The sequence below is a fragment of the Amia ocellicauda genome, chromosome 6 (genome assembly GCF_036373705.1).
Source record: "Amia ocellicauda isolate fAmiCal2 chromosome 6, fAmiCal2.hap1, whole genome shotgun sequence".
Lineage (NCBI taxonomy): Eukaryota > Metazoa > Chordata > Actinopteri > Amiiformes > Amiidae > Amia > Amia ocellicauda.
Genome location: NC_089855.1, coordinates 5,151,292 through 5,272,145, shown reverse-complemented (window position 1 = coordinate 5,272,145; position 120,854 = coordinate 5,151,292). Strand labels below are relative to the sequence as shown.

Below are 120,854 nucleotides of genomic sequence, written 5' to 3'. Positions count from 1 at the left end.
TTGTATCTTCTCATCTTCTATATGGTCGTCTTCTAGGTATTTTTTCATCCCTTGGGATCCATTCAGTCGCTTCCAGTGTCCATCTTTGAAGTGTCCAGCCCATATATAGTTTGTGTTAACAACTTACGCCATCTTTGCAAGAACACCTGCAGACCTACAGCTTCAAATGAAAGCCCTCTCAGATGGAAGTAAGGAAACAGGACTAAATCCAAAGTTGTGTTCAACAGCTTTATGAAAGCTAAGAACATGTAAGTTCATCAAAAGATACTTGAAGAAGACAACAGTTATGTCTACCTTTGGAGAACAAATCAGCACAGATGGAGATCAAAAGAATAGTAAAAAGAGGGATGCAGTGCATGTGGAAGAAATGGCACACAATTTAAAGGAATCAATGATCAATGCATATGACCAGTGCTCAGTTTTGGCTTTAAAATCTGGTCACTAAATCCAACAATGATAGAGAAACTGCACACAACACAAAGAAGCATGGAAAGATGTATACCTGTAGTAACAAAATAACAAGAGAGAAAAACAAATGAATGAATCAAACAAAATAATATGACAATTGAAAAAGTTAAAATGGCAATGGGTTGGACACACTGCAAGAAGAATAAACCATATGCAGACACAATAAGCTATAGAATTGATACCGAGAGATTAAAAAGTACATAATGTTTTATTGAATGTGTAATATTGTTGTGGTAGTACTCAGGGTAGTATCGGTGAGAGTGTGATAGTGTACAAGTGGTATAATAGCAGGTATGTTAGTGTCTGTAAGTTTTGTTCATGTTCATGTTAGTATATAAGTTACTATAAGTATATTTAAGTATTATGATAATGATTATTATTATTATTGATCATACAATGGAAATAGCCCCAAGAGTAATGAACCTGTTTATACATCATAACCCCATTATACTATGGAAATACCAGCCCAATACTCAAAAGACAAACTGAAGGCAGCTTAAACAAATAATATGGGACCATAGGACAAATATGAGATGGTGACACGTTTGTAGTAAGGTGTAGCATGGTAGACACACGGTTAAGAATAGATTACCATGGTAAAAATATGGTTCAAATGGCAAAGTGTGTAATTATCTTCAATGAAACTAAATGACATTGAATGTGCTGCTTGCGGACAATCTTGCATTATTATGATGTTAGCTTTGTAATATATGTATTTAATACACATTGTTCTGAGAATGAATGCCGTTATTTTCACTTTAGTTGACAAATTCCATACTAGTAAATTAAAGCATTTAAATTATTTACCAAGTCTAAGAAATAATATGCAATAAGGCGTATTAGTGTCAATGCACCTTGATAAAAAATAAAAATAAAAAAACATGTATTGAGATGATTCAAGGAATAGAGATAATTAAATCAATTAAGCAGACTACAGGGCCACCTTGCGTGGGGAGGAATGAAGCGCAGCCACAGTAGAAATTAATACGGGACGACAGAAGGGACAAAACTCTCCGCTGCTCCGTCCACACCAGTGGCTGCGCGGACGAAACGCGGAAGTGAGCGTCAGGCGGTCGCGCAGTTGCTGGTGACGTTGTGCGCCGAAGCTGGATGGAGTAAACAAGCGGCGGACTGTTTCTTTCGCGTTAAACAAGCCACTCTTCGCCAAAGCGACATGTTCAGGGGCTGGGGGACGTGGCTCGGCATGGACGGCCCGGCGGCGGGGGGCGCAGGGGAGAAGCAGGCAGATGTCGGGGAGGAGAGGGCGCACGAATCGGCGCAGAGAGAGGAGCACAGGCCCCCGGACAGCCCCCAGGAGGGCGATGCGGCGCAGGAGCTCGTCCAGCAGGCCAGGGGGCTGAGCGGTGAGCCTGCACACTTACCAAACCACACCGACATAAGCGGCCTAAACACGGCCTTCTCCTGAAGCTGCACTGTTTACACCTGCTCTGCGGCGCCACTAATACATCATGAGCATGAAAATATTAGACTTTTTGGTCAGAAACTGCTGAGTGTCCTAAGTAAGACTAATACAATATCATGTGACGCAGCAGGAGCCGATATGCATTTGAAATTGCGATATTAAACATTGAACTGTTGTAACAGAATTGCACCCAAATATCTGTAGAAAGAAGTCGATTCGCACTTTCTCATTTTGGAGCAGGTGTCAGGAGAGTAGCACTAATACAATGTGTGTCAAAATTGTGGCTGTGGATTTAATGTAGCTGTGTTTTATGATTGTGTAATAGTGTCCATTAAGCCATGCAAGATAAGCTGCCTTGCTGCTAAACGGCATAATTATAATTGACATATTTTGTGGGTTTACAATGTATCTATATGTTATAAAATAAGAATCTGTGTGTTAGTTACAAATAATTGCTTTCAACATCATCATCATCATCATCATCATCATATCACAGTCCTGTACAAAGCGCACTGAGACAGTAGTCTGTTTTCTCTCACGTAGGCTATCTATACAACTTTGCCAGCACCGCCACCAAGAAGATCTCGGAGTCTGTAGTGGAGACGGCACAGACCATAAAGAAAAGTGTGGAAGAAGGAAAGATCGATGGCATTATCGATAAGGTATCTTCTCGGTTATATACGCTCTCACCTGGAGGAAACGTTGGCTGCTGATTAATTTACACAAGACTGGGTCAAATGTGACGTTCATCTTGGAATAGGCCACATATCTAAGTGTATAGTTTTCTCCTTGTATCTTTTATCTGTTCTAGACCATATTGGGAGATTTTCAGAAAGAGCAGGAAAAGTTCGTCCAGGAAAAGAATGCAAAAAAGACAGGTAAGGAGGAATTCATCCTGCTCTCCAGGCTTTGGAGTAACTTAACGACCCACTAAGCGCTGTATGTATAAGTGCATTATTTACAATTTAATTATAATTAAAATGAAAAATGTATCTGTCCAATAAAAAATTGATATATTGTGTGTTTGTGTCTGTAACTGTCTCAGTGAAGAACAGCGACACACTTCACCATTTAATCATTTTTAAAATTCACCCCTATATTGATCCTCTTCCCAGACACAGCGGTTCCTCCGTGGGTCGGCTACAGCGAGGAGGAGACCATCCAGCAGCAGATCCTGGCTTTATCGGCTGTGAGTGCCACAGTGGAAATCGATGGGTCTCCCTGTTCTTTTTGGCTGAATAGGGTGGGGAGGGACTGTTTGATGCACGTGCATTGAGGAGTTCTCCAGCCGCCTTTTGTCTGCGTTTAAAACGTTTGAAAGACGAGGCATTCCGGGATCTTGCACCTACACATTTGAAGTAAAACAACAACCTGAAAAACCAACACTGCCTCTGTATCAGCAGTTCAGTTTTTAAAGTCATTTATGCACCCGAACCTCCCCGTCGTCTCTGGGTGACTTAAAAGGGACAAATCGGATGTTTCCTAATCCAGCTGTTTTCTGATTGGAGGAACACGGGCCTGACGGTCGCTATTGTGTTTCAGGACCGGAGGAACTTCCTGCGAGACCCCCCCGCAGGGGTCCAGTTCCACTTCGACTTCGACCAGATGTACCCCATTGCCCTGGTGATGCTGCAGGAGGACGAGCTGCTCAACAGGATGCGCTTCGACCTGGTCCCCAAGCAGTGAGCGTCACGGTTCCCGAGTCCGTGTGTGTGCAGCCGGAGAGACTGCGCCCGAAACAGTTCACACACTAATCATATTGTGTCTGTCTAATAGTTGAAAGGGGGTGGAGGAGGTTTAAATGTTCAGGAGTTGTAAGTATATTCATTGTTTACTGTCCGTATGCTTTCCCCACAGTGTGAAGGAAGACATGTTCTGGAGGAATTATTTCTACCGCGTCTCTCTGATCAAGCAGTCTGCGCAGCTCACAGCCCTAGCGGCACAGCAGCAGGCGGCTGAGAAGAAAGAGGAAGGGAAGAACAGCGTCGGCCCAGATGACGTCCGCCTGACAGGTACCGGTTCCCCGTCTGGCTCTCGCCCGTCCTCGCGGTGAAAGGGATCGGTGGGCGTAGGGGAAATTACACTAGGAAGGAGCCCAGCTGGCACTCGAGGGCCTGCATTTAATTACACATGCACAAAAGAATGAAGCATGACTCGCATCGGCGAGTTGCTATATCTAAATATCTATTATATATGTACGGTGCCTATAGGAAGTCTACAACCTCTTTAAATGTTTCACATGTTTTTGTGTCAGCGCCTTAGTGTTTCTTGCATTTAAATTAGGATTATTGACATGCCATACTCTACACTGTTAAGGGGGAAAATGTTTTTATTGTGAAAGATGCATTCAAAAATACAAAACTGAAACATCATATCTGGATAAGTCTCCACCCCTCTGAGTTAATAAGGAGTGGAAGCACCTTTAGCAGCAGTTACAGCTGCGAGTCTGTTGGGATCGGCCTCTAGAAACTCTGCACACCTAGATTTGCCGATATTTGACCGTTCTCCTTTACAAAACCGCTCCAGCTCTGTCCGGTTCCTCGGGCTCAGTTGATAGACAGCAGTATTCAAGTCATGGCAGTGTAGCTTTGACTGTGTACTTCAAGTTTTATCTTGCCTCTAGCATATTAGTTTCCTGACATTTGTCAAATGTATGTGCCATATTGAATTGTTCTTCAGACTAAGTAACAAGTTGCCAACTAAAATGATTAGGTTGTAGTCTCCTTTTGAAGACGACTCTCTGAAAACGTATAACTGTATGAAACCTGCTCATGTGAAGCACTTCTTGTCCTAACCAGCATCTGCCATTTAACATGACCCCCTAGAGCAGGGGTTCCCAATGTCTGGTGATGGAGGGACAATTTCCAGAGGTTGCAGGGGATGGGGGGGTGGCAGTAGAAAATGAACCGCCGATGAAAACTAAATAAATAACCTTTTGTCTCTGTTAGGGGACATTTATGAACTTTAATTGTTTTATTATTTTCCCCCAAATTACATGTGCAATTTGTAACATAATTTTTCAGAAAGTGTAAAAATATAGTAAAGGTTCAGAAAAGGGGTAGTTAAACTTTGGCTTTGGGGGGCCGCACCAAACATCCTCGAGGGCTGCACTTGGGGAACCCCTGCCCTAGAGACTCTTTCACCCAGCGAAACAATGAGGCTCTGCGCCAAACTATACGATCCTTGTTTTTCTTTCAGAAACCATAAGACCCAAAACGCCACCCACTGCTATCAACGCCAAAGCCAAACCCAACGAGGTAAGACTTATTTAACTTTCTGAGGTTTGTGCTCTGTCATCTTTGCGTCTCTCTCTAGAAGTCGAGAGAGAGGGAGAGACTCTTTCCTGTACAGCAGTGTCTTGAATAGTCGAGTGAGGTGTGCAGAAGTCACTGTTGTTCTTCTGCTGTCCCGCGGCAGGACGAGGAGGAGATCTCGACCAGTCCAGGCGTCTCGGAGTTTGTCAGCGATGCCTTCGACTCATGTGATATAAACCAGGAGGACCTGAGGAAGGAGATGGAGCAGCTAGTCCTGGATAAGAAGGAAGAGACCCCTGCACAAGAGGGTGTGTAGAGTACTGAGCAGGGCAGGCTAGGCACTGTGGGTCTCCCAGGCGCAAAGCCGGGACTGACCCCTTAAACCTCACTGTTCTTCTCCTCCACCCTCATTAAACATTGAAGCGTCTTATACAGCCGCGTGACGCCCTCAATTGATACGTCATGGCTTTTTACTGTCCTGTCCTCAGAGGAGACGGCGGACTGGGAGAAGGAGCTGCAGCAGGAGCTCCAGGAGTACGAAGTCGTGGCGGAGGCCGAGAACAGGGACGACAACTGGGACAAGGAGATCGAGGAGCTGCTGCAGGCGGACGGTTAGAGGAGAGGGAGAGACCCGGGCGCCCGGACTCTCCGCCACCGCCTGCCTCTCGTCTCCGAACGGACTCTGTGAAGGAGCAGCCCGTCTTCACCCCGCGGGCAGTGAGGAACACCACTTTCTCAGACAGCCCTGTGAGTGAGTCTCTTTCTCCTCTCTCTCTCTCTCTCTCAGCACTTAACTGACTCTCCTGAAGACCAGTCCGCATCTGCCCATACAATCGCAGGTCGGACCCTTTGGTAGCGTATTTTGCAGTGACATAGAGGGGTAAGAGTTACACAATCCTGCATATTAACTTTTTAACCATCACGAAATGAAAGTTTTTGTGTTGTTCCATTTCTTTTTTCTGTCTACAGATTGTTCCACTGCTAGTTGGTCAGGGTATTGATTGTGTCGGAGACCTTTTAGAGTTTGTAGGTTCAGTGCCAAACTGCAAACTGACATTAGAGAGATTGCTTGAGTACTTTATAATCATGAGCTGATGTGCACCTGATGGGAATATTGCTGTCTGTCTGTTGTTCTTTAAGTGAAATCCTCAGTTCTCTGTAACACAACTTCAGATGATGTCTTACAAATGAATACAGTTCTCCATCAAATGAATAATTTGCATTGTAGAGCCACAGTTGATGGTGGTGGGTGTTTCTTATTGGCTACCCGAGTGAAACCCTTCCTGTTTGCCGGGGGAGTCCCAGTGAAATGATAAAAGCACACTGAGAGAGAGAGACTGAGTTGTCAGGGACCAGACGCACAACTCGCAACGCTACGTTATTTTAATAACTTCTCTCCAGCCGCAGACGGACGTTGATACATATAAAAGCATGTGTATCACAGTTACAGATATTTATTTGACCCTTTGTGCTGAAAACTACTACATTCAGGCAATAATATAGACAGTTTGTCTCCCCGAATGATATCGGAGGAGAACCCACCAGCTGTGTCTGAGCTTCGGAAAGCGCCGTTTTCAGCTGCCACTCCAATTCCCCGCACGCCTTTCCACACGACAGAGCAATTATAGACGGATTAATAGTTTTGAAAACAGGGTTAAACAATTCAGTGATATCTTTTTTATAAGAGCTGACGTGAGGGGAATTCGAGTGTCTGCTGTTTCTGATGAGGGCGAAACTGCCCCAAGGCTATATAATCGCATTCCCAGTTTAGAAGAGAACAGGTTTTTGTTTATTTGTTTTTAGTTTTTAGTTTTATTACATCATTGCCGTTTTTCATTATAGTAGGAATGCTGGTGTATTTGGGGGGGTTCTTTGAAGATTCTGGAACTGCAGTATATGTGATTGACAAGGGGATTTATTTTATTTTATCGGAGTGGGCGGTTGGGGGTGGGGGGTTGTCCTGAACTGAAAAAAGTGTTTTGTAAATATCCCTCCTTTTAAATATTTCCTGGTAAACATCAGGATAAGACTGTAATGAACTGTTCCATTCTGTGCTGCAAAGGAAACGTATGTTATTCTGTTAACCTAAATACTTATTAATAAATACTTTATTTGACACCAGATACCTAATTTTGTCCTTGAAATGTTTTTTTTTTTTTTTCTTTGGGGAACATTAAAAAAACATTAGAGGTAAGCAAAAAGTGGTTTTATAGTATAGTGTAGTGTAGTAGGCAGCCTTTTCACAATGCACAAGTAACAGCTGGGTTTTCTTTCCAGTTGCTTTTAGTTTTCATGTTTTAATTCTCTCTGCATCTGTCCTTTGTGGAGAATGGGTTTATTCGCATTGTGCTGCACCCGTACTTCAATTTGGCCTTAAGGTATCTTTAAGATCCTTTTATCTCCATTAATACCACTAGGATTTCTATTAAACTTTGGAGCAAAAGCATTTGACAGTAAGAAAAACAAAATCCAGGAAGTGCTTTTTGGCTTCACAAAAGTATTCCTCCCATTCATTTAAAAATAAGCTATGCTCCGATTCACCGTCATAGATATTGTTCATTAAACAATAGGCCTACTTAATGGTTTATACACACCCCTGTCTTAGCGCTGTTCTGTCCGCTGGCATCGTCACGCTGAACAATGATTGTTCGACTAACTGAATCGTGGGGCGGTACTGTGTAAACTGAAGGATGTGAATTCTTCCAGAGTTAACTGTATATAACAGATCTTTGTTTGATGTATGATAGTATTTTGAAAGTGGTTTTCATGCTGGGGAGATGTCCCTTTATTGATCTTTTCCCTTCTCTGTCTGTTTTTATGTATTTATATATTGGGTCTCTGGTTTACCTTTTAATAAAATAAAAACTGCAGTCTTGCGTCGTGTGCTCTGTCCGTTTGACTTTCAGATCTGATTTGTTGTTAAAAGTATGTGTCTCCCTCTTGTGTTTCCTTGCTTATTTGCATGTTTGGTCACTGTGAAGCACTCCCATTGTGTGTGGGTGTGTGGGGAGTGGGGATTTACAGCCAAAACAACATACCACCATAGCAAAACACTTAACATTCATTTAACTTAAGGTACGTAACCTGTTACTGCTTGTAAAATGCAGAGGCCTACATTTCTACTTAATAGCAGAGCAAAGTAAAATAATAATAACCAATCGGCAAAATCACAGTCTTAGTTTTCAGAAACACAGGATCCCCAGACGGTTTCTTCATAGCTGGGGTTGTGTAAGGTTCGTGTGTGTTCACCGAGATCAGGGGCAGTGCAGGAACAGAACTATGCCTCGCCACAGTGCCTAATGTCTAGTGTTACTTTAGTCTAAACCAACCAGCTGATGTGTAATCCAGTCTCTAGTAATGCAGTATTGAGGATCAGAGTTTCTGGGAAAGGGTCCAAATAAGTTTTCATATAACCGCAGTCCTGGGAACAGTGGATGCATGAGCCGGTTCCTGCCAGGACACCTCGGCACTCACACCAGAAGGGGATTTTCCTATTCTGTCGATATACAACTATAATGTACCAGATAAAAAGCACATACAGTACCATAGATAAAATAACCACTCTAAATATTCTACAATACCTCCATATGCCACTTATCTGGCTTTGAGCATCAGTTAATTTTCATGAAAAACTTGTATATTTATTCATAACCACTGGTACAGTAACTTAAGAAAATGTGTTCATTAAGTTTGGCCCCTGTTGGCACCAGTCTGGCTTTTTTTTATTTGGTCATTGTGTCTACACTGATCAGCCATAACATTATGACCACCTGCCTAATATTGTGTAGGTGTAGGTGTAATATTTGCCGCCAAAACAGCCCTGACCCGTCGAGGCATGGACTCCACTAGACCTCTGAAGGTGTGCTGTGGTATCTGGCACCAAGACGTTAGCAGCAGATCCTTTAAGTCCGAGGTGCAGCCTCCATGGATCGGACTTGTTTGTCCAGCACATCCCACAGATGCTCGATTGGATTGAGATCTGGGGAATTTGGAGGCCAAGTCAACACCTTGAACTCGTGATTCATCAGACCAGGCCACCTTCTTCCATTGCCCCGTGGTCCAGTTCTGATACATGCCCATTGTAGGCGCTTTCGGCAGTGGACAGGGGTCAGCATGGGCACCCTGACTGGTCTGTGGCTACGCAGCCCCATACGCAACAAACTGCGATGCACTGTGTGTTCTGACACCTTTCTATCAGAACCAGCATTCACTTTTTCAGCAATTTGAGCTACAGTAGCTCGTCTGTTGGATCCTTCCTTCCTTGGACCACTTTTGATAGGTACTGACCACTGCAGACCCATTTTTCCTGCTTCTAATACATCAAGTTTGAGGACAAAATGTTCACCTGCTGCCTAATATATCCCACCCACTGACAGGTGCCATGATAACGAGATTATCAGTGTCATTCACTTCACCTGTCAGTGGTCATGATGTTATGGCTGATCGGTGTACATACCTTCTCTAAATCTATAGTGTAAATTGATTCCACATCTCTTGTGTTCTTATTAGGCTTCTTAAACAACTTATAAACCTAGGACACTACAGGGAAAATAAAAGCTCATGATCTATCAAAAATACGTCCCGTGTATTTTTTTGGTTAGAATATTATTACGGTATGCATCCAAGGTCACTCGCATGACACAATGGAGACTTCGGGAAAGCGTACAAAGTCACAATGGAAAGGAAATGTGCACTGTGTGCAAACAACACAACCGGCAAAGCACAAATACCGCACAGCAGACACCAGCTGCAGCAAGTGAAGTGACGCATCACAGAGCCTTGCAGCTGGATTGTGGGCATGAACAGAACCAAGACCTGGACCACTTAACACGGCAAAGCAAAGGCTAACAGTCCTGCACAGTAGGACCTACAGGTGCTGTCGGGGAAAGCAGGGCAGGAAGCAATATTTGGATTTTGTTCCAGCCATTGGGTAAGTTTTTGTCCTTTTTGGGGAAGGTTGATCAGCATGTTTTGAGGTGCCCTTTAAAACACTAAATAATAAGGTGATGCATCAATCATTACAACAACTAGTCAGCCGAGGAAGTGGGGAAGATAGTAGCACGCACCCTGCTCCTGGTAGGATTGTCTAACTCACAACATAGACGTCCAGTGTCATCAAAAACGCAAGCCACGTTTTAAATCAATCCCAACTCATAAACTCCAGATATCATCCAGTCCAATGCAGTCCCTTTTCGTGCTCGGGGAGAGCGTGTGGAATAATAAGTGTTACTGCAACCAGGACAGAGTTACACATTTCACCTAACCGCCATGCCCCAGCGCAGGATCACCTGTGCGTCCTGGTCGCGGATGCCCACAGGCCCGAGTGGAGCAGCAGCAGCAACATTGTGTCTCAGCGCCGGCCGAAGCCCCGCCCCTCTCATCTCGATTTGTTTCCCCTTCTTGATTTCGTCACATCATGGCGACGCACTCAGAAGCCAGGGTCGATTTAAACACGGAAAACGGCCAGGTACGCTGCCCGCTGCCCGCTGCCCCCGGTTGTCCAGGGCTCAGTGTAACGCCATAGCTCGACACGGGTGGGGGGCACAGCGGGAGGAGAGTTAAACGGGGCCCGGGACACACCGGCGCTGGGAAGCAGGAAATGCGTGTGTTTCCCGCAGCAGGTTGACGCTGCGGTCCGGGACCCGTGCGGGATGGACGTGCTGTGGTTGTGCGAGGGAAAGTGGCGCTGAGTGTGAGATTGAAACAGCGGCTTCAGTAGTGTTTCCACAGAGAGACACTTTGCAACAGTGTGTGTGTGTGTGTGTGTGTGTGTGTGTGTGTGTGTGTGTGCGTGTGCGTGTGTGCGCAGGCGGACGGGCAGTGTAAAGGTCGGTGCGGGTTGGATGTTCGCAGCTGTTCTTGTTTTGTTTTTCCGCTGCGCCGCTACTGTGTTGCGTAATAATGAGCAGCATGAAACGAGCCGCGGCTACATTGTGCTCAGCGCGCTCGTTCCATTTATAATTTCCAGACGACGGCACTAATTAAACGTTACTACACGCACTGGGGGAGGGGGTGCCTTTATCAACGTTGCAGTGTTGCATGGTTTTAAAATGTATTTGTTCTGCTTGGCGTGTCTAGTTTTATTTGGGTTACTGGCATTGACAATTACACATTTTGAACGCTGCCGTGTCCATAGCCCCCTTGCCATCATCCACCCGGAAGCCCCCTGTCCGGGGTCCCCATGTTGACGTAGCAGTGAAACACGTGGTGCAGTTCGGTTCGGTTCCCCTGGACCCTAGTGCGCTCTGCCTCCCCTCAAAGCCTACCACAAAAAAGTCTGAAGTTTTTCTTTTGCAAAAGGACCCGGATTGCGGGCACAAGATCTCCACACATCGCATTGCTTTCTCTGCCTTGAAATGACACCGCACTTCTGTTGAGTAGGGAGTTCATGGGCTAAACGTGAGCTTCAACCGCTACGAATAATGTGTGTGTGTGTGTATATATGTATATATAACATGAATTTCCCCAATGTGTAAGTCTGTAACCTTGAAAGTATGTGAAATACGTTTAAAATAGACGCTTTTCCGCCAACCATGCATGGCTTTCTTTCGCGCAGTCAGTCGGTGTTGTTGGATAAGTTTGTTTGGTGTAAATAAAGACCCGTGACTTGAATCTGCTGAAGGAGGTTAAAGATACCTGTTGGGCACAACCGTAAAACTGATTTTCCCTTTGTGGGTCTGTGTGAAGTGAAAACTAAGGTCACATCCTGAATGAAGTCTCTTGCCCGTGTGTGTGAAAGTTAAGCTCAACTTTTCCCAGTGTAGTTGTGTGTAATTGGAGGCCAGCTCAAAATATGCAGCAACACATAGCAGGTCTTGTTTTACTCGTAACCTTATGCCTGCTGGTGCAGGTCTCCACAGGCAAACCAGTGGTCTTAAACATCTGAAGCGGCGTAGTGTTTTCTTATTTTGATTAATGCTTCAAGTAACCAAGAGAAAGTTATGTCAGTCTATTTCTAAATGGAAAGTAAATGGACAGAAAGTTAGAGATGAGCTGAAAAGTTATAACAAAGTCCTCATACATCATACAATAAATCAGTGTGTTTCTATTTGGCCCTTTTTTATGCAAATCCGATGATTGGGATATATGAATTAAAGAATGGAGGCTCATGGATGCTTAACCATAGTAAGAGTAACTCCACACATGGTAAGCTCTGGCTTGTTTTGATTGTATCACGGTCATCATTTATTCCCTTTATTTCACTGAGAACCACACGAGATGGAGGATAAAATGTACCCTGTTCTTTTCACCCCTTGTCTTCACATTCAGATGTAAATTTATGAATGTGAAGTCATGGATAACTATACGTCACACCCGCCCCCTCCCTCAAGCTGTGGTGCAAAATTAGCAGTTCCTCCTGTGATCATATGTTGTGTTTGCGATTCTTTAGAATTTTGTTTTTGGAGCTCTGAGTAATCTCTCTCTCTCTCTCTCTCTCCCTCTCTCTCTCTCTCTCACCTTCTCCTTCCCCCCCCTTGGCCAGTTTGGGAGCCAGACCATGGAGACGGTGGCGGTGTGCGGACTGGATGTGGCGACGCGGGGGCTGCACTTGAGCGCCTCTCTGCCTGAGCTGGACGGGCCCTGTAAGGACGCCCTGGTTGTCCTCGGGGAGCCCGACCCGGCCTGCAGAGGGGAGACCCCCGGGCGCGAGGACTGCCGCATAGAGCCCCCCGATGGCGAGCAGGACCCCGACACTGACAAGAGCAAAGAGAAGAAGGGCCTAGGTAGAGTCCGGGAGAACGGGGTGGGGTGTATTTTAAATGCAGGTAGATGAATGAGTGCGTGGAAAGTTAGACGGTTTGTTTTCTCGGGCGGACGTCTTGCTTTTGCGCATGTGGCTCGTAGCGCTGTGTTGGAAGCGAGGCGTGGCAGGGGGGTGACGTCTCAATCGATTGACAGATGGTGTTGTTCCTCTGCAGGGAAAGAGGTGCTGCTGCTGATGCAGGCCTTGAACACGCTAGCCACCCCCGAGGAGAAGCTCGCCGCGCTGTGCAAGAAATACGCCGATCTCGTAAGTGTTGGTGTGGGGGTTCACGAGCCACGCTGCGAAGTCACGTCACGCCGCTCCAGAGCCAGTTATGAAAATACCTGGATGACTGACTGTTTTTCTTTCTTTTAATCCTTCGTATCGTGTGTGTGGTTGTGTGTGCGGGGTTCTGGCAGCTGGAGGAGAGCCGCAGCATGCAGAAGCAGATGAAGGTGATGCAGAAGAAGCAGTCCCAGATCGTCAAGGAGAAGGTCCACCTGCAGAGCGAGCACAGCAAGGCCATCCTGGCGCGCAGCAAGCTGGAGAGCCTGTGCCGGGAGCTGCAGCGCCACAACAAGACCCTCAAGGTAGGAGTCGGGGGGCCGAGGCGGGAGCCTGTCCGTGAACTAAAGCACAATCGTAATCATCTGTAAAATAAAAAGACAAGCGGTTAGAAGAGTTCCTCCCCGCCACAGGAGGAGAACATGCAGCGCTCCCGCGAGTACGAGGAGCGGCGCAAGGAGGCCACGGCCCACTTCCAGATGACGCTGAACGAGATCGAGGCCCAGATGGAGCAGCACAATGTCCACAACACCAAGCTGCGGCAGGAGAACATGGAGCTGGCCGAGAAGGTGAAGAAACTGATCGCGCAGTACGAGCTGAGGGAGGAGGTGAGAGCGGGGCCGAGATCTGGGGGCTTCCAGGGTGGGGATTGGGGGCCGAGGGGCGGGACCGTGCGGAGTCTAACCTGCCCGATTTTCCCTCAGCACATCGACAAGGTGTTCAAGCACAAGGAGCTGCAGCAGCAGCTGGTGGACGCTAAGCTGCAGAGGACCACCGAGCTCATGAGGGAGGTGGAGGAGAAGCACCAGCGCGAGAGAGACTTCGTGAGTCCGGCCACATCATGCCACAGTTCAATTGACGATCCCTTATTGAGTGAACCTTGCCTACACACACAAGCTGTCTTTGTATCTGATTGTGCCTGCATCGCACCTTGCGGGGTTAGGGTTTCATTCGTTTAAAACCCTTCCAGTCCTCGAGGGGCCGGCGGTCTGATTCATACGCTGCTCAGTCGGAGCCTTAAAAGCTCGGGTCCTTTGCGAATAACGCATGAATTCAAATTGTAGTTGGGTTACTAGAGAGAAGGGTTTCTCGGCTTTTGTAGTTGAGTTTCTGTAGCAGGTACTGAAACGCGATTCTCGTAAGACTTGCGGGAGAAATGAGCTGGACAAAAACAAAGCGCAGCCGCGCCGGGGTTGACTGAGTGGGTGTCTCTAACTGAAGCTCGTCCCGTCTTTAGCTGCTGAAGGAGGCGACCGAGTCGAGGCACAAGTGTGAGCTGATGAAGGAGCAGGAGTCCCAGCTGAAGCAGCAGGTACGCCCCCGCACCCCCGCTCTGTGCGCTGACGGGACAACACTACATGAGTCGTTCTGTAATAATGCAACATGATTTGACTGCTCAGTACAGGCCATGGAAACTGGATTGACACATTCTAACAGAGTTTTTTATTGTATCGTTTGTGGTTCTGGGGTTTTACACGGAATGACCCAGTGACTCGGTATGTGCTGCCGTGTGTTTCAGCTGTCTCTCTATATGGACAAGTTTGAAGAATTCCAGACCACCCTGGCAAAGAGCAATGAGGTGTTTACAACGTTCAGACAGGAGATGGAGAAGGTGAGTGGGGATTATGGGATGTTGGATTTGTACACATCATAACATTTATTTTATAAGGAAAAATGTGTGATGTATGGTTTTTTTTTTGTATGAAAGATCTTAATTTTCAGTGAATGATCAATCACTACAGTCCGAAATTCCCAGTTTTTCATTTCGTCCCGTGTAATCATGAGGGGACGCGTCTGTTGTGCCTGCTCTGAATCCCTGTCCATGTTGTGGTTTTGCATCCCAGATGACAAAAAAAATCAAGAAGCTGGAAAAGGAGACGACGGTGTGGCGCACCAAGTGGGAGAACAACAACCAGGCCCTGCTGCAGATGGCCGAGGAGGTGAGGTGCAGGGGCGGGGCGGGGCTAAGTGGGAAATGGGGGCGTGGCCAATGGGGGTTAATAATACAAAAGAAAAAAGGTTCAATCATAGTAGTCTTAAGAACATAAAGTTTACAGTCGAGAGGAGGCCATTCGATCCATCGTGCTCGTTTGGTGTCCATTAATATCTAAGTGGATAGGATCTTTGGATCAGTCTATTTTTAAATGTTCCCAAACTTTCAGCTTCTACCACATCGCTGGGTAGTTTATTCCAGATTGTGACGCCTCTCTGTGTGAAGAAGTGTCTCCTGTTTTCTGTCTTGAATGCCTTGAAGCCCAATTTCCATTTGTGTCCCCGGGTGCGTGTGTCCCTGCTGATCTGGAAAAGCTCCTCTGGTTTGATGTGGTCGATGCCTTTCATGATTTTGAAGACTTGTATCAAGTCCCTACGTAGTCTCCTCTGTTCCAGGGTGAAAAGGTTCAGGTCCTCAGTCTCTCAGTAGGACATTCCCTTCAGACCTGGAATAAGTCTGGTTGCTCTCCTCTGAACTGCCTCTAGAGCAGCGATATCTTTCTTGAAGTGTGGAGCCCAGAACTGTCCACAGTATCCAGATGAGCTCTAACTAGTGCATTGTACAGTCTGAACATCACTGCCCTTGTTCTCAATTCTACACTTTTGACAATATACCCTAGCATTGTGTTTGTCTTTTTTATTGCTTCCCCACATTGTTTGGATTGAGAAAGACTAGGAGTCTATGTGGACTCTTCACTTTCTCATGCGTTACTTCATCTAGTTCTGTTCCTCCCATAGTGTAATTATAGTGGACATTTATATTACCTGCATGTAATACCGTCCACATTGAATTTCATCTGCCGGGTGTCGGCCCACAACTGAATATTATCTAAGTCCCTTTGAATAGCCTGTGCTGCCGAGATTGTATCTGCTGAGCCACCTATTTTGGTATCATCTGCAAATTTGACAAGTTTGCTAAGTATCCCAGAGTCCAGATCATTAATATAGATTAGAAAAAGCACAGGCCCTAGTACTGATCCCTGTGGAACTCCGCTAACAACCTCACTCCAGTTAGAAGCGACTCCTCTAATCGACCCTCTGTTTCCTATACAGCAATCAGTTCATAATCCATCTACTTACATTACCCTGAATGCCTACAGCTTCCAGAGAGACGCACCGTTCTTCCAAACAAACCGAACTTCTTATCTGTAATGAAATCGGGTATCACAAACTTAATCAGGTCAACCAAATGTCTTAATTGGACGTCTGCAGTGCATAACCCTCTGAAGTCCAGAGTTGTTCCACAGATTGGCATAGCTTTAATTATACATCACCCATCCCCGAAACGGTGAGAAAACTGTGTCCGGTGTCGCGATTCACGCTACGCACTGCGCTCTGAGCCCTGTGCGGTGTGCTGATGCAGTGCGTTTGTGTGTGTGCCTGCAGAAAACGGTGCGGGACGAGGACTACAAGGCTCTCCAGGGGAAGCTGGAGCGGCTGGAGAAGCTGTGCCGGGCTCTGCAGAGGGAGCGCAACGACCTGAACAAGAAGATGGATCTGCTGCAGGGCAAAGTGTCCGAGGGGACGGGGCCCCCCGGGGAGCAGCCTGGGGAGCAGCCCGGGGGCGAGGAGGCCGTGGGGTCCGACACAGAGCTGGTGGGCCTGCAACCGCCCCCCGGCCCCGCAGAGACCACCGTCAACTGAGCCAGGGTGTGTGTGTGTCTCTCTCTCTCTCGAGGTATATATTTTTGTGTAATAATAAAATTAATAATAGTAGTAGTAATTATAATTTGCTCTTATTGGTAATTATTGGCTTTGTGGTGAGGATTTCTTACTTCATTTTCTACCACACCTGTATTTTCTTAGGAAATTTAATGTGGTTCAAACTGTGACTCGGCAGCTCTGGAGTCGACTACTTTATATATAGTTTGTTTCTCACAATGTTTTGCGCACGTCTGCCTCATTCTTTATTAACTTTCCCTTCCGATATGGCCATCCTGGCTGAAACAAGTGTACAGATGTAACATTTCAGAGAAATCTAAACTATTTTTTAAGAAACGGACTGATGCATAGGGCTATATTTCTTAAGATTCGTTCCTCTTTCGCACAAGTGGATGAGTTTTATGAGATTAGCAGCTTGGTTTGCAAAGCTTCGTACGGAAACCTCTCCCAGGCAAAAGCTGCGAAGACGTCGACTTTCAGGATCTTTACTGGACTGTTACGAGCTTCGTTGACTTGTCGCACCACTGTCTTGTCAACGGAAACATTTCCTTCCTCGGCACAGGAAATGGAGAGGTTGTATTTCGCCCCACACTTTCTTGATCCAGTTCGTCGTTGTTCAAGCAGCACAATTGATTAAATTGGATCCCTGCAAGACAGCTGGGATGACTATGGTCTCATTCCGATATTGACTAAAACCCTCTGAAGCCTCCGACAGCGCCATGAAACATTTTCTCAACGACATTCCCTTTAAAATTTAACAGAATATAGTTCAGAGTCACTTTAAAACATTCCCCATTAATGTTCTTTCCAAAATGTGGCTTCTTGACCCGATCGGTTGTGCTAACAGTGTGGAGAAGCTGCTGTCCTCTGAAAAGACAGTCACACAGACTTTAAACTGTTCATGGGCCTCAGGCAGGTGCTTTTATTTTTAGGAACTTCCTGACATTCAAGTACATTTGAGCCGGATTTAGTGGCTGCTTATGTACAGCACCTACATTGTATGACTGATCGATAAAAGTTCAGTTTCTGGAAGTACAGAATCTGATTTACCTTTTTACCTTTATCAATAATGCACATTATTCTATATATATATTTGCATTACCGCACCATTATTGTGCTTAAAAAACACTTTACAATAGAGATTCCAATGACAGGGAACACTGGACTGATGAATGTATCTTTCCTTGCTTTTCAAAAGACAATAGTCATATTCTGGACAATATCCGTACAGAAGAGGCACAAAATGACTTGGTCGGTAGTCATACATCCTCATAACCAGTCAAAAAACCGAACTGGTAATACAGGGTTTATAACCACACCAATCTCCTCAGGGCTGGGATCACAGCTGCGTTCTGCTGACTCCTCCGATGTGGGGTTCAACAGGAATTCTTCCAAGATCCTTGCACCCCACTTTCTCAATTTAGATACATTTTTGAACAGGGTAATCTTCATGCAAAAGCTGCCACAGCCTTTTCATTCTGAATCTTCATTGTTTTTGAAATGGGACTAACGTGGCATTATATTTTTGGGCGGTTAAATTGCCAGCATTTAGACGCCACTGTGTTTGTCGTGAAAAGGATGCATTTGAGAACAGAGAGAACGGTAGAGTAACACAAATAAATCTATTTTCATGCAGATTCTAAAGATCTTTATTCCAAGTCATGCTTTTAGACTACAGCATCCACTCTGGTGTCTGTACAGAAAGATGACTTTAGATTCCTTTATTATTTATGCACGGCATGAAACGGGAATCAATCTTCAGTGAGCTTTTACCAGTAATGTAGCAAACAAGTGTAGGCAACACAAGTCATTTTAGAAGTGTTTAACGGCCAAAGTAAGCAGTGTTAAGTGAGAAGAAGAAAGAAAGAAGCCCTTGAAACTCTCACCTACTACTGCAGAATAGATTTAAAGTGTGTTGTGTGCAATAGAAGGTATGTAAGAACCAAGCTGAATTCATGCAAGACATACTGTCAAATAATTCCTCTTGCTCCGAGCACCAGCATTTCTTATATATATATATGATATTTTTTCCAGAGCATTACACAGGGACTTCTTCCTACAGCTTGATCCTCAGCCTGGCATTCAGCTACTGAAATGTGTGTATTATAACATCCAGACAGTCAAGTGTGTTATGAAAACACTTCTGATTTCACTCTTAAAAACAAACAAAAAAAAGTGTTTTTGCCAGTTTAACAAACTTTACTGCCTATATTTATCTAGAAAGATTAAATTATTTTCAGAGTTCCATCAGAGTCTAAAGAATGTGATGTTTTATTTTGAACAGGACCTTTAAACCTGAATTTCCCATGCTTGTAGAAAATGAAAGAAACACGTGGAATTGGAGTAAATTATACATGTTTATTGAGTAACATGTATTAAATATGTAAGGATGAGTGAGACATAAAAAAAAAAAGTTTATCAATGCATAAAAATAACAAAGGATGGTCTGAGTGACATGAAACCAATTTCAGAGGTGGCTTTATAACACACAGACAGCCAACAATATTATCACCGTGGTTCTGGAAGCAATATTTTGATTTTAATGAATAATGTGAATGTAAAGGACTCCTTAAACGGCTGCAGAAGAGCCGAGTGCTCACTGAGCTTCACTGTGGCCTCTATACTTCTGTTGTAACTCATAAATACAAGTTATTATCCAACCTGTACAAGAAAAAAGTCTTGCCATCATGTTGTTGCAATTTATTTTTGTATTTCTATGTAGAACCTGTCCTGCTTTACGTGTGAAATTGTTTTTAAATGTTATGCTGTGATGTACTTAATCAGAAAGCTCTTTTGTGTGTACAGAGGCGGCTGTGCGTTTATCCACGGTACTGACATCCGCGCTGTAATGCTTCGACTGTTTTCAGTGTCTTTACTTTCCTCCGTTTTGGCAACGCCACAGTTTGACTCTCAGGTTATGCAAGAAATCTACCTCTACAGGTTGTATATGAGACTAACTGTGAAAGAAAATGAGGCAGAAACCAACTTTATGCTTTTCACAAGAAGAAAAAAAGCTTTATTTTCTAAAGTTAAAGCCCAAGTCCCATCAAGAGAGATTGTAAGATGTTCTGATAGTCCTGTCTTGCTTTTCAATAAAACATTTTGTAGTTTTTTTTCCAAGATTGTGAACGTGTCAACTTCTATTCTGTACAGAGCCAATTAAACTGGTGTTTACTGATTATTTTCTTTTACTTTCATGAATGCACTTTTAGGATTTCAAATGATACAAGTTACAGCTATGAACTCATTTCTATGACCAGTGTTTTATAGAAACAATCTAAAAATGCTGACAGTAAAAGGTACCCTAAGAGTATTAAAACTTACTTTCTATAAAACTATAATCTCTGAACACTTACCACTCCATATTACTGAACTCCTTCGGCGTATTTCCCAGTGGAAGAAAATCAAAGCTTTGACGTTTTAAAAGTTAATACAAAAAGTTTATTGCATTTTATACCATATTTTGCACAAAATGGAACAAAAAAAAAAGTACAAAGTAAAGAGGGAATTTAAGGTTACCATGCCAGAAGAGTTCACTGCCACCTCTCTCCCTGTGGACAGGGCTGGAGTCGTGGCAGCCGGGCCCGGCGTCAAACGCGCTCTTAAATAAGGGTAATATGGCAAAATGCGCTGGTGTGGTAATACATCTTTGGAAAATGAAAAAGCATTACTGCCATGATGTGTGATTCAATGCTTTCCATCGCTATTTGAAATTCACAAAAGTATTTTTTTATTTATTTTTTCCTCACAACAACAAAAAAACCACGTCCGTACCGACTCCGCTGCCTGGAGGCACGGGCCACGCCAGTGTCAAACTGCCGCTTCCGATAGAAAAATATAATGGGGACCGCTTTGATGAGCTACACCCTAACGCTGGAGCATGGAGAGGAGGCCGGTGTATCTACACGGAGGGCCGGGTGGAGAGGCCAGAGCTGCGGCTCTCCCTGGCGCTGGCTGCCACCCGGCCAGGGGCGCGGCAGCCGTTATGATCCCTGACCTTCCAGCTCGGAGGCCGGGGTGTCGGGCTCTTCGTCGTTGTAGATGTTCTCGGCCTGGGAGAAGCACAACAAAACACTTTCACCGACCGGCCCAACGCAGGAGCTGTTCCATTTCCATTCCTTAAGCCCTCAGACAGAAGTGCTTTCAGTTTGAATGGTTTTAAAAGCAGCAGCAGCAGCTTTTTCTCAGACCTTGATTAGCACTAGTCTTGCACCATTCTGCCTACAACACCATCAGGGAGTCCGAGACTAGTGCTAATCTACGACACTGAGATCCGTTATGGTACTGAGGCGGCCTGTGAAGGTTCGGCTTGTCCTCACACTCACCATCTGCCACACTTGCATGATGTTGTCCTCAGAGACGGAGCAAATCACCCACGGCTCGTTGGGGTTCCAGGAGAAGTCGGAGATCTTCGCCGTGTGTCCTCCGTGAATGAACTGCGAAGAGAGAAATGTATTCACCAGGCGGAAAAAGCACAACCGTGGGCCTCCTCTCGCCGGATCCGTACTTACCAGGAGCTCAGGAGGCCCATCCTCTGCGTCCTCAGCCGACTGCTCCTCTCCAATTTTACTGCAGCGACAAGATGGTGGAGGTTAATGTTTCTTCCTCAGACAACGCTCCCTCACCTACCCTTTCAGACTGACGGGCGGGACAGCAGTCACGCGGTCACATATATGTCCCTCGTCCGTTTTAAATGGAGGACTTTCAGTTTCGGGGAATGCAGCTGCAAACCAGTGGCCAGAGATAATTTCTCTTCACAGCAATGACACTAGTGACATTTTTAAAATAAACACGAGTCACTTCAAACAACGACACAACACGCTGTAGATTCAAATGTACATATAATCTGAAAGATGTGTTCGAGGAGTTTAAGAGGCTTTATTTTTTGTTGTTCTTTACCTCAAATCCCAGACATTCAGTCTTCTGTCTGTGCCACTTGAAGCCAGGATGGTTTCGTTATGAGGGGACCATTGCACCTGCCAATGAAGTCAGTAATTCACTGTCAGTGCAATAAAGCAGAGCCCAGCCAAAACTTGTGATGGTCAATAAAGCTTAGTCGCCATACATATATCTAGAACTAAAACAATTGTCACATCACTACACTACACTGACATACACCTCACTTTATGTCCAAGTTAAACATCACTATTACAGGTTAAAGCATTTTGAAGAAACGGTAAGACATTTTAGATAATAAAATAATCTCTCTTCTGGTGTTACAGGGATCTTCTTGCTGCGTTTATACAGAAGCGCTTTGTGGGCGACAGGAAGCCGGTGCGTGTGTCGCACTCTCTCTGTGCCACCCTTTCTATTGAGTATTACCTGGAAGATCTCGTCCTTGTGCGACTCGAAGGAGTGGAGTTTCAGTTTCAGGTTCCTCAGATCCCACAGGGCCACAGTCTGCGAAAGGAGAGACCGTCAGCACCAGCAGAGCGCACACTCACTTCTCAATCTCGTGGCCTGCAGCTCAATACTTCACCGATTTCATTGGAAAGGGAAGTGAACCAAAACAAGCCACTATTTCTCTCCTTTACTGCCTGGTTTTAGTTTAACTGTTTTGGAAATATACAAGATTGAAAGGAAAAAAACCTCTTAAAAAAAAAAAATCAAGGTTATTCTACATGAAACAAAACCGCTTGTTCGAGACCATGACTACATGAAAAAGACCGATCGAAGGGATGGGTGCCGTTCACTTTCCCTGCATTTGTCTGTGCTGGCTTGACCCTGAGGCGGGGACGCCCATCTTAGTTTTACTCTGTGCTGCCCCTAATCCTGAGTGAACGAGGCTCTGACCGCTCGCCCTGCTGGGCTAGGAGTGACGAGTGAAGGCTTGTCAGGGAGCGTGAACCTTATCAGCAGATCCGGTGGCCAGGATGAACTCGCTGTAGGGGTTGAAGGACAGGCAGTTGACCTCCGCAGTGTGGGCGTCCACCGAGTGACTGGGCTTGGACGTGTTGTTTGACCGCGTGTCCCAGCTTGGGAAAGACACACACACACATACAGTTACACTTGGCAATTGAGCAAGAAGCAAAAACAGGTTGACACCAGGACGAAAGCCCGCCGGCGCTCACATCATCAGCTTCTGGTCATCAGCCACGGAGCCGAACAGAGACTCGTGGAGCAGGTGCCACGACACGTCCTCCACCACCGCGGTGTGGCCGGTGAAGATGGTCTTGGCGTCTACGATCTTTCCCTCCTTCGGCCCGGCGCTGATGTCCCACAGACAGATCGTCTAGGGGAAGAAGCACCAACAAGGAGAAAAAAAAACAACAAAAAAACAACTTTAGAGGTCAACGAAAAGCACAGCGTTGGGAAGCTGCCCTAAGAGTTAAAACTGCCCCCGTGGAGGGCAGAAGTGGCCCGTCTTTCAAAGCTCCCGACGGGCACTCACGTGGTCGTCGGAGGCACTCAGCAGGTTTCCGCTCAGGTTGGGGTTCCAGGACAGACCATAACCCTCTTTCTGGTGTCCTCTCAGACGCAGGTCGGGGCTGCACTCTCCGCTGGGGTCTGCAGCAGCAACAGGAAGGAAGCGCACACATTTAACCAGGCTTTCTGTAGCCTATCCCCAGAGTTGCCCACTTTTCCTTCTTGTACCTCACCCCTCACTAAAGTAAGACTCTGTAAACCTTCCACATTTTCTCCAGCCCTTAACAAGGGAAACCTCCAGTACTCTCTTATTCTAGCGTCCATCGGGGCCAAACAAATGCTTATAGCCAAGGCCGAGAGCTTGACACTCCAGTCAAAGAGCAATGCATAATCATACCAATAAAAAGAAGTAAAGCACAGAAAGGAAAACATAGCAGGGGAAAAGTCCAAACTCATTCACCAAAGCCCACAAAGAACAGATTTCCATAAGATGTTGAACATGTGCAGCAGCAGCAGCCTGGGAAATCACGTCCCAGCGCCTCCGGGTCTTTATTCTGCTCTCTCTCTCAATACAGTCTACAGGCTGCGACACGCTGCAGATACAACACAGCTCCAATCCCCGCTTTCTGCCTGTCTGATGACATTTACCACTCAAGTACACACAGCGCAAGCCCGGGCAGCCGCTGTGTAACCGTGAGTCAAACCAGGCAATGGGGTGCATTAAAGGCGGTGACCGGATAAGATGTAATCTGACACTCGCCTGGTTTGGAGGGGTGTTTGGTGTAGTCGAACACCAGCACGTCCGAAGTGGGCGTCTTAGTGGCGATGACACAGGGGTTCTGCGGCATGTACCTGGCCCGGTTCACCTCCCCCTCGTGGTTGATCTTGATTTCGATCTCGATCTTCCCGCTCACCGACCCAAACCCTCCAAATTCTGAGAGAGAGAGATAGGAAAAAAAAAAGTTAAGGCAATTTCTTTCCTTATTTTCTGCCCCCTCCATTAGTCGGCACTTTAGAACCGAGTGACTGCTCTGCTCAATTAATCCGTCCTCCTTCAATTAATATGAAACGGTCCGACTGCTAAAGAGTAGGAAAATCAATCATCAATTTTAAATAAAAAAATAAAAATAAAAAAATGAAAACTGCTCAAACTTATCAGGAGACGGACGGCAAAGTACAAAAAAAAAAATCTTTCTCCCGAGTGATGTTCTATCCAATGACAAAAAGGACTTTAACGATATATAACGCGTGCAAAATGACAATCCGCTGCATGTAGAACATATTTCTCATCACAGAGATACCAGCTGAATTATTTAATGCAACACCTGCTGGTAAAAGAACAGCCACTTCGAGGCCGCACACGAAAACCCACGTCACTCGATGCTCAATCAAGGGTCGAGGGCACCGGCCACTTCCCCTGCAATGCGGATCTCTAGAAAGTGGGCCGTCCCCTCCAGAATGACCAGTACTACCTCAGCGAGACGCACACTCCCACGCCTGTGGTCGGACGGTCTGCTATGGGACCCCGGAGCGCCCGGTCCCACGCCAGGGAACTCGACGCATTTCTTACCTGCTGATATTGGAGGAAAACACAATAATTGCATTTCAGAATTAATAAAACCCAGAAAAAAACAGTTTAACTAAAAAATGACTTATTATAACACATAAATAAATGGTATCATAAGAGGTTAAATCACCATTATTTTAATCTAATTCAACACAAGCACAAGATCTATTAACAATACATAAAATCCCACAATATGAATCCAGCTGCATTACACAAGAAGTAACTATGGAATTCTACGATACAACTCGCTTATCTGCTACGGAACAAAGTACAGAATAAGTCCATCCCACCAATAACTAGTTTAAATACATCAATAGTGCGAGTATGTATGTGTGCACTGAAAATACACAGGACATCATTCCTCTGCGGTGTCCCAGACCCTCACCTCCTTTCTCGCTGTCGTAGTGGGACGTGTCGAACTGCGCGTCGTCGTTGGGGATCTGGACGCTGGCGATGACCAGGTGGTTCTGCTCGTCCGAAGTGTGCGTTCCCAGCACCAGCCTGTGGATGGCGTAGTCCTTCCCTTCTGGCCTGCACACACAATAGCAAAACTCACCTCAAAACAGCAGGACTACCAACTCTCAGGACGACAACCCAATATTGAATTCTGGTTACATTGTCTCTCTCTATCTGTGTGTAATATATCAGATTATTCTGAGATGCCATTCGGCTACAGACGTCCTGTAGAAGACAGGAGGCCCGGTATCAGAGATTGGTCTCATTAGACTTATTTTAAGAGGCTGTGAAGATTCCCGTTTGGAAATCCACTGTCCTCTCAAGCACAGCAATATGCGAGTCATTTAAAGGAAAGGAAACATGTTTTCCCCCGTGCATCCGAGCACCGCACTGTAGCCACACCACGGACAGGCGAGACAGAGGTGCGAGCTCTGGCCCCGGCCGTGCCGTACCTGTTCACATCCGGGAGCCACTGCACGGTGAGACTCGGCCACTCCAGGGCGTGCGTCATCACCAGGTCGTACAGGAAGGGCGTGTTCTTCTTCCAGATCTTGTACTCCTCGTTGATGACGCGCTCCTCCACAGCATCGTCATACACTGCAGGAACAAAGTAACTGTCACAAAGTTGCTTTTAAACCCCGCCCCCCCCAAAAAGTGACTGTCACACTAAGAGCTCTTCTCAGCTGATGAAATGGAGGGAAGTCCAGTTGCTGGTTCTGGTCTTTAGTGTCAGAATGGGCGTTGGACACACTCGAGCACATGCAGGGATGGTCAAAGCCATGATCAATCCCAGTTCCAAGCCATGATTTTAATATGCACAAAAACACACTAGAGTTCACATTGATATCTAACCCAGATAACGCAATAATCTCGATATTTCACCCATCTGGCTCTACTGCCCATTAGATTTAGTGTAAAGTTAGAGCTGCAGGAGGCAGCTGGTCAAATCTAATGCCTTTTATGTGCAAGTAAATAAAATAATCTATAAAAGTGCGGCACCTGGTCTGAAGTGGCATCGCACAGCCCAGCCATTATTTGCATCGCGTACAGAGAGGGCTCCTGTATTATGCATGGTAGGATTTGGGTATTTGTCTCGGATGAGCAATGCGAGAGCTCCCGGCCCTGCGCTGCGGCCCGGCCTGTGCCCGCCGGCTCTGAGCGCCGCTGCCCGGCCCACGCTGCCGTTGTTTTCGCTCAGAGACGGGAAAGCAGCCCCGGCGGCCGCACTGTACCTTCTTTGTCCGCCATTGCTCGGTCCTCGGTGGAGACGAGTACGCTTCGGTTTCGACAGTCAAAACACGGCGCCGACGGAAAACAACTCCGCCCGCTCTCTTTATGTGCGAAGTCACAGATTCAATCCGACCATCTGTTTCTGCTTCCCGTGTTTCTCTTGCAATCCGCGCCGAGAGCCGCCGGAGAGAGACAGTGCGCCTGCGCGCTGCCTGACACAAGACCCCGGCTGTGCGCATGCGCTCTGGTGCTCCGCCATGGCCGAAGCGCTGACAGCTGTCACTGAGGCCCATGTACAGTGCAGGCGATTTGAACTGTATTGTAAACAGAAAGGATGCTATATTAAGGGTGAACTTGATGGGCTGATCTTTACAGTCCTTAAATGTAACTGCATCGTCTGTGTTATTTGCATATACTTTAAATGCATATAATTGAATATAGTGGACATGCAGTAGTGTATATTCATTCATGTCTTGGCCAAGTTCTTCCTGCTCAGAGATGGGTTGGTGTTGGTCTTGAATGTGTACTTATATATAAGCTATATGTAAGAATTTGCAACATCAATAGGCATTTATCCTGGTCCCTTCCTCTACAATATTGTATTAATAATAAAGTTAGTGAATTTAGTTTTAATATTATGCATAAGATTGTCCCCACTAATTAATCAGTCAATATTACCCTGATATTTCATTTTTGTGTAGTTTTTGTAACAACGAAACAGAAGGTATTATACATCTATTGTTCGGTTGATTCATTATCAGAAAATTTTGGTCAGAAATGTGTTTTATTATTCATACTCACTTGAATGCTACAAGCTGCAGATATAATGTTTTATTTTATACATGAAAACAAAGATGTCACATTCATGATGTATAGAACAATGTTACATTCATAAATCAAACTTCTTAAAGAAACACATTAATTGTTTAATTGTAACTGAAAGGAGATGAAGGTTATTGTGTAAGTGTTGGATCATCAGGGTCCTTATCTGTGTGGGGAAGCGTGACTGAAGGTTAAATAAAAGTTATTGCATGTAAGATATTTTGACTTTTTATCTTATAGGAACCGAAAGAACGAGAAGCGCCGCACGGAGGACATTTCACTGGAACACCTTCATACAGGAACTGTCGTCACCTGTAGCCGGATGTGACGACACGGAACTTAAAATGGCGGCGCCCGTGGTAGCGCAGGGAAATTCGGGATTGAGGTATGTTTGAACTGTAAATAAAGCGCTTTATAGCACATATTCACAAGTGTCCTATAAATAATGGGGTGCGTTATCAGTCACAGATACAATAATCACGTAGAGCCATCTGGGTCGTCACGTATTGCTTTAGTGAAGTGGTTCAGTTGCCACATTATTTACTGCTGCTACATACATATTTGAATGCAGATACAATATACACACACATACAAATAACGGCAACGACTTTCCCTCCCCGTGTAGCCACAAGCAACGTCGAGCCGCCTTAAAGAAAGAGAGGAGAAAAAAGAAGCGACAAGAATTGGCGAAGCTGAGAGATTCAGGTATCGGTTATCTTTTTGTTTTTAATGGATAGGAAACAGAAGAGAGGGTTTCATTTTTGGGCACTGTGTGTCTACAGAAGTGTCACGCTTCCCACCAATACTATGTCATGCCTGCGGTTTCCCAAAGCAGCACATAGGAAATCCTGCCCTTTCTGTCCCTGCAGAGTTAGCAGAAGAGGATGGAGAGGATGAGACTTTGCAAGATGCTGCTGATGATGATGAGGAGAGGAAAGCCGAGGAAGAAAGGTATGTATCCTATGTCTTTTTCCACAGAGATGCATCTCAAAGGTGGTGTTTGTTTTCTGCATTTACTGTGCAGTGATACAGATCTATATCATCTAATTTCTCCTACTGCTGATTTCACAGACCTTGATAGATCTGTGATTAGTTATGAGGGGTTAAATGGGATCTGTGCTGTATGCAGGCAGCGACTGCACCTGGAATGGCTGGAGAGGGAGAGGATCGCTCAGGAGCAGTTCCAGCAGAACCGGGAGAGAGAAGAGGCAGCGATGAGGAAAAAGGAGGAAGAGGAGGTACAATTCAGAAACTCCTCACTGTGGCGTAGAGGTTTAAGAGAGACACTGAAAGCTGCTCAGTAACTGAACATTACTACTAAATGTTCTGGGAATATAGAGAAAGTATTAGATGACTAATATATTTACTTTTTTGTAGTTGTGAGAGGCATCCTTAAATCAAAGAATGAATTGCATTTGCAGGGGAAAGCGGGATGTTGTTTTAATGTGAGAACTCTGTAAATGAATGTTAACCTGTCCTGTATCTTTCTTTCTCTTTCTGCAGAGGAGAATAAAGGAAGAGTGGGATGGACAACAGAAGAAGGAGCAGGAAGCCTTAGAGCAGAAACAGCAGGAGAAGAGAGACAGAGAGGTGATTCCTGCTCTAGGAGGATAGAGAAAGAGCAACATATCCTCTTTCATTTAGTTCCCTGGCTGAAATGGAGCACCTTTTCTAGTCAGTCATTAATTTAATTTAGGCATGAAATACCAGATCTTTATTTTTTTCTTATTTAAAGTGTGATGTTTATGAAAATAACAGTGGATTATATAAATGTTTTCATACTTAAGAGTGGCCGTCAAAGGTACATTACAAGAATATCAGAATGCTTTCCTGTGTATTTCCTGAAATTCTTTATTTCATGAGTTGTTCGTTAATTTATTCCTCATCTTCCTTAACTGAGAAACACGCAAAAAGGTACAGTACTGCAGATCACCTGCTTCCACAGGAGGAGGATGTATCTTTTTTTTGTCTTCATAGAAAAATAATTGATTTCGGGAACAAAACTGTTTGTTATAATGTTAGGTAAAGCGGCTTAAGAAGCAACCTTCATAATGATGCTGTCTTTTCCGTGAATACGTGTTTGAGTGTGAATTTGAAATGCCCAAACCTGATTATGCGGTTTTCTCTTTATTGCATTCTGATTGGGGATGTGATTTGAAAGTCAAAGGGAAAACCACATACGATAAAGATTTAGATGATTGAGACTGTGCAACTGTACTGAAATTCTTTTGAAAGATAATGTTTTTTACATTCAAATCAGTGGGTGCTTATGATGCTAAAACCTTATTAAATATTCTGAAAATGGATGCTGGCATTGTGAGATTTTGCATGTTATTCAATCATTTTTTTAAATTTGCTTAAATAAAGCGAGGGATGTTGCCAAGATATTAGTTTCTAAAACACGGGATTCTATTTTATGGGTCTCGTCTGTAATGTGTGTCGTATGGCATTGATACAATTGTCTGTCACAGACCAATGAATATATACGATAATGAGATTTTATATTCCACCGCATAACAGAAATGTATGTATTGTAACTTATCCCCCGACTGTCTGCTACAAATGTGTTCTTAACAAAGGTTGACAGATACCTCCTAGCTCACTGCAGGCTTTTTACCAGTCCTGTGTTTGCACCATTTATAGGAGGCAGTACAGAAAATGCTGGACGAAGCTGAAAGTCAGGTATGTATAAAGCTGCTCTGTGTTATAATGTAACAGACTTTTCATTAGTGCTGGAAAAGTAAACATCCTGTTTTTAGGTGGCTTAAAGTTTTAGTTCACCTCATTCTACTTCAGATTTACCTCACTTTCACACAAACCGCTTTTATGCTGCCGGTGTTTTAAACAGAGTGATAACTGTGATGACACTGACTCAAGATTTTATGACAGAATTGACTTTGGGGTTTCATTTTCTTTGTGTGTTGCGGGACAGCTGGAGAACGGTGGTAGGTGGCACAATCCTGAAGCCCCGCAGGATTATGGCACAGAGAAAGACAGGGCCAACTGTCCTTTCTTCATCAAGACAGGAGCCTGCAGGTTTGGAGACAGGTATGGCATTGCTTGGTTTATTATCAGTGTGACTTTGGTGAATTGTTAACCTGTTTGTTTATTTATGGATGGATGTATTGAGGCCAGGTGGTTTAGTGTGTAAAGTAATGGTCTGATTACCTCTGTGACTGACCATGTTTGACCCTAAACAAGTTACTTAACTTCCTTGTTTCTACAGGTGATATAAATGAAAGTACTGTGATGATTGACTGCACAGCAATTAGTCCCTGTACGTCAGTTTGAACGCAATGTATCGGCCAAATGTTGCTGTGAAACTCACATGCTTTGAGAAGGCTCAGTGTGGATGTTCATGTTCCCTCCAGATGCTCTCGGAAGCACGTCCACCCGGCCGCCAGCACCACGCTGATGATCAGGGGCATGTTTGTGAACTTCGGCATGGATCAGAGTCGCCGTGATGACTACGACACGGACGCCAGCCTGGAGTACAGCGAGGAGGAGGTGCAGCAGCAGTTTCTGGAATTCTATGAAGACGTGCTCCCAGAGTTCAGCAACGTGGGGAAGGTGCTGCAGTTCAAGGTAACCTCACTGCTGGAGCCGATCCATAAAAAAAAAAAAAAAAAAAAAAAAAAAAACTGGAAGTGACCCCAACCCTGCCCTGCAAAAACCGAGAGAGGATTTATTTTTTGCCTTATAGTAGTAAATATGATTTCTATCGGACTTCTTTTTAATAAAACAAATTACAAATCTATCTTTTGGGAATCTTATCGGAAAGGAAGATGTTACTGTTGTTAGGCAAATATGTTAATAAGACAGTGTCCAATCGAGAGGAGCCCATTCGCCCCATCGTGCTCGTTTGGTGTCCATTAATAACTAAGTGATCAAGGATCCTATCCAGTCTGTTTTCGAATGTTCCCACATTGTCTCTTCAGCCACATCGCTGGGGAGTTTGTTCAGATTGTGACGCCTCTCTGTGTGAAGAAGTGTCTCCTGTTTTCTGTCTTGAATGCCTTGAAGCCCAATTTCCATTTGTGTCCCCGGGTGCGAGTGTCCCTGCTGATCTGGAAAAGCTCCTCTGGTTTGATGTGGTCGATGTCTTTCATGATTTTGAAGACTTGTATCAAGTCCCTACGTAGTCTCCTCTGTTCCAGGGTGAAAAGGTTCAGGTCCTCAGTCTCTCAGTAGGACTTTCCCTTCAGACCTGGAATAAGTCTGGTTGCTCTCCTCTGAACTGCCTCTAGAGCAGCGATATCTTTCTTGAAGTGTGGAGCCCAGAACTGTCCACAGTATCCAGATGAGCTCTAACTAGTGCATTGTACAGTCTGAACATCACTGCCCTTGTTCTCAATTCTACACTTTTGACAATATACCCTAGCATTGTGTTTGCCTTTTTTATTGCTTCCCCACATTGTTTGGATGGAGAAAGTGAGGAGTCCACATAGACTCCTAGGTCTTTCTCATGTGATACTTCATCTAGTTCTATTCCTCCCATAGTGTAGTTATAGTGGACATTTTTGTTACCTGCATGTAATACCTTGCACTTGTCCACATTGAATTTCATCTGCCAGGTGTCGCCCACAACTGAATGTTATCTAACTCACTTTGAATAGCCTGTGCTGCCGAGATTGTATCTGCTGAGCCACCTATTTTAGTATCATCTGCAAATTTGACAAGTTTGCTAACTATCCCAGAGTCCAGATCATTAATATAGATTAGAAAAAGCAAAGGTACTAGTACTGATCCCTGTGGAACTCCACTAACAACCTCACTCCAGTTAGAAGTGACTCCTCTAATCGACCCTCTGTTTCCTATACATCAACCAGTTCATAATCCATCTACTTACATTACCCTGAATACCTACAGCTACAGTCCTGGGTGTGCCGGGGATATCACTGCACATTCATGGTGGCTTTCGTTTCAGGTGAGCTGCAACTTTGAGCCCCACTTGAGAGGAAACGTGTACGTACAGTATGAAACGTAAGTGTCTCTCTGAAGGGGGTCTATTCAGTGTGTGAAGCCAGGGGAAGAGAGTGCATGTGCCAGTGAAATGTGCTGTGTTTTGGTGTGTAAGAACCAGTCTTCTCATCATAAAACTTGGCATCTGCTTGTGAATGATTATAGGAAAAGACTTCTGTTTTTAAGAAAAGAACATCAATGCACACACTTTCATTAATGAATTAGAAATATGATCTAATGATGTATGTCCTGCTCTTTCATGAGGCATGTTTTGATTAAATTGGGGCTTTACTGTGAATTTCTGGAGCTTTTAAATCCTCCCTGTGTGTTGCTGGTGTCGCCCCAGTGTGGCAGGTGTGTGACCAGGGTGTGTGCTGTGGTTTGTGTGCAGGGAGGATGAGTGCAGGGAGGCCTTCATGCAGTTTAATGGCCGCTGGTATGCAGGGAAACAGCTGCAGTGCGAGTTCTCCCCGGTGACTCGGTGGAAGATGGCCATATGTGGTAAGCAGACCAATACAGCCATAACCTCGGCCTGTAGCGTGTCTATAATGCACCAGGCTGCAGAACAACAGCAACTCCAAAAAATGCTTCTGTCCTTTTCTCAGGCCTCTTCGACAGGCACAAGTGTCCGAGGGGCAAGCACTGCAACTTCCTGCACGTGTACAGGAACCCCGGGAACCAGTTCTGGGAGGCGGACCGGGACCTGCACATGTCCCCTGACCGGGGCAGCCAGTTCACCGGGCGCTTTTCGGAGCGTAGGGACCGGTCCCGGAGACGGTACAGCCGCAGCCCCGACGGCTCCCACCGGCGCAACGGGGAGTCGGACCGGCGCCGCAGCGGGTACCGGAGCAGGAGCCGGGAGAGGAGACGGCGCCAGTGCTCCAGCAGCCCCGAGAGGAGCAGGAGGCGGAGATCCCGGAGCAGGGAGCGCAGGAGGTCGCACAGCAGGGAGCGGCACCGGTCCAAGGGCAGGAGCCCATCCCGCTCCCGGAGCAGAGAGAGAGCCAGGCGGAGGGGCTTGCACGCGGAGTCCAAGTCACGGCCCTCCGTGCGGAAGTCGGGATCCAGGAGCCCCAGCGGGGAGGGGGCGTCCCGTGCCGGAGAGCCGTCTCTGAGGCGAGCGAAGAGGAGCGGGAGTGGCGGAAGCCCAGAGCGAGCGAGGGACAAGCACTCCAAGAGCAAGAGCCCTGGCCACAAACACGTAAAGAAGAGCAAGAAAAAGAAGGGGAAGAAGAAGAAGAAAAAGAAGAATAGGAAGAAGAGCAGGAGCAGGTCACCAAGTGGGAGCTCGTCGGCAGATTCAGGGAAAAACTCAGAAGGAGAGGGTGAGACAGCCCCCCAGGACAGCGAGACGCCTGCGGCCCAGGAGGCCCTCCAGGAAGACAGTGTGCCGGATGAGCAGGGAGAGGAAGGAACGGGAAGCGGCCCTGCAACTTCATAAAGGTAATCAGAGTGGGGGTGGGGTGTGTGTGGCAGATGCAACAGGGACTGAACAGTGGCTGCAGAGTTGTATCTCAGTGCTTCACATCCTAAATGTGTCACGACTGTCAGATCAAGCAACTGTGTTGTAAAAACAAAATCTGTATAGAAATGAATTATTTCCTGTGATATTTGTAAATAAAGTTTTTTTCTTTTTCTTGTGTTTACATTTTAAACGCCAGGTTCCCTCAGTTTATTCAGTCACACACCCAACTTCATCTCCAGTAAAGCAGTCTGGATAATAATAATGACACCTCACTGGTTATTTAAGAACAAACTGCTCAAGTCACATGACACGCCGGGGGAGGGGTGTACTTCACTCAACCAGTGAAGGTGTTTCCTGTACAATCAGTTCCAGGAGTGAAAGGTGTTCAGGTTTCAACTCTTTCATAGAAATGACAGGAAAGGTTTATGCCCTTGGATTCAGGCTCGAAACTGTCTCTGATCTGGGCGGTGTTTTACACAGGAGCGGGTTAAAGCTGCCACTGCAGCAATTGAACAGACAGGCTGTTTCCCAAAACCTTAGTCTCTTTCTGAACAGTTGACTAATATGACCTGATCATGATTAAGTGCAAATTATAGCAATATACCATTAATTACAGAAGATAGATGGCATCCAAGCAAAGGATACTTTAAAAACTTTTTTGTTTTTACAGTATCCTTTGCTTGGATGCCATCTATCTCCGCACTCAATATCCATTATTTTATTTAACTTATTTTCACGCTGCTTTTTAGTAACTGAGAAACATCGGCAGCATTTATCAGTGTGTGTGAATTTAGATTTAGTGTGGGAGCAACTTTATAACGCTGTTCTGTTTGAGTTTCCCGAGGATTATGAAGCGGTCTTGAGTCTTCCGATCAATTCTAACGCAACAGTTTCTAACACTCCAGCACTTACCCACACAAGATGCCATGAAAGCCTGTCGTTGCTCTGGTGGTATCCGCTGTGTCGGTATGTATTCTTGTGCACACGTGGAGTCCGGGGAAAATGACATGAAGCCCAGCTGGTGTATACAAATTTATTTCCTTTGAACACCAAACACCGCAACACCGGTTCACAGAGACAATGGTACAAAACACAACACCTTTCACTGTGGGACAGACATGGTAGTGATGCCAAGTGCACGTACAAATGGATGAAATCACGTGGGGGCGGGGGGGTGACCTACAGAAATGAAGGAAATACCTCTCGGACATGCACACAAGGTTTTATTGTTGTTGTCTGTTTAAAGTTATTCAGGCCTATAATAAAAATCTCCGCAGTCATGTCGATGGCGATATTCAGGTTCTCTCCCCCATTATACACAGTGATACTTTTCCAATCGGGTATCGGGCAATGAAATCAAAAGATCTCCGTCATGCTTTAACTTCACAGTAGCCTGTTGTCATAAGCAGTTCATACCCAAATTTGGGGCTAGACTTGGCCAAAGGAATAGAAAACAAAACAGAAAAAAAACTGAAAAGTCTTTGGTTTAATAACATATCCCTTTCTTGCGTCCCTTTTTAACAACACACAACATGCACAGTTCATCCTAAAATATAATTTGCTTTACAAAATATCAATTCTGACACAGTGTTTCTTTGGTCTTAAAACACTCAAACGGCCCTGATATGAATCCACATCCCCCGTGCCTGTTGCAGGTTTCATTTTTTCTCTGGCTTTTTCATTTTGTTGTGTGTGTAAACTAGAAGTGCTGGTCTCATTTGTCTCTCTGGCTCAAGAACACCTAAAACCTTGGATCTGTCGCCCTCGAGATATCCCCCACATTTTGTGGAAAACGACAAAACACAAAATTGACCTACGGTGACTACGTGTAACGACCACAGTTGGGGGGTGAGGCCGGACTCTAAGACGAACGGTATTCGATGGAAACACAATTATCAATGCAAAAACAATACCACCTTGTTGTGTGTTTGATATCGTGTTCTGGAGATCTAGATTTCATGATGAATTCATAAATATATCTTCACATGCTACACAACCTTCCCCCCTCCCATGCAACGCCTCTCTCAGGGCTGTGTGATGGGACATCGCAGGGAAAGACGCTCACGTCATTGCAACAGCAGTAAGGACAATGTTTTTATGTTGATAATTGTACGTTTTCATGAAATACTTCACAGTTGTCCTTTGCACTATTGTTTTTTTTTTTTCTCATGAGGACATGACAACAAGGTCGCACAGTTTGATCGGGCTGCAGAAACACTGTTTAAATATCTTAAGGCAGTTTTAAAGTCTCTGTAAATGAATACTGAACATATGATCTGGTGATCCCTTCGTTATTAATTCAAATTCTGCAGAGTGCAATACTGTGTGTGTGTGTTTGTATAGTACCAAGCAGTAGGTTTTAAAAAGTAAACAACGATGAGTGAAATGGGTAAGACATCAGTACTGACACGAACATGAATACAGTTAGCATTACATTAGTTGCAGGACACAGAAATCATAGGCAGAAAACAAACTAGTGTTGGAGATGGGTTGGCGAGGCGCGGTCAGGCCTATGTCAGTCCAATCTCTTCGAGGACGCTGCGCGGGGTCTCAGCTTCCTGCGGGGGGGTGGGGAGAGCATCAGAGAGAGTGAGATATGAGAGAGAGAGAGCGAGCACAGCAGTCCTGTCGCTTTCAGCTCTGAGCACTGGATAATGGAAACAGCAATTATGCACCACAAGACAAGGAGGATTCATAAGATGGCGAAATACAGATGAGCGAGGCCAGTGGAGGGGAAAAAATGGAGGGGCGTCTCTGGGCCTGTGTGCTGGCACAAGGACGATGCTGGGAGATGTGGTGCGTGAATGACATTAAAGAGACAGTGCGCTTTAAGGATCATGATTTTTAGGTTATTGCCTTCTGAGGACTTTCCATTCACATGTTTGAATGGCACAGGTGGTCTAATATATACTTCATTCCTCCCCCCTTCTGCTTTTAATTTGTCTTAATGGATGCAGAACAACTTCCAGATTACAGGTATGTGGAATGTGTAATGCTGTGGTCTCATCATTCTACAAAATACCACTTCTCTGAAAGCCAGAGGAGGTGTTATCAGGGAATACCTCATCGTTAATTAGCTTTCCAGCCAATCAGACCGCTCAAACCTAGGTGCGGAGCTTGCCCAGTGCCTGTGTATCTAGGTCAACAGGAGTCAATGAGTTTCTGCTGCTGATCAATACTGCACTGATCGCCCTGGCCAGATACAAACATACAAATATATACACAGACCAATCAGGCACAGCTTCTTAACAAGATTTATAGATACTAGGACACTAGGCAAACATCTGGATGAGAGTTGAATTCCCACAATCCATTAATATATTCAACATTGCTATTAAAAATAATAATAATACTAATATAAATCAAATGCCATTTAAATCACAGGGCTAAAAAGCTTTACTGTCTCTTTAATTGCTAGATGACGTATGTAACCAGTGACACTTACTTTAGCATCCTAACATGAGGTTTGCCACAAAGTAAAGAGAAGAGTTGCATAAGGACAAAAATGTTGCAAACACTGATTTACACTGTACAGGGAGAAGGAAAAATAAATGTGTTTTGATTGGTTTGTGACCACATTGTGACCCAATCTTTAAATATAAAAGCTGTAAAACAGTTGAGATTTACAACACATCTCATACATTAGCTCAAAACCCAAGATAAGAGAGGTACTAAGAGCACTCAATACAGGAGGCCACTACTGGCTTCCTACCTCCCTGTGACGAGATGTGGAGGCACTGCAGGTAAAAGCACTTGTACTTGTACAAAAAAAGATTACTATATTAAAATTTGACAACAGGAACAACAGAATATGCAGGAAGACTCACTACAATTAAAAAATAAACACTCCTTTCTCGGTGCTTCAATCCCGTGTCCGCTGCTGAATACAATAATAAAGCTGTGCCTGGCCGGGAAGCAAACATTATTACTGGTATCATTCGTTTTTGAGAATCTAATTACCACTCAAAAATTAATTTAAATCAAGCCATACAAATATATTTAAAAGCAAATATGAAGTTAAATTTTATGGAGACCGGAAAAGGGGAGGAGATTCACTTTAGGAGGTCGTCCCCGTGTATTTAAATGTAAATTCTGGGGGTGAGGGGGTGAGTTACATAATGATTAAGATTTAATTTGGCCATCAACCCGGCCAAAAACCCAATCTGCTCAAGAATGTCAGCTCCAGAGAAGGGGGCTCATGGGTGCCAGTAAAACACACGAGAATAACAATCTTTATTGAGAAGAAAGCTAATAATCCTCGACCTTTGTTGGAGTCGGATTATGGGAACAAAGCATTCCTCCTCCTAATTAAAACTGATTTAATACGATCTTCACAGACAGTGTGTGAAAGCCAAACAACGGTTCTGTTCAAGCATGGTCTATAGTTACATACACATCTATTTATAAAGCAATCGGGATACAGCCACAGACACAGCGAGAAGAGTTTTGCTAAGGTGCGACGATGAAGCTCAAGCAGTTTTTTCCTCTTTTATAAAGACTAGGAGAGGCGAGACGCATCTCTTTGATTTTATAGTCCATAAAACACAAATGTACAGCTGAACCCGTATTGAAGATTACTCAACTACCCCTGGCGACTGGTCTCCGGGAATGATACTGTTCTGAAAAGCGGTCTTGTGTAAAGCAGAAAAGCACAGAGGGCATCAGGCATCGGTAAACAGCAGCAAAACTCGGCAATAAAAACCCATTACTCCAAAAAAGCCACAGAGAGAAGACGTGTGGCATATGATGATATTTTATTTATATGGAGGCCTTGACTGAACAGGTTTCACACAGAAAACACAGCAGGACAAACACGCTTCAAAAGCAGCCCAGGAAATGCAGAGAACAGTCAGTTTTCAGGTGTCGCCAGGTATCTATGTCTCCCATCTGCCATAGACGTCAAATCCTTTTGCCCAATTCAAATTATATAGCCTATGCTCTCACTCTCGGAGGCTAGATTAGTCTTAGTTTACAGGGGGGGGTGTTCAAGCTTACGAACTTAAAAACTTGTGCATAAATGTTAACTACAATGGGGTTCAATTCAATTTTCTCACAAATACGTATTCTGGACTGCCCACTGCAAATAATTTTGCAAATAACTAACTGACAGCCACCATGTACACCGATGCACTGTTTGTATCCAGTTGTTGTTCAAGCCCAGCTTATTCAGCTGATGCTGTAAGGAGACCTCCCATTGACGGTGCTCCAGACGATGCAGTATATTAAATTACTCCCACAGCAGAAATAATAAGCAGCCGCCCACTTTAATTCGTATTGCAACAGCACGCTCTACTCACACACTGTCATCCCGAGATTGTCAAATACACGAGATTCCATTTAAATAATTGAGCTGGTCTGGTTTGTGTACTCTTGTTCTTTGGGGTACACCAAGACAAACCAACTAAATGTTCATCATCTGTATTGAGTCGAGTGATCCCCCCCACCTGTAACTCAAACGTGTTTTTCAGAGCCTCGGCAACAAGTGTTGTTACATTGTCTTGAGCTTCATGAAAACAAACACCAAGATCTTTAAAAATGCCTCCCTATTAAAACCTGTTCAGTGCATACATTAGCTTATTATTTGTAATGTATTCATACCTTAATGTTTCACAATTACACAAGTGCTCTAACATTATAAGTAATGACAAGGTAATTTTGAGAACGAAGGAACACCTGCTGTGAAAGAAATAAGCGCTTGAGAGGTTTCATTTCCTTTCAGAAGACTGATCTTACCTTGGATAATGGGATTCCTCCTTCAGTAGTGTTCTTGCCATATAAAACAGGCAGTTAAAGGGGAGAAATGTACCTTATATAGAGCTGTGGTTGAAAACAGTCACACCAGGAGTTAGAACAGGGGGTGTAAACCTCAGACTGACGCTATATGATTTCAGTGGGAGCGGCAGTCAAAGGTTTACAGCTCCCCCATCTTAAATCAGATCAACCGAAATAGTTTTCACTTGCTCTCGGGTGAATGAGCACCGTCCAACATACTAAAAATATCAAATCACTGAACATTAATGATTATTGTTCCTTAAATTAATTAAACTAAATGAATCACAGATTAAAATGCTTTCAAATACAGGATAAGAATATAACTTGACACACAAATTGTGCAGTTGTATAGGTAGAGATTATAAACATACTATATAGTTAGATAAGTCCTGAACTAATGGATAGTTATACATAGTTACAACTGATAAAGTGGTATTGATTGGACCTTACTCCCCCATCAAATGCTGTCTCAAGACAAACGTCTTTATTTGAACAGTGTTAGAAACATGACTGTTCATGGTTTGGGTGTAAAGTATTAACCATGTGGGCTTTTCTTTGTTTTGATGGGCACAAGAACAGTTAGCATACTTTCAAGCTGACAGAGAGAGGAAAATAATAAAAACATTAACAAAACACTAACACAAATAAAAGGAGACATCTGGTCTTGAGGAATAGGATATAAAATCCCCCTTCAGAGACTGTTCTTGCCTCTGAAATGCCTCTTCAGTTTAATCTGCATTTCAGCCGGGTCAAAAGGACTCTACTGTGAGACACTGTCCCTCGAAGGGGCCAGCACAGATTTCATGAAAACAGTGAATGAAAACACTGCCTCCCTATTACGGACGAGGACCCCAGTGATTTGAGTCAGATGCTTTTCACATTCCTCCACCACTAAAGGCAGCATCCAATGCTGTTAACATCTCATAACTGATCACCAGGGGCTACGTTTCGGGTTTATTACAACACAGTATCACTTCCTTACGGTTTATTGACAGGAGCAAAAATGGTTTGGGGGGAAAACAAAACAAAACGAAAAGACAAAAACAAAAACAAAACAAGAGCTTGTTTACAGTACACAACGCATGCATTGGAGAGACTGACAACAGCACTACAGCCAAAAAAAAGAAGATGCCGCACAGAGAAGAGGTCACATGGTCAAGCAGCGATGGGAGATTGCGCACGCGAGCCAGGCATGGATGCAGCGGCAGACCCCCAGCCCCAGGAGCGCAGAGACGACGGGAGCCCCTCGCAGGCAGGTCAGCATGCAGGAGCAGCAGCGCGGCCTTTTAGTACACAGGCACATTAAAATACTCATGGCGTGGCTATAGGGAAGAAACGCACAACAGCTTATTGAGAGACACGAACACAGACGCGCAAAACCCCCAGCTCCCCCCAACACAGTGGCACCGGTTCAACAACAGCAAGCAGCAGGTCAGGCTGAAGGATGCAAAACACAGGGCAACGCATATCACAAACACACAACGCTGCAGCGCTGGGGGATACACAGAGCTGATGCCCTGGCCTGTGAAGTTATAGATTTTATAAATATGCATTTGCCAAGAATATCGGTAATTGCACTGCATGGCAAATGAGAAATGAGCTCAGTAAGAATGTCATCCTCACTTCTGCCTGCCTGTACAAAGCAATACAACAGTGCGTTTAGTGGTTAGTAGAAAGCAGCTCTAACTAAAAGCAGTTAAGAATCTCATCAAAATGTAAGGCAGTGATTGAAAATATTCAAATCTCTAAGCGAGTGAGGTATGGGTTATAGAGCTTTACTACATCCTGACCATTGCTATGAAAGGCATTTAAGTTTAGCATCTGCAGTGATCTACCTTTTCTCTCAACTCTTTGCAGACTGAAGGTTTATACTGACACTAACTCACTGGCGAAGCCTCTTATTTCCAGCCTGAAAGACAGATGAGCACAATCCCCCCCTGTGCTCAGAGGGCCCAGGTAAGCCTACACTGCTCCTCTTTATTCGCTTGCTACTCACAGACATTAAACTAAACATTTCACACCACCTCTTAGAGTCAGCCAATCCCAACCCAACTCGCCCACAAAGGCCAGAAATTGGATTTCACACCTGCCCGATTAAGTTCCTACAAGGCAATTCATTTAGCAAGACTATATACCATAAGCACATTGCTTCTGCAATATTTTCTATTTAAGAGCCATTAAATAAGTTTTAATTTCCCCTCAGAAAAACCCACATCCTGGAATTTAATTTTGCTCTATCGATCTGAGCCATCAAAGCCTTCAACCTGGCTTTTAATTGCGTCTGGATGCCCACAGCGGTCATTAGTAGCCTCTTTGCAGCACAATTATGTTTTTCAGGTAAGCAAGAGTGTAACAGAAGAAGCTAAGAAATTAAGCATAAGTTTCTATTACAAATTCCTTACTTACAAGTTACTTGCATTTATCTATCTAATCCTAGCATTACTAGAAGGGGAACATTTTTGTCCTCTCTCTGCGTCTTCAGCTGACCTACAACGCACAGCTCTCTCTTTAGTTGACCTTGAAGAGTTGCCATGAAAACATGGTTGCAAAAAAAGGCGATGCAATGGTGCGATTCTCAGCACTGTTTAGATAATAACACACTTCATAGTAACTCAGTGCGAGACAGGACTCGCTTACAGTGGAACCATTCAACCAAACATGCATTTTCCTAAATACTATATAATACTAAATACTATATAAATTATATTATAAACTATTATAAATTCCCACACATACTAAGAAATGCAGTATGTGCGGGTGAAAAGCAAAGGAGCCCCCCCCACCCCAAGTATTTACTTGGAATTTTAAAAATGTGCTAGTGGTTTATTTTTCTTCTAAAAATATACAAAATAGGGCAGAAGGGTGTAAATGCTGTGAATATGTAGATAAAGATGCAAAAGTATTATGGGCTCAAGAAGAGTGTTTGGTAAAACAAGCACCTGAAAAGGACAACACCAATGTCTTCAAAATCCAAATCAGACCAGCAGCAGATCTAGAATTAATGGCCTCCTGCTCTATTCAGAAAGCTTTTCACAACAGACCTCACGATAGCACTAGTACTGGTGATGCGATCAATATCACAAGTGAATCGACTTCCATTCACTGCCGCTTTCTTCAGGCCTTTGGTTCATAGGTTTTTGCCACTGAATGCCAGAGAACATCTGGTGTTGGTTTACCATCCTGTGTTGCAGAACATTTTTCACACTTTACCAACCTGCTTCTTAAACTAGTGCAGCCTACCCAATAAAAAGAGTTATGATTATTAAAATGGCCTTCTATACTGAATAATCAATCAGACGTCCACCAGGGTACAACAGGAGATAAATCCTTTTCTTCTGAGTATTCATATACAGTGAAAAACAACTTAAAAAAAAAAAACATTATATATATATATATATATATATACATACATACACACACACACTCACCTAAAGGATTATTAGGAACACCTGTTCAATTTCTCATTAATGCAATTATCTAACCAACCAATCACATGGCAGTTGCTTCAATGCATTTAGGGGTGTGGTCCTGGTCAAGACAATCTCCTGAACTCCAAACTGAATGTCTGAATGGGAAAGAAAGGTGATTTAAGCAATTTTGAGCGTGGCATGGTTGTTTGTGAAATACTCAGACCGGCCCGTCTGGCACCATCTGCTCAGTTACTGGGATTTTCACGCACAACCATTTCTAGGGTTTACAAAGAATGGTGTGAAAAGGGAAAAACATCCAGTATGCGGCAGTCCTGTGGGCGAAAATGCCTTGTTGATGCTAGAGGTCAGAGAATGGGCCGACTGATTCAAGCTGATAGAAGAGCAACTTTGACTGAAATAACCACTCGTTACAACCGAGGTATGCAGCAAAGCATTTGTGAAGCCACAACACGTACAACCTTGAGGCGGATGGGCTACAACAGCAGAAGACCCCACCGGGTACCACTCATCTCCACTACAAATAGGAAAAAGAGGCTACAATTTGCACAAGCTCACCAAAATTGGACAGTTGAAGACTGGAAAAATGTTGCCTGGTCTGATGAGTCTCGATTTCTGTTGAGACATTCAGATGGTAGAGTCAGAATTTGGCGTAAACAGAATGAGAACATGGATCCATCATGCCTTGTTACCACTGTGCAGGCTGGTGGTGGTGGTGTAATGGTGTGGGGGATGTTTTCTTGGCACACTTTAGGCCCCTTAGTGCCAATTGGGCATCGTTTAAATGCCACGGCCTACCTGAGCATTGTTTCTGACCATGTCCATCCCATTATGACCACCATGTACCCATCCTCTGATGGCTACTTCCAGCAGGATAATGCACCATGTCACAAAGGTCAAATCATTTCAAATTGGTTTCTTGAACATGACAATGAGTTCACTGTACTAAACTGGCCCCCACAGTCACCAGATCTCAACCCAATAGAGCATCTTTGGGATGTGGTGGAACGGGAGCTTCGTGCCCTGGATGTGCATCCCACAAATCTCCATCAACTGCAAGATGCTATCCTATCAATATGGGCCAACATTTCTAAAGAATGCTTTCAGCACCTTGTTGAATCAATGCCACGTAGAATTAAAGCAGTTCTGAAGGCGAAAGGGGGTCAAACACAGTATTAGTATGGTGTTCCTAATAATCCTTTAGGTGAGTGTATATATTTTTATATATATATATATATATATATATATATATAAAATCAAGTTATAGCACAGAGATATAGATATAAAAAAAACAAAAAACAAAATAAACATGCTGGACACATGGATTTCTACACACTTTTGCACCTTAGCAATTTTCTCAAAAATAATTCGCTTTTACTTAATTCAGTAAACAGGAATTATTAGATTCAGAGAGCAACCTCACCAGGCAGAAAACAAAACAAATCCACCGCAAACCACAATGCTGTTAGTGTCAAAGGGGAGAGGGGGGATAAATAAATGAAAAGATGAAGAAAGGGCACCCCAGGCACACTCCAACTCTCATCATGCAGATTGGGTGAAACCCCAACACTAACGCAGCGCTGCACCTCGCCCCAACGGCACCCAAGCAACGTTTCAATCCATCCATCGATGCCACGTGCACAGTGCAGGGCGCCCTGCCGAAACCCATGCTGCCCCAGTGGGTCAGGACAGTATTTACCAACAGTCTGGAAGGGGCTGCCACTGGAGGGCAAGGCCTCAGATTTCTCCCACTTATAAGATATCCTCAGTTGACAAACCTCCCCAGTCTTCACTCTGGCTCTACGAACACAAAATCAAGCACGTCAAGGTTTTCGGTGTCATCTTGCACAACACTGAGACACAAGTCGTGTGTGTGCGTGTGTGGAAAAGGTTCCTCGTGATGAAGGGAAGGAGCTTCAGAGTCACAAGGCTCCTAGTGAAGAAAAACAAGCCCTAAGGATGGCTAAGGATATGCCTTATAACTGTTTTACTGGGTAATCCTTACTCTACTGGTGTTCTCAGTTCCAGTTATGGACTATCCACTTTTCTGTGCACTTCCCTTCTAACCAAGCTCATCCATTAAATAAATCCTTTGTTCAATAAGAATGATGTTGAAGGGTTTCAGTTTCACAAAAGATATTTCATCATACTAAAAGGGGGAACTTCTCATTTACAAGTCATACAGACTGGCTCTTTGTCTAGCATGACTAAACAAGCTGCACAAATGCCTCCGAGACACGGGGGCGGCACGCACTGCACAACCGAACCCTTACACTGAATCCCTCCGCTTCCTTCGTCGGTGACCGATCACTTCGTACGGCTTGTATTTTCACTTCCACTGAGCCAACAACCACTTCGTTTGATTGCACAATTTCCAGCCTTCGAAGTAGTGATCATGTCGGTCAGTGCTCTTCCAGTTTCATTTGGCTGAGGGGCTTTCTTACGGTCACGTCTTCACAAGCATGCCTGAATGTGCGTTTGTTTCTGGTGAGAAGTGCGTTGGCAGAATTTAAGTAATAAAACAGGTATTGTGTCAGACATCTTCAGCACTGAATTGCAGGAAAGCCACACAAGACAACTTTTTACCAAGGCAGGTAGGTTTAAGTGAAACTCTATAAAAGGTCTCTCCGACAGAGCTCACAGACGCACACGTTCCTGCCAACGAGGACGGGCTTCAGATGGTGTCAAGCCTGGCTCTTGCACAGTATTTGAAGGCTTTAGCTTGTCAGTGATTCAAGCTTTACAGTGCAAATGATAAGGTACGAACCACTTCACAAAGCAGATTGCTAGCCTGAACAGTAGCTCTTTATTACTATTTCTGTGGATAGGACAAGTTAATTGCGTCCTTTCAAATGCTTCATCTCTCCATGATGAAATTGCAAAGCTTTAAAGTTCTTTAAAGTCATATTTGTGGTGTTTCCCCGATATAACCCAGTAATTGTCCTCATCATAGCATATACATTTTCCTTAGCTTCATTATACATGTTTACTACAAAAACTCTTTTGATAAACGTTTCTCATCCATTTCACAAATCTCACACAAAGGATCGGAACCTGAAAGAAAGGGCTGCCAAAACATTCACTACCTTTGCACATCATTTTCAGTTCTGCTTCCTGACGTGAATCTAATCACGCAATCCACAAGTGTGTGTTATAAATAACAAATAAAGTGAAATGCCATTCAGCTTGCCTAGAAGTCTACATCTAACCCTAGCCCTAATCCTAATGAGACGAAGGAATAAGCCGTCATTTGCAGCAGAGTTTGTTGTATAATTAATGTACACAGTAGCTATTAATTGCATGTTTAGTGGTCTACATACCAGAAAGTGCTGCATCAGTGAATAGATGCAGACACATCAACAACATAATTAGTCACGTCTCAGAAATTCAGTGTAATTCTGAAACATTAATGTCTCTGCTGGTATATTCAAGTCTTGTAAACATTTGTTCTGGCATGTGGAGACTGATCAGGTTGTTGCACTAAAACTATACTGCCGTGTACCATTTGAAAACATGAAGGCATTTCATTGGCTTAGTTGTTACAAGGGTTAATTAACAATTCCCAAAAAGCATTTAGATTGTGGAATTGAGCATTGAGACAGTGTAAAGAAAAAAGGAAATTGAAGTCCGAAAAGAACAGGGGAAAAACCTCCAAATCTTGTTTTGTTTTATCCGTTTTCCACTTTAATAGCTTCAAAACACAAAAGCAGAGAGTGGCCCTCTGGGGTAAAGCAGGAGTAAAGGACGAGAATAAGCGCTAAAACATCTAAAGTAAAACACAGGCAGGATTTGAAAAGGGACAGAAGGCAGAAACCGCACAATACTCTAATCCTCAGCAACTTCTATAGCTTAGGACAAAACGCAAGCAAAAAAGAACTATACATTTACATTCCTTATGAATATTGAAATGGAAGGAAAAAACTGGTTTGGTTTGAGAATGAAGTTAGATCTGAATTGCATAAAGCAGTTCTCGCACTGTGCCAGTTTTCCATGTCAAAAGAATACATAAACAAGTAGAAGCATCTCTGCAGTTACGCAACTATAAAGAATATTATAATGTAGGTATCGTTCTGTCTGATACTGCTTTTAATCAATTCAGGAATACAAATCGCTTTTCAAAAAGATTTTCTTCCGCAGATTTAAGAATCATAGTCAGTCCTCAAACACAACTTTATTTTCTCTTCTTTCTTCTAACGGTTTTTGGATTGACCCACCCATTAACCGACAGGTAGACGGGTCAATCTTTAGAAGTCAAAACTCACAGCTTTAGGGACGCTACAAGCAGTCTGTGACAGAACACACACTAATTTGTGTTTAGGACCATCACGACTAAAAACTAGATTTATCATTGTGATATTCAGCTTGTAAGAGTTTTGTTACCTGGATGAAACCATTTTGCAAATAGTATGTACATTAAATAAGCTGTGATTGCGAAGCTCATTTCAAAACTCATCTAAAATGGACAGGGGAGGCTGTTGGGGGCAGAAAGCCAAAATAAAAAGGATAAAATACGTCACATAAAAACGGCCACCAAAAGTACGCAAGGAGATGCTAGCGGGAGACACAGCGGCAGGAGGAAAAGAGAGGGAATGGGAGATTGGACACTCCCACTCAATAGGAAAGGCAGACTGAAATAAAAATGTAAAATCAAATCATCTACAGCTGGGTTAGCGCTCTGCGGGCAGCCCCAGTCCAGGGCCCTTACCTCTTGGAGAAGGTCTGCCTGTTCGATGGCCTTCAGCACGTTCTTCTTGGAGGTCTCCTGGGCCTCCCCTCCCAGCAGGAACTCGTCCAGGATGAAATAAGCCTTCTCGAAGTTGAAGATGATGTCCAGCTCACACACCTGGAAGGGACAACGTAACCTTTCATCGAACACAGAGACTGAGCGAACAAGCCAAACAAGCCCTCGGGCGATTTCAAAAGGGCACATATACAAACAAAACAAAATAACATGCCATGACACAAAGAAGGATTCTGGACAGTTGTTTTAGTCCAGGTGTTTTGGTGAAGGTGGGAGGAAGCCATCAATGCATTAGAATAGCTTAAAGCATCTGGTGTCAGTAATTGCCCAATGTTGCTATACTCAAACGAACAAAAAGCTCTACAGGAAAACCACATGATGCAACCACTCACACTGCCAAAGTACTTATCCAGCAGCTCTACGTATCGGTGGATGATCTCCAGTGTGATGAGCTCATTGTCCTGGTCTTCAATGGCACAGCAGAAATACAGGCTAGCATACCTGGAACACACAACCAACAGGACACGGATAAATACACACGTGTTGGGATGTTTTAGTGCTGAAGTCTGACGAACACGTGTTGCTCGCCCTCAAGATATTTTTCAATTTTCAATAAACAGTCACTTTACGCTCTTAAAGAAGCCGACGAAAACAACCAATCTTATGTCCCACAAATCTGATTTAACTTTGCTTTGCTTTTCCAGAAGCCCACCAGAGCATGTGACTCCCGCTTTACTGTGATCGTCAGCTGCCTCTGCTTAGCGCACAGAACAGCAGCTCACTGGACAGGACTAGACTAAGGCTGGGATTAAATCACACCACTGACACACCCGCTAGCAGAAAACAGAAGAGTACTCAGGTGTGGCTTCATTGAGTAAGATGCTACTTTCTGCTAATCAAATCTAACCGTGGATGGGTCAAAGTTTCGATTTAATCCATCTTTAAGGTGCTGTGGGATTTTAATTGATCATCTTTTCCAGCACACCCAATGATTGCAAGTCAATGGACAACACTAAGTTTATTTGACAGATAAAAAGCTCTGCACAGCACGGGACCACAGGTACAATTCATTATCACAGAGTGAACTTTCCATTCTCAACCAGTGCGATTCTCCCCCGTGTTACACCTTCCCGACAGGGGGGAAATATCAACACATGATGCAATATTGTGTAAATACGAACAATCCGACAACAGAATGTGCTCAGCGAAGGAACGCGGACAACAGCAAATACCAGAGAAGACAGGAAACCAGTGGCACCTGAAAACATCTGTGTAACAATCGGCTACAGCTGAATAGACAAGTGTAATGTAATGATATCGGCCAAGAGCAGCTTTTGTTAGCTGTATCAAAGGACTACTGAACACCCTTTTATAGAATATTGGGATATTCACATTCCGGAACTCTAACTTGCCAACACTGGTCGAGAATTGCAAAGTGTCGGAGGTCTGAAGTGGTCTACAGAAGTCGTGCCTAGTGCGCTCATGCAAGGATTGTGCGTGTCGTCACTCTCGGAAAGCGTTGCCTACACAGAGAGTGAGGCAGACTACTAGAAACAACTGCTTGACACCGCTGCAGGCTTTTGACTTTTCCCCACAGACGTTCCTCTCAACATCGAAAATAATATAAGCCCTCTTCAAACCTACAGTAAAGCCTCTAATTATTTATGATGTTTCTAGCCGAAAATGTTACACAGCTACTAATGCTATTCTTTGATGCGCGTTGTATCTGATATTCCCGGTTAACTCGTCTTTATTTCAGATCTACACAAAGGAGTCTTTCTTGTCTTGTGCAGAAATTCATTCAGAGAAAATCTGGTACGGGGATGACTGGGGAAAACAAACGCCTGTCAGATTGTTGTATTTTTTCTTCTATTATTATTTCTGTCTTCATTTTCTGGCGGGTTCGTGTGCTGGCTAATCTTGTCTCGTATGTGAGCAGAATTTAATCTCTCCTTTGATGTCGTGTAATAGAGACTGAAGGCAAGGCTTTGAGTGCTTATGTTCCTCCAGAAGACAAATTAACCACAGGAGCCCACTGTGAGGCATCCTGGAATGAAATGCATGAAAGAAAAGACAAAAGACAAAACTAAAGAAACTTCACTAGGCAGTTCCAAATCCTCACGATCATCAAATCTAAAGGGATATGAGGTTATTATTATTAATCGATGGTAAGTAACTAGTAAGTTAGGATTGAAAATAACTGATGAATGGATAAGGCCTTATAAACAAGACAAAAGCATCTCTTTGAACAAGTCTCTATCCTGAAAAATTGTGTTTTACAATAACAATAATGACATATAATGAACACATTTAAATCCTCTGACCTAGGTTGGCTGATGTCAAATATTAGAACATTTTACCAACTCAGCGGAACTATAAATTGCTCCCCTCACTAGAATTGAGCAAACATTGCTGTAAAAAGCCATTAGTGTCCATCATGTCTGCCTTAAACCACGATGATATTCAATCAAAGTCTGCTACCGTATCGGGAGCATTCAAACCCCTATAACACATGGATAAAATAACCACTTTATCTGAAAATCATAACACTGGATCAGGCTGACGCAACGACGTTTAGTGTGTAGTAAGGAAAACTCATTTATGAGTCTTGGAGCTGATGTTATATTTGGAATTGACTCAGGGTTCACGGTTAGACCAGCGATGTCAACATCTCTCTCTCTCCCCCTTTGGTGAATCAAGCCATTAAGAATTTCAACTGTACGGCAAGTTAACCTGTCATGTTTAAGGACTCGCATTTTTCCGACCTCCCCCCGTGTTACACACTGCACCTGCCATGGTTTAAGATTGGGGTCGGCTCGCTCTGGAGACTCGCAGCTGAACCGAGACGTAATGCATCGGAAGGATAACAAGGCTGGCCTGTTAAACGGCATTACTGTACTGCCCTGCTTCTCCACGGGTCAGGTGCGCGTACCAGATGACAATCCACTTGTTCCTCAATTACCACTCACAAAGGACTGTCAGTAAGTTGTGGCTGGCTAATCACAGGTCATATGCTAGTGCCTTTCTAAAGCGCAACACAAAATACTTATTCAGTAAAAGCAGTTGTTTCCGATTGCTTTTTAAACACTGTAAATATGAACTTTTTATCCTGTTTCCTCAAAGCACTAGTATATGTTCAGACTGTACAATGCACTAGTTAAAGCTCATCTGGATACTGTGGACAGTTCTGGGCTCCACACTTCAAGAAAGATATCGCTGCTCTAGAGGCAGTTCAGAGGAGAGCAACCAGACTTATTCCAGGTCTGAAGGGAAAGTCCTACTGAGAGACTGAGGAACTGAACCTTTTCACCCTGGAACAGAGGAGACTACGTGGGGACTTGATCCAAGTCTTCAAAATCATGAAAGACATCGACCACATCAAACCAGAGGAGCTTTTCCAGATCAGCAGGGACACACGCACCCGGGGACATAAATGGAAATTGGGCTTCAAGGCATTCGAGACAGAAAACAGGGGACACTTCTTCACACAGAGAGGCGTCACAATCTGAACAAACTCCCCAGCGATGTGGCTGAAGAGACAATTTGGGATCATTCAAAAACAGACTGGATAGGATCCTTGATCACTTAGTTAATGGACACCAAACGAGCACGATGGGGCGAATGGGCTCCTCTCGATTGTACACTCTCTTACATGATATAGGATAATGAGAATACAAAGAAAAAGACAAGTCATTTTACACTCCCAGTTCCTGTGTGGCACAAGTTACCGGAGGAAATATGCAGCTGCGTTCAAAAACAAGCACAAGCCATTTTTCCTGGTAATTGTCTTCGCTGGCTGGCCGCTTTCAGAGCCCGTCTGGCAGCGGGAGGCTACAGACCGGTCAGTGTCCCAGCAGGCCGTGTTTAGCTGCTGGTTGTGGGTCAGCCTGCTCTCACAACAGCAGGAGCCCATCTCATTTGTTGGCAAGGCAACAGTAGGTAATGAAGCACAAGTAATATTCTCTCTTTTTTCCCAGCCGCCCGTACGCGCTCCAGCTTGCTGCTCTTTGTTTGGCACCAACATCAAGTATGTTAAATGAGCAGCCGAGCATAAACAGCTGATCTCATCCACACGGTTTAATGTCCACTTGTCAAGAATGCAAGGACTGCTGGGTACGCAAGGCAGAATGAAACAAACACAAAATGAAAAAGCCGGAACAGAACTTTGGTCTTCTGCACGATTTCTGAGTGCAATGGGAATGATTATGGACGGAAAACAAAGGGTTATCTTTACATTTTATGCAGAAATGAAGCTAATCATTGCGTAACAGACAGGATTTCCTGAGCTACAAATTACGACATTTTTCCTCATGTCACATCTAGGAGTAGTGTAAAAAATCAGGCCCATTCTCACTACCTGTAGTGATGGCTCTGACAAGTTCTAACACAAATAAACATACCGCTGGTGTGAGGCAAAGGCAAGTGAAGAACAACGCTCACCTTTTGTAAACAATCTTGAGGTCTCTCCACTCCAGGAAGCTGCACATCTTGGGCTTACGGGCCAGCACGGTCTGCACCAGCTCCCGCGTGATCTTCTTCTTCTCCTTGTCGGACAAGGGTACATACCATTTCTGCAGTCTGAGTTTCCCCTGCCGGCTAAAAAGCAGCATGAACTGCATCTGTGGGGGGTCGGGGGACAGAGAAAAGGTTGAATAAGAACGAGGGAAAAACGCAGTTACAACTCTTAGGCATTCAGGAGAGAGAGCGAGAGAGAGAGAGAGGAGGGTATAAGAGGATATTTCACCATGGTAAAGCTGTGGCTCTTATTTTAAAGATGGGGAACGGGGGGGGGGGGGATGAGACCACAAGGGTTGTTGATTGGTGGGCAAAATAACGAGATCTCTGCACAAGTTCTCCTCTCTGCGCCTCATCAGATGCAGTGAGGTTCACTAAGACAAAGTGGACATCCCGGGCGGAGTTGCTGCTGATCATTTCAGATTAGTGGCGCGTGGTGTATCTGATGTTTCTCTGGACTATGTTTGACATGGACACAATATCTTAATTCTAGCATCCTTATTTTATCCTTCTGCCAGCATAATGTAGAAAATGCAAACCGCAGAAAGAGCAAAGGATAATGGAGCTGGTGCCTTTGGAAAACAGCTTGAAATCTGACCCTTTTGTGTAAGGAAATCAACAGCCATCATAAGACAATGGACACTTGTCTTCCAGATCATAAGGAGACCAGAGAAGACCCTGTCCCTGGATGTATAAACCTCTCCAATTAGGACAAGGAGTTGACACAGAAACCACATACTATGGATAATTAAACCAACATTCAATTATGCATTTAAAATGACTAAATTTCTCAAATGTAGTGGACCAGAAAAAACAATGATTTGTAAAGCCCTGGTCGATTTTCCGCATAATTAGGCTTAACAAACGACTCCAACACAATGTCTATGTCTGGAGCAGAGACAGACAAATAAAAAGCAATTGCAAATACATATGCATAGTTTTTCTACACCTCTGGCGAAAACCCGGCATTAGTAAGACTCAATTTCCACGCACTTACTATTTGGAAATCCAGAGACAAAACATGCACAACCAAACTAGTGTCTGCCTCTGCCCCCGCCTGTCCCCACCCTGTGCCAAAGCAGACGGGCTAATGCCAGCCATGAAGCGGTGCTGTGGCATTACACTATTGCACTAGACAGACCCGTTTATTGAGCAACACAAGTTTTAAAGTCTAACCCAAACCCATAACTGGTCCATGTCTATCTCAGTGTTTAAACCCGTCTGAGCACATGCAACACACACAGCACGGCTCTCACCCAGTCGTGATGAAGCGACCGGCGTCTTCCTCATTACATCAGTGCTTTCTGTGCGATTTAAACCGCTGGGCTGAAACTCAACGCATGCATCCGTGCACTGATGCGTGTAATCATGCTTGTAATCGCACTGTATTTGCAGCCTCCCCGTTCTGGTCGCGCAGACTCTCGCAGCTCTGCGCAGATCTGCACACTCCGGGCGCTCCCATTGGCGGAGCCCCGCAGACCTCCGGACGCCTGCGCTCCGTGAAAGCGAGCTGCTCGAGTGATGTGTCGCGCATATTAGCGGCGGAGGCAGCAGCACAGGCCATCCCGAGTTAGTTTCCCATCAAACCCTGACAAAACACCGCCGTGCAGAAGTAAACGCACGGTATCTGCCGCCGATATAAAAAAAGTAACCGTACAAAATTATGGCGCTGCTTTGATCTGGTTCTCCTTCCACTACAGCGAAGTAGTTTCACTGTATCGACACGCATCATATGACCATCATGGACTTACTGATCCATACAGTCCTGATCAGCAGCTTCCCGGTAATCGGCCGGGTGAGTCCGCAGCCCCGCACAACTCACCATAATCTGTAGTCAGGCTCCCCGGACAGAAACCATGCGCAGCAGCGGACACACAGCGCGGCCAGTTCAATATGCTCGGCCCCCTCCGTCTCCTCTCCGGGATGAATCATGTACGACCCAGCCCGGCGCTGATTGGCTCCCAGACTCGGATGTAGGCTTGTCATTGGTTGTTTAATACCGTTATCTCCGCCCCTTTCCGACACGCAGAGAGGAACTGAGCACTCTGTGAGGGCAGGGCGCCTGTCAATCAAGACATCGGCGAGAAGACCCGCCTCCTCTCTGTACTGTTGTCTGGAGAGGAATAATAAGAGGGAGGTCTGTGGTTTCAAGTTTAGTGCATTTGTCTTTTGAACCCTATAGTTGGCTCACTAAATTGAATGTATTAATCTCAGACGGGAATAGCATGTTTTTTTTTTCTGGTGAGGGTATATTTTGTTGTAGTGGTAAATATGTAAGTGAATCTGATGCATACATTATATAATAGTTTTAATAAACCTACACTATGACTATTCTTGAGTCATTTCACAGATACCTGCTTTATCCAAGGTGACATCGTGTAGGTGTGCTGGGTGAGGACAGGATACAAACAACACAAAAAGAGCATGCACATTGTTAATCTTATTGTTTGCATAGTGTCATGTATACACGTCCATACAAGCTAAATGAAATGTTTTGTAGCATTTACCTTTTTGCACCTTTTTTTCAATGCTATGATGTGTTATGTAGGCTATATAAATAGGAGGCAAAGTTCAGTACTTTTAAATTAAGAATAACCATCTTTGTCCATGGTCATCTGGTTCTTAAACACCATTTGTTACTGTGCTTAAATTGACCAAATGTAACACTTCCCCAGATCCCAGGCAGATGCAATAATAATAATAATAATAAAAACACACAATTAAATCTCAACTTAATTACTTAATTGAAACCTCTAAAATGACTAAATAGTGTGTTTGGTTAGAACATTAATTTTTAATGGATTGAAGTTCCAATGTAGTCTAAGAAACATGACATCACCAAAGTTTTAGTTCAACAATAACTTTAAAAATGGGCTATTAAAATGTATGTCCTGTACAAAACCTGCTTTCCCATTACAATTTAACTTACATTCCCCCCACTCTTTCTTCTACAGTGTATCTTCAATATATGTTAGTTCTTCAAATATTCCTGTACTATAAGTTTAAATGTACCCTTTCCTAACACAGTCCATAGCACACAGATACAGTATGTATATACGTACACGGTCCACTCTTACAGTACTGAACTGGACAGGTGGCTGGGATCAGGGGCAGGCAGAGCAGCTATGGCTGGTGTCACCTTTGGACAACGCTATGTCAGCAGCCCTTACAAATAATGACCACAGGAGTGCTGTTTGTGTGTAGCATTAAATATATATACGCAGCATGTGACTTGAGACTGAATGGTATTGTTTTGACAAAAGAGCATAAAACTCCTCAAAATGAACACAACTGTAACATTTCCCTTTTGCATTGCATTGGAAACAGAACTTTAATAGTATTCCCCCAATATGTTTTATTCCGTTTTAATATGTATATCAAGGGAATTGGACATTGCAGCCTCTCTTTATTATGAATAAATAAACCAGTCACGCAACGTATGTCTTAAAGCGGGGGGTATATATATATGTGTGTGTGTGTGTGTGTGTGTGACATTAAGTAGCCTGCACAATCAGACGTGCAGTGTCCCTTGCAGCCCCGCATCCTGCTGAATGGCCACAGCGCCCCCTGTTTAAAGCGCACACTGGGAACAGCGCCGAGGTCTCGGAAGGACATAACGGACAGAGACACATCCAGGTACGACACCCGAAGGACAACAACCACATACATACAGATGATTACATAAAAACGTGTGCTACCTTTTTCCCAAGGCGGGCACTTGCGCACGTACGTCATTGTAATGTACATGTATGTAAGCTCTCCATTGAAAGCCAGGACCTGCGTGTGCGCTGCGTGTGCGCTGCGTGTGCGGGGCTGCGCTCTGCCTGCTGTCATTGAAGGTTACCCTGCGGCGGTGCACGGATACATCAGCTAGACATGCACAGCGGGACAGCGACCACACTCTAGTGTATCTCTGCTAGCACTTTGCAAAAGAGGTAAAGGCCGGCTGTGTGCGTGGTGATCCTCTGGGCACAGATCCGCGCAGGTTTAGACATACATGCACAGACGACATGCCAGCGCCTAGCAAGTTCAGACCGGCCGGGTAGGTTATGGGCTGGATCGTGCAGAAATGCATGCGTGCCATGTCTCTATGTTATGATATTTAGTCTCAGTTGCACTGGGATAGGCGTGGTTTCCTCTTCAAACTGCGTTGCGTTGTTGCTTTGTATTGCTTTTGCACAGAAACCGCAGATCGTCAGTCTGCTGAAAGCGACAGCTGGAGGAGGAAATCGCCCGTCTGCCATTGCTGGAGCTGTTTGAATGTGCATCCACGACACTGCTGTCAAATAAACATGCTCCCATCATCACATGCATGCGGACTTTGCAGCGTGTCTCTAATAATGCATCTCTGACGACGACCTCTCCGCTTTATTTAGGGACCTCTCCTGAGCGAGCATGCGCAGTCGCAGTAACTCGGGCGTGCGGCTGGACGGCTATGCCAGGATGGTGCAGCAGACGATTCTGTGCCATCAGGTGAGTGCTTCTCTGCCCCTGTGGCACAGCATAGTGCCCACCAGGTGCTGCATGGCTGCTGGGGCGACCTACAGCACGTTTTTAATTTCACTGAATAATTATTTATGCAATTAAATCACTCATAATTCGGAAATGATACCTCCAAAGAAAATGGAAATACATGATGATGATTATTTTGTATCAGTCATCAACAGCTCTTGCAAAAAAATAATTATGGCAACTGTTGTCAAAGCTGTATTTATATATAGACTATACTATTCCACTGGCTGGCTCACTGCCATGCTAAATATCCCAGGGTGACTTCTAATATTGGAAACAACTTCTGCTTTTCCAAGAGTATATATTCATACAGTATTAAACAGCCCAAGTTAGGAAAACCTGTGATCAATGCATGCAACAGACATGAAATACAATCCATTTGCTAACCTCGAAATCCTATTTTCATTTGCACTTTCCCATATAAACAGTGATTATCTGAGATGAAACACATACGTACTGTGTATTTCAGCTCATGTGAGATGAAAGCACTGCGCTATTTGATTTAGCGGCCCGAGTCTCTATCGATTGTTCATGACTATATCCTTCAGTGTCATCTTAGCATTGGATCTTTAGGGTGACAGTGTTGCACGCTATTCTGAGCTATTACTGTGCAGTACTGTACGTGTCAACAGGGATTGTGTCTGTCTGTAAATCTGCTCCCACCCAGAGTGTTTTGATAACTCTTGCCTGTGAGTAGTTTTGACAAGAGCAGCTCCTTGGAAATACATCATCTATCTCTCCACAGTAAAGTCTAAAAATAAACAAAAGCCCCGAGCAAAGTTCGACTGAAAGATGTGTTGACAAAAATTAGACATACACGTGTGGGATTCTTGTCCTTTAGACTCACTCTGTTCACAGAATTGAAAAACTCCTGTGACCGCTGGTAATTAGTTTTTAGGAGGTAATTGAGAATGATCAGTCTGCTCTCCCATTTGGCCGCACTGTAGACACCTGTGATTAGCAGGGGAAAGCCAGTCTTGGGTCCACAGTGTACGCAGTTACGTTTATTTATTGAAAGTTCAACACATTTCCAAGTGAAATGAAGTAGGACCAGTCTTACATCTGCCCTGTCTGTCTGTCTCAGAACGCCGTTACTGGGCTGCTCCCCGCCAGTGACGTGCAGAGAGACGCCTGGGTCCGGGACAATGTGTACAGCATACTGTCCGTGTGGGGACTGGGCATGGCCTACCGCAAGAACGCAGACCGCGATGAGGACAAAGCCAAGGCCTACGAGCTGGAGCAGGTGACCGTCTTTACTACTACACCAACAACCGCAGAGCTGGAGCAGTTCATCTGAAAATGAGGCAACATAAAGAGGAGTGTGAATAAGTGTTAATCAGCCATCTTTTCGCCCTTTTCCTGTGGTTTGCTTGGGTGCCTTGGTATTTTGAATGATAGACCATGGAGTATAGACTCATACCAACGCCTTGGGTGGCATACTGTAAAAAGCATGTCCATTTCGATGGATTGTGAGACAGCGTTCGACCATTAAAGATGCTGATTTATGTCCTAATCGATGCTGGTAGTACTGTCCTGCCACTACTGCTGAGCTAAGCCAGAAGCAGCATGATAGAAGAGACCTGGGCACCAAAAAGAGCTCTAACAAAAATATGAAGTCAAATATTATGTTTTGAAAGTCATTCCCTTTTGTTTACCTGTTTCTGGAGGTTATTGAGTTAATCTGTGCTTTCTTTTATTGCTGCAGAGTGTTGTCAAACTGATGCAAGGCCTGCTGCAGTGCATGATGAGACAGGTGCAGAAAGTGGAGAAGTTCAAACACACCCAGAGCACCAAAGACTGCCTCCACGCCAAGTACCACACGGCCACGTGCAGCACTGTGGTGGGGGACGACCAGTGGGGGCACCTGCAGGTGGACGCCACGTCTCTGTACCTGCTCTTCCTGGCACAGATGACCGCGTCAGGTGAGGGCCCTTGTCGAGTGGCATCCTATAACATCCTGCTAACACTGTGACTGTGTCGGTATTGCCCTAGAGCTGAGATACTTACCCTGTAGGCGTTACAAGCCAATTCAAGGCCGCCATGACTACGGACCTGCGCACAAGTGGGCATGTGGACCAACTCATTCCATTGTAGTTTCTTTGCCGACAACGTTGGCTTCATAAAACTGTAATTTGTAAATAACAACAACAAAAAGACATACAGCAAATATTAAATACATGTTCAGACGTTTGTAAATACACAGCATAATGGTTATTCCTTTTGTAGGTCTACGCATCGTGTCTAACTTGGACGAAGTGGCGTTCATACAGAACCTCGTGTTTTATATCGAGGCGGCCTACAAAGTTGCTGTAAGTCTGAATGTTCACAGATTAGATAATAGATTGCACTCCAACATAAGAGCCCACTTGAAATGAGTACTTTTAAAGAGGCCTTCTGTGCTCAGTTGCATCAATAATTCAATAAAAGGTCAATAAGTAAACGCATGCAAAGACAATCACAAAATCCGGGGGCTTCCCGTTTCAGGGTCAGAGTTCAGAAGGGTTTTGTGCCCTCTGTCTTATTTATACACACTGGGGAGAGAGAACATGAACGATATTTGGTCATCTGACATGAGTACTGCTGTCGGACACATTACAGCACCACCCTGCTGTGTGTGTGGGCTGTGAGGGCCGTCACAGACACTTCAGCCTTGTGTACGGCTTTTCTTTTATTGAGGGCCCTTTGTTTTATGTAACACAGAACAAATAAAATATTCCTGAGCTTTTTTTGGACAACTAACTAATACAATGTGTACAGTACATATACACATACGAGGATTAACTTATTTACACTCTTACCAAAAGTCATTGGACAAACCTCTGTCTGTCAGTAACTGTCTTTTGGTTTGGACAGGATTACGGGATGTGGGAGCGCGGTGACAAGACCAACCAGGGGATCCCAGAACTGAACGGCAGCTCCGTGGGGATGGCCAAGGTACCCACTGTCAGAGCTTCAAAACTCGCCGGGCCTTTTTGGCACAGAGATCTGCTCGTCTTCTCACCGTTTTGTGCACCAAGAGTCAAATAAGTAAATGGTTGTGGTCACTGTGACAGTGGAGAAGCTGATCGACTGTGTGTGTTCGGTGTGTCTACCCAGGCCGCACTGGAAGCCATTGACGAGCTGGACCTGTTCGGGGCACATGGGGGGCCGAAGTCAGTCATCCACGTTCTCCCAGACGAGGTGGAGCACTGCCAGGTGAGGGACACCTCTGATGGAAGGGAGTGGTGCTTAGGGCTGTGGACATGAACTGAGAAGACCGTCTGTTCTCACTATCTCACTATCTGTTAAATACGCCATAATTACCTCCTGACGTGGTGAATATTAGACGAGAAGAACATAAAAAAGGTTACAGTTTGGAGGAAGCCAGACCCATTGATCACTTAATGATGCAAAAATCACTTCATGACTCTGTCTTGAATGCATTGGGTGACTCAGCATTCACAAACTATCGAGGCAGTTTGTTCTCTATGCACACCTCTCCTAAGTTAATTTAATGCCTAATTAATTTTAAATAAGCTGTTGGAAGCTTGAGCAAAAATGACAGGAAAGCAAAAGAACTGCCATAGATTTTTTTAAAAGGGGGAAGGAGAGCCGGTTCCCTTGAAACTGACTCATCTCTGCATTCAGCTACGGCCCCCAGCGTCTGTTAAAATACTGATCCTGACAAGAGATGAATTTAGAGGGGAAGTGCAGCTCCTTTTTACTCCTGATGGTATATATTTTGGTTGTACTGGTGAAGATATTTTATGAACGTGTTGGACAGACAGATTTGTTATAATACAGAAGAGGTATGACAAGGTCGATCCCTTCCTGAAAAGCTGCAGACATTTCCAGAACGCTGCTGGAGGGCAGTTACGCTCAGATGCCCACGTAAGATATCGAATGTGTCGTCGTCGTTGTTGTTTTGCAGTCCATCTTGTGCTCCATGCTGCCCAGGGCCTCCACCTCAAAGGAGATCGATGCCGGCCTGCTGTCCGTCATCTCGTTCCCGGCCTTCGCAGTGGAGGACTCGGACCTGGTGAACATCACAAAGAACGAGATCATCAGTAAACTGCAGGTAGGCGGAGGTGGCGGTCCTGAGAGCCGTTCGGGACAGAGAGGAGGTGGGTGGGGGGTTGCAACCAGAGTGTAAGACCCTGTTGCTCTTGTTTGACCGTAGTGTTCGTAGTGTTGTTAAGGAGTATTTTTTGCTCTCTCCACTTTAAGTAAACAAATGAATTCATGTTTTGTTATGTTGTGTTGCCGCATCATGCCAGCCTTATTTCAGTGCCCAAGCGCCCACGTGTCTCGCAGCATCGGTCACTGGAGTCTTTTTGCTGCTAACATTTACATTCTCTCTTCAGGGCCGTTATGGCTGCTGCCGGTTCATCAGAGATGGCTACAAAACACCTAAAGAGGTACAGCACGTTGCTCTGCCTGCCTGTCTGTGTGTCTGTCTGTGTCAGGCTGTGTGTCGCTGTCTCTCTCTCTGTGCAGGATCAGACCCAGACTCCTAGATTACTCCAGTAAAACCCAGCTGTATAAATGGGCTATTGTAAAAAATAATTGCGTTTGCTAGGAAATGTAATATTACAAATATCTCTCTCTTTTTCAGGACCCTAATCGTCTCCATTATGACCCCGCTGAGCTGAAACTCTTTGAAAACATTGAATGCGAATGGCCAGTCTTTTGGACGTACCTCATACTAGATGGCATTTTCAATGGAGACCATGTGCAGGTGAGGCTGGAGAACTGTCGATCGCTGGCGGATGAATGATTAATTGCATTCGATTTTAGTTCCTTGTGTACATGGTTGAATGGACCAGAGGAACGCCTGGCTGGACTGGCACCTGTAAAGGTTACTTTCTCGGACCCAGATGATAATTATACCACATATGTCCCTCTCATGTTAATATTTAAGCAATAAGACCGTTTGATTTGCAGTTGCAGCTGGTAGGTGCTTTTCACATGTGTCTCCAGTAGGTGGGGCCGTATTAGCAGTGTTTGTATGGCTGTGTTTGTGGATATTCGCAGGTAGAAGAGTACAGAGAGGCCCTGGACGGGATTCTCATTCGGAAAAAGAACGGCATCCGCTTGGTGCCGGAGCTGTACGCGGTCCCGGCTGACAAGGTAGGCCCGTCTCCGTGCCCGTCTGGGTCTGTTAGCTGTCTGGAGAAACATGAAAACATTTTACGTGATAGATACATAACGTTTATTTAATGTTTGCCTGACTTTTCTAGTTTTCCCTCCCTCCGTTCAATAATTGCATCGCTACAGGTGGAGGAGGAGTACAGCAGCCCCCACACCGTGGACCGCGTGGCGACAGGGAAGTTGCCTCACATGTGGGGCCAGTCTCTCTACATCCTGGGCTGTCTGCTGGCTGAGGTAGGCTCCCCCCCCGACCACCACCTTGCGCTGGGGTCACGGAGGGTCTCTGTACCACATGGCTGCTCTGAGACACAGTTTCTCTCCGCTTGTAAAAACATCTGCCTGGAGCAAATGGAGAATCATGATTTTATGTCAAAATATAATGTGCGTTTGTTTACTTATTCGCCTGGCCGTCGTTATTCTGTGGGTAATGAATCTCACCATCTCTGCGTGTGGTCCCAGTCAATGCCCCCATCCTCCAAGACACGGAAACCTGCTTCTCACGTCAACTGGTGTCCCATTTCCAGGGCCATATTTCAGCTGCGCATGACAATAAAAGCAACATACATTTAATTAATCAACAGTTACATTCCTGCATGTTTTTACCGTCATACAGTCCAGACCAGAAAGCACCAGACCAATGCAAATGACAGTAATAAGCCTCCCCCACATGTGAAAACACTGCCTGTGCTCCGAGCCTCACGGCCACTTAACAACAAGAGCATTTCACTGTAAATCTCCCTTCCCTCGGCTTCAAACTCACTGGGTTCCACCTGTTAAAATAAACCAGCCTAATAAGCTGAATTATTAGTGAACTTGTACCGGCGTGCCCCTCTTTAATGTGCTCAGAGTCCCCGGGGGAGCCTGGCAGTGGGGAAGTTAATAAAACTTTTCTCCATCTGCCGGACATGTGAGGGGGACCCAAGGTGCTTTTTGAAGAACTGTCTCCCTAATTGGTGCTCGATAGTGAGGAGAAAGCAGGAGCTCCACACGCACAGGAAGAGTTCCCCGAGATGGGGCCGGGAGCCAAGCCGGGGTCTCTGGCAGAGAGAGTCTGGAGGAAGGCGTCCCGCTGCAGCCTCGCGTTACTGCCGATCAGCTGTTGGTGGCGTTAAGCAAAATAACACACAGTCACTAGGATACATAGAGAATCTTTGCTGGATTATATCGTTGGCCTTCATGTACATTTTCCCTGCAAAAATACCACATTAATAGGCTTTTACTCTTTATGGGGGGAGATCTTTGTTTTTCTTGGATGAAATGTAATCTCTGAGTCTGTTTTAACTCTTGAATGTCTCGTTTCTCCACCCGTCGAACGTATTTTGCTTTTGTTTTGCAACTTTTACAAGAATTCCGAGTCAGTGAAGATCAATCACTAGTGTTCTACCAGGAATGGGGATAAAGCACTTTAATTGGGGATGGTGCAGAGAAAGGGATGTTGTATATTGTAGAACTAAAGCCCTGGAACGCGACAGGTAGCAGGTGCCCTGGTCTTATAAGTGTTTATGGGCCACACAAATACTGTTAAAGCATTCAGTGGGACAAATTATGATTATTATATTTTTAATGTGGTTTGAATTTTCATTTTCCTGATGTTTGACAGGGTTTTCTGGCCCCAGGAGAGATAGATCCCCTCAACAGGAGGTTCTCGACATCTTTCAAGCCTGATGTCGTTGTGCAAGGTCTGTTGGCATGAACACTGATGTTTGAGTTGCTTATGGCACACTGTTTTATCCTGTCATTGTTTCTATAAGTGTTCAATCTTTCAATCTTGGTTTAACGACATTTGCGAGTCTGAGTGCTGTGCTGTGTTCAGTGTGTGTCGTGGCAGAGACCGAGCAGATCCAGGCCCTTCTGAGAGAGCAGGGTGTCGAGGTCCAGACCGTTGACCAGGTCCTGCCTATCCGCATCCTGCCGGCCCGCATCCTCAGCCACATCTATGTCAAACTGGGTACGAGCGCCTTCACAGAAATGTCACGCTGTAGACTTCATACTAGTGAGAGGTGTCTGAATGGAGAACATCCATCTTGACTCCTAACTGAGGGACGCTGAAGTGTGGAAAGCAGAGTTTACCTGTGCTGCTTTCCATCAGTGGCTTAGTGTTGTATTTTAGTCAGAGCTCCTGGACTATCATAGGTCAGTTAGGGATACAAACTTTGAAATGTGTTTCCATAGCGTGTGTATCTCTGTATTCGGACTAGGTAACAATAAGAAGTTGAAGCTGAGTGGGCGGCCATACAGACACATCGGGGTCCTGGGAACCTCGAAGCTGTACAGTCTCAGAAATCGCAGCTATACATTCACTCCACAGGTAAGAGCATGCCGCCTGATTGCATTTAATTGAGAAACAGATTGCCAGTGAAGAAGTAGCCATCTTTCTCCTTAGTTCTGCCCCTTTTCCAGCATAATCCAAGGTGTATGACTGCAGTAAAGAGTTTGCCATCCTCTCCTCTCCCATTCCCTCCAGTTCATTGACCAGCACCACTTCTACCTGGCTCTGGACAACCAGATGATCGTGGAGATGCTGCGCACCGAGCTGGCCTACCTCTCGACCTGCTGGAGGATGACGGGGAGGCCCACCCTCACCTTCCCCATCACTCACAGCATGCTCAGTACGTACCACAAACGAGACCTCGGCCTCCTCCGAGCCGACTCCTTCCCCCGGTCCTCTCCACCCCTCCAGGAAACGAGGCTCCGCTGAAGTGTCGTCTGTCTCCTCTCTTGCAGGTGAAGTCGACGGGACCATTGACCCGGCCATACTAGCCACCCTCCGAAAGTTGCAAGATGGATACTTTGGAGGAGCAAGGTCAGTAAGCGCAGGGAATTCCTGTAGAGTCCTCTGTGGGGGTCCCAGTGGCATTTGTAAATATCACTTTACCCTTCCTGGAGACTTCCCCTGAACAGGCCAGGCTGGAGAAACCCATCCTTCTTTGGGATTTCACCATGCTGATGATTGAGAGAGTTTCCTTAATTACTTGGACATGCCTGTTTCAGAGAAGATTAGTGCTCCACATGGCAGCTCTTTAGCTCATTAGGAACACAGGCTACAGTGATTTAAAGCGCAGGCAGTGAGTTAAACATGAGTAGCTGAGGTCGAGTGCGAGTTCACAGCCGCCGGTGGTCTGGTTCTGAAATGGAGAAGTCGGTTACATAAGTGTGGGTAGTTTCTCAATGATGATCCAATCAGGGAGAATGGTTGAGCACAGAATTATCACGTATGTTTATGCCTTTTCTCGCTTTTTGCGCAACTTCCTTGTTACAATGAGGGAAACTGATGTTCTTAAGTTGAATGAAAAACAAAATGCCTTCCCTAGTCAATAAATGGATGGTATTATTACCACTGGCAATGGCGATACAGGCACTTACAGGTTTATCAGACTAGGTATACACTGTTTGCCATGTCGGTTTGCAGGGTGCAGATGGGCCAGCTGGCCAGCTTCCTCACCACTTCCTTCCACACCCACCTGAGCTTCCTGGACGCAGACTGTAATGTGCTGGAGGAGGAGGACGAGTGCGACAGCGTCAGTGAGGAGCAGTACGAGGACGGGGAGTCTCCCCAGGACTACTCCCACACAGGTGCCACACTGCATGGTTCAAAGGGTTAATAACGACTGGGCTGTAGTATAGGAGTTTTTTTTGCCCTCCATAATAATCTGTGGGTCAGGGTCAAGTTTAGAGATTTTTCTGGTACTAAGGGGGTGTCGTGCCTATTAATGACTAACACGACTATATCCACTTAAAATGCATGTTTTTTTTAAATAGCAAGAGCTACTAATTTGTAATATGAAATGTCTGCATGTCACATGAATTACAAAACACTGCACTTTAGGGTGACTCATGTAACTGGTTTGGGGTGCTAATTAACACACTAATTAACTCTGTACTCAACAGAAGTGCAGAAAAGACAAGGAGGCAATGTGACGGACCAGGGTAAGTGGCTGACCGTAAAACTGAGCAGTGTTATGACTTTGATTTGAAATTGTGCTCTTGTTCTCGACGGGTGTAACAATCCATCGTGAGAAATGGCTCCGAGTCTGTATTCCGTCTCCTGACTTCCGCGTTTGTGTTGGAAAAAGATACAGCCTCATCCCTTGAGTCGAAGTAAATATTTCCACGACCTGCGGTGCTGCATATACGTGTCGGGGGAGAGCATTCATAATAAGCAGAAAAAGACGATACGAAATGAAAAAATAAAAGATCTCTTGTGAAGTGCAGCCAGCTCCACGTCCATGTGTGTTTTCAATTGGCTGTTCTGCCAGCGCTGATTAACTGTGTAACCTGTCGATGTAAAGACCCTGCTGGAGCCCCATGCTGCGGTGCCGGGCCGGAGCCTGGCTAGTGGTTACAAGTCTGCCGCCGCCGAAGGTCACAGGCATGACTTTGAGGCTCTCACAAAAAAGTGTGACCATCTGTTTGAAACTATTTCCATCCTTCTGACCTTTCCTGATGAACTGGTATGTAGTGCAGTGTGGGTGTGGTGTCCTGGTGTCTTTTGGAAGCATTTGGCACATTTTACACCGTTCCCCTAAAACCCACTCCCACGCACATTTTAAACTTTAGTGTTTTGTTCCCGTCAGGCACCTCGAAGGATGAGTTCGACCAGTACATCAACCACCTGCTGCAGAGCACGGTTTCCATGACCCACCTGCCCTGCGTCGTTCGGAGGGCCGGCCAGCAGCATATGTTCAGTGCAGAGCACACGACCAGAGACATCCTGTCCATGGTGGCCAAGGCCCAGGGATTCCAGGTGCCAAGTAAGTTCATTTAAACCCGAAATGGGACGCAAAATCAGCTCAGGTCTTGTGTTCTGCAGGGAAAAGCTCCTCTTGGCTCCAAGCGTGAGGAGCTTTGCAAAAATGACCCATTCCTCTCTTCCAATATTCTTGTGTGGTTCTGCAGTTTACCTGTCTGGTCAATCTGAGGTCTTCTTTAGTACATCGTGCCTATTCTCAGGGTACATATTTAGATGTCAAGTTAGCTGTATATATAGGGCCCACACAGATCAGCAACTAATAAGTGATGCTTTTATTGAGGCTTTGGGGGAGAGTACCTGGGGTAAGTCTGGCCCTGGGGTCTGTTTAAGTCTCTGGGATTTGATTGAGACCCCCTGAGGTTGACATTATAAACATATCCATTCCTGAGATGGTAAAGCATTTATTGATTTATTATTTTCACTCACTGCTTGCATTTCGCTAGCCATGATGCCTTAAACACTGGCCCAGATGTCAAATGTATTTTGCCACAGTTCGTACACTTTTCACATGCGTTCTGGGCGGCAGGTGTATTTTTCTGTGTTGGTGTGTGTTAACCCATGCTGTGCCAGTAACCCCACGTGCGCTCGCTTGCAGAGGTTTCCATGTGTCTGCCGGCCGTGCCTGTCCTAAACAGACACCGCAAGTCCCTGAACCTGCTGGACGTCCCCCAGTCACATCACACCACGAAGGTTGGTTGCTATATGTGGGTTCATAATAAAGAGAGAAAACAGGACCTTATTACTGCAGGGGAACATGCTGTCATCAGATAAGTGATTGTGACGTGTGTGTGTGTGTGTGTGTGTGTGTGTGTGTGTGTGTGTCTTCCCAGGACCTCAACTTCGATCTTCATCTCCCCCGGGACGCTCACGGCAAGGTGGACTGTGATTCGCTGGTGGAACAGCTGAAGGACTGCCCAACCCTGCAGGACCAGGCCGACATCCTGTACATCCTGTTCGCCCTGAAGTAAGTCACTGATTTAATCTCCTTCCGTGTCCTTGATTGGCAGACACCGCTTCGGATGGTTAGATTTGATTGGACAGTAACTGTCACGTGACGTGCAGCGGGACTGATCTGACCTAACGTAGTGCAGTGCAATCCTCGCTGAATGGCACGCTGTGCTCCGCAGGGGCCCTGACTGGTGCGTGAAGCTGTCGGGGCAGTGCGGGGTGACCGTGCACTCCCTGCTCAACGAGCTGTACGGCAAGGCGGGCAGCGCCAAGGAGTGGGGCCTGATCCGCTACATCTCCGGCATACAGCGCAAGAGGGTGGAGGTGCTGGCCGAGGTGAGAGGCCCCTTTTCTTGCTCTGTTTGTGTTCTGGTGTCTGTTGACTGGCTGATACTGACAGGAGTGTGTGCGTTTCGTTTCCAGGCCTGCACCGACCTCATCTCGCACCACAAGCAGCTGACAGTGGGCCTGCCTCCGGAGCCGAGGGAGAAAGTCATTACAGCGTAAGACTCCCGGGCCCTGTCTCCCCCTCGTGTTGACTCGACTCACAGACTTTAAAGCCACATCTGCAGCTTGTTTTAGCACCAGCAAGCTGCCTGTGTCGCACCCATTCCTGCAGATGTCCTGTTAAGGATTAGAGAGTGCAAGCACACGCACAGGGGGGTGGTAATGTAGCACAGGTGTTGGCAGTGGCATGGGCCATTGTGATTTTTCGCTTGTGTTATCTGTTGCACGGCTCCTCCTTTAAGGTAGCTGCCCTTAATTTAGTATAAATGTACAGTTGGTTGCTAGTGGGGTTAGGGATGTATTAGTCACAGTGAGGCTCGATCGAGTCTAGACGCAGGTTTTCTAACCAGCACCTGTGACCGGTTTACAGGCCCCTGCCTCCCGAGGAGCTGAACAAATTGATCTACGAAGCCAGTGGACAGGACATCAGCATCGCCGTTCTCACACAGGTGCGGGCCTCTTCTTCAAGCCCTGGGGCCGAGAGAGTTTCTTAAATTTGACAGAGAATAATAAATATTTGTTTTACGTTGGCATGAACCGAATCTGAGCCCTTACATTGGCTATCATGTCATCGTGATGCGTGTTGACCCCTGGCTGTATCTTCTTCCCCAACAGGAGATCATCGTGTACCTGGCCATGTACGTCCGGTCGCAGCCCTCGCTCTTCGGGGACATGCTGCGCCTCCGGATCGGCCTCATCATCCAGGTGATGGCCACCGAGCTCGCCCGCAGCCTGCACTGCTCAGGTACCCGGACTTAACAAGGTCGTACGCAGTGTCCGATGGCCGTGGGGTACTGGTGCGGTTTTAGAGAAGATTAAATGTTTTGTGTGTCCAGTTTGTGATGAACACAGTTGAAACACTTCTCCCATGTTCCAGGTGAAGAGGCGTCTGAAAGTCTGATGAACCTGAGTCCTTCCGACATGAAGAACCTGCTTCATCATATCCTGAGTGGGAAGGAGTTTGGGGTGGAGAGGAGCAGTGAGTACCGTCTTTGTTATGAGCAGCGCAGTGTGTGTGAGACGGCCATGACAGGTGCTTTCTCTGAAGGATCTGAGAGAGGTCTCCCACCTGTGTTTGAGATTGAGAAGGATGGTCGTGTTTATTATAGCGTCTTCACATTTACCATCTCTAGCACTCTGGCTATAATATCCCCAGTACAACTACAAATGGTAATTTTTCTCTTCTTTTTAGATTTTTTCTCCTTTCAGTTAGTGTATTGGATTATTTATGTAGCTGATGCATTTAGTCCTTCATGGGATTCCAAGCCAGCATATGAAGGGACACCAGACATAGTTGGCTCCTGTGTCACATTCCCCGTTTCTGTGTCCACAGTGCGACCTATTGAGTCCACTGCCACCAGCCCGGCCATATCGATCCACGAACTGGGCCATACTGGAGCCACCAAGACCGAGCGCACGGGCATCACCAAACTGAAGTCTGAGATGAAGCAGGTACGCCACGGGGACGCCTTCGCCGCACTCCTACACGTCAGCTTCTGTAAATACAGACCACAGAAGATGACCACAGATACCCTCATTTAAATGTTTGTGTGTTTGTTTAGAAGTTTTCGAATCCACTATCACGCAAAACTACATGTATTTATATTCACAAACAGCTGGAATGGGACCCGACTTTCTGTGCGTTTTATTAGAGGAGAGAAGCGATTCTATCGTCTGCTGCTGTGTCTTCCTCTTAAATCAAATGATGCACTGGAAAATGAGTTCCATAAGGCGGCGGAGAACAGTTTTGCAGATCTCCCTGCCATTGCTGTGCGTTAATGACTCTGTCTCACTTCGTTTTGATTCTAGCTGGAAGACTCCAAGGATCAGAGCGTGGGTTGAGTTTGAGAAAGTTTGTGTTGAGCATGCGTTCTGCCTTCTTACTCCACAGCGACAGCTCCCGGATCAGAGTAGTCCATTTTGAAACGCATGAAGACACCTAGTTCTATTAACCTGGTCACTAATACAGCATCAGTAATGTCAGAGAGGGTACACATGGGCCTAGATACTCCAGTTTCTCATGCTGCGCAGAACACATGGTTTAAAGTGGGACACTGTGGCAAAAGGGGCCGTCATTTCAGTCATCCAACGAAGGGCCAACTCACTGAACACTGAAACATTTCTAGCAATTTCTCCATTTCAGAAAGATTTTGATTCCATTCCTTTGTGTTTCTGTTTGCATCTCAACTTGTTTTATGTTACTCTATCTGCCACTCGGACTTGACAAAAGGGGCCACTAGCAGTAGACATGAACTTCCCCTTTCTCTTCTCTCGGAGGACTAACTCAATCTCCAAATTTCCATGCAGAGGAACCGAGAGCCGGTATCCCAATTCCGTCTCGTGACTGTGACTGGGGCGTATCTCGAGCCCTGACCAGGCCAGGCCGGGTGGCAGATGGAAACAGTATCCTCCTCGCCTCGCAGGCCTCCATCTGTCTCTATCCATGAGTTCCTTTCATGTTTTATGTTGTTTTTGTTATTTTTTCTTTTCTGTCTTCCTGTTTTTAGATCTTTTTCAGTGGTCATTCCATCGGCAGCAGCATCACCTCGCCCCGATCCACGGTAAACCGCTGTACCGTATATAGCACTGTGCTTTTAGCGGTTGTGGCAAATGCAAAAGGACAGGGATATTTTTATTTTATTTATCGAACCTCACAGTTGCTTATACTGTTTTTATCCCCTGCACACTCAGGACCCCATCATACGCACCATTACTGAACATCCTGCACTTCCTGGACTAGATTCAAGACACATGCAGTCCTGTTCAGTTTACCTTAATGTTTTGCTAAATTATTCCGTTCCTTGTCTCACAGGCTGCATCTTTGAATTTGCTGAAAATAAGCAAGAGGTATATTCAGTCTCCAGAGAATTTGCAAACTATACTGTCGAAATGCGTTATTTGACTCCTACATATAATTTCACAAGGAGGTAAATGTATTTAATGGGTTTGGCATTGAGGACTGTATTTCCCATATCTGCTAGTCTTCTAGTGAATAAATAATGAGGTACGCACTGATTGTTTTCATTTTATGAGTAACTGAAACCTCTCACACTAGCAATATTAATAATTAAACTCAAAACTAGCCAGCAGTTACTTTGCTATCAATTTTTTATACCCAGATAGTACAGCTACAGACTGAACACTAAGATGGTAATCAGTCTTGCTAAAAGAAGAGAGCTGTCTGTATAGAGAGAGAGAGAGAGAGAGAGAGTTCATATTGTAATTGAATTATCTGTGCTTGCACGAGGCAATAGACTAATTTAGATATGTTAATTCAAGCTTTAAATACTGGCGGATTACTTTGAAATAACAGAAAATCCAACAGTGAACACCATCATCACAAGAGACACTCTTCCGTTGGCCTGGTTTCCTCCCTGCCACAGACTCAGAAAGCATATTTTGCATTTTTTTTGCAAGGCTAATTAATTAGCTTTTATAATCTTTCCTCGATTCTGATTTGGCAAATCTGAAGAGTGCTTTGCTGGAGACCGTGGCCACACAAGATATGACATTCAACTCAGGTTCATAGCACAGGTTTCTATTTACAATCGGGTCCCTCATGTCCGAAATGTAAAATGAGTGTAGCTCTTCAGCCCTCGGTGTGTGGAGTGAGTGCCATGTTTGAGGCCTTATACTCGGATGTTGTTAATTCAAGTTCAGCAAGGTAACCGGGCGGCATTACATTAGATGACATCGATGGATGGATCGAACCATTGTTTGATTTAGTGGTTCAATCTGTATTTTCAGATGAATGACTCATATCTGTCAAAACAAATGGAAATGGGCTCTTCCGAGAGCTGCTGTTTGCATTATAGGTTACTGTGGGACACGGCGCACCTTGAGTCACTGCGTCTCCTTGGCTTCGTTCGAGAGTCTCCTCGGCTTCCTGGAAGATTATTGTTTTTTTCCACGCCAGATTAGGGCGCCATGTTTGAGTGGTGAATCGGAGAGGGAGAGGTCAGGATTGAGTGAGATCAGTGGAGATCTTATTCACGGCTATCTGTCCCCTCCCCGCTTTAATTTCCTGTTCCTGCAGCGACCAGGGGACCGGTCTCACCGGCCGGGAGCCCACAGAGCTCAGTGTCACGTTGCATACATTGTAGCCTAACTGCATTGAGTTACAGTAACCTGCTCCTTGGCTAATCTGTGAGAATGCAGCTCGTCTGAGCATGGGCTCCAAGGCCACGTGTCAGTCTGTAGGACTGTTTTGGACTGGGTATGCTTTGCGTTAGAGGGGGATAACAGTGTGAGCGCTGCTAACTGGCCGGGCGAGAGTGCAGGGGAGAGACGCAGCGCAGGTTGACGTCTGGCCTGTCTTTCAGAGGTGCAGCAGCCCCTCCTCCCCCAGCGGCACATTGTCCCCCACCGGCCCGGGGACGCCCCACCTGCACTGGGAGGAACGGCAGGGCCAGTGGCTGCGCAGGAGGCGTCTGGATGGGGCCATCAACCGGGTGCCCATGGGTTTCTACCAGAAAGTGTGGAAGATCCTACAGAAGGTGGGTGACTGCTCTTCTTCACACCTGCTCTCCTGTGGCCACAATGATTACGTTGTTTTATTAATCCTCCAACCTGTGATGCTCAGCTGAGGGGGTCTGTGCAGCTCTGCTGTTCGCTGCTCTGATGTAGTGATTTAGTTTCGTTGGCAGAATGTTTCAAAGACCTTGACTTTACGACGCCAGTGAGATTTCCCCTTAATGCACTGTACTTGAAACAAAACCTTGACAACAGCGCTGTGTTCTGTGGTTTCCTCACAGTGTCACGGTCTGTCGATTGATGGCTACGTGCTTCCTTCTTCAACCACTCGCGAGGTATGTTGCCTTCCGTTTCTCGCTGTCCACTCATCCAGTTACCTAGAAGAGCCTGTGTGTGATTGTGAGGTCTTCATGTTGATGTTTGCAATTTGCTGGTGTTGAAGTCTCTGACACACATCCTTGTTCGGCCAAGCACCTCTATCTTGCAGGTCAGTCAGACCTCGGCAGACCTCTACCGCAGTGTTTCCGAGCAGCTCTCACCGACTCACGTGGTGGTGTTTTCTCTCCCCCCCGCGCAGATGACGGCGTGCGAGATCAAGTTCGCGGTGCACGTGGAGACGGTGCTGAACCACGTGCCACAGCCCGAGTACCGGCAGCTGCTGGTGGAGGCCATCCTGGTGCTCACGCTGGTGGCCGACATGGAGGTGCACAGCATCGGGGGCATCATCCACGTCGACCGCATTGTCCACATGGCCAACGACCTCTTCCGCCAAGACCAGGTACGAGCCAGAGAGCCCCCTGCCGGCTGCGCCCAAGCGGCACCTTCCCACGCAAGGACCAGGGGAACGTATCCATGATGCATTTATACTAGAAGGCACTGATACCCCTTTTCCATGGGCATATATTATCCGACTTGGAGCCAAGCTGGCGCGGCTCTGCACGTGACCCACTAGCAATTTTGTTGAGTCGACCCTGAATCAGGCCGTGAATTTTCGACCCTGCTCCTGACCTAGTGCTGCCTCGGTGCCGATTGGCCGAGCAAGGCCAGGGGGAGGAGCTAACTGAACTGAGCATCAGTCTATGACTAGGTTTAAATACATTACAAATACTTAACACACTACTACAGCTATTTATATACTGTTAAGGATCGAGCTACACAAAGAGATAGGTGCGTTTATTTATTGATAACAGTAAAAACATATTAATTATAAATTAAACCAGGGTAAGAAAGTTTTGAAGTAGGTAAGCTTGTGACCTCGGCTCGGGTCCGGTCCGGGTCGGGTCGGATGTGCCAGTGGAAAAGGGGTTCCTGTGTTCTCGGTGTAGTCCAGGAACAACTAAAGGTTGCAGTTTCCTCACCAGTGTCGCATTAAGCCCAGTCACCAGCCGGGCAGTGATCGCTGCTGCAGAAGTACAGAACACAGACAAGTGAAAAGTGAAAGGCTAAAACATGCAACTCTCTCCCTCTCGCCATGTCAGGGAGGTGACAGCGCTGTCCCGTCTCTGAGACACCGGCCCAGGCGGCTGTAAGCTCATGCCTTCTCCCCTCTCGTTGCAGAAAGTGCACGGAGCCGGCGAGTATTTCCTGGAGCAGGACCCGGCCACGGGGATCTGCACCTTTTTCTACGACAGCGCCCCCAGCGGCAGCTACGGCACCATGACTTACCTCTCCAAAGCAGTGGCGACCTACGTCCAGGACTTCCTTCCAAACACCAGCTGTCTGATGCAGTAGAGGGTGTATTTGTGTGTGTGTGTGTGTCTGGAGTTTTAGTTTAATGAGACATTTTTACAGTATTCGGCCACTCGTTGCACAGAGGGTAATTATTATTTAGTGTTGTTTTAATCTATTGAATCAGGGCACAACTGTAACTGCCTTGAAAACTATGTGAAGCATGTAGAATGGTTTTTATTGTCATATTGGAAGGTCCATTTACTTGATGATTGAATTGTTTTGTTCTGTTCACAGTCTGTTCATGAGGCAGGACGTCTCTGGGGTGATACGGTCACACTATGTTCAATAAGTGCCTGTTTGGTTGCATCATTTATATATGTGTTGTTAGTCTGACAAGAAATTATTTTGGAATAACGGTTGAGTGAATACTGTGGTTTAAACATGAAAGCCCAGGGTGTGTTTCATTATCTGCTCTCTGCTTTATTGCAGTTCCATCACTCAATGATTACCTCATTGTCATTTTGTTTTATTAGGTACGGATGCCAGTAACATTATTTATCCATTTCTGTTTAGAACAAAAATAAATAGACAAGTTAAAGCATGTAGATTGTATTTTGGATGAGGGTTCTTCTGGTTTCTGGGTGGCATTGATAGCTGGACTTGGGTTCCCAGATGTCCTTCAAACTGACATCAACTACAATAACAGGGTAGGAATTCATTTTAAAAAGGAGGAAACTAAAAACTGCCAATATTCAGCTGCATGGTGGATAAGATCCTTCAAATACATTCTCTGAGCCAGCCTGGTTCACAGTGTTACCTGTCACTTACCTCCTCATATTTATTTCAGTGTAGTGGTTCATATATTCTGTGGTATCCCGTTTTCTTTCTTTTAGAGTGTAATATTGAGCCTCGTGCAGTGCGGACATCTCCAAAGGGACCTACGCCAGGACACACAAATAAAAACAGCTTCTCAATGCAGTGTCTGTGCTGTCCGATCTGTAATAGCAGCGCTTCTGTGTCCGTTGTGTGTGTGTCTGTACCTCAGCTCCACTGTAGTTAGGGCATAAGTGTTCCCCTGGCTGTCCTGGCGTCTGCGTGTCTCGTCTCTTGCAGTCGCCATGTGTATCTCTGCATTCTCCATCCCGTGTTACTGCTGTATCCTTGACAGTTCGGCTCATTAAAGGACGAAACCTGTTTTAAAAACGACTTGTCTGCTTTCTAATTATCACAACTGATGGAAAAAAAGGGAAAAAATAAGCAGCAGCCAGCAGTGATAAAGAAACCACCCGCAACAAGCAAAGCATCAAAGGATGGAGAAGACGTAAGGAAATATTCCCAGCACAGTGTGGAGTAGTGTTTGGGGATGGAGGGCAGTAGAAGTGAGTAAATATTACTATTATTCACTTAATTTGGATGATGATGGCTTTAGTCCCTTTAATTTCAAAGCGAGCGGGGAGTGCATTGAGAAGAGTAGTTGATCAGACAGACTGAAGGGTGAAAATGTGCTGCTTTGTGCTGCTTGAAACCTCATTTCAGCTGGTTTTGAAAGGAGAGATCACTCGAGCCCAGGGGAAAGGAAAGTCTCCATCATGCCTGCGATGTGAGTGCGAGTGACTTGCCTCATCTGGTCTCATTTCCCGATCTGGGCTTCGAAAAACCACACATTTGCATTAAAACAAACGGGAAGCAGATCAGGGTTGTGAGACGGGGAGCCAGATAAGTCAGAAGGAGACAGCTGACAAAACATAACATCAAGGAAGAGCTTGGAGTTCACATTTCTCCTGACTGACCCGGCCCTCCTCACTCCTCTGTGTGCCAAGCTATAGTTGTCACCAAGTCCTGTTGGTGAATCTTAATCATCCAGATAAACTATCATGGTGGCTGCCAAGTACTTCGCTGCAGAACCTCTTTTGAAGAAACCAGATTAAACCACTCTTGGCAGGGCCCGTTTCATTCAGAGAGGACCATGGCTGTGATTTGGGACGTGGCCAAGTTGAAAGGTCTTGACGTGGAGGTACTTTCCTTAAATACCCGTCCGCTTTTCAGAGACAGAACGAGCTATGTCTATCTTCGCAGTATCGTTTTAAGGTGATCGAGGCTGTGCAACAAACTCTGAATCAACAACACCGTCCACTGAGGTGTGGGGAAGAGGTTATATTGATTGATTGATTGGAGGGGGATTCTCTCTAGATACGGGAGATCCCACCAGGAAGTGTTGAAGAAGTCGAGTCCATGTTGGGTGTAGGCTGCTGTTGCGTTGTGTGTTCATGGTGTTGTACAGCATGGCTGCTATTCGTCTATTCTATCCACGGTTTAAAGCTGAAGACCACCCTGGACGTGAATCTGCTCCTGTCAAGAATAGACGACATCTACATCTTAAAAACCCACTTCTTTTATTTATTCAAACTCATTGGACATCCTCCACAGCACTGTGACAGAAACTCTCAAAAAGGATTTATATTTATTATTGACAATTATATTCCACTATCTTGCAATTCAATTATATTTACAGCAGCAGGAAGTCTAAATGCAACAGGCTTTCCTCACTCCATTCCCCCTAAGAGCCTATCTTGTCAGCAAGTGTTTACAGGAGATCAAGTTAAAAATTAAGAGCTAGTGCATTCAGAAAACATTTTATGAAATGGGCACTATTGTTTTTTACACGACAATTAAATAATTAGAATGCACATCTGGCCAGGAAAAAGTGTAGTTAACTCACTCAAATGGACTGAAAAGATAAAGTATTGAAAAATACATAAAATGAAAAGGGAGATCCAAAGTACTCTAGTGCTTCCCCACAATCAATCCTGTCTTGAGGTTCTGTGTTGTTTTTTTACATTTCATAACATTTCTGAAACACCTGTGTCCCTGTGATTACAGGCTACAACACACATTTTAAGAAAGTTAACCACATTCTTCTTAACAGGCCCCTCTGGTCTGAAACAGCCGATGGAGACCCAGATGACAGGATTGTGTGGAGTTGCCTCCCCATATCGTGACCCGGGTCGCGGGCAGATTTCTCATGAAGAAAGGAACGGGTTTCCATGCGGAGAAGCGCAGACTCAGCTGTGCTCTATGTTTTGACTGGCTGGCACTTTTTCCTGCTGTAGGGAGAGAAGCGGTGGAGTTCTGGACAGGCACATCTGTAGCCTCCTTTGTGGTTGATGCAGATGTGAGAACAGCCTCCATTTTTAGACTCGCATTCATTTATATCTAAAAAAGAAAAGGAGGAAAAAAGAAAACTGAACTACAATGTTCCATACGAAGAGAAGACAATTGAGTGTGTGTGTGTGTGTGTGTGTGTGTGTGTGTGTGGCACTCACCCTGGCAGTGGTATGCGTCTGAGCCCAGCCTGAACCCCCTCGGGCAGATGCAGCGGTGGGAGCCCGGCAGGTTGACACACTTCCACTCACACCTGCGTTGGTGCCACGTGGGCTCCTCGCACTCGTCAATATCTGCAGCGAGGGGAGCAGTAAAACACGTTTGACATGCACTTGGCTTCGCATGGTCCAAATATGTACAAGGTGTCCATCGTTATGTCTGATAACTATTCTCTAATGTAACTTCATATTATTTACTACTTTGATGCTCTAGTGACACTTGGTGAGGAAGTCATGCGACTAAATACTGAGGGATCGTAAGAAACATGGTCACACTCTTCTCTCGTAAGTAGTGGGAAAGCTAAATTGACCAAGGTGATAATGGAGACTAAATTCAAGACAGTGCCACTATGTACCAATGCAGTGCTCTCTGCTCCTCCCGGTTGCGTTGCCGTGCTTGCGGTATCCAGAGGGGCACTCGGCCACACAGGAGCGCCCGTCCCCAGCCAGCTTGTACCCGTAGGCGCAGGAGCAGCGGAATGAGCCGGGGGCGTTGTGGCACTCCATGGCGCAGGGGCCGCGGCCGCTGTTCTCCGCACACTCGTCAATGTCTGTCCAACACCAGGGAGAGGAGACGCAGTGTCACACTGGGGCATCTCCGGCGCTACAGTCCACTACAGGGCGCTATGAACCATCTGTAACGGCGCGTCTTGTTAAAGATTGGCATGCACTGCGCTTCTAGAGGTCAGAGGTGGGGTTAATAGAGACCTGAGACTTTAGCAAAAGTTTTTATTAATTTCTAGGGTGGGGGCTATAGCTAGGAATCGTTCTCTGACCTATGCAATGTCCGTGCGCAGTACCCAGTCTGTACCCCTCTGGGCAGTGGCACCGGAAACTGCCCGGGGTGTTGATGCAGCCAAACAAGCAACCGGCCGTGCCGATGGGCAGCTGGCACTCGTCCACGTCTATGGAAGGAATGACACAGAGAAAATGTCCGAGGCCGAGACTATTTCCCATTTAACGATTCCATCTCTATTTCCTTCATGAGAAAACCTACACCGATTTCATGTAAAAAGTTCACCCATCCACTTAGGCAGAGAGGAAGGAAACAGAGCCAGTGTGACTCCTACCGTGGCAGGTCCTCTGGTCGTTTGCCAGCTGAAAGCCTGGCTCACAGAGGCAGCGGAAGCTCCCGGCGGAGTTGGCGCAGTGGTGCAGACAGCCGCCGTTATTGATGGCACACTCGTCTCGGTCTGTAATAAATCAGCATGGCAACACTTGAGCCCGATGCCGAGCTGACTTGGAAAGACCCTGAGTGAGTTGGAACATTTACCATGGGATCATCGCACTTTTATCCTGGGGCCAGCGAGGATAAACAACACGTGCCTTGGCAAAGGGGTGTTATAAAACAAACACTGAGATGAAGGCATTCATTATCGGTTCTCCTGGTGTGTATGTGGGCAGCAGCAGGGGTTGAAATACTCACCCTGGCATAACATTATAGCTTGGGGGGGGAAAGGGAAGAGAGTTTCACAGCATGTACTGAATTGAGAAATTTTGGAGTAAAAACCCATGTCTAGGGGGTGAGTGAGGTGTGTGGTCTGTGCAGGGAGGCACTCACCTGAGCATGACCTCTCGTCCTCTGACAGCAGGTAGCTGGGGCCACAGCCGCACTCGTACGAGCCGAAGGTGTTCACACAGGCCTGCTGGCAGCGGTGGAGCTCGTCCGCACACTCGTCAACATCTACACACAGACTTCACAATAACCACACACATCTATACAGTACACATCACAACAACACACAGACATCAGCCTAACCAGGATCTATACACAGACACACACAGGAGTAATCAGCCTCTTCTACACACATTACAGTAGCATGTCTCTTCTACACACACACACTCTCTCTCCATGCATACACACACACACAATCACAGTAACCCCCTCACACAACATTGCACTAGCCAGCCTCTTCTACACACTCTCTCTTACAAGACACACATCACAGTAACTCAACACATCTAATCACAACAACACACAGAGTCACAAACATAACCGAGATCTACACAGAGCCACATACACAGATGGCAATAGCCAGCCACACACATTGAATTCAAACCACAGAAAATGACGATGGCGGTGCAGCTGGACCAGGGTTCTGACCCTGCGCTATAAACACGCAACGCGAGCCTGAGTCGATGTGGTAGTTTGACTCAAGTGTTGTCGTTTTCTTTCATAGCTCAGGCAAACAGAAGGAAGGTTAGTGCAGGCAGATTTAAGTGGAGCAGCAGATGTGTGTGCTCGGGATTTTACTCCTAGTCCTCAGGAAGGAGCCAGCACAGACTCATTCACGCAGGTTGCTTGGGTCGTTTATAAGTCTGCAGTAGGACTGAGGGAAGGCTGCTGAAGTATTTAACTCCCTGGAACGGTCTCTCGGTTCTGGAATAGAAATTGTGTGTGGCTAAAATCTAAATTTAGCACTAACAATGCGTGGAATACCTATACCAGCAGCTGCCCACTGTGGGGGAAAAACAAATGGCAGCGAGGGAACAGAGATGAATCATGTCCGCGGACCAGGCCTTGAGCGAGGATGACAGATGTCGCTTTACAAGAGTTACTTGCGGGGGAAATGTATCTCCCCGGTACGCTCTTGCGGATATTTTGCTGTTATTATCATTATATCATTTCTTGGCGACTGCGGCCCATTTGACCATGACAAACATTTCCATCATCCTTTCATAATGTGACTAATGCTTCCTCTCATCCCGGACTCCGTGCCCAGCGTTATACACGGTTTCAAGACACTGAAACTGAGAAATACATAAAACCAGACTGGCTTATTGCCGCCTGTGAAAGGGGGGGCAAGACTGGCCACTCGGTTGGTGAGGTCTTTCACAGCACGACACCTCTGAGGGGACAATGGACATCGGTACTTCCCTGTCGAGTCTTCGTCTTACCTCTGCACGTGCTGTTGTCCTCCAGCAGCTCAAAGCCCTCCCTGCAGCTGCACTCGGCCCGGCCCAGCAGGCCCAGCTTGCAGATCTGAGAGCAGCCCCCATTGTTGATGGAGCAGGGCGTCACTTCTTCACGGGGGACGTGGGAGATAAGGGACATAGTGTCACGCAAATGTAAAACACCATCCTGAGTAACAGTACAGATGGGGTCAGTAAATGGGTTGCACAGGACTAACATGCACCTGTTCCCTTTACCTGTTATTTAATGTACGTTAAGGATTAATTTTGCGCTCTGCTCTTTTGAGTCTTGCTAGAACTGAAGTTGTATAGATAGTGTCACAGGGCTGTTATCTTTGTTGCTCATCAAATCAGTCTAGTGACTTATTTATTTCCTGAAACAGTAAATATTTGTGTCAGTTAATTCTCTGTCCATATTTCCTGTCAGGAGACTAATGGGAAGACTAGACTGTGTGTCTGAAGCCAAAAGGGCTGTTAAAGTCAGGTGTTTCCTCCAGGAACTGTCCACTGAAATATATGACATACTCCTTCATGCCACAAAACTAAGACACACTGCCTTTTAATGGAAACGAATACTCCTGTGTCCTCTCCGGTTTTGCAGTCCAGATTTAACACTGTGCGAGAGAAGCAGACTTACTGAAAGCCGATGCACAGTTCTGCTCATCATTTCTTTATATTACAACAGCTGCAGACTATGTGTAACTCTTCTGCCGTCACTGTACAGATACAGATAAACTGTACAGATAATGCTTCCATAGGACTCCATGTTAGACCAACATCAAGGGGACTTCCCTCAAACTATGAGGTCTGATGAGTTTAACAGAGGCCACTTGGGGAATATGTTTTTTCTAATGTACAAAATAAACACTTAAGCCTTCCCTCATGTGAGACCCCCCGATTGTCTAAACACACAGGGCTTTGTATCAAAGGAGCATGATTTGATTATAGGACTTCTCACCAGGATGAAGTAATGTACAACAGATGATGATAGGGGGTCCTTTTGGACTTCATTCTGCCTGCACTCATTACATTGCGCCTGGGAGTTTGAGTTTGCAGTCAATAGTTCCTGGTTTCATAACTGACTGACTCAGTTAACACATTATATACAGTGAACAGGGATCAAGAGCGAAGATGTCAGATTAGGTCCTAGTTAATGTACTCGACTCGGTTACCAACTGGTTATGCACATATGAGAGACCGGCAACCATAATGCTCAACTGACCTCAAGATATTAAAACACCACTTGTATAAAAGATGCCAGGGCTGATGCCAGAGATTCTAGCTATTATTTTCCAGAAAGATTAAGACCAATATAAGCTATTTTCCATGAAACAAGGGAGCATCTGTAAAGCATATTGAGTGTGGCTCATTTTCTCCTTGATGGAAGAAATCAGGAGTTACTGAAACACGGCTCGAGCGCAGGCTCAACCTGAACTGAGAGCTGTGATTCAGGACGCTCTCCTGCTCGTACCACCGTGGCACAGGGAAGACCGCCTGAGTGTGACAGTGAAGCAACGCACTCTCCCGGGTGGAGGTGTGCCAAGAGACAAGGAAACATCAGATCATCAGGCATCTACACAGATACACAGATATGGAATTGTTTTCTTCCATTGTTTGCGCAGAGGCTGAAAACCTGCCCCACGGCTATATGTTCCTTCACTCACCCTGGAGTGTTAAAAAGTCCCTTCGCTCAACATAACACTGCACTTAATTTCTCTTCATTGCATTTCACACTAACAACTAATAAAGCCTCTTCAAAACACCCTGTGCTGACTACTCCCTCGGCTCAGATGGTAAAAACAGCATGGCGACAAACCTAAGCAGGCCGGTGTGACTCCACTCCACTTGCCGCTGTGTAAACAGTAGCTGTAGACGTCCCCGTGGGCGAGAGTGTATCCGGCATAACAGGAGTACTGTACGTAGTGCTTGTACTGCAGCGGGGCTGGGTTGGGCACCGTGCGGAAGAAGAAGGTCCCGTGGGCGGGCAGAGGTGGGTATGGACACACGGGCCTCCTCTTCAGAGAACCCAGCGGTGGCGGGTCATCGGGTCTGATCTCCACCAAGTTATGATGGGGGGCGCTGGGCACGGGGCCGGGGACTGCGAGGGGCAGGGAGTTGTTGATTGCGGTGGCGAGGGGACTTTGGAGGTGTGCAGGTGTTGGCACGGGGCTCCGGCCTGCCGTGATAGAGATCAGGGATTCCAGAACAGTGCTGACGGTTCCGTCTGTGTGTTCTGTTGCCTTAACCGGCTGGTCAGTATCATTTCCTGTGGTCCGACTGGCGGCATCTGATGGTGCCGTGCTGCTCTGCTCTGCCAATGGGTGTTTATTGCGATATCCCGAGGCCACATCTGTTTCCGCAGTTTCCCACCAGCCAGCTCTGGGACGGACGTCTCCCAAATCAGTGAGAATGGTAGTTCCCAAAGCTTCCCTCTCTGGCTGTAAATCCTTTTGTGCCGCTGTGGGTGTCTTCCTCTGTCGGTCCTTTCTTCCATCTTGAGAGTTGGTGATGACAGGGGCAGCAGACTGTGCCGGGCTGTTCATCACAGGCTGCAAGTCAGCGCCCGAGACCAGAGAATCACGATGAAACGCACTTGGGCCGAATGTGGTGGTAGACATTTGGTTCATCCTTTTCCCCACTCTATATACACTTGTTTCATTGACGGTAGTTGAAATAATTCCTTCTGAATGGTCGGCCCCTGTTTCACCTGAAGGCTGCTGTGCCATTTTTAAATGCCCATCGGGCCCAGTCTCATAACTGCCTTGAAGAGGTGTGCTTTGTGTCAAACCTGTGCCCGATTCCCCTACAAGGACAGGATGAACTGGGGAACTTTGTAAATGTGCTGAAAATCCCTCGCTAGATAGGGATGTGTAGCTGCTGAGCATGGTAGGGGAAGCCATGTCATCTTCCAAACCTTCTGAAGTCTCGGCCACTTGGCGCAGGGCTTCTGCAGTCACGGGGGTATCCAGTGATGTGGCAGGAACCGTGGGAAGTGAAGATGGTGTCAGAGATTGTGCATTTAGAGTCTGAGGAGCAGCCTGTATTACAATGGGCACTTTCTCTGGAATGTGGAGCTGTGGTTCCCTTGTTGATGCTGAAGATAACGATTCTGAACTGGGCTCAGGGATGACAAGGGTCTGGTCAGTGGTGCCATATCTACGCAGTGGGGCCAATAGTGCAGTGAAGGACGGTGAACGTGAGGTTGGGGCCACATAATATATTTTCCCAGCATGCTCTGTGATCAGCGGATAAGCTGGAATCTGTACGGTTGACCTTATGAACACTTTGTCCCATGGAACTGTAACTTTTGCCAACTGTAAAGTTGTGGTCACGAGTTTATCTGCCAGGGTAGATGCAGTGGACAGGGGAGAGGTGGGCGATGTCTGTAGGGAAGATAACTTGAAGAGAGACTTTTCAAAGCTGCCTGGTTCCTTGTAGGCCTCTTTAGCTCCAGCTCTACCTCCCACAGTAGCTCTACCAGACTGGTGCTGCTTGTCAACGTAAATGCCCTTGTCATTGACCTCCGGGACTCTGCTCCTCACCGTCAGCTGCCTCAGGGCCCCTGCTTGATGTCCCGGTTTGATGTTGGTGGCCCTCGGGCTCTCCACCAGTAGCTCCGGCTCCAGGACCACATCCTTGGACGCCGAGTTGACGATGCTGTCATACTGGACGCGGAAGAGGTTTTTCAAAGCAGATGGTGCATTGAGGTTTTGTGCCAGGTTGGCCCGCAGCTGGGCAAGGTGCTTGTGCTTGTCTGAACTCATCATGTCGGACTCTGAGAAGGAACAGAAACAAGTGGACCTCAGCAGAGGGTTTCCTACAGGCACCCTAACACAACATGAGGATAAAAATGGTTTTGAGCAAGCAGGACAACAAATCCTTACTGATTCAGGCACTACATATATAATGTATAAGGGGTGAGCATGTGGAGTATCCTGAGACCTGGGTAGAGAGATTGCAATCCCCTCTACTGAACAGAGGGAACCCAAATACTGTTGGGCCTCTAAAACCATCCTGTGGTGGGATTTTGACAAGAACATCTTGGATTTTCTAAGGGACTGGTAATATATTACAGCCAGGTGCTTATATAGTCAAGGCTCTGGCTAAGGAATGTGAACTGGACTGGTAGCTCTGGACTTGGCTCAACGCGGAGCTCACCTTTGCACACCGGCTTCGTGCCATTCCACCCTCTGCCCCTGCAGTACAGCAGAGGAGCTCCGAAGAGCCTGTAGCCCTTGTCGCAGATGAAGAAGATGAAGGATCGGTCCGGATTCATGGTGCTGCTGCCGTGGAGGATCCCCCCCGGGTTCGGACATCCCGAGCCTGTGGAGAGACTCTCGTGTGATCATCCCAGGAGTCCCTGCCGTGCGTCTCAGTGTTGAATTAATGGCCTCAGAAGTGCAATCAGTAGGTAGTGAAACTATTATTTTAAGTAGCATAAGACTTCCCTCTCCTAATCATGAAAAAGCATCATGGAGTAAAGGAAGCAATGCATTAAAAAAAAAATGTAAAGAAACACCCAGAGAAACTCAGAAGGAAAAAATAAAGCGATACATGGCTTGTTTGTAGTAATCTCTGATTGCCACTCACCTACACACACGGGGGGGTCCCTGGTCCAGCGTCCGGACACACAGCTGCTGGTTTGATAGCCATGAACCCGGAAGCCCGGGTTGCAGGTGAACGTTACAAACAGGCCTCCATAGCGGAAAAACGTGCGTCCGTTCTCCAGGCGTCTCAACCCATGACACCTTCCACCAGCAGAGTCTGTGAACACGCATGGAATGCGTGGAAAAAGTGATGCAATTTGTTTTCTACCATCATCACTTATCACTTATTGCTTTACAGCGCTGCGCCGGCACCAATTAAAGAGCAGGTGGCTGTAGCAGCGATCTAAACAAGAGATCGTCTGCACCTCCAAGGGCCAGAATATCTGTCTCTCTGTACTTCAAGAGGATCTGACACTAGTCCCCTAATTATGGTGCAGCTCTGTACAGACACAGCTGTGTTTCCACAAGAAAACAAACTAAAAAGCATGTCGAGGCCAGAGGGGAAAAACAGTCCTTTAGCTTAAAAAATATAAATCCAACATATTATAAACCTGTCAACACACAGACATATTTAACATCTCATACCTTAAGACAAAAAAATAGATGTAAAAATACTACAATAATCCTTTTTTTGTCTTCATTCCACTCTTTTATTCTTTCATACATACTTGCACATTTCAAAGTGATTTGATTTTACTTTGAGATCTAATGGTTTCCTCATCTATTTTCTAAAGACAGAAAATCTGTCTTTGATACTAATAACAAACTTTCAAAATGTACAGTCAATATGAAACATAGGATATTCTACAGGCATGTCTGATTCTTCTTAGGGTTAATTAATTTCTCTATCACAAAAAGGAATTAAATGGCAGAAACTGTGAATTAAAATCATGAAAACGTGAATAATAACAGCAACAAACTGGCATTCACATCTCACATGTACATGTCAGGTAACATGTTTAAATCCATCTTCGCAAACTTTTCGGAAAGACGACACTTTCACTGACCGAACATTTCACTGCGCAACATCTCAATTACTTGAAAAGTCATTTTCTCTTAATAAACACTCTGCCAATAAACACAATGCAAAGGTTTAATTTATAAACCACATCCTTCATCTGTACAATTCTGTTCTAATCTGTGTATCCATCGATTGAACTTCATTCACATCATTTTTAAACATATGGGCAATCACATATATATATTTGCTATTTTTGAAACTCAATGTGTGTTTATTATTATTATTATTATTATTATTATTAGTCCTACCTTTACAGAGAGAGCAGTGCAGGAAGAGCAGCGCAGACAGCAGCCCTGGGGGAGTCCTCATGGGGAGGCCGTCAGTGGGGCGCGGGGGTACGGCCGGCTGGGTGATCTCGGTGGAAACTGACGGGAGTTCAGGGAGGCAGACGCCAGGCGAGGAGCACGGCAGGCTGGGCTGCAGACACCCTGCCCCCTGATCCACATCACAGGGCTGGGCCTCCGGGAAGAGTCCCCCCCCACCCCCTGCTTTAAATTTTCAGCCTCAAAACAACACTGGGCTGCTTTTTACAGGACAGCACAGGCAGCTGCGTCTCTCAAGTCAACATGAATCGAGATGCAAGAATTAAACAAAAACAACCACAAATGTGTGTGTTTTATTAGAATTGAAAAGCTGAATTTTTCATTTCACTCCAAATAAAATAAGCAGATCTTTCGGTAATCAATACGGAAGGGAAAACAGACTGTTAACCTACCAAGGAACAGACCTCTTGAGATCTCTTATCTTAATGCATTCAGACCCCCTTTGAAATCATCCCTTCTGCCCCTCTCTAAGCAATACGGCAGGAGTCAAATACTATATCACTAGTATTTGGAGGAATCTCAGTTGAGGCCGGTCAGGAGTGATTGATGGCTGGTGGAAGAGGTTGCCTGGACCTTCTCAGTGGAGCACGCACATTTCGGCTTGTTTATTGGTTTAGTTTGTGTGTGTGTGTGTTGTTTACTTCAGGCTTCTGGAATCCATGCAAGTAAGAAGCCTAACCTTCCTCGATCCCCTCCTGACGTCTATTACGAAGTGTGTTTGACTGCACTGCCTTCTAATTAAGAGACTCCCAGCCAGACCCCCGGTCGGGATGCACATCTGGATTCCCAGGTCACACTGTTCCCAGACTGGGAAGCCCAGACCTAGGGTACTGCGGCACACAGCTGCACATTCACAGAGCCGCTCCAACAATAGGATAGAGCCGCGCGAAAATAGCGCACTAAGAGATGAACACGATCGCTCTTTTGATATCGGTCCCTGCGCTCACAGTGTCAACAGCACTGGCAGCTAAACAAACAGACGCAGACCATCTCCGGCACTTTGAAACCCATTTGTTTTTGTTGATTTATAAATAAATTACAAAGTGAAATTAACCATTACCCCTCTTTAATGCGCGCAGAGCCTTTGAAATTCGGCACATAATTACTCTTTATGTATCGCCGAGCGGTGGCCGTCCGCAGCTCATTATGGGTCCGTCGGTCTGCTCATTTGTTTGACAATGGCTTTATTAATATAAGAGCTTCAGCTGGGGTTTACCTGCAAAACGTGGTCTATTCTCCCGCGCTGCTCGAGAAGTAAAGAGCGCTGGAGTGGATCTGGGCTCATAACGAGGCACTTTGTCTGGGAGGTAAATGGCAGGGCTGCTCAAACATTAGTACAGGACACAACTAACGGGGAGGCCGAGGCAATCTGCAGCAATCTGAGTGGCCCCAGATATCACACCTAACAGCCTCCCCAGGCCTTCAATTCACCCTCCTCTCTGCCCTGACAGAGCCCGGCCGAGGGTAATACCCCTGCCATGCTCAAACACCTACCCAGGACCTGGCCAAAGAGCCGTGCCTCCACCCAGCGTGAACACGGACCCACACAGACCCACACGGACAGCCCATCGTGAAAGTTATTTATTCTGACAGTGGGGCTAAGTTTGCTGAAGTTTACATTTTCACAAACATGCTTCCCAGGCACAAGGCCTTCGCAGGAGGATGATATTTATGGACTGTATCATTCATACTTACTTACGATCTGCATGTACTCTGATTTATGCCAGCATTCAATAAAAAAAAAAACTAGCAGGAAAATATATTTTACAAACGCAAATTGCATTAAGAATGAATAAATACACAACTGAAAAGCATACAAAATAATGTTAGTTACAATGACATTCAGGCTTCAGGTTTGAAGGCCTCTGACCAACTGAGAATCAAAGAGCAATTAAGAGCTAGTCATTACAGTCTCGCATGCATTTATGTAATTCAGCCGATGCAAAACGTTTATCACGATGACTTTGAGCCTCTTTGCAGGCACGTTTGGATGATCATCTGCGATTCAGAGCCTGTCACTTCTGAGAGGCATGTTTTTTTAAGACCAAACCACCAAGTCTCCAGTTTCCACACCCCTGGGTGGAAATGCAATGAAGCATAAACCACCGGGTGCCTTTGTTTTTTGGTTACATTTATTTCCTTTTCAGAAAACATTTTCTTTTTTTGTTTCCCTGTCTGGTAGTCTGGTCTTGGACACGGTGGGGATTGGAGGAAAATCCCTGGAAATGAAACACGGCTTTTCTCTGGACCACTAATGGACTTGTCTATGTCCTGTATATTCAGGAGGACTTGGTATAGATTCGTTGACGGAGGCACTTTAAACTGGAAGGATATTTCTGTTTCCGGTTCAATACAGATTGAAGATGTGCGGATCGGGCGCTCGTGGCATGCCTGAAATGGCGGTGTTAGTCTGAGCAGGTGCCTCCCACTTAGGACAGAATCTACTGTCCAGGCACAACATTATGGTACACGAATGCTGGGAAGAAATCCGTAGAGCAAATCGCTTTATGGACGAATACGGAGCTCCTGCATTATTCGGTTCTATTCCTAAGCTATTTAAGATGCCACAGCTGAGGTTCTCTCAGGTGTGATAAAAGACTTTTCCATTTCAGTTTTGCATTCCTGTGCATGCTTTGCCGCGCTCTCCGTTGCTGTCCGTCGCATCGTAAAACTTGGTAAAGACCAGCTGACAGCGCTTACGACTGGAGGAACAGCAGCCACATTCTTCAGCCTTCAGACCGAAATTACTTTTCACTTGTTTAGTTCTGTGGAGAGAGTCGTGCCGCAGAAAACAAAAACACACCAACCCCACCACCGTTCCTCTGCCGTCTACCGGGCCCGTCGCTCAGAAGACGTCTGCGCAGGGCCGAGCTCGTCAGCGCGGCTGCTTGGCCTCCAGCCGGTGCACGACGCGGAAGGCTTCCAGGAACTCGTTGAAGTCGATGCTGCCGTCCTTATTGAAGTCGATGCTCCGCGCCAGGTTGTCGATGGCCGCGTCATCGATGTCGATGCTGAGGTGGGAGCTGAACAGCTTCCAGGTCTGACGGAACTCCTCCACCGAAATCAGCCCTAGGAGGAGAAGCGCGGGTTACGGCACGAGAGTCCGAACAGCCACGGCACTCTATGGTACAGAGGGGCAGAACTCAGTTCTGCCAATCCCACTTGAAGGAAGAGATGACACTTATGAACAATAGTAAATCAGAATCAAATACCTGAATGATCTTTGTCGATTATATTAAATATTATCTCCAGGTCGGTGCGATACCGATACAATGTTTCAACCAAGTTTGGCGTGACCTGTTGATAAATTAAAACAAACACTATTTAAATACACCGAATCAATTGTCTCTTGTGGTTTTGTCACAGCTGCCTCTAGGGGTGTGGGGGATTATCACCTCTGAAATGGGCTGTCCCATGTGCAGGTCCTCGAAGCAGGACAGGTATTCGACATCCCCGTCGGGGGCCAGCCGGACCAGCCGGGAGCGCAGGGTCCGCCAGGGCAGGTCCAGGCGCAGCACGGACTCCACCGCCATCGCCCACTCGCTGATGGAGATCCGGCCTGAGGAGAGGGACGGGCACAGCGGCCTTTACTAGTGCGCACTGTGGCCCTGTTTCTGCACACCAGAGGAGGAGAATGTGAAGCGACACGTGTTTGACGTGGATTGGGAGGGAATGGATGATTTGCTCGCTTCCTCCCGCAACTGCAACAAAAACTCCTGCTTTAGCGGTGCAGGAACAGCGTGTCTGGGGAACGCCACATCGAAAGTGCCTGAGCGGGGGGGCGGCTCTCTCTCACCTGTGCTGCTCTGGTCGTACTGCTGGAAGGCGGCGATCAGCTCGGACCGGTGGGCATACAGCTTCTCCTGCAGAGACTTCAGGGCCGAACCTTCGGCCACGCTAACCCTGCGGGGAGAGAGAGGAGAGGGGAGAGAGAGGAGATTGAAGAGAGAGGGGTGAGAGAGAGACGGCTGGCAGGGCTGTTGACACGCCTGAAATGGCTCTTCCTCAGGACCACATACTGGGCTCGTGAATACAGATAGATAACCGATTACAGAAATATATTCATACAAGCTGCAACACACGGATGTACACATATGGACCCAGAGTACATCGGTTTATGGTTGGTAAAATTCCTGTCAAACCACTGGACTCGATGACTGACAGGAGCTGCTCCACTGCATGACGACGGCAGAGAAGCGGCATTTATTTATGGATTTATTTTTCCTACGTTTCCTGAAGAACCCTAGTTTTTTTTAAGAATTAAGACGACAAAACTCTGGATTAGTATCATACGCATCCTTTACAGTCTCTATGTTGGAATGTCCTATGAAACGGCCTGGTGATGGTATCTGTAACTACGGCATGGGCCACCCACACATAATAATAACAGAGCCACTTTCCAGCAAAAATCTGGAAACTGTTAACACACTTATAAAACATTTAAAACACATTTCTCCTCTTTGTATCACATACATCCCATCCATAATTACACACAAAGAACCACAAGCACCCTACACACTTTCCCCATCCCCTCCTCACAGTACTTTACTTGCATATCTCCAGGGTTTCCAAATTAAGAAATCTGGAGAGGCCCGAGTAACGGCCTTGGCTGACATGCCTACCGTTGCTGCAGCGTCATCTTCCGGGTGCACTTGCTGACTTGGTACTGGAAGAAGCGAGGGATCAGGTCTGGGCCCAGCTTGACGTACGCCCCGCGGTTACTGCCCACCTCATAGTAGTTGGAGGCGGAGAAAATGGTGATCACCTTTGAGAAACAAACTTGGGTGGCAATGACAGCTGCAGTGTATACAAACAGAAAGCCAGAGGATTGTGTTTCTATCGCCTTTGTTTCCATTTTAGTTCTATAGTCTATGGTTTGCGTTTAAGATAAGCGAACCCGTTTCTCGAGATGTCGTGGTCTCACCTTGCCATCGTGGCACAGCTCGTATCCCTCCTGCTTGCACTCGTGGGAGCGGATCAGCATCTTCAGCTGGTGTTTTTTCAGCAGCTTCTGGGTGACGTCCGGCCCGAAGTAGCAGCCGCCCCCTCTGAAGGTGTTGGGCGTGCAGCCGCTGTGGCTCTTGGGGTCGCTCCAGAGCAGGTCAACGATCTTTGCAAGACAAGGTTGGACAGTCAGTGCCATCGACAGTTCACCTACTGACCCAGTAATCTAGATGACAACCGATTCCCGCTGCGCTCACCTGCTTCCACTCGACCTCCTCCCGGGGCGGCTCTCTGGGCGCGATGGAGACGTCGGAGTCGAGGAAGGGCACCTCCAGGCTGGCGCTGGGGCTGGCCACGCTGCGCGGGGCAGGGTCCTTGTCCCACGAAGAGGAGGAGTGACGGGAGGACGCCGAGGAGGACGAGGACGAGCTGCTGCGCTGCTTGGGTAGCTTGGCTTGGCGCCGTTTGGAGGAGCCACTGCCGCCGCGGTCCGTATACGAGCCCACCACCTGTCTGTGGCCCCTCTCCTCGCCGAGGTCGAGGCTGCGCTTCGGGGGCCTGAGTGCGGACTTGAACTACGATACAGGAGAGAGACGTTGGAACTGGAGACGTAGGGCGAATTTCTAATTGCGTGGCTAATTTTACTGCCAGGACCGCCGGACTCACACACCTTGTGCCTCTCGATGGAGCCCAGGAAATCCAGGTCGGTCAAGTCCGAAATCCCTCCATGGACGATAAGCACTTTGTTGTCAATTACTGTCGCCACTGGAAGCAGGCTGAAGACATCTTGCAGGATCTGCAGAATATCCTTCCCGTGGGTCTGAAAGGGAGATCGCAGGAGATGCAGTTTGCTTCGGATTGGCCACATAGGGAAGTACAGTTCCCTGCTAATAATATTAAATTAAAACCCACTGTCGTGATTGTGCACACGGAGATGACTCAAGTGCTCCACTAGAGGGTGCTCCTGGCTGAGCCATTGAAGCTTTACCTACCTACAAGATTAATATAATAGGAGAACACTGACATGTGCAGTGCTTTTTAAATCAGCAAATAACTCGTTAGAAAATATACTTTTTCTAATAATAATAATGAGAACTAGACATCATCATAACATATATTAGCATCGCTGATTGACTATATGAAAAACAAAAGGCTTACCCTGTATTTCTGCATCACTTCCTTAGTAAAGCCATATCTGAAATGAGAGTGAGGGAGCCAAGAATCATTACAGGATGACTAACCCATTCTCTGAGTGTCCTACAGCACTGCAGTCTGAGAAATACAGTGCTGTGTAGCCTCCTGTAGCAACAACTACGACCACGTGACTGGTCACGGAGATCAGGCGGACCGTCGGACTCCTGCAGCTCCATTTATCTTTGTAGATGGAAATCAACCAGATAACCAGTGGGCTCTGCTAATTAGTGCACACGAGACTCGATTATGGAAATAGATGGTAACCAGACACGGGTGGAGTGTGTTTTAATGCAAAACAGGCCTGACACTGGGGGCCACGCGGCTTCAAACAGGGGAAAACAGAATAAATCAAAATAAAGTGGTCTAGAAGTAGTTTCCAATAATTTAAATGTAAAAAATCATTCCATCTTAAAGAGTAACGTCACACTTCAAATAGTTACAGTGAGGGAAAAAAGTATTTGATCCCCTGCTGATTTTGTATGTTTGCCCACTGACAAAGAAATGATCAATCTATCATTTTAATGGTTGGTGTATTTTAACAGTGAGAGACAGAATAACAACAAAAAAATCCAGAAAAACGCATTTCAAAAAAAGTTATAAATTGATTTGCATGTTAATGAGGGAAATAAGTATTTGATCCCCTATCAATCAGCAAGATTTCTGGCTCCCAGGTGTCTTTTATACAGGTAACGAGCTGAGATTAGGACCACTCTCTTAAAGGGACTGCTCCTAATCTCAGCTCGTTACCTGTATAAAAGACACCTGTCCACAGAAGCAATCAATCAATCAGATTCCAAACTCTCCACCATGGACAAGACCAAAGAGCTGTCCAAGGATGTCAGGGACAAGATTGTAGACCTACACAAGGCTGGAATGGGCTACAAGACCATCACCAAGCAGCTTGGTGAGAAGGTGACAACAGTTGGTGCGATTATTCGCAAATGGAAGAAACACAAAATAACTGTCAGTCTCCCTCGGTCTGGGGCTCCATGCAAGATCTCACCTTGTGGAGTTTCAGTGATCATGAGAACGGTGAGGAATCAGCCCAGAACTACACGGGAGGATCTTGTTAATGATCTCAAGGCAGTTGGGACCATAGTCACCAAGAAAACAATTGGTAACACACTATGCCGTGAAGGACTGAAATCCTGCAGCGCCCGCAAGGTCCCCCTGCTCAAGAAGGCACATGTACAGGCCTGTCTGAAGTTTGCTAATATCTGAATGATTCAGAGGAGAACTGGGTGAAAGTGTTGTGGTCAAATGAGACCAAAATCGAGCTCTTTGGCATCAACTCAACTCGCTGTGTTTGGAGGAGGAGGAATGACCCCAAGAACACCATCCCCACCGTCAAACATGGAGGTGGAAACATTATGCTTTGGGGGTGTTTTTTTGGGGGACAGGACAACTGCACCGCATCAAAGGGACGATGGACGGGGCCATGTACCGTCAAATCTTGGGTGAGAACCTCCTTCCCTCAGCCAGGGCATTGAAAATGGGTCGTGGATGGGTATTCCAGCATGACAATGACCCAAAACACACAGCCAAGGCAACAAAGGTGTGGCTCAAGAAGAAGCACATTAAGGTCCTGGAGTGGCCTAGCCAGTCTCCAGACCTTAATCCCATAGAAAATCTGTGGAGGGAGCTGAAGGTTCGAGTTGCCAAACGTCAGCCTCGAAACCTTAATGACTTGGAGAGGATCTGCAAAGAGGAGTGGGACAAAATCCCTCCTGAGATGTGTGCAAACCTGGTGGCCAACTACAAGAAACATCTGACCTCTGTGATTGCAAACAAGGGTTTTGCCACCAAGTGCTAAGCCGAAGGGGTCAAATACTTATTTCCCTCATTAACATGCAAATCAATTTATAACTTTTTTGAAATGCGTTTTTCTGGATTTTGTTGTTGTTATTCTGTCTCTCACTGTTAAAATACACCTACCATTAAAATGATAGACTGATCATTTCTTTGTCATTGGGCAAACGTACAAAATCAGCAGGGGATCAAATACTTTTTTCCCTCACTGTACAAGGAAAATCAAGAGGGTTGTAATGCTGTCAATCTGAACTTCCAGCTTTTACACGTCTCGTTTTCCTTCAAGAGTCATGACGCATATTTTTTTCATACGATTAAGGGTTTTACTTTTACATAGACCTTTTTTTTTTATTCCAAGAAATCTTTTTATTGATACTTCGTGGAAATCTGAAACATTATTCGTCAGGTGCAAAGTTTCACCTGGCAGGACTCTTTTGCAACACTTAAAATTGTGTTGCACCGTGCAAACAGCAGAATTAAGTAAAGAGTGGGGGCGTGGCTTCGGAGGGTCCTGCCCCCAGTCAGAGACCCGGGGTCGACTGTACCTCAGATTCATGATGTAGTCTTCATGGTTCCCCCGGTTCAGGTGCATGTGATTGGGATACAGGAGCAAGAAAGCAAACAAGATGATGATGATCTCCATGGACTTCTTTCCCCGGTCAACAAAATCGCCGTTGAACACGTATGGATTTTCGGCAGAAGGAAGACCATTCTGGAAAACATTTTTATGAATCAGTCAACAAAGCCCCGGAGTAGACTGAGCTGTGATCAAACGGTACTGAAAACACAGTGACTTAAAATGATCTTTAATGTTTAATCTCCAACATCCCTGTAGTGATACACCCGTATCTATCTATTGGTTTAAGCAACAAAATGTATTAAATATTTACCTTGTAGAATATAAGCAATAAATCGTCCAGTTTTCCGTGTAAGTCTCCTGAGACATAAACAACACAAAGAATTGTAAAATGTTAATATTATCAAGTGGCTCTTCGAAATGTTACATCAGAAATGGTCAAGTCAACAAATAAAGGAGACACTTGGAAACAGAGTGGCAGCCAACGCATGTCCTATTTTGGTCATAGTGCAAAACACAATTTTCCTGATTCAACTTCTCAAAGCAGGAGCTGGCAGTGAAGAGCCAGCCCTTGGACGTTGATGGCGATGCCACCGGAGCTGCCCAGACTCCTCTGCAATCTGTTGGCTTTGGACACAGAGCGAAAACAACAGCTGAGAAAGAGGCTGTGTCACCCGTCGGTGGGCAAACAGACACCCAACTCTGTGAGCAAAACAACTCCGCTTTGTGTAAACGCTTTGTAAATAATCCAGGCTTTCAGAATGTATACATACATTTAAAATATTATTGTATATTCATGTATCTCAAGTGTGTTCAAGAGAGCAGACCCTTCCTGCCAAGTAAACAGGCCACTTTAATAAAGCATCTGAAATGCAAGTACACGATGCTTCAGATCGGCTCAGATCTCCCAACGGTGACATTTCTGGACCGAAATATGCCACCATCTCCACCTCGGCCTCAGAGTGCGGTCTTACAGTCTCCACATAAGTCATTTGTGGAGAATTACTTCACGAGTAATGGGTTGTGCAGGATGCATTTGGCAAATTGAATCTCCGGTCTAAAATGCATCACATTTTCTATTAGATGTGGGATGGAATACCAAATTCATAGAAAAGCTACCCAAACAGTAAATAATTCAAATCAATTATGTGACAACAAAGCAATTATCAACTGACTCAGGATGCGCAATTAAAAAATAAATAAATGCATAAAACAGAAGAAACCTTAGTAGTCGATCTGAGGAAGAACCAGAGATTAAATTGTTCAGAGAGATACACCGATCAGCCATAACATTATGACCTCCTGCCTAATATTGTGTAGGTGTAGGTGTAATATTTGCCGCCAAAACAGCCCTGACCCGTCGAGGCATGGACTCCACTCGACCTCTGAAGGTGTGCTGTGGTATCTGGCACCAAGACGTTAGCAGCAGATCCTTTAAGCCCTGTAAGTTGCGAGGTGGGGCCTCCATGGATCGGACTAGTTTGTCCAGCACATCCCACAGATGCTCGATTGGATTGAGATCTGGGGAATTTGGAGGCCAAGTCAACGCCTTGAACTGGTGATTCATCAGACCAGGCCACCTTCTTCCATTGCCCCGTGGTGCAGTTCTGATGCTCACGTGCCCATTGTAGGCGCTTTCGGCAGTGGACAGGGGTCAGCATGGGCACCCTGACTGGTCTGCAGCTACGCAGCCCCATACGCAACAAACTGCGATGCACTGTGTGTTCTGACACCTTTCTATGAGAACCAGCATTAACTTTTTAAGCAATTTGAGCTACAGTAGCTCGTCTGTTGGATCGGACCACACGGACCAGCCTTCGCTCCCCACGTGCATCAGTGAGCCTTGGCCGCCCATGACCCTGTCGCCGGTTCACCGCTTTTCATTCCTTGGACACTTTTGATAGGTACTGACCACTACAGACCGGGAACACCCCACAAGAGCTGCAGTTTTGGAGATGCTCTGACCCAGTCGTCTAGCCATCACAATTTGGTCAAAGTCGCTCAGATACTTACGCTGCCAATTTTTCCTGCTTCCAAAATATTCACTTGCTGCCTAATATATCCCACCCACTGACAGGTGCCATGATAATGAGATTATCAGTGTTATTCACTTCATCTATCAGCGGTCAAAATGTTATGGCTGATCGGTGTATATTGTTTTTGTTCTGGTTATTATTATACATTTTACTATTAATACTGCTACTAACAGAAGCCATAATAGTATCATAACTGGCATTATTACTATCCCCTTCATTTAGCAGATGCTTTTAATCAAGGCAACTTACACACCATTAATATACACATAATATATAATAAATATAAATGTCACGAGTTTGGCCATAAAGAAAATAAATGGGATCAAACACATGTTGTCTGCTGGCAATGTGTCGTCTGTCAAGTCCAATAAGGAGAGACTGTCTGACGGGCGTTCAGCACAGCGTACCACAGACTGTGATCTCTTTGCTGTAAGTTGACAAGTGAATGATGTTGGGCATCTGCTTCAGGAATTTCTTGGTTTCGTAAAACAACTCAAGGACGTATCGGGCGTGGAGGGTCTGAAAGGACAGGAGGGGACACTTTCAGGTGTGTGAACAGAGTTCTCAGGATACAGAGAGCGCTTTTAGACTGTCACTGTTGTAATGGTTGAGAAATGACAGGACTGAGTGCATTAATAATGATCTCTAAGGATTTTTAACAAGAGCTCAGCATCTAAAAATATGAATATTGCAGTTAGAAATACAGCATGACAATGTAGTTTCAACAGATCTTAACCATTTGAATCTGAAATTGATTTGTTGACCTGTAATCATTGCCACCAACAACCACAAACCAAAATACTATGTGATGTACTTTTCACTTTACAGTATGACTTGTACATTTTTCCACACCCCACAATATCAGTGTAGTGCCGTGATTCTGGGTCAGCGTGGACACGGCACCTGAGGAGGCCCTGCGGACGTCACGAACCTGCTGCTGCTTGAAGGCACTGAGGAGCGCGTTGGTGTGAGTGACCGTGAGAGGGAAGGCCAGCCGGGGCCCCAAGTACGACTCCGGCACCTCGATCTGCTCGTACTTGGCTCGCTTCCCCTCGTCACGCACCGGGTCAGTGGCAGGGTCGAAGAATTGGGAGATCAGATCTGAGAAAAATGCAAATAATAATTTTAATCCGCATTTGTATTCAATTGTCTAAATATAATTAGATCAGTGCCCCTCCTCCTCCTCTGCCAGGACACTCCGGTAGAACACTCCTCATCTCTGCCTCCATGCCAGGATGCCCAGTAACATACGCGTCTCGAAGAGGACAGGCTCTTCTTTCTGGCACCTCTGTGGGTGTTTGGCAGACGTAGGAGCAGGCCCATTAAAGGCCAGAAATAAAGATGTAGAAAGCAGCAGCTGCGGAAATGAGATGCACATTTTGCAAACCCACGTGTGCAATCATTTCTCATAAGAGGACCAGCACACTATTAGTCATGTTAGACAACAGAGACACTTGTTAAGAAACTGTGATTGAAATAGAGCGTCCTCTATCCCCATGAGGAGGTAACTGACAAACTAAAGAGTTGAGAGAATGAATACCAGTTCAATTAGCGCATTATTGTGCTGTTTGATCACTGGTTCAATGCGTCACAGAATGGAAAAGACAGTGGAATAACTCCTGAAGAAATAAAAACGGCAAATAAAAAGCCCTAAAATAAGATAGACTGTGCAACAAGGATGCTGCGCACAGCGACTTCTTCAGCGAGTTTTGATTAAGCCCGTGTTATGCAAAGCCTTTTCAACTCATTGTTCAGATCAAGTGGTGATTAATATAATTGTCTGTAAACTGCTATAATAGCATAACACAGTGGTAATGCACATAATAAAGATTCAGCCACAGTAACTGAATAATGGGACCTTCTGCACTACCAGCAACGAAACTTGTGTCTTGCCGTGTTGCTAAGCTACGCTCTCTCTGTGCAGTTACTGGGCTGCTGCTGCTGCTGCTGCTGTTTTTAAAGAAGATAAAGAGAAGCTGCACAATTCAGATGGACCTCTGTGTCTCTGTCAGGAAGAGGCGCTCTGAGGGGCCGAACCATAGGGCTGTGTGGGAAACAAATAGGAGACGCATTTCCTTTGTGCTTTGTTCCTCTGTCTCGTTTAATAAAATGTTACGTAAGTGCAGTTCCACAGCACAGATGCAGAGGTAATCCACACCTGGAGCGTTCCCACTGAGCTGAGTGAAGTTGTCCAGCATGAAACTGAAAAAACTGGAGAGCTGGAGGGGGAGGAAAAAGAAAAACAACAGGTGATTAAAAAAAGAAAAAAAGTATGTATTTGTTAGTCACACCAAGCAACCACAATAACATTACACTGTCAATCAGTGATGATGCTCTTTACAAGTCCATTACAGCAGCTCATAGAAGAAAGTCTGTGGCATAAATGATCACAACAGCTGAGGAAGCCAGGAAATGGGATCTTTCAAACAGCAGCTTGATATAATAAATTACACACTTCATTGTCGATTGTGGTGGTTATAAATCAATCAGCTTTTCCCTTTACTGAAATGGACAGTCTCTTTCGGAGGCCGCGGGTCTTACTTGGAGCTGGTCCTGCTCGCCCGCGTACTCGATGGACTGGAAGATGCTCCAGGTGTATCTGCGCCGGATCTCCAGGCGGGCCATGTAACGCCGGTACCATCTTTGGATCAGCACTGCCGCTTTTATGGCTGTGGCACACAGAAGCAGACGACACGCAAATCACACACACAGCCATGACTCGGTTGTAATTAAGAGTCTGGTGGATTTAACAGACTCCTATAATACTGGTCATAATTTACAGGGTAGTGCAGGCCACACAAAGCCCTTAGAATTGCACTCAATCTAATAGGAAACAAAATAAAAATGGAATATTAATGACAACAATACGGGGTCAGTTAACTTAGAAGCACAAATCAAACAACTGAACCTTTTCACCCTGGAACAGAGGAGACTACGTGGGGACTTGATCCAAGTCTTCAAAATCATGAAAGGCATCGACCACATCAAACCAGAGGAGCTTTTCCAGATCAGCAGGGACACACACACCCGGGACACAAATGGAAATTGGGCTTCGAGGCATTCAAGACAGAAAACAGGAGACACTTCTTCACACAGAGAGTCACAATCTGAACAAACTCCCCAGCGATGTGGCTGAAGAGACAATTTGGGAACATTCAAAAACAGACTGGATAGGATCCTTGATCACTTAGTTATTAATGGACACCAAACGAGCACGATGGGGCGAATGGCCTCCTCTCGATTGGACACTTTCTTATGTTCTTATGTGCTAACTGATGTGAAAACCTTTCAAGATATTTGATGTTTGGCAAGGCTTTTTACATCCCGAGTCAATAGTGTGCCTTCCTTTATATATTACATTCCTGAACTTTTATTGAGATTTTTCTGCATTGAACAGAGATGAGCAAAGTGAACATTATCTCCCCAACATTTGCCTGGTGTGGGTCTCTAGTTAAACTCAAACACATCAGCTTCCACCCAAACATCTTGCATTAGAAGCAAAACTCACACACTGTGCTGGCAAACTGTTGCTGGGCTCTTCTGATTTAGTGCCATATCGACAGGTCCCTAATTAAAGCCGTCTGAGGCATCGATTTGCCATTGCTCACAAAGCGCCGGCATTATAACTACATGATGGGGTGTGAACGATAGCTGAACAACAGAAAGAGCTTCTGGAGTGAAGTGTGATGAGGCCCAATGAGAATCGGTGCTGTACTACTTCACATGTCAAGAACAATCCTGAGAAATCCTCCCCGGGAAATCACCAAGATGGAACATCCTGACAAACGCTTTGATGCATCTTCTCATGCAGTTTGTATTATCAGGGAAAAACAGGAATTCCATTGACTGCAATTAGACTATTACATTTGGAACTATATACTATTGTGACCCACAGCAGGCTGGACTGCCAGCGTCTCCTGGGGGATGATGGGAATGGTATTCAGTATCTGGTGAATCACGCACACCTCACCACTGGGCTACGGCAGCAGGTGAGGATATAAAATTAATTTAGAGAATTCCCACTGCTGGGAGGAAGCATGCAAAGGACCAGGAAACCCTGGGTGGTTAGTATCCCCATGGCAGAGAGTATAATTAACCGTTATTATTGAGCATGACATGGCCACCACTAAAACCCAGATCACTCACTGCAAAGGCAATGTGAAGGAGATATGATAGCAGATCTGTGTGATGTTATACAACGATCAGCCATAACATTATGACCACTGACAGGTGAAGTGAATAACACTGATAATCTCGTTATCATGGCACCTGTCAGTGGGTGGGATATATTAGGCAGCAAGTGAACATTTTGTCCTCAAAGTTGATGTGTTAGAAGCAGGAAAAATGGGCAGCGTAAGGATCTGAGTGACTTTGACAAGGGCCACATTGTGATGGCTAGACGACTGGGTCAGAGCATCTCCAAAACTGCAGCTCTTGTGGGGTGTTCTCGGTCTGCAGTGGTCAGTACCTATCAAAAGTGTCCAAGGAAGGAAAAGCGGTGAACCGGCGACAGGGTCATGGGCGGCCAAGGCTCACTGATGCACGTGGGGAGCGAAGGCCGGCCCGTGTGGTCCGATCCAACAGACGAGCTACTGTAGCTCAAATTGTTGAAAAAGTGAATGCTGGTTCTGATAGTAAGGTGTCAGAACACACAGTGCATCCCAGTTTGTTGCGTATGGGGCTGCGTAGCCGCAGACCAGTCAGGGTGCCCATGCTGACCCCTGTCCACTGCCGAAAGCGCCTACAATGGGCACGTGAGCATCAGAACTGGACCACGGAGCAATGGAGGAAGGTGGTCTGGTCTGATGAATCGCGAGTTCAAGGTGTTGACTTTGGCCTCCAAATTCCCCAGATCTCAATCCATTCGAGCATCTGTGGGATGTGCTGGACAAACTAGTCCCATCCATGGAGGTCCACCTCGCAAACTTACAGGACTTAAAGGATCTGCTGCTAACGTCTTGGTGCCAGATACCACAGCACACCTTCAGAGGTCTAGTGGAGTCCATGCCTCGACGGGTCAGGGCTGTTTTGGCGGCAAAAGGGGGACCTACACAATATTAGGCAGGTGGTCATATTGTTATGGCTGATAGGTGTACATTTACTGAGTCAGTGAAGTTATTGCATCTTTATTGCAACTACCCAATCATTGAGTCAGTAGAAACAAGAGACAGGCATGTGTGAACTTTCGCACCGTAGACAAACCCGCACCGTAGACAATTACATCCTACAGCAGCGTACGATAAAACACATTTTTCCATTAGAGCAACTTAAAAGCCCCAGAGAACCCCCTTAGATTGTATTTCTGAAGTACCTGTGAGGTTGACGGGTCTAATACAGGATGTGAGGGGGAGCGTGAGGGTCTCGTGCCGAGCGATCTCACCGGGGGGAGGTGACATCACACGAGCACACAGGAAGCAAGCCAATAGCACGGTCGGAGTTACACCATTCTGGCTCAAATAACTGAGCACGTTCTGATCTACGAGGCAGACGGAGAGCTCGGTTTTGCCATAACGAGTGAGCGACTCCAGACGGTGACCAACGTACAGCAGCACGGGGGGGCGGGGGAGCATCTTACCTAGTGCCGGGGAGGGAGTCTTGGCACATTCATCTGCACGAGGAGTAATTGAATAAAAGAATTTGTAAGACAGCTCTGGGGGATTGAGAAGAGGAAAAATTAATAAGGCACCGAGGAATACAGAGGCAGGATGAGGATTGGATGGGGAGACTAATGAAGCCAAGGCAGCAGAGCTAGGAACACAAACGGAGCGTGGGGAAAGCAGTAAGCAAGCGCACAACAACAGCCAGGAATAGAGCCGGCGCCGAGACACACAAGCACGAGGCACGGCGCCGAAACAAACATTGGCTGATGTTTCACTGGGTCTTTCCATAGCTTACAAATACTGCGCCATGATACTGAGCTTTCCCTGCACCCAGTCTTAACTAAATGCAACAGCCCCCAATCATTTTTAGCCTCTGGTAAGCCCGGATAATGGAGCTTTTCAGGTATTAGCAAAAAAAGTAATGTTTGTCTCTGTGCCGGATAATCTCCTGTGCTATTATTTATTCACACAGCAGGATTAATTTTTTTTTACCAAATTCAGATTCAAGCAAGGGTTTTGAGAACCATTTTTTTTTTTTTTTATTTTTTTATTGACTTTAAAAGTATTCTGGGCCAGAGAACTTTCCACCAAGGCAAACCACATTTCACATTTCAATCTTCTACAGAAACATGTTGTATCGATAGCTTTAGCATGCAAAATAAAGTGGTAGTGATGCATGGCAAAAGGAAAGGGGATACAAATGTAAAAATGAGGAAACGCAGCACTCACCTTTTTCAGACGCTTTCCCCTGACTCTCTGTAGGCCCGGAGGTGCCACAGCCCATGTCTGCAGTGGCTGTGTGCATTAATTTATTCAGCCTCACTCCATCGCTGCGCTCACACAAAAACTTGACTCACAACAGGCCTGGTGGGCAAGCAGCACTCAGACTGCGTTCAGGATGCATACTGGCACTGCGGACTCGTAACTCTGAAAATAAGATACAAAGCGAGGACAATAATACTGCACAGACTGATAAAAAACAACAAAAAAACAAGCAAACAAAGGAAAAAAAACTGTAAACTGAGAGTGGCAGAGGAAAGAGAACGCGAGATCACTCTAGGCCTCACCATGTGACCCTCAGAGCTCATTGTACTCTTAAACGACGGATTACCTGCCAGGTCATCAGCAGGCGTCTCATTGGTGCCTGGCTCTGGACGCTGAGTGCTGTTACAGAACTGACTATTACTGGTCTCAGCCACTGCTGGCTATTACCACTAGATTACAGGAACAAACATATATATGTAAATCCTTTGCCTGTACAATCAATGGTCTCTCTGTGGGGACTTATTTAAAAGATCACAATACATGAGGCAGGAATGGCGATGACAGCTTCTGATAGGTCTATTTCAATTTATAAGAAAAACAACTGATATAAAGTCTAAAAACATATCAAAAATATAGACTGGAACCAGAAGCACTTACACTTCAATTACTGAAAAAACATGTTTGTATGTTCCCTATTTTACATAGAACCTGGTCATTTATAACATGTTTGTTTTATACTTGTTTCAGCATGTGTGTTTTCACTGGGGAAAGCAGAAGTGACCCTGCAGGGAATATTAAAGGACACACATTTCCACGCTGTGATGTCCCTCACTAAATGCACAGGAACAAAGGATGAATTAGTGTCCTTTTTTACATCTATGAGGAAAGTGTATCTTTGAAATGGTGCTTTAATTAAACACTCCATCTGTGCAGTTTCAGAATCACACACTAACGAAGGATACAAACAAACAAAGGGAATACCGTGTGATCTTTATTTTGGTGTTCATTAATGCGAAACTTCAGATCTATGTGCAGCCGTCTGCTTATAGGCTGGTTCCCAGGAATGCCCCCCTGGCCACACCACAGCGGTAACATCAGGGAACGGGTATTTCACATGCCACCTTTTCTATGGCACGGTGCCTGAGCAAAAGACTCAAACCCAGATTAACTGGGGGGATCGTAGGTTCACAATACAAGTGTAATAAAGGTATACAAACACAGGTATCCACATCTCCTGTACTTTGAGCGAGACCCAGGGACATATTTTGTTGTTTGTATTACTTTCACAAACTACAAAATAAAAGTTTGAAAGCAAAGGCAAGATAATAAGAATGATGCTGGCTTTTTGCAAGATAAATCAGCCAGCATTACATGTATCCAGAGTACTTTAGACTAAGAAAGGACAGTTTAATAAGAACATTAACTAGCACAGATATACAGACTGGGTGCAATATATGAATGTCAAAACCCTAGAAAGGGCCAAGTTCTTGATTCACAAAATATTAGCATTAATAAAAATTACTTATATTTTGAAGTTATTTAAAGAAGCAAATCATGCAAGTACAGGTACCAACCACCTGCAAGATCAAACACATTACATGAAAGGCATCTGTAGCAAACCTTGGTATGATAATTCGCAAAACACATCTGGTCGGCTTGTGGAAACAGTGATATGCAGTGAGAGCACGGGCACTTAACTTGAGGCCTGCACAGGGGCAATAAAACAGGACTCCGTGCATTTTTAACATGTATTTTGTCAGAGCATTGCAACTGAAGGCTTAAGAGTCTAACTGAGCTGTTCAATAAAAGCTCAGATACTCCTGTGGACCCGAGTTCCTATAGCAACCATCTCAGCATAGTACATTTCATCCGATGTGCCTGATCTCATGAACAGCCTCCTCTCGAGGACGATTTACAATAGAACATGTAAATAGGAAGAAAGTAGGAACAGCGCTGGTCTGGTTTGCACAGGACCAAGGCATGTACTCCTTCACATCAGCAGACCCTAAGAGGATGCTCCAGCTATACGTAGTAATGATCGAACATTAACTCAGGTACTGAAGGCCTGTGCATTTCTCATAACACTGATTTGAATATTTATTTAAAAAATTGAACTATCACAAATTGGACTGGGAGGATGGGTTGCAGCCTCAGATGCCAGCGGCTCTTCACATTAATTTCCAAATCTACTTACAATCAGTTGCCAAGGCAGTGGAATCATTAAAAGACTGACTGGAGGCAGACTGTCACTCTAATCAGGGACCACAGGAGGACTTTTCTAATAATTTGATTTTTTTTTTCTCTGTCCACATTGTTACAATTGTTCAGTACATTGTGTTCCACATTAATTTATGAATTTCATGTTTCAGTTTAGATTATTTTATGCCACGTCATGCATTAATTTAAGATGTTTGGTAGTTGTTATCAGAGTAGAAATAACCTCTGGTATGACAGGAGAGAGGAAGGAGCAAATGCTCAAATTAAATCAAATTTAAAAAATCAGACAAATGGATACACAGGTAGGTAAATAGATTAATCTAGTTTTGTTAGCAAATATTCAGAAGAGCCATTAAATCATATTGATAAGGATGTAGTTCGTACTTTTTCATCTCAATAAGCATTAGTCTTACTACCCTACCTAAAATAACAGCCTTTAATGTTTCCGTTCTAGACGTTAGGATTGTGGCGTTAATATATTTGATAGGAAATAAACAAACATCCTAAACGGCTCTATACAATCCTTGCTCAATGCACCTTTGCTTGCATTGCTTCTTACAACGGACCCTGTGTAACTCACGCAAAACCTAAGAGTATAATAAAGGTTACCCTTATTAAATTACTCACTGAACATCATCTTGATCATTTGAGAGACCTGTGGATAACAAGCAGACGCCTCCATCCTGCTGGGGCACAGATCAACAGATGTGCATCAGCCAGCTGCAGCAGCTACTGTATACCACAGCAAGAGATTAATCGAAAGACCGGAAGAATCCGCAGTCTATTTTCCCTCTCTACCAGGCTTTTAACAGGACTGCTGAACAAACGAAAAAGGAAAATATGGATATGAAAATTGAAAGGCACTCAAGCTCAAAATAAAAATGTATAATGAACCATAAAACAGAAACACACACACACACACACCTGAACTTACATGCTGAAGCCCAGCTCCAGGAAATGTCCTCTCTGAGTTCAGTGAATACCTAATCAAAGCAGAGGTCTGTGCTGCGTCTGTCAGAGGAGAGAGGCGCTTCCATGCGGTGCATTATTCATCGCTCCTTCTGAGGAGATGCACACAGCGCTCGCCTGTGGAAATGACAGAGGTACACACAGCTGCTCCCAGCCAGAGCAGTTGGGCTGGCGTCTTCATCAGCAGCCAAAGAGCCCCCTGTGGAAGAGCATTTATGCTAAACTGGACCACTAGTGGGAGAGAACATCCCAACCTACTACACATCAGCAGATGAAATGAGGTGTGTGAAATTCTCTGGGCTTCATTTATCCCCCGTCACATGGCTCATATCAATACAGGCAAGAGCTCTTTTGTCTTTACAACCACTTGTAAACCTCACAAACTGCCTCAGCCAATCCCTCAAGCAATGCATCATCTGTTTCTATTGCAAGGGTCCAGTGAGAGGCGTAAGTGTTAAATTGCACAGAGCAATGTCACATCACCATGATAATCTACTGAAGAAACGGGTCAAGGAGGACCAACCAAAACACACAACAGACCTGAAGCTCTGCAATGTGGATGAACACATTCACGTTACATGACAATTGAACTATAGTTAAAACTGATTCATACCGTTTTCTGCAGGAGTGCAACAGGAATAATACCTTAAATAGCTATTGAATACAAATAAACATATCGTGCAACATAAATGTATTATTTGATTACCTGGGCCACAAGGCACGTTTTTGGAGTACAGTGTAGTGTTAACAAGATTTTGAAAACTAAGCATCATTAGGGAAGTACTCTGAGCAAAGTGACCAAAACTGAAATCCAACATGTATGCGACAGGGAAATACTTAAAGTAATGTCTAGAGAGGTTTAATGGGGGGGAATCCCCACCTCAAACTGAATTACTGCATTTTAAATATATCGGTACATTCCAGGAACCGCTTCGATTTTAGGGTGCAGGGACATTTGAATGGCATTATATGTAGTATTGGCATATCCCCAATAAACACAGACCTTCCTATCGATGCACCGTATGAATTTCCTCCCTTGCATCGTCTGCGTATCAGAGCCACTCCCTGACCGAGACTCCCAGCTGCTGGACTGCCGGAGCACCAGGCCTCCCGGCTCCGCCATCGATCCGGGGTAGCTGGAGGCGCAGGGGTCGGTCTCTCAGGCGCAGAAGGCCTTTAATGTTTTCCAATCACCACGCGTGAGGCGGATTAAAACACAATATGGCCTTTATTACACACACAGTAAAAAACGCGTCCTCGGCTCTCAGGCGGCCGGTTTCCCGCGCAGGAGGCGCGCGGCGCCGTGCAGCTCGCGGCTCGTGATGACGCGCTTCCGGTTGGCGCGGGACAGGCGCGCGGCCTCGCCCGCCACGCGCTCGGCCGCCGCCCCGCGCACATGCGCAGAAGAGCCGGCGGCCCCGGGACCCTGCGGGCGGAGGGCAGAGGTGAGGCCGGGGCGGAGGAGGGGGATGGGAGCTTCACCCCCAGGGACGGCGCGGAGCCAGCCTGCCTACCTCCTTCAGACAGCGGTAGATGTAGGCGCAGTAAGCGGCCTTTCCCTTCCCGGCCTGCTTGCGGGATGACTCGGCCGGCCTGGTCTCCTTCAGCGCAGCGGCCTTCATGGTCACTAGAGCAAGCAGGACGACAGCGTGTGCTCAAGCTCACAGCCATACAAGCCTACTGAGCAATGCATGTGCCATCCAAAACCGATGTGTGGGACCAGACAGTACTCACCACAATCTGGCAAAATCAGTGCCCGCTTTTGCAGCTGCAAACAATTATAATAAAAAAGCAAAAGGACCGATACGTTGGTGCCCTCGGAAATGGTTTATATACCCTCAATTCATCAGCGTCCACTCAGGCCAATCAGGTGTTTGTGCTACACTTGACTGACACCTCCTGAGTTAATTGTTAATTGTAGTGCCAATTAAGCAATTAATCAGTATAACCAGTGTTAAAACAGGATTTTGCTACAAGATTCAGTGATATTCGCATTACCTAATTTAATCTCATTAAACCAGGTCCTGGAGGACCCCCTGCCCTGCTGGTTTTTGTTCCAACTGCTAATTGCTTAATTGAATCCTTAATTGTCCTAACAAAGCAATATACCATTCAATTAAGTAATTAAGATCTAGGTTGGAACAAAAACCAGTAGGGTAGAGTCTCCTCCAAGACCAGGGTTGGGAATCACTGACTTACACAACAGACCTAACATGGGTACAGTGTGAATAGCTTAGGGCATTACTTAATTGAATGGTATATTGCTTTGTTAGGTCAATTAAATATTCAATTAAGCAATTAAAACCTCAGTTGGAACAAAAAACAGCAGGGCAGGGGGTACTCCAGGACCGGTTTGAAAACCCCTGGCTTAGGGTAAATACTGTGTGTGGTTTCAAATCATGATTATACCATTAATTATTTTTGTAATAATTGTTTCGAGGCTTAAAACGAAATAGTACAGTGTATTAACTCGCAATAAATAGCAAATCATAGCAAAGTCAATTTCTGTTAAGTAAATCTGTTTCCTATTTTTATTATTATTCAAGGTGGGGAAAAGGGAACATACAAACCAAATAAAAATGGATATGATGGTAAAAAATAAATAAAAGCAGGGACAGTAGTTCTTCCTTCTGATAAACTGACTACTTCTTACAACCTGGATCAATGAGAAAGCAAACTGCAGCAAAGCTGCAGTCAAGACATCAGACACAGTGTAGTTTAGACCTGGAAGCTCTGGATGCTATTCCAGTGTGTGTGTGATATTTGGGTTGGAATTAATTGTGGCTTAAAACAGAATACATACTTATAAATGTAACACAAAAGGGTCAAACACATTTGTCAGTTATTACCAATTGCACAGTTGCTGAACGAAGCATATCTTTTTACAGAACAAACTGAGAAATTAGGGATATTTTGTTCTTCCCAGTTCACCAACTGATGCAAGTAAGATTGAAATAGTGCAGTCTTGACTGATCTCAACCACTGATTCAATCTGTGACCTCAGTGAGCAACCGGACCTCTAGCCTAGTGGAGGAGCTACTATTATTAAGAAATAGGTGAAGCCGTTTTTAAAAAAGCTTTTGCATATTCCATACACACACAATGTGAAATGAACATAGCACGCTCTGTAGATGCTCTAATGTTTTATTAACAATACAGTCATGTACCAAGCAAAGGAACTTCAACAGAGTCCTACATCGTGTTCATAAAGAACCTCATTTGTTCTACATCAACTAAAAGCCAGATCTCATCCCAAATGTATTATTAAATATTAACCAATGCAAGAGAATATTCTATTTAGGTAAATCCCATTTGCTTGTCCTATCACATTTTATCTTTAGACCGTCAAATAATCAGAACCTCCTGGGGATTTGGCGAGGGGTTATCTGGAATCCATTATTGAGGAGGAAGTGGGAGCTGTTAGTGTGACAATATTCCTGGATTTGATACAAAGCCTAAGGTTGTTGGTATCACATTGGAAGAGCGGGCCTTCAACAGATGTGGGAGGGGCTTTGTGAAGAGATAAACGGTGTTAGATAAGGTCATTAGTGGCCTGTGGATTAAAATAATCCAGCTCCCTTTCCAAAGACTGCAGTTTCCTCTGTGTCCAACAAGAAGGAAGATGGAGATCAAGGTTGGGAATGTCCTGCTGTCTTTCCTCGTCTTATCTGAAGGTATGTGGCTGTCTCTGCTCGCTGGGCTTACATCATGGTGAGGGAGAGAGTTAGGCTTTACGATTTCCTTGTCTTTTGAGTTTGGTTACAGATGTGCACCGTACAGGGTCACCACCACTGTGTGTACTCCCCGAGAGATCATTTTCATCTCCAGATTGAGCCTGTCAGTCGGGCACATTTGTGACATTTGCAGATTTGAGGAGGATTGCAGGATTACTGTTGGCATTAGTGCTTTTTTAGCAGAAAAATATGTCAAGTAAATACTTATATATCATCACATGCTAACAAAAACGCAGAGTATTTCTATAGATTGTGAATTTATTTTTGCCAATGTATAGAAGAGAAAATAACCACTTTCTGTAAGCATAGCGTTCTGGTTCAGTTCTGTGTATTCCTGTGCTTTATTACGGTTTTATTTTCCCCCTGCAAACGAATACAGTTCTGCACGTCAATGCAGCATGACTTGCCTGAGTTTGTGTAATTGTTACTGTGATTTTAAAATAAAGATTTTATATCATCCTTTCTCTCACACGCTCCCTTCTCTGAGCAGCACTGGTGACAGTGTTGTCGCAAGAGGTAGGTGTCATTCTTATACTTCTTGTACTTTCGATTTTACAGTTTTGGGGGTTTCTCGTTATAAAGCTAGTATAGACGAATGGTTTTGTCTCTATCTCAGGAGGAAGACGTGGATATGTGTAAGGGGAAGCCCTGTAAGTGTGACTGTGAGGGAGAGTCCAGCACGGAGTGGGCCAGCAAGAACAACTTGGAGGAATGCATGCCAGGTGAGACCGTCTCCGCTGGTGTTGATGGCAAATTGTATTTTGTACCAGAAAAAGGAAAATTTTGAGTCTGACCTTGTTTTAAATGATGACATTTGCAGCAATTGACCAATGAATACAGTTTTGACTTAAGGAGGTTAAAGGTTAAGCTTCACAAGGCAGGAACTTGGTGGTGAGGTCAGAGAAGCTGCTCCAATAGGTGCATCGCCACACCCAGTTGGTTTTGACCAGAGCGGCAATGAAAACATATACATAAGAATTATAAACCTATATACATATATAGAATGAAAAAACAGGCATGTATGATGTACACCAAGTTGAAAAGATTAAATAACCTTTATGATTTTTGATCATCACACATACATTTCCATTTTTTTCCAGTCTTTTATTTGTACGGTTTAATCCTTTCTGTAATGCTCAGTTTAATCCTTTCTATAACATCTACATTTAGCTGTACATGAGGATTGAGCATAATCTCCACTTTTTGTCATGGATAAAAATATGTAATTTTAGGTGTGTTCAATGTAGTTTAAATGACACACACAAATAAATACATAAAGACAAGTTTCCATTCGCTGTACACGATATCGCAAATCCCCGGAGCGCTCAACGGATCGAGAGAGATGGAGAAGAGAGAGAAAACGGGGAAAAGGAGAACAGAGGCAGAGAGGCAGGCAGAATGTACGAGTTAATCCCATTACTGCAATGTGATGTGAAGATTACTGGGACTAAAATAGGGTCTGCCCTTCACAGAATCGCACAAAGAGCGTGCGTGAAAGCGTTCAGCACCCGCTTTGCGATTCATCTTTTTCCGGGCTCTTCAGGGCTCCTTCATGCCATGTGTCGGGGCAGGTATGGGGTGTGACCTCATAGAGCTCGTCTCTGTGCTGATTGGGGAAGGGGCTGAGCGCGGGCAGCCTGCTGTTGCGTGGCACTGGGAGAGTGGAGACAATTGATAGTTGTGGGATGAAGCTTAACTATAACGTGGCCATCTGTCCTCCTAAAGTCTTAATGGCCGTTTATCTGTAGATATTGCATGGATAGAGAATTAGGGGAAAAGCTTCTGAGCGCTGTCTGAGAAGGCTGTGGACACAGAGACTGAATATTTAACAGGAAGGCTTATTAGAGCAGATTTTTTTTTTTTTATGCCATTGGTGGCTGCTGGGAATGACATCACTAAGCGTCTTTTGTTCTGCGCTTCTTCCAGCTGTGTGGGAGGTTACATACAGATCACCAACACTCAGGACACAGTTAAATATGGCGCATTCATCCATCCATCTTCAGTAACCACTTCATCCAGTAGGGGTCAGGCGCTGGGCACAAGGCAGGGAACACCATGGACAGGCAAAATGTTGAGGGTGGGGGACAGATGGACGCAACAGACGCTATTTAACCAGGTCTCAGATGGCTCCATTCACGAGAAAGTGAAATTGCTAATCACTAAGGCTTTGGCACTTGCAGTCTTGTCTTGCCTGTGTCTGTGTGCTGCGGTGCTGGTATGCTGTTGGGCAAAACTCCAAGACCTTCGCTGACCTGCCCGGCTTTGCTCTGATAAACAAACTGTATTAAAGTGAGAACGTATGCTCGCCAGGGTTTCAGAAAGTCACTTCACACCCAACAGGAGTATACGGTCAATCTCTGCATTAAGTCTGCATCCAAATGTCTCTGCTATGTTTAAATAACAATGTATTTTGTATGTGCATTGAATATGCATTTTGTATGTGGATTGTATACATCTGACACATGCATGCAGTTTTGCTAAACCAGTTGATCTCTGCCTCTGTTCCCCAGAGTGCCCGTACCACAGGCCACTGGGCTTCGAGTCTGGAGCCGTGATGTCAGACCAGATCAGCTGCTCCAATGAAGACCAGTACACGGGCTGGTACTCCTCCTGGATGTCCAGCAAGGCCCGGCTCAATAGCCAGGGCTTTGGGTGAGTCGGTGAATAACTTTGGGAGAGAGTTGGGAGAGAGTTGCCCATCCCTCGGCAAGCGACCTGCTGCATTGATCCCTGGGAGTGCTAGGGGAGATGCCCCCTGTGGGCCCTGTATGCTGACCGGCGGTCTTGGTGTTGGTTACAGGTGTGCTTGGCTCTCCAAATTCCAGGACAGCAGCCAGTGGCTTCAGATTGACCTGAAGGAGGTGAAGGTGATCTCTGGCATCCTGACCCAGGGGCGCTGCGATGCAGACGAGTGGATGACAAAATACAGTGTCCAGTACCGCACGGACGAGAACCTCAACTGGATCTACTACAAGGACCAGACCGGGAACAACAGGGTGACTTTAGCAGGGCTCGTCCGTGGCCACACACTCACTCACACACAGCACCTAGACCACGCCCCAACCCTAACTCCATTCCTAGCCCTATTTTTCACCTTCACATAATCATCACTAGGCCTAATGACATCACTGGATCTAATGACATCACTAGACCGAATTACATCACTGGACCTAATGACATCACTGGACCAAAATGTTTTTGCCGGTCCCAGAGAGGGATGTGACTGAACGTTTCCCGCTGGCGAATGCACGCTGTCTCATGGTGGACATCTGCTTTGTCTCTGTAGGTGTTCTACGGGAACTCAGACCGATCCTCTTCAGTCCAGAACCTCCTGCGCCCCCCCATCGTGGCCCAGTACATCCGCCTGCTGCCGCTGGGCTGGCATACACGCATCGCCATCCGCATGGAGCTGCTCCTGTGCATGAACAAGTGTGCCTGAGACGCCGTCACGGGGGCCGTAGAGCTAGTTCTCGCATGAGCCCACGCTCGCCAAAGTGGAATTTGACATTAGTGCTACAGTAGCCCTTCGTACAAAGTAGTCCCCCCCAAAACCAGTTTCCTCAGGAACCACTTCAGACCAGAGGAAGAAACTGAACTTTCCCAACACGAACCCATTCCCACGGACACGCACACACACATTGACATATACATACTGCGGAAAACATTAGTGTGAATTCTGTACATAAACTTTCCCAAAAATAAAAAGAGTAGATGTGAATTGTACATCCTATTTTCTGTTTTCCACTTTGGCAAGATGGAAATCTGGGTAAATAAAACAAAAAACGAAAATAAGAATGTGATGTGAGGCCAAGGGGGAGGCTCTGATGATGCGATAGAGGTGAGGACAGTTGTGTTTCTTACTGTGTGTGAGTTGTGTGGTTTGTGACAGTGACGTAGACTGACATACACCCCGCGCCCCGCAGTGGGGATTTAATGTTGTTTCCAAAACGAGCTCGTTTCACTGTGTTGTGAAAGTGTTGCAATTGCAGTGCCCTCCAATAAATGCAAACTAACTCTTATACTCTGGTTCATTTTGTGATGGCGTCTGAGTTTATGATTTAGGGAAGCTCATGTCTGATTAGATTTTCATATTGGACAGCTGCTACTTAGTCAACAGGTTAGACTTGTGTATGCTTACAAGGCAGTGAACAAATTTGTTTTTTTCCTTCAAATAATACCATAAGGCTGATGTAAAAAAACAAACACAATATTCGTGGAATAAAGGTGGAAGTGTTTCACCAGAATGGGCAGATTTACAATTCCTCTGAGCACCATAAACCAAATCCTACATCCCCAGAGACCATATTCAGTGCAGCTTTTTGTAGTAATATAACAACCCTCAAGAGAGCAGTTTGTTCTGACCTCCGAGACCCTTACGTACAAACTGTGTGTCCTGTAGACAAGGGAATCTAATAGAAGAAAAATAAAGACTGCAGGTAAATGTACAAGTTTTACTTTCCTCTGATGCCCTTGAGACACATGCATGCCGAGCGGAAAAATCATCAGTACACTGCAGGTTTCGAAGTGCACAACTTGGATTGCTAATAAAGAGTTTAAGGTACGTTCAAAAACGCCTTGCACTTAGGACAAAGGAACCATTTCCATGCCAAATAAACAAATCTGGTGATTGTTAATAATGACATTGACAACATATACACTTCCCATGTGTATTGTATTTTGCCTGGAACTGACACAGGACAAGCAAAAGACTCAGACGTCCTTCCTTCAGTGTTGTTTCCGAAGCTTCCTCCCGTTTTGGGGGATAAATGATCAATGTGTGTTGTTGTTGTTGTTTTTTTAACTGTAATAAAATCCACTAGTCCATTCATTTGTTTTATTTAAACCTTTGAATGTAACAGATGTAAACATTAATAGCAGTGTTAGATACCCAACCATCAATCCCTTTGTTCTTCCAATAATACTAGTATGATAGAGCTTCCATAAAAGTATATACTGTATACAGACAAACAGATAATAAAATAAAACAAAAATGTGCTACTAGTTGATGATTGCGTCTGGCATACAGACACAAAAAGACCTCCTTCTATCACAAAATCCCACTGACCGTCCTCTCCATGATAATTTTCAGATGTTTCACTTAAGTTTGTCTATAAAGTTTTATAAATATTACCAAAGAAAATCATTGTGCATTGGTATTAATATAATACACTGTGTTGTTCAACATGACAATCACTCCAGAAAAAAAGAAAGAAAGGAAAAAAAAAAGACATGACCCTCTGCAAAATAGAAACAGCAGGCACATACACACTTTTAGTTTACATACCTGGAACACACAGAACGCAAATACAATACAAAAGTCTGTGCCGGCAGTATGCTGACGCCTAGGCAGAAACTAAACCTGTGTTTAATATATATTATATATGAGCACTGAATACAAAGAGAAGAGAAATAAAGTTACGGTTCTGACTCTATAAAGCCCGTTTAAAGTGCATCTTTAAGAAAACCGATAAAAGACTTAACTGAGCTACTTTTTTTTTTTCTTTCTTTAATATTTTCATAAAATACAATTCGACTAATTAACATTTATCCCAGGAACCTTAGCATCAGATTGTTATTTTCGTACTCAGACTGGATAGATGAAATGGCTCGTTGTTGTACAAGGAAATTAAAACCAAGAACACTACATCCTTTGGGGGAGACCAGCCTCTATGTTCTCTGAAGGATGCAGTCAGTGGAAGAAAAAAAGACTCGACTCGTATATATATACTTTTATTCAAATATATCTCTAACTGTTCTAGGAAACACACGGATGACACATGAGCTAACATTCCCTCAAATGGCATCTAAAACACACTGACACCTATTTACAAAGGACAATAGTGTATTAAAATATATATATATACAGTATATATATATATATATATATATATATATATATATAGCACATCACGAGCTGAAAGCATCTTGTCAAAAATAAGTTTTACATATGTTCTACTTCATTAGATAAATGTTAATATTGTATTGCTCTATTGTGTTTTAATTGATCATTATTGGTTACTTTGTCTTACATTCATTTGATATATTCTGTATGTATTGATTACAGATCCTTACTCCTAAAGTGGTACCCGAGATATTGCAGTACTGTTGAGAATCCACAATAACTCGGTGTTAATGAACCAAAGAAACACAGCTAAATGACTGGTGTCTGATGATTGCTTTTGATGCACTGGCCGGTGTGTGTGTCGAACTGTGTCAGATCTCACTATATTGTGCAGAGGCTTGTTTGAAAACATCAGCACATCCACACCCTGAAGGAAAGGTGTTGCAGAAACCAAGTGAAGACAGCATTGTAAACCCAAATCCATCATCCACAGGTGTGGGGAAAATGCATGGGGTTAAAGATGGCCAGGGGTACTTGGCTGTGTCACACAACACTTATTGACTCATGTCGTAAGGGGAAATGAAATGGTATTGGCAGGAAATTAATATAGAGGTTATGTTTCTATCTAGTTTTATTTGGGATGTGGGTGGTGGGCGGCTGCGGCTTCTTTTTAGACACAATCTGCATGAAAAGCAACGACACAAGGGCTCCCACAGCACATCGGACAGCAGTGTGTAGGAATACGAAGTTATGACCTCATGAACAATTAATAGTTTGGCTCATCCTGTTCTTTCAAGTGTGGAATGCAAGTGGAGAGTAAATCAGGTCTTGATTTATATTGTCGTCTTATTTTATCGGAGGTATGCTATTTAGAAACCAACCCAAACATCTCTATTGTTGGTGTCTATTAAGGTAAGACTCCCTGAAGTGATATACCTGATGGTTAGTGAACACAGCCACAATATCGCATCCTTATAGAGGGGAAAATAAGTCAGTCCCAGCTGGATATCCCCCAAATCCAAAACAATAGTTTAATACCAAATAAAACATTGTACAACACTGAGCCAGTAGAATGAGTCGCCTACCAGTCTGGGTGAAAAGAAGACCATAGACCATAATATTAGGTCACTGGGTTTAGATTCTAAAACACTGTCAGGAAAAAAAGAAACTGAAAAGAAAACCCAATGGTATATATTGTCACAACAATACTGTCAGATCTAAAAAACTAAATATTTAAAGACACACCCAGATCAAAATACTCCTGATGAAATATAGAACTACTATGGGGAAAGTTTCTTTTTTTTTTTTTTTGTCGTTTTGTTTTTTATGGAAACTAAAGCTCTTGCACTCTTCTTTTCCCTCCATATTTTAAAATTGCCTTTTGTAACTGTAACATATTTATATTAAAACAAGAAAGTAATAACAGAATCATCAGAACTTCATAAATAATATTACAAATTCTATCAAATATGGAAGCTTAAAAAAAACTTAAGACGTATATCTCGAACACGACCTTCGTGGCGAAGGGCAAACCTGCTTTACAAACCCCACTTTGACATGGTTTTATTTCTGTTTTCAGTATTGTGTGTTTACTAGGCAGCGGACAGGAGAGCAGAGGCGAGGGCAGAGGAGGGGGTCTCTGGTTCGGGTGTCGGGGGGTGCTGGCGACCCTACAGAGCCGTCTCCTTCAGGTCATTGAGGTTTGGCATCCGAGACCGAGAAGACCGGCTGAAGCTGTGCCCGTTCTGGCCGCCCTTCGCCGCCATTTGGTCGGGGTACGGGGTCCCGTCGGCGGCGGTGGTGCGGTTCAGCGCGGCGGACACGTGCCAGCTGGACTCGATCTGTCCCGGAAGCTGGAAGGCCTGGCGGCTCTTGGGCTGCGAGGAGCCGCTGCTGGCGTGGCCCCGTCCCTCGCTGAAGCCCCCTTTGGAGGGCGGGTTGGGCAGGGGCTGGAAGCGCAGTTCGGAGGGGGCCGCGTGGTTGGCGGACGAGGAGGACAGGTGCAGCAGCTTCCGCAGGGACTTCAGCGGCTGGTGGCTCTGAGAGGGAGGAGAGAGGAAGGCACAGAGAGACGGAACAAAGACTGGGTCAACAGACATGGACAAAACAGGCTAGTCTCATGTGAGCACGCGTGTCATGTGTTTGGAAAGACAGAGCATGCAAATCAAGTCCACCACCATGGCTGTGTCTCCCTGTCTTGCAGAAATATCGCTGCTCTAGAGGCAGTTCAGAGGAGAGCTGCCAGACTTATTCCAGGTCTGAAGGGAAAGTCCTACTGAGAGACTGAGGAACTGAACCTTTTCACCCTGGAACAGAGGAGACTACATGGGGACTTGATTTAAGTCTTCAAAATCATGAAAGGCATCGACCACATCAAGCCAGAGGAGCTTTTCCAGATCAGCAGGGACACTCGCACCCGGGACACAGATGGAAATTGGGCTTCAAGGCATTCAAGACCGAAAACATGAGACACTTCTTCACACAGAGAGGCGTCACAATCTGAACAAACTCCCCAATGATGTGGCTGAAGAGACAATTTGGGAACATTCAAAAACAGACTGGATAGGATCCTTGGATCACTTAGTTATTAATGGACACCAAACGAGCACGATGGGGCGAATGGGCTCCTCTCGATTGGACACTATCTTATGTGCGTATGTTTTTAAATACAGTGGGCCAAGCTCTGTTTGAATCTCTCCCTCTCCTCATTCCTTTTGTCAGAATCATTTTCACAAAAAAGTGTGCCGAAGCGTTAAACGGATACAGAACTCAGGACTGCACCGCCTCTCCAACACATATCGTGGGATAAAACAAATTCGTCTGATTGCTGCTGAAGAGAAACTCGGATTGCCAAAGTGCTTACCTGAGCATGGACTTCTGCTATCTTTTCAGGAGGCCACTCTCTCTCAAGCTCCCTTTCTCGCTCCCCCCGGTCCCTGTCTCGTTCTCCCCGGTCCCGGTCCCGGTCTCTTTCCCCCCGGTCCCTGTCCCTGTCCCTGTCCCGGTCCCGGTTTCTGTGGCGGCTACTCTGGTGGTTTGAGGGTCGGACGGTCTTCTGTATGGCCAGGTGGTCCTGCCCATCGCTGGGAACCTGTGGTGCAGAGGAGACGGCAGCAGACACACGGCTTTCGATCAGAAGTATCACATGAGAAACTGCTTAACAACCCAGTAAAGTAAGTGCATTTGAGTCGAAAACGTGTTCAGACAGCCCAGAGAAAGAGAAACACCAGAGAGATTCATTCAGTCATTAAAACGTTCAAGGCTCCGGACAAGCCTGAAGAAAGGCAAGCCAGTCAGGGCTTTAAACTGGAAATGTGTGGTAACCAGAATGTGATCAAAACTGTCAAATTGAATCAGAGCAACATGTGCTAGAGCAGATATCCATTTTGCGCCCGTGGTTAATTTTGGGGTCAAATAAACGAATCCCTGTGATCTGTGCTATGTGATACAGCATGCAGCATAAACTTATTTATAAAGATTATTTCATTTGTCGTGTGTGATTGCATCCGTCGCTTCCATGGTGAATCTAACAATAAAAAACGATTTTTTTAATATTAACACATATTGTTTTTATGAGAAGTGAAGGGGTAATGCATTGGACAACGGGCAATATGACTGACCACTGTTCCCTGACAGGTTAAATCTTCATTTTGAGATTCTACGTTTCTTGTAGAAAAATTTATCAGCCGGGGTTATTGTACAACCTTTCTATAAAACAGAGGTAATTGTCCAATCTCATCTGTCAAAGCCAAATACTTTCCGTCTGCCAGAAACAAAAACCTTCACTGTAATCGGAGACTGTTAAAGGCTCACTGCTTTTCAAATCCCTGCTTTCATACCGAGAGATTATTTGCCCGTCTCTCCCGATGTAATGTGTCGTTTCTCCATGGTGTGGTTTCTACAGTGTAAGGACCTGCAATCCAGTGAGGGGAAGGAGCAAGAGCCAGGAACGTGCAGAGGTGCCGAGTGTGACCGGCGATGGCTCGGGTGCAAGGACACGGTGCACGACAATAAAGGCACAGCACACGGAGTATAAAACTGTCTTTTTCTTACACTGCTTGTCCCGAGTCTGAACTGTGCAACTTGCAGCGTAGCAGAGAAGCCAGCAAGTCACCAAAAAACTATTTTCCGAAGATACCCAACATTAAAAACATTATTTTTTTAACATATTAGGCATTAAACCGCTGTATTTTCATATTTTAAATTTGCACTTTGAAGATAATTGAATGTCTTTAGGGACACTGAAACAATTCACAAAAGATTGGTTTTAAACTGTCAGTCTTAAAGTCACGTGATGCATTAATTTTAATTAATGGATTACTCACAATAGCCTTTCATTTTCTACTAAAGAACAGTCAGGGAGTCTGAACTATAAAGAACAGGTTCACTTGGGAATCAAAACCAGTTCATCATAAATTCATGACATACAAATATTGCAAGTTGGCTTAAAAAAAAAAAAAAAATCTTATTTAATGTGTGGAATGCAATCAGCGTCTGGATGACTGACAGCTGATTGTCACTAACATGACTGATAAAGGGGAAAGTTATGTTTTTCCAACTCTGGGTGATATGGGATTTCTAACTGAACGTGTTCTGAAATGTTCCTTTTATCTTGGATTAATAAGTAATGCAAATAATTGTCCAGGGAAAAGTCTTACTGTATCCCTTTCTTACCCATGAATTCTGGCGAGTTCTGGGAAATGCATTTTTAGAAGAATAAATATCGCATTATTTTTACTTAGAAGTATAACCTCATATCTAATGAATGCACGAAAGTACATGTGACAAAAGTATATATTTGTTTTGCATATCTTTTAGGAAGGTCACATCATCTCTATTT

At 45.3% G+C, this 120,854-nt stretch overlaps 11 protein-coding genes across 30 annotated transcripts in view; 5 read left to right on the top strand and 6 right to left on the bottom strand.

The window, feature by feature from the left end:
• The first annotated feature begins 1,527 nt into the window (after nucleotides 1–1,527).
• syap1 (synapse associated protein 1) lies at nucleotides 1,528–8,015 on the top strand. Its single transcript, XM_066705894.1, has 9 exons — nucleotides 1,528–1,832; nucleotides 2,435–2,553; nucleotides 2,703–2,769; nucleotides 3,007–3,080; nucleotides 3,434–3,573; nucleotides 3,749–3,903; nucleotides 5,090–5,148; nucleotides 5,309–5,453; nucleotides 5,634–8,015. Exons 1-9 carry the CDS (start codon nucleotides 1,643–1,645, stop codon nucleotides 5,759–5,761), a joined length of 1,077 nt encoding a protein of 358 aa, XP_066561991.1. The 5' UTR covers nucleotides 1,528–1,642; the 3' UTR covers nucleotides 5,762–8,015.
• A 2,457-nt stretch (nucleotides 8,016–10,472) lies between these two features.
• Nucleotides 10,473–16,912, top strand: txlng (taxilin gamma). Of its 6 annotated transcripts, XM_066705889.1 has the most exons (10): nucleotides 10,473–10,612; nucleotides 12,629–12,869; nucleotides 13,065–13,156; nucleotides 13,309–13,479; nucleotides 13,588–13,782; nucleotides 13,879–13,998; nucleotides 14,412–14,486; nucleotides 14,694–14,786; nucleotides 15,019–15,114; nucleotides 16,553–16,912. In XM_066705889.1, exons 1-10 carry the CDS (start codon nucleotides 10,562–10,564, stop codon nucleotides 16,808–16,810), a joined length of 1,392 nt encoding a protein of 463 aa, XP_066561986.1. In that variant the 5' UTR covers nucleotides 10,473–10,561; the 3' UTR covers nucleotides 16,811–16,912. The 6 variants fall into 6 exon arrangements, with proteins under 6 accessions (XP_066561986.1, XP_066561980.1, XP_066561985.1 ...); XM_066705883.1 differs by having other exon boundaries at nucleotides 13,588–13,998; XM_066705888.1 differs by lacking the exon at nucleotides 10,473–10,612 and adding an exon at nucleotides 10,638–10,837 and having other exon boundaries at nucleotides 13,588–13,998.
• Nucleotides 16,913–20,246: 3,334 nt separating this feature from the next.
• rbbp7 (RB binding protein 7, chromatin remodeling factor) lies at nucleotides 20,247–26,654 on the bottom strand. Of its 4 annotated transcripts, none has more exons than XM_066705891.1 (12): nucleotides 26,450–26,654; nucleotides 25,670–25,814; nucleotides 25,147–25,292; nucleotides 23,955–24,131; nucleotides 23,220–23,335; nucleotides 22,900–23,060; nucleotides 22,677–22,803; nucleotides 22,151–22,228; nucleotides 21,728–21,804; nucleotides 21,340–21,397; nucleotides 21,154–21,264; nucleotides 20,247–20,880 (listed from the first exon to the last, which is right to left on the bottom strand). In XM_066705891.1, the coding sequence occupies exons 1-12, from the start codon at nucleotides 26,463–26,465 to the stop codon at nucleotides 20,812–20,814; spliced, it is 1,281 nt and encodes a 426-aa protein (XP_066561988.1). In that variant the 5' UTR covers nucleotides 26,466–26,654; the 3' UTR covers nucleotides 20,247–20,811. The 4 variants fall into 4 exon arrangements, with proteins under 4 accessions (XP_066561988.1, XP_066561987.1, XP_066561990.1 ...); XM_066705890.1 differs by having other exon boundaries at nucleotides 21,728–21,808; nucleotides 22,152–22,228; XM_066705893.1 differs by having other exon boundaries at nucleotides 23,955–24,128.
• An 896-nt stretch (nucleotides 26,655–27,550) lies between these two features.
• zrsr2 (zinc finger (CCCH type), RNA-binding motif and serine/arginine rich 2) lies at nucleotides 27,551–33,867 on the top strand. The gene is made up of 11 exons (XM_066705882.1): nucleotides 27,551–27,654; nucleotides 27,895–27,974; nucleotides 28,139–28,220; nucleotides 28,399–28,507; nucleotides 28,773–28,859; nucleotides 29,913–29,951; nucleotides 30,202–30,317; nucleotides 30,641–30,854; nucleotides 32,197–32,252; nucleotides 32,623–32,732; nucleotides 32,837–33,867. Exons 1-11 carry the CDS (start codon nucleotides 27,614–27,616, stop codon nucleotides 33,670–33,672), a joined length of 1,770 nt encoding a protein of 589 aa, XP_066561979.1. The 5' UTR covers nucleotides 27,551–27,613; the 3' UTR covers nucleotides 33,673–33,867.
• A 1,964-nt stretch (nucleotides 33,868–35,831) lies between these two features.
• On the bottom strand, nucleotides 35,832–54,101 carry LOC136750802 (AP-1 complex subunit sigma-2). Of its 4 annotated transcripts, none has more exons than XR_010816963.1 (6): nucleotides 53,975–54,101; nucleotides 52,078–52,256; nucleotides 48,030–48,138; nucleotides 47,602–47,739; nucleotides 44,596–44,696; nucleotides 35,832–36,254 (listed from the first exon to the last, which is right to left on the bottom strand). XR_010816963.1 is itself a non-coding variant. In XM_066705880.1 (5 exons), the coding sequence occupies exons 1-5, from the start codon at nucleotides 53,975–53,977 to the stop codon at nucleotides 36,207–36,209; spliced, it is 477 nt and encodes a 158-aa protein (XP_066561977.1). In that variant the 5' UTR covers nucleotides 53,978–54,101; the 3' UTR covers nucleotides 35,832–36,206. The 4 variants fall into 4 exon arrangements, 2 of the variants coding, with proteins under 2 accessions (XP_066561977.1, XP_066561978.1); XR_010816964.1 differs by lacking the exon at nucleotides 35,832–36,254 and adding an exon at nucleotides 40,439–40,790; XM_066705880.1 differs by lacking the exon at nucleotides 44,596–44,696.
• Nucleotides 54,102–55,711: 1,610 nt separating this feature from the next.
• LOC136750801 (phosphorylase b kinase regulatory subunit alpha, liver isoform) lies at nucleotides 55,712–75,346 on the top strand. 6 transcript variants are annotated; one of them, XM_066705876.1, is made up of 34 exons: nucleotides 55,712–55,788; nucleotides 56,529–56,625; nucleotides 57,749–57,907; nucleotides 58,370–58,586; nucleotides 58,891–58,973; nucleotides 59,518–59,598; nucleotides 59,761–59,859; nucleotides 60,575–60,721; nucleotides 61,008–61,061; nucleotides 61,259–61,381; nucleotides 61,678–61,773; nucleotides 61,921–62,028; nucleotides 63,395–63,473; nucleotides 63,608–63,742; nucleotides 63,993–64,102; nucleotides 64,259–64,403; nucleotides 64,519–64,597; nucleotides 65,204–65,367; nucleotides 65,683–65,721; nucleotides 66,369–66,545; nucleotides 67,140–67,234; nucleotides 67,375–67,508; nucleotides 67,672–67,828; nucleotides 67,916–67,995; nucleotides 68,370–68,448; nucleotides 68,615–68,744; nucleotides 68,877–68,978; nucleotides 69,333–69,451; nucleotides 69,809–69,832; nucleotides 70,507–70,560; nucleotides 72,322–72,495; nucleotides 72,754–72,807; nucleotides 73,050–73,250; nucleotides 74,030–75,346. In XM_066705876.1, exons 2-34 carry the CDS (start codon nucleotides 56,548–56,550, stop codon nucleotides 74,201–74,203), a joined length of 3,750 nt encoding a protein of 1,249 aa, XP_066561973.1. In that variant the 5' UTR covers nucleotides 55,712–55,788; nucleotides 56,529–56,547; the 3' UTR covers nucleotides 74,204–75,346. The 6 variants fall into 6 exon arrangements, with proteins under 6 accessions (XP_066561973.1, XP_066561971.1, XP_066561972.1 ...); XM_066705874.1 differs by lacking the exon at nucleotides 55,712–55,788 and adding an exon at nucleotides 55,883–56,087; XM_066705875.1 differs by lacking the exon at nucleotides 55,712–55,788 and adding an exon at nucleotides 55,883–56,194.
• A 1,186-nt stretch (nucleotides 75,347–76,532) lies between these two features.
• Nucleotides 76,533–84,202, bottom strand: LOC136750800 (uncharacterized). The gene is made up of 8 exons (XM_066705872.1): nucleotides 82,253–84,202; nucleotides 80,422–80,547; nucleotides 79,085–79,207; nucleotides 78,594–78,716; nucleotides 78,300–78,428; nucleotides 77,880–78,074; nucleotides 77,467–77,598; nucleotides 76,533–77,356 (listed from the first exon to the last, which is right to left on the bottom strand). Exons 1-8 carry the CDS (start codon nucleotides 84,198–84,200, stop codon nucleotides 77,217–77,219), a joined length of 2,916 nt encoding a protein of 971 aa, XP_066561969.1. The 5' UTR covers nucleotides 84,201–84,202; the 3' UTR covers nucleotides 76,533–77,216.
• Nucleotides 84,203–87,895: 3,693 nt separating this feature from the next.
• On the bottom strand, nucleotides 87,896–103,505 carry ppef1 (protein phosphatase, EF-hand calcium binding domain 1). Of its 2 annotated transcripts, XM_066705871.1 has the most exons (17): nucleotides 103,217–103,505; nucleotides 102,463–102,537; nucleotides 99,429–99,556; nucleotides 99,046–99,106; nucleotides 97,819–97,988; nucleotides 97,295–97,406; nucleotides 95,165–95,211; nucleotides 94,820–94,986; nucleotides 92,430–92,466; nucleotides 91,942–92,091; nucleotides 91,529–91,846; nucleotides 91,252–91,437; nucleotides 90,950–91,092; nucleotides 90,124–90,230; nucleotides 89,723–89,886; nucleotides 89,540–89,624; nucleotides 87,896–89,396 (listed from the first exon to the last, which is right to left on the bottom strand). In XM_066705871.1, the coding sequence occupies exons 1-17, from the start codon at nucleotides 103,290–103,292 to the stop codon at nucleotides 89,203–89,205; spliced, it is 2,220 nt and encodes a 739-aa protein (XP_066561968.1). In that variant the 5' UTR covers nucleotides 103,293–103,505; the 3' UTR covers nucleotides 87,896–89,202. The 2 variants fall into 2 exon arrangements, with proteins under 2 accessions (XP_066561968.1, XP_066561967.1); XM_066705870.1 differs by lacking the exon at nucleotides 103,217–103,505 and having other exon boundaries at nucleotides 102,463–103,123.
• Nucleotides 103,506–107,647: 4,142 nt separating this feature from the next.
• Nucleotides 107,648–108,278, bottom strand: LOC136750797 (late histone H2B.2.2). The gene is made up of 3 exons (XM_066705869.1): nucleotides 108,173–108,278; nucleotides 107,953–108,065; nucleotides 107,648–107,864 (listed from the first exon to the last, which is right to left on the bottom strand). The coding sequence occupies exons 2-3, from the start codon at nucleotides 108,058–108,060 to the stop codon at nucleotides 107,703–107,705; spliced, it is 270 nt and encodes an 89-aa protein (XP_066561966.1). The 5' UTR covers nucleotides 108,061–108,065; nucleotides 108,173–108,278; the 3' UTR covers nucleotides 107,648–107,702.
• A 1,598-nt stretch (nucleotides 108,279–109,876) lies between these two features.
• Nucleotides 109,877–114,191, top strand: LOC136750796 (retinoschisin). Its single transcript, XM_066705868.1, has 6 exons — nucleotides 109,877–110,112; nucleotides 110,663–110,688; nucleotides 110,789–110,894; nucleotides 112,683–112,824; nucleotides 112,973–113,168; nucleotides 113,459–114,191. Exons 1-6 carry the CDS (start codon nucleotides 110,061–110,063, stop codon nucleotides 113,609–113,611), a joined length of 675 nt encoding a protein of 224 aa, XP_066561965.1. The 5' UTR covers nucleotides 109,877–110,060; the 3' UTR covers nucleotides 113,612–114,191.
• Nucleotides 114,192–114,992: 801 nt separating this feature from the next.
• Nucleotides 114,993–120,854, bottom strand: part of LOC136750795 (cyclin-dependent kinase-like 5) — an 88,494-nt gene continuing 82,632 nt past the window's right edge. For all 3 annotated transcript variants that reach the window (XM_066705865.1, XM_066705867.1, XM_066705866.1), the window contains 2 exons: nucleotides 118,878–119,105; nucleotides 114,993–118,053 (listed from right to left, as the gene is read on the bottom strand). In XM_066705865.1, the coding sequence (XP_066561962.1) occupies nucleotides 117,685–118,053; nucleotides 118,878–119,105 (597 nt within the window). In that variant the 3' untranslated portion in view covers nucleotides 114,993–117,684. The remainder of the gene's footprint in view (nucleotides 118,054–118,877; nucleotides 119,106–120,854) is intronic.

Bases quoted from the DNA above. Each gene is read 5' to 3' on its own strand.
- LOC136750797 (XM_066705869.1), bottom strand. From the start codon at position 108,060: ATGAAGGCCGCTGCGCTGAAGGAGACCAGGCCGGCCGAGTCATCCCGC. The intron at 107,865-107,952 runs GTAGGCAGGCTG...CTCCGCCCGCAG, and splicing joins TCTACCGCTGTCTGAAGGAG to GGTCCCGGGGCCGCCGGCTC.
- zrsr2 (XM_066705882.1), top strand. From the start codon at position 27,614: ATGGCGGCGCCCGTGGTAGCGCAGGGAAATTCGGGATTGAG. The intron at 27,655-27,894 runs GTATGTTTGAAC...CTCCCCGTGTAG, and splicing joins CAGGGAAATTCGGGATTGAG to CCACAAGCAACGTCGAGCCG. The intron at 30,318-30,640 runs GTATGGCATTGC...TGTTCCCTCCAG, and splicing joins GCCTGCAGGTTTGGAGACAG to ATGCTCTCGGAAGCACGTCC.
- txlng (XM_066705883.1), top strand. From the start codon at position 10,562: ATGGCGACGCACTCAGAAGCCAGGGTCGATTTAAACACGGAAAACGGC. The intron at 14,487-14,693 runs GTACGCCCCCGC...CGTGTGTTTCAG, and splicing joins AGTCCCAGCTGAAGCAGCAG to CTGTCTCTCTATATGGACAA. The intron at 15,115-16,552 runs GTGAGGTGCAGG...GTGTGCCTGCAG, and splicing joins TGCTGCAGATGGCCGAGGAG to AAAACGGTGCGGGACGAGGA.
- LOC136750796 (XM_066705868.1), top strand. From the start codon at position 110,061: ATGGAGATCAAGGTTGGGAATGTCCTGCTGTCTTTCCTCGTCTTATCT. The intron at 110,895-112,682 runs GTGAGACCGTCT...TCTGTTCCCCAG, and splicing joins CTTGGAGGAATGCATGCCAG to AGTGCCCGTACCACAGGCCA. The intron at 113,169-113,458 runs GTGACTTTAGCA...TTGTCTCTGTAG, and splicing joins ACCAGACCGGGAACAACAGG to GTGTTCTACGGGAACTCAGA.
- LOC136750801 (XM_066705876.1), top strand. From the start codon at position 56,548: ATGCGCAGTCGCAGTAACTCGGGCGTGCGGCTGGACGGCTATGCCAGG. The intron at 65,722-66,368 runs GTAAGTGGCTGA...TGTTCCCGTCAG, and splicing joins AGGCAATGTGACGGACCAGG to GCACCTCGAAGGATGAGTTC. The intron at 70,561-72,321 runs GTAAACCGCTGT...CCTGTCTTTCAG, and splicing joins TCACCTCGCCCCGATCCACG to AGGTGCAGCAGCCCCTCCTC.
- ppef1 (XM_066705870.1), bottom strand. From the start codon at position 102,775: ATGGAAAGACCCAGTGAAACATCAGCCAATGTTTGTTTCGGCGCCGTG. The intron at 97,407-97,818 runs GTTCGTGACGTC...CTGTCCTTTCAG, and splicing joins GTGCCTTCAAGCAGCAGCAG to ACCCTCCACGCCCGATACGT. The intron at 91,847-91,941 runs GTGTGTGAGTCC...CCTGTATCGTAG, and splicing joins GCTCCATCGAGAGGCACAAG to TTCAAGTCCGCACTCAGGCC.
- LOC136750800 (XM_066705872.1), bottom strand. From the start codon at position 84,200: ATGAGTTCAGACAAGCACAAGCACCTTGCCCAGCTGCGGGCCAACCTG. The intron at 80,548-82,252 runs GTTTGTCGCCAT...TCCCCCGTGAAG, and splicing joins AGTCACACCGGCCTGCTTAG to AAGTGACGCCCTGCTCCATC. The intron at 78,429-78,593 runs GTAGGAGTCACA...TTCCTTCCATAG, and splicing joins CGACCAGAGGACCTGCCACG to ACGTGGACGAGTGCCAGCTG.
- LOC136750802 (XM_066705880.1), bottom strand. The intron at 47,740-48,029 runs GTGAGTGGTTGC...TGTCCCTTCCAG, and splicing joins TGGATAAGTACTTTGGCAGT to GTGTGTGAGCTGGACATCAT. The intron at 36,255-47,601 runs GTAAGGGCCCTG...ACCCCCCCGCAG, and splicing joins AGGCAGACCTTCTCCAAGAG to GAAGCTGAGACCCCGCGCAG.
- rbbp7 (XM_066705890.1), bottom strand. The intron at 21,398-21,727 runs GTAAAGAACAAC...TTGTCGCTGCAG, and splicing joins CTGAATGTCTGGGATTTGAG to TAAAATTGGAGAGGAGCAGT. The intron at 20,881-21,153 runs GTGAGTGTGAGG...TGCTTCTCCCAG, and splicing joins TCATGCAAGTGTGGCAGATG to GCCGAGAACATCTACAACGA.
- syap1 (XM_066705894.1), top strand. From the start codon at position 1,643: ATGTTCAGGGGCTGGGGGACGTGGCTCGGCATGGACGGCCCGGCGGCG. The intron at 1,833-2,434 runs GTGAGCCTGCAC...TCTCTCACGTAG, and splicing joins GCAGGCCAGGGGGCTGAGCG to GCTATCTATACAACTTTGCC. The intron at 3,574-3,748 runs GTGAGCGTCACG...CTTTCCCCACAG, and splicing joins TTCGACCTGGTCCCCAAGCA to TGTGAAGGAAGACATGTTCT.